This window comes from Cuculus canorus, chromosome 5 (assembly GCF_017976375.1).
Source record: "Cuculus canorus isolate bCucCan1 chromosome 5, bCucCan1.pri, whole genome shotgun sequence".
NCBI lineage: Eukaryota > Metazoa > Chordata > Aves > Cuculiformes > Cuculidae > Cuculus > Cuculus canorus.
Window position 1 is genome coordinate 9,912,160 of NC_071405.1, and position 128,031 is coordinate 10,040,190.

Genomic DNA, 128,031 nt, shown 5'->3' on the forward strand with positions numbered 1-128,031 from the left:
TAGTACAGGCTGTCAGCCTGCCGTGGTTAACCTACCAGTTGTTGGAAAGACAATCATGAGCAATTAAGAATCACATTTCGCAGTTTCAAATGCATCCATATTGCCACTTTATTCAAAATCCTTTTTTTTTTTTCATGTTGGAAAGTACATTGGTGAGAGAGAAGGAGTTTTCTTTTTTCCTCCTGCCAACCATATTTTCATTGCTGGCCAAATTAAGAGAGATATATATTGCTCATAAACTTGCTGTAGTTTCTTGATTAAAATCTTACATGCAGCACTCCTTTCGACATCAATCTATAATAATAAGGAGGGAGCACATTGCGTTGCATGTCTTTATGTAGCGCCTTATATGCAAAGCATCACAGAAGCATCAGGGAAAGATTCAGCTACAGAACAAGCAGTAGCGCAATAAAAAAGGATCGTTCTTCACGAGGATGGACCTTTGTGATTTGAAATGGGGAGACAAATAGGAAGATTAAAGCCAGGAAGAGCTGAAGGATCAATGTGGAGAACAGGAGGCTGAGCAGAGACCTGAAGAGAAGTTGTAGCGAGGTGGGTGTTGGTCTCTTCTCCCAAGTAATAATGATAAGACAGGAGCAAATGGCCTCAACTTCTGCCAGGGGAGGTTTAGACTGGATGTTAAGAAAAATTTCTTTACGGTGAGAGTGATGAAGCATTGGAACAGGCTGCCCAAGGAAGTGGTAGAGTCACCATCCCTGGAGGCGTTCAAAAAACACGTAGGTGTGCCACTTCAGGGCACAGTTTAGTAAGCACGGTAGTGTTGGGTTGGTGATCTAAGAGGTCTCTTCCAACCTGAATGATTCTGTGATTCCATTCTATGATTAACAGTTGCAGTTACAAGGGTGCTGTCTATGCAACGATTATGGGAACAGCTGATAGAAGCAAGGTAGCAAAGTGCTGAAGTCAACCTGTTACGCCAAGAAAAATAGTCCACGTGAGAGGAAACACGGAGCACTATGCAACCCCAAAAGCAGCAGTGCCTGGAAACTTGTCACCTCTTTGCCAAGCACTTTTCAAGGCTTTGGTAGATGGTGGCCTTTTAGAGGTAAATATCAGAAACTCTGGGTCTGGGCACTCTGTCAGTATAAATCAATGTGTTACAGCCTCTGTGCCAGGCACTATGCTCGTGATGCTGTCACAAACTGCAAGGATGGCTGGTGATTTTGGTCCAAACACCTGGGAGCCTTCTCAGAATCATGACCAACATGACTTAGAAGGACTTTAGGCAGCGAAAAATACTGCCTCCTTTTCCAGAACTTTTCAAAATCAAATGATTTCCTAAAAACCACAAAAATAGAACAGTTGTCCCAAGACAGCACACCACTCGTGGCCTCAAAAGGGATTTCTGACTAGCGGATGACTCCCTCCATGGGATTTCTCAGCACTCTGAATCTCAGAAGACCTTTCCATGCCTCTGCCACCCATCTCTCGTGAAACTCACACACAGTTTTGGTCCATAATGCTTAGGGAATGGGATTTGGAAGCAGCACCGTCAGGTTTTGCCAGTGAGAACATGCCCTTTTCAGAACACATGAGATTCTGCCTTATACGCAGGGCAGGCGAGTAAATGTCAATTCCTAGGGAAAACCATATACATCACTCAGAGATTGTCAAGAGCAACTGGTAGGAAATATCAGCGCTCACTTCACAGGTAAGAATTTCTGAAAAACAAGTTGTCTATAAACCTGTTCATGGAAAGGATTTCCTTACCACCATGCATTCTCCTCCACACCAGCTTCATTACAAAAAACCCTTAAACCCTGAGCAAAGTCAACATGGACCAAACCAGCGCTGGAGCTGAGCTGATTACCACAGTGCTGCCTTGGCATTGTAGCACTGATAGAGTGATTATGTGAGATCTTCACGATTTAGGATCTTGGAATTTCAGAAACGATCAACAATTTGGGGCAACAGTACCAACAAATGAAAGGTGCTGAAAACGGGGAATCACAAAAAAAAAGGGAAATTATGTAGCTGAATAATATTGAGAAATCGTCTCCCACACACAAACATACACAGATTCTCATACCAAGGCTGGTATGAATACAGAAGTGAAGAGTTTCATCTTTAGTAAGACTTTGTCAATTCAGAACTTAGATTAAAGGGATTTCTATGCAGTATCTCTCTCTGACCATCTTCACCTCTCCTCTGTACAAAACACAAGTTTATGGTTTCACAATCACATTTTCCTATTTTTAAAACATGTTTTCCCTGCTGTCTTGCTTTGTGAGAAAGACACTGAAACTGCAAGAGAAACTGTCTCAGTGGAGGAAGCTGAAATGGCTCGGTGTATGACATGTGAACAACAGAACAAAGTAAACACTGACGAAAATAGAAAGGAGTGCTTTATTTTCTCTCTGAGCTTTCATTTTTAGGGGATATTTGTGATTACAGAGAGCTTCCAACATTTTAGGCAAATGGGAGATATTTAAACAACTGATATAGTAGTTTAGGCGTTAGCATGCAAGGAAACAGTATCATATTCTTAGTGACAGGAGGATACATGGATTTCTTGCACTCAGGACTCTTCTTGAAACTAGCTCAGACCTTTCCATCACATTCAGAAACTAAGTGCTCTGTCTGTTTGCTTCTTCTAGGGTTAAACATTCAAGAAAACCAAACATGCTTTTCCCTCCTCTCCTATGTTTGCCTTTGACTTGAGGAAAAGTTTTCTCTCTAGTGATTTAAGCTGTGGAAAATGTCAGATACCCTGAACACTGTGATTTCTGATCCCCAAAATCTTGATGGTGATACCACAGATGAGCAACTTGGATCTGTATTGAGAAAATTACTTGGTCTTATGCTAATCTCGATCAAACTGTTGACATTGATATTAAGCAAACACACGAGGGTGTAATTACATTTTACACTGATCTATGAAATATTCATGTAATAATAACGAATACATACATGCAATCATACAATATCATCATCATCAGCTGTGGTCAAATACATATGATATTTGCAATGCTTATACCTTGTTCATATAAATAAATATTCATTAGAACAGAATCTAATTATTGCACAGTCGATGACAGCTGAGAATATTAAGCAAGACTATTGAATTATTCCTTCAAAGGCAATTTTGAAATGACATTCATTTTCAAGTTGTGGGTCAGTTTGTTTGTCCAGCTACGATAATATCTTTTTTTTTTCCAATAGAAAGAATAATGTTTATACTAATTGTCATGAGGATATCTAAGCACTTTCTGTGACTAATAATCAAATTAGGGAGCTGCGAGTGTCTCTAACTACACCGATGTTAGTCTATTTTCATATTTAAAATTGGCCTTTCCCACAGCTCATTCGAGTTTATGTTCTAGCCACATGTCCCACAGATAAACAAACAGATGCTCTATATAAAGAGTTAGATCATATTCTGAATGAGTGAGGAACATATGTCATCATTAAGGGAAGCTTTGGTGCCAATGCTGGCATTAAGGTAGAGGAAAGAAAACAAGGAAGAACTTGAAACAGAGCAGCGTAATCCCAAGGAAGTTGTCAAAACCAGAAGAGAGTTTATTTGCACTAGAGTTGGCAAGAAAATGTTGTTCGGCAGTTTTTGCTGAAAAACAAAAGAGTAGCGAGAGGAATTTTTTATTTTTAATTAAAAAATATCCTTTGTTGTTGGCAGCTTTGGGCTGAAACAAAAAATTGTAGTTTTTTTACCTCAACGTGCCAAACTTCTAAGTTTTGTTTGAACAGAACTTTTTGCAAAGGATTTGAGGTTCCCAGTTTTCTAATGAAAACAACAGCAATATGAGTAAAGCTGAATTTTCCCAAGGATATTTCTCTTTGGTGAAGATCTAATTTTATTTTTCCAGTAAGAAATTTTCACGGCAGATTTTTTCACACGCTACCGATGAAAGGAGGATATCCTGATATAGCTTTACTGTCTGAATGCAACTAGATGACATTGTTTTTATTGTTGCTATTGTGTTGTGCACTTCATAAATAGAGGCTGGAAAGAGTTCATACCCAAGATATCATTGTAAACTATATGTAATTCTAGAGGCTTGATTTATAAAATATATAGAATCAGGAGTTTTTTAATTGTATGCAGAAATTATGTTCAGAGAGAAATACTGTGCACACATAAAAAGAATTTCAGCTCCCAGGATTTGGGAAAATCATGAATGGAAAATCATGCTATGAGGAAAAAAAAAAGAGTTATTAGCAAATGCTTTCACCAATTTATGTGAAATTTGATTGCAGCAGATGAGCAAAGGACTAACACAGAAAACCTAGAGAAGACAAAAGAGCCCTTGAAGTACCAGAAGATGGAGAGAAGTCTGTGATGGGCAGAGGAGAGATCACAGATGTAATTAGAGGGTTTATGCAGTATGTTGTTTCAGGTGACAGTTGATTTCCTAAATCACAAACTTTCTAAGATACGTCTGAACGTGCAATGAGTAGTAAAGTGCAAAGCACTGGGACAGAACTGCTCTTACACCAGTTTTTATCTCTGAATTCCCTAACAAAGGGGTTTATTTCTTGGATGAAATCCACAAGAACTGGGGGATCCGAGGGTGAGAAGGAAGAGAGTGTCTTGAGGAAAGGAAAAGAACTATTTCCCTGCTGCCGGTGTAGCGTGGTGTGATCAGGAAATGGTGGGCCAGGCTGGAGAGCCTCTGGCTGATGGTATGCAGGGGAGGTGGGGCATTCTGCATTGGCACATTGTGCACCAGCTCCAGAGAATGCTGCTGGATTTAGAGAGCTGCTTTTGGCTGCTTTTGGCTGCCGGTTGCATCGGTCAGTGTCAATGGGTAAAGATTTGGCAGAATGCAGCCGGATCTCTGTGAGACTTGGCTGCCTGCACCATCTTTTTATGCACTTAATTTGAGAAATGAGTACATGACAGAAATTTGTGATGGTCTGATGCGACAGAAAACAGCCACTGCTCTGCAAGAAAACCTCCTATAAAGCCCCAGATCCAGGTGTAGTCCCTTCTAAAGGAAACACCAGCCTGGAACTCTGGATTTGGAAAATAATCTTTTCGGGGGGTGTCAGGAGCTGTTTTGGAACAGGATCATTCACACCAACAAGCTTTGGGATATTTCACGTCCACGGTTGTGCAACCATCCTCTGCCTAGATCTTCATCACTGCCTTTAAAAGAGCCCCACGTTGACCAGCCCTTGCCAAAGAGTCCCAGATGTTTGTGAGTGAGAAAAAGGGGGAGCCTGGTCCAGAGAGTCCAGTTTAGTTGTCTTCTTCTAGTTGTTGTGGCCATCACCAGCTCTGTGTCTCTTGGATAGGCAGTTCTTCTGAGGTCGAGGAGGGCAGAGCCATGTTTTGCCAAATGTGTTTATCAGGCGCAGGCAGCCAGTTGTCAATTGGGTACGTTCCTACCTCGCTCCAGCTATTCCATTTTTGTGACAGTTTGTGGGAAACATCTGGCACAGCATCTTTCTGACGCGTCTCCAACTACAGAAAGCTGAGAAAAATCAAAGCGGCCACCAGGGATAACAAAATGTGGTTTTATGAATCTTAAGCCTCATTCTCTTCTCTCAGCCACCAGACCTGAGCCAGGACAAATTCGGCTAGAGTCAGTGAAGGACAGGCTGAAGATAGCATGAACTTTGGTTAAAACATTCCTGCCTGATGAGGTCCCTGAGCCAGGCCATCCAGGTTCCATGACTTGTAGCATCACTGATTTTGTGTGTAACCCTGGGCAAAGAAATTTTCTTTCTCTCTTTCTCTGTTTCTCTCTCTAAATGAGGGAAATGAGAGAGTGCTCTGGTCATGCATGTTGATATCTGCTGAGTTTCAAATGTAATTACAGCCATTCCAGCTCCATCAATGACTGCGTGCAACTTTTAGCGATCATCCTACAGCCACAGGTAAAACAGGACCAGGAGCTGGAAGATGAAACCTTTTCAGTTCAGCTTGAATGTATAGAGCAGATGATGAACCACCACAACAGCCTACCAGTGACCATGGTGGATTCTCAATGCAGAATAGCTGTAGGTGGTAATAGGTGTTTTTCTCACATTAAAAATAGAGGTTATAGAGGATTAGAAATGTGTTTTAACATTCATTTTTTCTTCATCCAACATCTGATGTCCTTGCTACTGGATCTAAATTAAAGATGACACTATAATTTGAGGGGAAAGCCGGGTCTCTGCAGGGCTCAGGCACATGATCCAGTCACTGCACGTGAACAAGCTACCTCATGTCAGCTGAGATGTGGTAACTCTGCGGGTACTTGCCCCTACAAGTAATAACAATAGCTCCCTACAGCAACTGTGCGCTGTTTCAGTGTTGCTTTCCCCACCACAAGAAGTGCCCTTCCACAGCCTTTACAAGAGATGAAGTGTGCACGTGGTTACAGCAGTTGCCCAGCTCAGTTGGGCTGACGAGCGCTAGCTTGTCAAATGGCAGTAACTCCATCGAATGTCTGAATACTAATATTGAAACTGCACTGAAAATGAGAAGACCTTTTCGGTGATGCATTCATTCTTAAGACGTGGTAAAAGTGGTTGCGGCTGTACTGTGGCTAAGTTCAAACAGGTAGCCCAAAATCTTCTCCCTGGGTCTACATGATGTTCTGTAGCTTCATAGCCAGTCAGTGCGGCCATGATCCAAAGTCACTGCTTAAAATACTCTCTACTGTTGGAATACACGAGAACAGCTCTCCTCAGACATCCAGCGCCCATATGGAATGATCTAAGTACAAAAGAAATTACAAAAAAAAAAGGTGGTTTTGGAAATAATTAAGTCAATTAGAATGTAACAAGAAGAGTGGTCTAGACATAGACGGCATTTAAATTAGCAACAAACTGCTCCATTTGGGTTCTTCACCTATTTAATCATCAATTCATCTATGTGAATTCCTAGGAAATTAGAGAATTTGCTAATTTAACGTACCCTGAAGGTGGTAACTAAATTATGTATCAATGTCACTGATGGCTGCTCTGTCTAAAGCGTAAGAGAAATCCAGCTGGGCTCTCCAGAGAAGGGCTTTGGTGTCACGCACTCTCCAAGGATCACACAAAATGCTGCATTTTAGGAAGGTCTGTAATGTTAAAACTGTCGCTTTGGTTCTGCATTAGCCAATCTGAATTTCAGTTAAACTTTCCTTGCCTCAACCTGAAGCTCACGGACAGAGCAGACAATAAAAGACAGGAAACTGAAACAAATATCATTCTCAACATATCCTGTTCTTTGAAGTCACAGGTGGCCATTTTTGAACCCAAGGGTAATGAACAATAATCACTTTTATTAGCAACACAGTATAAGCAGATCTATAAGTGGGAGATAATATGGGAAACCATAGTGTTCTCTTACATGACATGCTAAGAAACAAATCCTGTGGCTGATATAGCACTTCTCCCAGGCCATGCGAGATGCCTGGTGAGTCTAACCCCTACCAGAGTGAAACTGGCCCCTATGGAAAGCCTGCACAGGAGTTATCCATCACTCAGGTTGCTCCTCTAATTGCAAGTGGCACATAAAAATAATCTGTTCTGGCTTCATAATTGATGCCCTGCCAGAAGCCAAAGTATCCTTCCTCCAGGGCTCAGATATGATCCTTTCATGTCCTTCTTCAGGACTGACATGGACTTCAGTGAGATTGAAATCCACATCTGAAGAAAACAAGTGTATGGTGCATCCCTGAAAGGGATCTTTGCAGAAAACATGAGTGGGGAGGGAGTGAAAGATGAGGAAGTTGGGCAGGGAACAAATCTCAGAGGAAAACAAGACTGGAATTTTTGAAGTGTCTATTTTTATACTGCACAACCTGCTTCTTTTATCCTATTTCCTCTTCACTTTCATTTCAGACTCGGCAATTTGAGGAAGCCCCTACTGTGTAGTCAGTAACAGATTGGAGATTCAATCTTGGGCCCTGCCTAGAGAAAAAAAGATGGTATTATTTGTCAAACACAGTAGCTCTGCTTAACTATCCCCTAGAAACAGGCGTGCTCCTGTTTGGTGAGACCAGGCTGACAGTCCTAGAGATCCTTTCAGGTATGGTGGATGGAGTGGTACCTCTACAGGTAAGAAGCAGCATCGTTCCAAGGTGAAGTGCGCTTTGTCAGCACACCATCATCTGCAGGGGTTTCTGAGAGGTTACGTGGTGACTTCAAAACAGGCCTAGCTCAAAGGGTTCAGATGCTTCTTGAGTGGTATTCAAATGCCTAGAGATAGAGAGATGGGTGCAGCCTTGGCAAGATTTTAAAAGAAAGATAAGGAGAAATGAATAACTAGGCATCTGACTGGAGCGGAAAAGTCACATCTCTCCTCAGGATTGGTGAACTGCTTTGGCTAAAATAAGATACAATTTGAATCTTTGCCAATTGCCTGTATTAAAACCAAACTAATTTTTTTTTTCCTCTTAAGATCAGAGATTGCTTTGTTCAATGTTGGAGCATGTCAGAAATTCTTCTGGGAGCCTTTGAAAGTCTAAGGGGAGAGAGGGAATATGGATTAGAAGGAGTTACCATATTGCTGCATTTGGCACCATGTGCAACCAAGTGGATGCCGCCTCCAGGTCTGGGTTATGATTCCACAAGGATTTTGATAAATTAAAGAGGATCCGTGGCTGATTTAGGACATTTGTCTTGCTTAAATTTAAACTCAAAAGAGAGGATCCCTGTGCTCACCTTGGGGCTGGCTGTTTTCAGAGAGATTTGCCCTTCAGTCCAAGACCATGCATAGAGACCAGCTTTCTTCTGTAGGCACTTGCTGGCTTTAAAATGACTTATTCCCTTCCCAGATAGGTCAGATCATGGCAGGGAGCTGGCTGACCCCAGGCCCTTGGGATAGTAAAAGCTTGCAAGCACCACCGCTGCACCCCAGAGCAGAGCCAGGACAGGGGTTACAAGAAAAACTCCATTTGTCTTCAGCAGAAAGTGAGATTGTCTGGGCAATAAATGAATACAGCAAGTATATGCTAACATGGCCAGATCTGAAATGAAAATAAAGACAATTTTAGCATTCCTTTACAGTGCCTGATTGAAGAATTTGGTCACATGGCAGGAAAGAAGGTCACTGAAGAGAGCTCTTTTAACAGAAGCTCATTCGTATTTTAAACTGGTTACATGTCTTTTCATTTGTGTCTTCTCTGATGTGAGTCTCCTATTCCTTCATCTTTATTTGCATTGATCGGTTCTTACATTTTGCTTTGAATTGCAAGTAGACTTCTCTCTATTAGTCAGTTTGAAGGAGTGGTGAAGGCATCTCCATTCAACTCCTGCTTGCCCTGTGTCCAAAAGGAATAATTTTTCCTAATGAAAAAGCATTACAACAATCATATCGACACAATGCATTTTATGCTGACTGGTCAAGAGTAATTCTAGAAACAAACTGTAGCGCACGGGTGTTTCTACTCTTCCATTTGTCTCTGCAGTCAGGCACATGTCAAATATGTTCCACATCACATCACAGACCAGAACAAAAGGTTTACATCTAAAAGAGTGGAACTCATAGCAAACATTATCAGAAGTGTTGCATAGTGATGCCACTGTAGGGAAACACAGATTTCTGTTGGAGAAATATGTATCATGCTCAGAAAGACAGCGGCATTTGTAAAAGCAGGCAGTACACAACAAGGAGGATTTCATCACGCCGAGCAAGAAGTGTCAGTGGCTACAAAGCAGTAGATTTAATCCATACCTGAGAACAATTTGCTCTTCAGTTTTCCTCCACAATACTTACTATGCCCAAGCAGCTTGTATGAGCTATTGACGGGCAGAAATTGTCAGGGAGTTATGGCTTTTAAGATCTGACTTTCTCAGCAGTTGCACATGCAAGAGCGGAATGCTGATTAGCTCTAAGATGACATATGCATAAAAAAAGGACCCCAGGAATATAATAATTCAATGCTACTTAAAATGAAATATGGTTTTGTAAACATTACGCAAATCGTAGTTTGGGGAATCTGAGCCCCAAGCTGAAAGCCAGGCTGAATAAATTTCCAGGGAATGTGCAATTAGTACCTTGACTGTGATAAGATTACAGTGAACATTTTTGACTATCACAAACTATAAACAGAAATTGAAAGTGTGTGGGTCAACATGGTGACTCAGCAATCGAAGTTACTTCATCCTGCTGCAGTCAGAGGACTGCAGTTGGGTTTCCAGCACGTTTAGGATTTCCAGGGGGAACAGGAGATGAGTCAGGGAATTAGAACAACCTTGCATTACTTAACTAGTGCTTGTAGCTTGATCAATGGCACTGGGAAGGCTCTGCTGTAGGGAACCCCTGCAACAGTGTCGCAGTGTGCTTGCTGTTACAGAGCGCCGTGGAGGCTGCCAATGCTGTCAGATGGGGAGGGGGGATAGAGGAAAGAAGGAAAAAAATATGTGGTCAGCAAATAATATGAGAATTTACTGTAGCATCATACGGCAGATAATGTTTACTCTATTGTGCATAAATTGATGCATACCGTATCCCAGGTGTGATGCAGGTAGGGACAAAATTTTATATCCCATGGTTCAAAAATACTGTCATTTTCAGAGTACAGCCTATCACCGGTGAAAGGTAATGCACATAAAAGCCACAGCATTCCTAGAACAAAAGTGCATCCTCGCTGGTCAGCTGCAACGACAGGCAGGTAATTAACAAATGCCTTGATAAAAAGAGCGAGGTCTTGTTTATCAATCAACATACTATTAATTAGCTCACTTGTCAATTTTAATTGAAGTGATTTGTATTAATAATGGTCATCTGTGCAAATCGCATGGCATACCTGCAGGGATATGTGCTTTCTCCTGGGCTTAACTTTTGGCAAATATTCAAACCTAGGAAATACCTTCATGATTTCAAAATGCTATTTTTTTTTTAGGAGATTATTAGCTATGCAACTGATGGCTGTTTATTAATAAAACCCTTACTTGGAAAACCATCACCTAACTACATCTGAAATAATAGCAGAATAACAGTGTTATGTAAGAAACTCTCTAGCTGAAGCCTTGTCATTAAAAAGCTCCAATGACACACATAAAGGGGGTAACATTATTTGCGAATTATAATAATAGCTTTCCACATCTGTTCTCATGAAGAGAGAAAGCTGTGTGGCTGCCGGTATTTTATTTAAGGTTTGAATCCATACATCTTGCTTTATATTTTGCAAAAAAAAAAACAAAAAACCCAAACCTGTGGCACTTAATCTTACCTTTTCTTACTGTGCAAAAGGCAATGCTGTAGCTCAAGTTACGCTGGGGTTGTCATCATCCCAGGATAAGGTTGAGCCTCTTCTGGAACTGAATTGTCCCAGGTGTGCTTTCAATTTAAAAATGACTCTGTGAGGACAAATATTAGGGAAATCACAGCTGCTTCTGTGCTATTGAACATGATTGTTATTTTATCATTTACAGGATTGCCAGAGCTCCCTGGTGCTGTGCAGTGTCATGGCACTTTGCAAGAGGCAACGTCTGCCCCAAAGAACCTATAATCACAAGCCAGAGAAGGGACTGGGGGAAGGGAATTAATCAATGATTTACTTTCTCTGCATTAAATACAGGAGTGTCTGAGGTGTGGAGATTAAATTACTTGGCTAGGTTGTGCAGAGAGTCTATAAAAGAATTGGGAATTGAAAGTAGCCCTCTTCCATCTAAATTCAGACATGTTGAGTCATCAGTCAATAACAAGACTGATTTCCACGGCAGTAGTGTTTGGAGGCTTTAATCGGGTTTCATGTCCTAATGTGCTGGGTACTGTGTAAATATAGAATAACAGATACTCTCTGCAGGCATGTCCTTAAACAGGTCCCTGCTGATTTCAGTGGAACTCCACACGTCCAGAAGGGTACCCTGGGGTAGATCCGATTTTCTAAATAGGGATGAGATGCAGTAGGTGGGAGTAAAACCTTCAGGATTTATGGGGAACAGATTATAGGTAAGGGGATCACAGGGATGCCTGCACAAGGTATTGCAGTGTAGCAACTTTGTTTTATTTTGGAAGAGGGTTAATGAACAAGGGGAGATCATAACATTTTCAGTGGGACTCTGGTACCTATATGCTTTGAAGTATCCGAGTACTGGTGTTTCACTGAATTGCAAAATTTCCCTGCCCAGGAATAAATCAAAAACATGTAGAACAACTGCAGCAAAGCTCTTTTCCATTTTTTTCACATGAATAGTCTGTAGGAGAGAGCAACCTCTCAGCTACCTTAAAAGGTGAGATAGTGAAAGATAAATGGAAAATAAAGATGCTATAATGGGAAGAACTGTGGATATGTTTGGAGGACATCTGCTGAGATGTTATCAGTGGTGAAGAAGCCCTGCCCATTTGCTGACATCATTTTCTACAACTTGCAGCCTGTCCTGGCAGGCTCAGGGGCTGCAGCAGGAACACTTACAAGAGCCAGGCTGGATGTGGCAGAGAAATATGCTGGGCCTGATTCAGTCGGGGTTGGCAACAAGCATCTGGCTGAGGAGCAGCCACTTCTCCAGCCAAATGCCGATGATGAGGCTGAGGGCAGTGAAGACCGCAAGGCAGGTCAACAGGTTGATTTCTTTCACAGTTGCCTTCATTATTTTAATATTTAGTGTGTATGTTAGACAAGCACTAAGAAGCTCTTGCACAGGTGGTGCTTGGCACTGCACACAGACATGCCAAGAGGTAGGTCCTGTCTCACACAGCCCTGAGGAGATGGCCCCGGTATGCACAGGCTCTTAGTGGCAAGAACCGTTCTGTTCGAGGCTGGGAAGGGAAGTTCAGCAGTCAGGCAGGGTTTGACAACTTGAGTTCCAAGAAAACTGATGTTATGTGCTAAATATGGTGAGGGTGACCAAATAGGAACTTATTCTATCAGCACACAAGGGATTTTTAGCCTGGATTTTGCAGTGTTTGCGCACGTGTCTGATTTTTATTCCAAGTATCTTCTTAAACTTCATCTTCTTCCTAACATCATCTTAAATTCTGGATACCATCAGTTCAAGTGACAGCAGTGTTCTCCATGCCCGCACCTACATTAGGATGTCTGGAACAGAAGTCTGCTTTTGAAGCAAAACTCCTGTTCATACCATTTTATTGTGCTTCGGTTTGTATCATGGACCAGTCTGTGAGTGCATGAGACGGGCGCCTTTCCAATGAACCTAGAGTAGTGAGAGCCTCCAGACAAGCCCACGTGAACTCTGGCCACCAACAGGCATGCAGTCCAAGGAACCCGGTTACAGCTAGCCCAAAGCACTCCCACTTCACTTAAACACTTTCGTGGTGGAAACAGGGTCCTCAACACCAATTGAATCCCTCCAGAAAACCACCTCACTAGGGCCACTATTGCTCATGTCAACCAACTGCATCTTGGCTTATTGCCCACTGGAAACTTCAGGCAGGTGGGAAAGAAAAAGTGTTCGGACTTGGAGAGGAGACCTGCCCGTCAAAGCACGATGGACATAACTCACTCCGGCCACAGGGTGCAACAGCCACAACCTATCTGTAGACACAACTCACAAAACCAGCATAGATATAGCCAAAGGCTAGTAAAAGCGCTCAAAACTTTTCTGACAATAAGAAGTTAGGCATAAAAGGCGACCTCTGTGATTTCACTGAGGGCAAGAGGAAGTATGAGCACAAACCTGACCAGACATCAAAGAACCACAGGACAGAGATGCTCTAACAGAGAAAAAAAAAAAGTATATTTTAAAAATTACCTTTATACATATAAATATTTATATAATATATAAATTATTAGTTGGGCTCTCCTTTCATAGGACTGCTTCTTGTATTATACATACAGCAGAAACTCTCTCTTGCTGCTCCGTAAGCCATTGCTTTTTTGGTAGGTGTCTGATCAGCATGGCTGCAGAAACAAGGACACAGCAGAGCTCTGAGGTAAAGAAAGCACCAAGGATACAAATTTATCCTTCCCCTTTCTTTCCTGTTTTTATTCATGTTAGTGCCATCACTTTTACCTATGAGGTGTGAATACAGACGAAGACATCAATAAGTGCAATTTTTTATGGCTGCTGTAGCCATAGTGTCAGACCAGAATGATGCTGAAATAGTCACTTCTCCCCTTAAAAGTTTCCAAACGATACAATTTTGAGGAAGTAATTCAAAAGGCAGCAGATTTTCATGTGCATGCAGAAGCCATTAAAAACACATTGAAGAAATTGGAAGCGATCCCTTCTCTTTTAGCATTAATATACAAACACTAAGACCTCCAAGAACCCACTGCTATGCCCACTGTCATGTGCCCATGACCAGCAGTGCAGGTGCTTGTTCCTTCCACGTTTCTATGTGGGGATCTGCAGAGGTAATCAACCAGTGATATTGCACCCAAGTTAATATGACCATGTTGTGCTTAAGTCTGTAATTTTAAGTGGAGAGCGCAGTCAGTGTTGGATGTGCGAGATCTGGGAAAGCAACAGGAGCCTGAAAGTTCCTCTTCTAATATGTGTCTATAACTTCAGTATTTCAGTCTCAGAGGATTTGCCTTTCTCACTGTAGTTTAGACTGTGATGTTTCCTCACACACATCATTTGAACTGCAGCATTTTCAGGTATCTTCCCAGAACTAAGAACTCATAACTTGTTACTTCATGAGCAAGGGAGAAAAGCAGTGGTTTGAAGCAGACTTCAGTCCCTTCAGATCAAAGCCCATGACTTGAAGTGTGTCTCTAAAGCACCTAATGGTGCCTGGTCCAGACTCAGACTTGTGGTTATTACTGTAACAACAAAAGCAACCGCAGTGGTGTGTGGGACAGAACTGATACATTTGCTATTTTTTGTATGTTCTCCATCTACCTAGCACGTTTTCTATGCAAACCAATTTGGCTCCTGTTTACATACCAAATTCCCCATAGTGTTTTTTCTGCCCCGTGTCGCAGCTATCATTATTCCTGGTGAGGAGGACTGTAGAGCTCTCACTGCTGGGATTGTCAACAACATTCATGACTCAGACAGAATAGCTCCTTGCTTTGACTATGAAGCGTTCCTGGAGAAAGCACACTGCTGCCCCAGGGCTGTCCAGCTTCAGCAACCTGGTGACCAGGAACAGAAGCTGGAAATCCAGCCTAGGTCTCCTGTTTGACCTCTCCCAGGGCTTTTAGTGAGCCATTTGGAAGAAGTCCCAAAAATGCTCCAGCAAACAGGCATCAGTCCACTGCCCTTCATGTTACCAGTTTAGCTGACACTTAGTCACGTAGGAAATTCATCAGAGAGATACAAATGAAATCAGATATTTATTTATTCACAAGAAGAATTTCTAAAAAGTAAAACTACAATCCTGCTATTGCTTTGTTATTGAGAAATGTACCTTCAAACATCAGATTCCTTCAATTTTAGAAGCACAGCCATGTTTATTATATTTGGCACCAAGAAATGCACTTTTAATTCATATCTTTATTGAACGAGATATTTGTCTGAGACCAAACTTGAGTTGTTTGTTTAAAAGATGAGACTGAGGTACTGGCTCTGTAATTCTAAGAGGATGTCCTATAGTATCTGCCTTTTGGTACAGCTCATCTTTTAAAGGGGAGGAACAAGTTCACTGTTGGCCCATAAAGGTGTTATTGTTACTCTCAGTCATGGAACAGAACTTGGTCTGCTGAGGATTAACTTAATAATTCATCTTCATCTTACTATGCTAGCCTTTCTTATGCCTGACTAGATAAAAACCATTTTTATCCAGAACTGCATAATTTCAATATTTAAAATAACTTTTTAAAGTTACATCGAATGATATGTTACCTATATATGTGTGAGAAACACATGAGAACAGGACTGCCTGCTCTTCTGGTCTGGTATTGATAACACTGTCTACCAATCGACCATTCTTTGCCACTGGCATTCAGTATTTTCGGGTAATTTAATACCAAGGAACAGTTGATGCACCTTATCCTTAAGCACTTAATAAACTAGAGTCAACAGATGTGAAATTTGAGGAAGCGCTGAGGGAAATCTAGGGACTTCCCTGAAAATTAGGGTTTAGAGACTATAATCCCATTGATGATAACTGACTGATAAAACCCACACTGTTTTCATTTACAACAATTCTTGAGTGATTTCATTGTTTTCAAAGAAAAAAAAAAGCTGCTTTTGTTCATTGTTGATACAAAGTCACTCTTGTTTCTGTGGACAAGGCACTTCCTACTTTACCTGGGTATTTTTATCCACAGTACTTCGCTGTGTTTGAGAGATAAGCCCTTACTCCAGACTCTGAATCACACTTCCCCCTTAAATTTGAGGAATGTCAGATACAGATCGGGATGCAAACTTTCTAGTTTGGCCCTGTCTTTCATCATGGTAGATCAACGGTCAACAAATCTAAACAATCTATTTGTGTTGAAATTTTGGGTTTTTTTAATTGTACTTCCTTTCTAGCAAACAACAGAGGTTTATTTTCTTCTCTTCAGGACAGAAAACTGTTTACTGTGTGACTTTATTTTTTAAACTGCTGCTTCATTTGCGGGGGAAAGTCCTAATGACCTTGCTCACCATGCAGCCTGGGAGCTTACCAATCAGGACAGGGTTTGGCAAGAAGGTGAGAAAACTCTTCTGCAATCAGATCTGTTACCACACATCCCCCTGCCTGGACCCAAATGTCCTACAGTCACTGAACTCCTGGACTTGCACATGTTCTTTATCGCTAGCCGTAACTGCAGGCTGTAGACTCAAAATTAGTTCGTAAATTAATTTTCTACTCTTTTTTGTTAAGTTTGATACAAGTCCACTGAGCTACCTGCAAGCTTTGCACACTGATGATTAATTTAACATATCTGTAATGCTTGCCTACATTTTAATCTACATTAAACATTCTGTACATAATGCACAGCAGGTCGAAACGTGACCACAAACCCAGATTTTCCTTTCCATCACCTCTGTATCTTAGAGAGTTCTTACAGCCATTTCATTCTGCCCTGATATCAACAGAAATCTTTCCACTGACTGCAGCAGATGAGGATCTGACCCTAAAGCAGGTAACTGGGCCTGGACTATGGGGTCTGCAAAGCTGCCCAGATGGTACACTTTTAAAACTGTGCTGAAATATGCCCTAGTATACCTAAAGGAGAGCCACAGAAAATACTGCACTGGTGTAGCAGCTCTGCCAGGAGGAACTGGTCTGTTCCTTGCCGGGAAAGGAAGCCTTGTTCTTTCTTTCTCCACCATAAAGAAGAGTGAAGCCTTTCCTCCTCTGTCTCATCGTTGGCTCCTATAGCACATGGGTGTACTCAAAATCCAGCGATCCATTAGATACTCTGGAACTCTTGTGACAGACACTATTAGACAGACCTAGTTGATCAAAACGGTAGAAAAGAGTGAATTTCACTAAATGTGTACAGTCATTGAAAGGATGTGGTAGAAAAGCCACTTCTTGTATCAAATACGTTTGCTACCACTGTAAATGCAGAGTAATACTCCATGGCTTTACTACTGTAAATACATTTTATCCACCTTTATGTTGCTAACAGGGCAAAGCTGCTGGAAGATGTGCTGGTTTTGAGATTCCAGCTAGCTTCTGGTTGCAGGAATGCAAGTGGTCAAGCATTGGAACAGGCTGCCCAGGGAAGTGGTGGAGTCTCCTTCCCTGGAGGTGTTCAGAAAATGTGTAGATGTGGCACTTCAGGACATGGTTTAGTAGGCACAGTGGTGCTGGGCTGACTTGGACTTGATGATCTTAGAGGTCTTTTCCAACTTTAATGATTGTATGATTCTATGATCATCAGTGATCACAAATTTCTGAAGAAATCAAATTAATTCTTACAGCCCAGTTAGTGTTTATGGCACTGCCAATTAGAAAATCAGCAACAACCCTTAATGACCAAAGAGGACAAATTTTGATACTGGAAGAATGAAGAAATAACAGATCTGTCAAAAACATTTCCACAACATCATTTTTCAGAGCAGAACAGCTCTTAAAAAGTCTTACAAAATATTTCCATGCCGTAAACAATAGTTATAGTAATTTGTGATGCTTTGAGCCATTCCTGATGCCAGAGCAGAACAGCCTAGAGTGTCAAGGTGAAGGGAAGAGCAGCATCCAGACTCCCCAGTTCCGGGGGAATGGCTTAACCTTTCCAGGCCTCACAGCCTACCTGCTATGGAAAGAAATCATAGAATCATAGAATGGTTTGGCTTGGAAGGGATCTTAAAGCTGATCCAGTTCCATATCCTTATGTTGGGGATTCCGGAACAGGACACAGTACTCTAGGTGAGGTCTCACCAGAGCAGAGTAGAGAGGCAGAATCACTTTCTTCAACCTGCTGGTCGCACTTCTTTTGGTGCAGCCCAAGACACGGTTGGCTTCTGGGCTGTGGGCACACATTGCTGGTTCATATTGAGCTTCTCACCTACCAGCACCCCCAGGTCCTTCTCTGTAGGGCTGCTCTCAATACTGAGATATCCCCCATGATGCCAAATTATTGAATCAATCGGTATTTCACAAGGGAAAATACAGGGTAAGCAGACAGGTACTCCATGCTTTTGGGAAAGCTGGCGGCACTCCAAGGGATTTTGAGGGGCCTGGAGCTCCCAGAAGCTGAAATGCTGAGGGCTGTCTGGGTCCCTCCACTACAGCAGGGTCTGGCCCATGTTTTTTGAGGTAGATTGTACCTGAAAGGGACAAACGACAAAGCTGGCAAGGGACTTTTTACAAAGGCATGTAGTGATAGGACAAGGGGGAATGGCTTTAAGTTGGAGGGGGGAAGATTTAGATTAGACATCAGGAAGAAATTCTTCATTATGAGAGTGGTGAGACACTGGAACAGGTTGCTCAGGGAAGTTGTGGAGGATATGGATCCGTTAGAGTGAGTTCAGAGGATGGCCACGAAGATGATCAGAGGGCTGGAGCACCTCCCATACGAGGACAGGCTGCAAGAACTGGGTTTTTTTCAGCCTGAAGAAGAGAAGGCTCTGAGGGGACCTTAGAGCAGCTTCCAGCACTTAAAGGGGGGCTACAGGAAAGCTGGGGAGGGACTCTTTATCAGATAGTGTAATCACAGAATCATAGAATAGTTTGGGTGGGAAGGGACCTTAACGATCATCCAGTTCCAACCCCCCTGCCGTGGGCAGGGACACCTCCCACTGGCTCAGGCTGCCCAAGGCCCCATCCAACCTGGCCTTGAACACCTCCAGGGATGGAGCAGCCACAACCTTCCTGGGCAACCTGTGCCAGTGTCTCACCACTCTCATAGTGAAGAAATTTTACTGTGAAGCTGGTGAGGCACTGGCACAGGTTGCCCAGAGAAGCTGTGGATGCCCCATCCCTGGAGGTGGTCAAGACTAGGTTGGATAAGGCTTCGAGCAACCTAGTGGGAGGTGTCCCTGCCCATGGCAGGGCGTCGGAACTGGACAGGCTTTCAGGTCCCTTCCAACCCAAACCATTCTATGATTCTGTGATTCTATGACTCTATGAGAAGCTCATGAGAAGCTCAACATGAGCCGGCAATGTGCGCTTACAGCCCAGAAGGCCAACTGTGTCCTGGGCTGCATCTAAACAAGCGTGGCCAGCAGGGAGAGGGAGGGGATTCTGCCCGTCTATTCCTCTCTAGTGAGACCTTATCTGGAATACTGTGTCCAGTTCTGGAATCCTCAATGAAAGAAGGATATGGAGCTGTTGGGATGGGTCCAGAGGAGGCTACAAAGATGATAGGAGGGCTGGAGCACCTTTCCTATGAGGACAGGCTGAGAGAGTTGGGGTTGTTCAGCCTGGAGAAGAGACGGCTCTGAGGAGACCTTCCAGTACCTGAAGGGGCTACAGGAAAGCTGGGGAGGGGCTATTCGTAAAGGGGGATAGGACCAGGGGGAACGGGTATAAACTGGAGAGGGGCAGATTTAGAATTTCTTCACCATGAGGGTGGTGAGACACTGGCACAGGTTGCCGGGAGAAGCTGTGGCTGCCCCATCCCTGGAGGTGCTCAAGGCCGGGTTGGATGGGGCTTTGAGCAGCCTGGTGGGAGGTGGAACAGGGTGGAACTGGATAGGCTTTAAGGTCCCTTTCAACCCAAACCATCCTATGACTCTATATGATTCCACGATTCCATGGCTCCATGACTCCCCTGGCAGGATCCCGGGGGGGAGGGGGTGGGCTGCGGGGCGGCTGTGCCGCTCGGAGGGCGGCGCTGGGTTTCGAACCCCCCGGGGGGGACAGGAAGCGGTGTCTGAAGAGGGGGAGGAAGGACCCATCGGGCGCTGCGAGCGGCGACACGCGTGGGACCGCGGGGCGAGGCGCGACCTCCTCCTCCTCCTCCCTCCTCTTCCTCCTCGCGGCCGGAGGCGGCAGAGCGGGGGCGAGAGGGGCGACATCCCTCCTCCTCCTCCTCCTCCTCCTCCCATCCGGAGCGGGCGGGCGTGTGTGTGTGTGTGTTTGAGCCCCATGGGCCGATCGCGAGGGGGAGGAGGAGCCGCCCCGCCGCCCGCCGCCCGGGGACGGTGAGGAGGAGGAGGAGGAGGTTGCCGGGAGCGCAGCGAGGCCTTCGCTCCGCGCCTCGTCCCCCCGCCCGTCACCGCCGCCTCGGACCGCGTAAGTGACCCCGCGGGGCCGGGGCCTGCCGGGCCGTGTCCGCCGCCCGCCGGGAGGGGGGGAGGAACCGGGGGGGGGGACCCGGGGCCGGCACCGCCCGGACCCGGCCGAGCATCCCGCGGGGAAACGGGGGGCGAGGGGGGTTCTGGGACTGTGGCAAATAAAGTAGATAAGTGCCTTCTTCCCCACCCCACGTCTCCCCCTTTTGCCCCTCATTCTTTCCCCTTTTGCCCCTCATTCTTTCCCCTTTTGCCCCTTCCTCTCCCCCTCTTACCCTCCCTTCTTTCCACTCTTCCCCCCCTTACCTTCTTCCCCCCTTACTCCTCCTTCTCCCCGCTTACCTCCCTACTCCTCCCTCTTACCCCCTTCTTCCCCCTTTCACCCCCCTTCTCCCCCCTTTGCCTCTTTTCTTCCCCCCTTTGCCTCTTTTCTTCCCCCCTTGCCACCCTTTCTTTCCCCCTTCTCCCCCTTCTTTCCCTCTTCTCCCCTTCTTTCCCCCTTCTTTTCCCCCTTCGTCCCCCATCTCCCCCCTTCGTCCTTCCTTCTCCCCCCCTTTCTCTCCCCTTTGCCCCCCTTCTCCTCCGCTTTTCCCCCCTTTCCCCTCCTTTGCCCCCCTTTCCCCTCCTTTGCCCCCCTTTCCCCTCCTTTGCCCCCCCTTTCCCCTTTGCCCCCCTTTCTCCCCCGTTTGCCCCCCCTTCTTCCACCTTTAGCCCCCGGTTCCCCGATCACCCTCTCGCCACCCCCCCGCCTCCCCCTTTCTCCCCCTCTGCCTCCCCCCTTCTCCATCTGCCCCTTTACCACCCTCCCCCCTTGTCCCCCATAGCCGCTCAGCCCCAGCTCGGCGTTGCTGGTCCCTTCTGTGTTTCCCGGCGGGTCGTGGTGATCTCCGTGGGCGCTCGGCGTACGGAGGTGGCTGTGCAGCGTTGGTGGACCTGCTACTTGTATTTTTTTTTTTTTTTTCTGTTGTTGTTGCAGTGGTGTTTTGCAGAGCTGTAGGGAGCTGTCTGCAGATCCCCCCTGCCCCCCCATCCTCCCCTGCAGTTGCCGAAATGTTCTGGGAGACTTCTAGGACTTTTGCTTCTGTTTCTTTGTCAAATACATAATTATATTCAGATACACGAACATGCTGAGACTTTATTTATTTTACTGACAGTGTGTTACTGATGCTAACGCAGCTTGCACTTTATGGGTATTCCCTCTGTCCTCCCACCCCCCTGGGGAAAGCATTTAACTGTTTTTCTTTTTGCTTTGTTTTCCTGCTACCTCTAACATATGAGAAGCAAATATCTGATTTGCTCTTGTTTGTTTTATTTGTACCACAGGAGGGATGTGCATTTAAAAATACAGTTATAAAGGGGAGTTGCTAACAATTAATTCAGAAGAATATTTGTTTACAGGTAAATAAATGTGACATGCTGCATGACTAGTAATTACTTTTATGTAGTAGTTAATTTCCTGATGACAGCCACAACATTTGTCTGAGTTAATAGATTTAAAGACACTGTGGAACTACTTTTGGATTTTTTTAAATATAGAACATAGTAGTAAATCAAATTTTAGAATCGATCCAATATCTGCAAGTGACTTGTACCTCCAGCATTCACTTGCTGGCTTATAAAAATGTCCTGTAAGTGATTACATTAAGAATTAAATAGGTTCACAAATGGCTTGGTTTGTTGGGGGATGAAACAAAACTTCTGTTATAAATACTTTAAGATGGGATTTGATTAAACACATTTAAAGTTGCTACAGAAGTTGTGAGCAGCACAGTTCTTAAATTATGTGAGCATAAACTTGTTCTTGTTAGGGAACATAAAGAGGATTTTGTCTGGCCTGTGTTTTTGACGGAGAGGGTATGAAGAAGTCTCTTTGCTGCCATCGCTGTTTTGAAATACTCAGCTTAGTTTGTCCTATCGAACTGTAGTTGTGCTTGCAGCATGGACAGCTGGGTGTTGTAACTCTGGCCCTTCACCTGAGCAATACTAACCTCCTGTGTATTGATCAGCAAAGACAGGAGAGCACAAGCATTCCAAATTACAGTTTTGTAAACCTAGATTAGGCTAACAGATTGAAATAAAAGTGGATGCGGCTTTAGAGATTTCTGTTCTCCGCTTACCATTTTTCCTGTAGGTCTTAGAGAAGCCTTTTTGAAACTTGTGATGAGCTGCACGTGCTGCCATGAAATATCAGTTCAGTGGTGGTGACATTCTACAGGGAGCGTATAGTACTAAATACTAACTGGTGGCCCACAATACGTTTTTGTAAAGTAAGTGAAGAGGCTGGAACAAGCTGGTCCTTCTAAGCTTTCTTGAAAGCTGTCTGCCCAGATTTGGTAACTGGGTCACGGTGCGAAGCTACTGCTGTGTGCTTAGAGGGCCTTGAGCGCATTGGAGCTGCTGCTGCTCCCGCAAAACACCCAAGGCAGGCTTGCATAATGCAGGAGACATAACTTCCCTGGTCGAAGCCTGGTAGGGACACCTATCTGTACGCTCCAGTTGAAACACTGGCTGGAGCCCAGCTTAGTTGTGTCTGTGCTGTTCAGGTGCAGTTAACTGTCAACTGTGACCTTATGCTGGGATCTAGGATCTGCTGTGGGAAGAGAGTTTAGGTTGCTCATGATATCGTACGTAATGGGCCCAAAAATGCACCCCTCTGCTCTCTTCCAGTTCTCATGTCTCCTCTGCTCTGGTGATGGTGTTGTGTGGGCAGACAGGGGTGGCAGGATCTTTTTTTGCCTGTTCTTGCTGTTGTGCCTTATAAGAACATGTAAGGATATGTGCCACGTTAGGGTTTAGGGTGTCCTGGGAACATCAGAACTGTGCTGTGCTAGGTTAGAAGGCAGTAGCAGGCGACGTGATAGGCAAAGTGATAGTCCAGGAGCATGTTTTGCTGTAGCCTGCTTTCTGATCTGGGCCAACTTGTACAGCCTGGACACAGTGTAACATGCCAGGTGAGGCAGTGGCAGGACCCAGGTTGATGGGTCTGATCATCTTTCAGTCTCTTGCTTACTTTCCCACATAGATGAGGAAATTACCAGAGATGCTCATGCATCCTGTAAGCTTAGGTTTCAGCCTCAGCGTTACAGGAGAATTCCTTTTCATCCTGCTTTGCTTTAGGGTGTGAATAGGAATGAATATAAAATTTCGTCTTGGAAAGAGAGCTAGGAGGGCAGATTCGCCTCTTGATCTTGTAGTGACAAAAGAAGGTGAACATAATTAGCGGAAGACAATGAGAGAAGGAGCTCTGACATGACTCTCCCAAATACGGAAAGGTTGGTTCTGCTCCACCTTCTGTTGGATGGTTGGTTTGACTGACTCCTTAAAGCAGGTTTTGCTGCAGTGCCTAGGGAAGCGAGTTATCTAATTATTTATGAAGAAGTTAATAACCTTTACGGAATTAATATATGCGTAAAACCAGCGTCACTATGATATGATGCTGATGTCATGCCATTCATTATTTACCGCACTTCAGCCACGTGAGGAATACTTTGGTTTCGTAAAAAGTATTACAGAAATGCATGTTGAAAACCAAGCAAACAGAAGGCTAAGAGAAAGAGTTGTTTAGCTTTTGACAGTATTCAGTCATGTGCAGACACAGGCTGGAGCAGCCAGGTCATACTTACCTCAGATGCCCTCTGTTCACTGGGAACCATTCCTAGATGGTCATAAATAAAGACTGTAATCATTCCTTTTTTTTTTTTTTCTGTTCCCCCCTCTAAGGATTTTATGGAAAAGGAACTTTCTCTGATTTACACATCTTCAGTAGTACATTGACCTGTAGTTAACTGTCTGTTCTATTCCAAGAAATTACTCTTACTTGCTGCCACTGTCTTCAATAGTGTCTTTTACTAAAATAGATATATTGGGCACAGCTTGAATGGGTGTTTTAAAATATACCAGATAGAACGGGTTTGCTTCTGTTGGACTTATGTCTTTGGGCATCTTGTTGGACAGTGAAAAGGGATTCCCAGCTCTTAGAATCATAGATTCTCTTCACGCTGTTTAGAAAAATTAAGTCTCCCCTTGTTTTATAAACGAGCTGGCATAGTTGGCTGAGGGACCAAGGTGGAGCCCACACTGCAGGCTGATGTCAGGGAATGCTTAGTGTTTTTCCCTCTTCCTGGTGCTGCGCTACTCAATCTTCTCCACTATAATACTCCCTTCACCACCCCTCTCCACTTGGACGAGACGGGCAGGTAAAGACACGTCCTTGATAGCAGGGCTGCAGTAGCAGGTGGGGAATGTTTCTTGCATAGAAATTATAGAGAAAAAGCAGTACAAACATCCTGGGCACTGCAGAGACTAAGAAAAATAGTTCCTCTAAACTTTGGATTTCTTTTTTTGATTTGCCTTCTTGGGCTGTATTGTCTCAGATCCAGATAATGCAATGACAGTTCGGCTGATGACAAGCAGGAGGTTGCCAAGTGGTAATCTTGGTAAGCATTAACCTACAAAAACCTGGAGTAAGTTAGTTGCAAGTTGCAGAATTTTGGGCCTTCACGCTTTTTGCTGTCTTTAGTAATAGGATTGTCCTTTCTGCAGTGTAGTTTGCCTTGTAGCTTCTTTTTTTTACATACGGTTATTGAAAAGGATGTGGATTGTTCAATGCAGCTAAATTGTTGAATTCAAGACACAGAGGTAGGTTACACAGTCTCCGTGTTCTGTTATGGCACAACGTCAGAAGGTCAGGAGCATTAACTTTCACACCTGGGTGTTGCATTTCCACACTGTAAGCTGTGATAATCTTAGAGGTTTCGTTCAACACTTTTTGCAGATTGCTAGGTGCTTAAACGAAGCCCCTAAACCAGGTCTAGTCTCCTCTTAACATCAACAAGTCAGTCTAGCTTGCATGGCTGTTGTGCCTGCAGGTGTGAAAGGGGCCACTGCTGTCAGGTTCTGTCCTAATTGCTCTGGAGCTCAAGGAGTTTGTTCCGAGATAACTTGGGTAGCTCTGTGTTTCTTGTCTCTATTCTGCAGCATATGATGTTCTCGTATTTATTGATGAAATTAAGGAATTCTTACATCTCTCTTGTTCAAATGTCATTTTTTGTGTGTTTTCCCTCCTTCAGGCAAACGTCTTATCTCTTTCTTAGAGTTGATAGTTATAAGGAGTAAGATACAGCAGATTTGTGACTTGTTAAAAAAACCCACCTTGTTTCTGGGGAAAAGACTAGAAAATGCAGTGTTACTGGAAGAGCTGGGACGTGGTGGTAAACAGAGAAAGTTCATAGGCAAAGTATTAGGGGAGTGGCCTTTCTCTCAGTCCATTTCTGCTTGCAGTGATGGAGCTTCTTCAAATGTGACCTCCTTGTTTTGGAGGCTGTGCGTTTCAGAGCACTGGTGATGTCCAGCACAGAGTCCTCTATTCCCACTGGGGTTTCTCCTGTAGGATGGATGAATTTTGATCACCTGTTCTTCTATTCAGGGTTGTGTCTTAGTGAGTTATGGGCAATTAGTTGCTTTTTAATCTAGTTTCTGATGGATGGCTATCACCTGCATGTGCAGAGATAACTGATGCATGTATGCCAAGTGCATGTAGAGACTGTGTGTATTTGTTAGGTGGGAATGTGATGTCCCTGTAGTTAGAGAGAGACTCCAGTAAAAGCCAGGACTTTGGCAGGGATTTACAAATGCTGCTGAGTTCTGTTTTATTAAACTTCTTGGTTATTGCTGGGAATTTGTCACCAATTACGTTTTTTTGATCACAGAAGTAATGGCAAATTGAATTGCGGTATGGACACTTTGGAGAGCACCGAAGTCATTAAAGAAAAACAAACAGAAAACATTTATGCCACAAGCAGAAAAATAATCAGATTCAATTTAGAAAAATAATAAAAGCTAATGCATTTGGGAAGAGATTACTTTCACTGAGGGAGAGAAATGCACAGAACACTTCTGTGGTACTCAGCCATGAGCTAGACACATCTTCAATAAGAAATGACAATTTTGAGCTATACAGATAGGGACTTGATCTCGTAAAGCAGAGGGGTAAAAATCCTAAGTTGTACTTATGTGTAATCCATTGCAAGAAAGACAACCACAAGCTGCAGTGTGTTCAGAGAAGAGCAATAAAATTGATCAGGGTGCTAAAAGGACTGATTTAAGATAATGGAAATGTACGTGAGCTTATCTGAGATTCTTTGTATGCCTCTAGGAGAGGTAGGAGTTATAAATATCAGAGGTAGAGAAATCACTTTTTGGGGGCGTCAAGGAGATCTGAGTGGGATTAACAGGCTGATGCTATGAAAATTTGCAGGGGAATATTAGGAATTTTTACTTTTAGAGGTATGTCTCTAAGATACACTGTGTGTTAGTTTATAGACTGCTATACAACAGGCTATAAAGAAACCTTCCAGAAGATGTTCTGGAAGTCTTGTTACTAGGAAATATTTAAAGCTAGACTTCCTGAAATCCTAGGATTTTTATTATTGTGAAGAGCAAGGTGTTGTTGGAGAGATGGAGGTCTACTGGGCAAGATCTTGCATTCACTTCTAATTCAGACAGTGTCTGGTGATGATGTGGGTCTGCCCATGATAAATCTGCTTGGTGAAGAAGCAGGACTTCAGCAAAGTGTGTATTTTAGCACCTCCACTAGCTAAGATATAAAAATCTTTGTGAAGAGCAAAGCCTTCATTTAGGGTTTGTAATAATAATTAAAAAACCCCTCAAACCAACAACCCAGCAATTAAAGCTACTCCCTGTTGTATCCCCTGCTGTACATATGTGATATGCTTCAAAATGATATGCTTCTTTTGATCCTTTTAGAAATAGCTGAGAAGGCGAAAAACGGAAAAAAAACCCCATCCCTTTTGTGGAGCCTTCTGCGGGAGTTCAGGAATTTCAACAGAGTGATCTTTTGGCATAAACTGGTTTTTCAAGAAACATTCCTGCAATTATGAATGAAGTAGCAATAGTGAAGGAAGGGTGGCTTCACAAACGAGGTAAGTGTCTTTTCCCTCCAGGACAGTACATTGGCTTTCTCACTTGGAGTGACCTGTCCTTTAATAACCTATTTTCAAATAGTCCATTATTTTCCCGTTCACCCTAACGGGAAACAGCATATAAGGAGTGTGCATGACTTTCAAGTTTGAGAAAATACACATGTAAAGGGATTTGTTTGGGGATGTATGTGTGTTTTCACCGCAGACTGTGTCAACTGCTTTGAAAATAATGATAGCGACTGAAGGAGATGCTACTTAGCTTGTTAAAGGTTAAAATTATTTTTTTTAATCTGTAGGTCTGTAGCTTTTCTTTTTGTGTTAGAAAGTGAGATTGTCTCGAGGTGAATCTTCATTAGAATGGTGGAAAAGGTGCCTGTATTTTGCAAGCAGTGCTGTACTTTTGTGAAGGCTTACTAGAGAATGTGCTGTTTTGTTTGTGTCTGAACCACTCTTCATACCTGTGTCCTAGACGGGAAGAGTAGCCTTGAACCTTATGCACTCTGTACGTTTCTCTTGTGCCACTACGGCATTTGATTTTTATAAAAAGTCTTTATTCTTAACTGGGTGGCAAAACTAGAATAACGTAGTCACATGTACTGTTATACTTTTTGCATTCTTGAAAGTTTTAATTTCCAAAACAGTGGGTTTATTCTTTTGGGGGGAGGGATAGGGGAGGTTTATTTGAAGTACAACAGCACTGTTCCTATAGGGTGTTTGACTTACCAGTTTCTTTGTATTCTACTATCATTTCTTGGAAAGGAGAGAGCAGTGTTAGGTACTTTCCATAATATTGTCATTTTTTTGGACCAAAAATGGAAACTGTGTGCGCCAGCAGCAGGGAAGCTCGCATGATTCTGCAGACTCAGGAGTTTTCTAGAGAGTTTGCAACAACTTGCCTGAAGGTGCAAAGGTGTAGCATAATTATTTCTGGAAGAAAATGGAAATACATTATGATAACCTTGATAAAGGCTGACGGTTCTTCTGCAATGCTAATGTTGATAACCTGTGTTATAAGAGGGTGGAAACATACATTACTAACAGCTGGATATATAGCTTAGTTTAGCAAATTGTCTGATGCTTGATGTAAAAGTGTTTTGATAAAGTTTTTTCTGATTTTTTTGTTGTGTGTCATGGTTTAGCCTCGACATAGCTGATTTCAGCAGCTAAAACTGTGCAGTTGGACTCTGAATTCCCTCCCTTCTACCCCCATGGAAAGGGGAAAGGAAAATGAGAGAAAAAACCTTGCGGATTAGAAACTAAACTTACAGTTTAATGAAATGATAATAATAATGAAAATAATTGGAAAGTAGTGTGTACAAACACATGAGATTGTGCCCCACACTACCCTTTGGTGACTATATGTCACTACAAATACTGTAGAGCAGAATGGGTCTGCGACTAGGAGGGAGCTGATCTCAGGAACGCACGAATCCTGGAACAGGAGCAATTAGACAGACGAGGTCCCCGCTAGATTTTGGCCATCATGGAAAAGGGATGAGACCCTTGTGATCTCTCATTTTGTAGTAAGTATGACGTGTATGGGATGGAATACTCTGCTGGTCAGTTTAGGGTCATCTGTCCTGTGTGCCCCTCATTGCAGGTGTAGCCCGTTTTTTTACCAGCTCGAAGATGGCCTTGGTTACTATAGGAATAAGTACAAAGCATTGGCCTTTCTGCATATCAGTGCCCTGTGTTATCACTTCTAGAGAGCAACTGTCTGAGAAACATGCAATTTGCTTTCAGAAAATGAAATTATTTAGATGAGACTATGTTAAAGTCACAAAACTGACTCTAATTAAGCTCAAACCACAACAGTTGTGGTTTATTTCAGTTAAAAACACCTTTTTCACTCGTTATCTTAAATAACTCATTTGATAATTCTGGTATACCCCTTCAACCTTGTTCTGATAAGGTATTTGAGAATTATGCCGTGTTTAGATAAAACACAAAAATGAAATGCAAACTTATGCTTCCTATTCCTGTTTATAAATATAGAAACTCTTCAAATCAGAGAGATATGTTTTTAGTTTTCAGTGATGTTTTTAGGCTGAGTTTTTGTTAACCGTCTATTGTTAACAGTTCTCTCTGCATTTACCTGCAACTTTAAAAGAAATGATTTTGTTATTTTGGGGAGCACTGCACAAAAATTGGAGGGAGAAACATTTATTTCAAAAAGTATGAAAATGGAATTGTATTGTCGGGGTAATTCATAGTATCATTTAAGTTGGGAAAGACCTTTAAGCTAATTGACTCCAACTGTAAACCAAATGCTGCCAAGTCCACCACCAAACCACGTCTATAAGTGCCACATTTACACATTTTAAATACCTCCAGGGATGGTGACTTCCCTGGGCAGCCTGGTTCAATTCTTGACAACCATTTCGGTGAAGAAATTTTTCCTAGAACAACTTGAGAACTTGTTACTTAAGAGAAGGAACTAATGCCTGCCGTGCTATATCCTCCTTTCAGGTAGTTGTAGAGAGCAATAATGTCTCCCCTCAGCCTTCTTCAGACTAAACTCCGACAGATTCAGAGGCAGATGTCTCTGAAACTTTAAAAGAGTTATGTTGCATTTCAAGCTTGTCTTGAGAATTGTATTTTCATTGTTTCTAGGATTATGATAAAGCTGATTTCAAGTAAGGAGACCTCTGGAGGAAGTTGTAGTAAAAGATGCCCTGATGTCCTGATCTGTTTTTTTTATTTCTGAATTACCTTAAAGAAACAGATTATTATCTCTGATGGTTTGCTGATAATATTGTGATGAAATTATCTGCTTAATACATTTCCATTTCCAAAATGTTACTCTCTGCAAGTTCTTTTCTTTTGAGACTGAAAATTTGTGCCCAAACTGTTAAATATGTCTTGACAGTTTTTGGATGCCAGGTTTCATAATCTTTTTAACCTGTTCGCCAATGCCTTTTTGCTTTCTCAGTATGTGTGGTGACACCTATTTCATTCCACTTCATTGACTTTGCAACTGTTAATTTGGTGTTGTCCATGCGAGGAGAGATTTAGAAGGCAATCCTGTCTCGTCTCTCCTCCTCAGGTTGTCAGTGTGTCAGCTCCTTTACTCCCTTGCTTTTCCTAGCTGTTTCAGGATCAGTTGAGCAATTCAGTTCTTTTGGCTGGGGGGGGTGTGTGTGTGAACTGATCCACTCGTGTACACATGTGTTTGGTAAAGGAAATTTTTTTTATGATCGTCTACATTTATTGCCATACCTTATTAGTTTGCTGTGTCTGCTAGATCAAGAGCTTCAACCACAGGATGTTTCCAAAACTGCTGTCTGATACTGTGAGCTTCTGAACTTAAGGCATAAACAGTAATTACTGCAGGGAGGGCCTGCTGAAGGAGGATTTTAGATATAGACAGTGTATATTGACTTCTGGATCATTTGTGAAACCGAAGGTTGCACTGCATGTGTTTTATAAAGATCCTAGGGCTTTCCACATGCAAATATTTGAAGAAGCGACTGGCCAAAATCCAGATTGGGTTATGAATTTCTCTTTACCTAACGTTCCCCTGTAGCTTTGGTTGGATGTGGTAGCATCTCTTAGTTCATGTCCTGAGCCGTTGCATGGCTGTGTGCAGTTAAACAGTTGGCTACGTCTCACCCCAGCAGTGGCTTGGTTTTGGTGGTTTTAATGATTTGTGTACGTATAAATCAGGCTGCAAAGTGCTCTGGAGCCCTTCTAGATGGCAGGTGTATATAAGCATAAAGCCGTCGTTAGCAGGAGCAGGTGTTTTGGCCTGGCAGGGAAATAGCAGGGCTTTCTAGAATTGTGGGGTTGTTTCCTTCTGTCAGCATGCTTTACATTTCTGTTTTTGTTTCCTAGATCAAAAATACAAATGGAGAAATGAAATTAAGCCTCACTGCCTGGCCGAGAGCTCTTGCCACTTCTGTAAATCAGTTGTTAAAGGAAGCTCTACTTCCAGTAGTGCAGATGTTTGTGCAGAGACGAGAGTCATCTCCACGACATGTCTGACCTCAACCAGGCAGAACTAGATGAATTCATGAATGAACTTTTTTCTTTCCACTGTTCCCACTGGCAGTGCTTGGTGCTGTTACTCTAATCAGAGATGCAATAGGCTCTTGGGTGAAGGCAGAAACAGTTAAAACACTGACTAGTCTTTACATAGCTGAGTGACTGAAACATTTCAGCGCTCACATAGAAAACATGAAGAAACTCAGATGAGGGGTTAGTGTATCCTGTGTATGTACAGAATATATAGTCCCTGGTGGAAGGTTTGTTTCGTTGGAAAGAATGGGGGAAATGGGCTGATGCAGAGGGGCTATAATTGTGATTGAATGAGTGGGAGAAGGAGAAAATTATCTGCCCAAATTGCTGCTTGTTGAGTTCTGAGATGACTGGTTTTCTGCATGTATGTCATGAGTATCCTTAATTTTGGCTGTGTGTTGTGGAACTTTATGGATAAAAGAAATATGCCCAAGTGTATTTTATTTACTCTGCTGATCCATCTTAAAGATTTCATTAGATTTCTTACATCTTTCTGCTCTGGTCCCTGTTTATAAAGGTCCTTCTATTGTCTTCAATCTTCATCCTGTTTCTTTTTTTTTTTTCTGAAGTCTTTCTGCAAGGCTAACAAAGAAGGGGATTGTGCGTTTTGATACTCTGTCATCTCTGTCTTCCCTAGTATGTCCGGTTTTCTTATTAGGGCATAAACTTGTATGGAAAAAGGAGTCTTTTGGAGGCAGGGAAAGAGGGGGAGGGAGAAATGTACACTGACATTTAAAAAGAGTGAAAAATCGAGATTTCTATTTCCTTGAGAAGTCTTAAGCAATTATGAGCATCAGGAGTGACCTGTGTGTTCATCCATTAATATTTTGCAGCAAATGTGGAGCTACTTTTTGCTTTTGTTTTTAAATAGTCTATAAATGCCACACAGTAATTTTATCCATGAAAACCAGGAAACGTCCTCCAAATGTCAATTTGTGTGGGCTTTAGGAAGATAAAACCATTTAACTGGTTGAGAGACTGGCTGCCAAACTGATTAAAATCACTAGAGGTCCTAAATGAGAAATTATACAAAGGATGCTTCTTCCACTTCTGGAAATACTACTAAATTTTTGTTAAAGAATTATTTCTGCAATGAAGTGGTGTGATGCAGATGTCCTAATAAATAACCAGGAGTCCTTGGTGATTTGTTTTCCTATAGCTTCATTGCATAAAATGAATGCAGGACCCATACGTCAAATACAAGCCAAGAAGTAGGTGCTGATTGTTGGTCTTTTAACTTTCTCTAGCAGAGTAGCACAGATGGTGAACTTTAGCTTTGTTATTTTAAGCACAGTTTCATGCTTTCAGTATTCTGTTAGTATGAATCGAAACAGGATCTTACGAGTATGACCAGAAGTTAACTGTTTTCTTTTTTTAAAGCCAATGAATCTCTTGTGTTGCTGTTTTTCTTCATCTCTTATTTCTTCTCTCTTTTCTGACAACGTTCCCTACCTCTTGTGTGTGTGTGTGTTTTATTTTGGGGTTTTTTTTTATTTTTTACTTTGGCTTCTGACTGTCCCTGGGATGTAGCAGTATGCTTTCCTCATGACCTGTGTCAGCAACACCTTTGAGGTTCAGATTAGTTGAAGGATCATCTGGGCTTTTTCAAGGGAGTGGCTGTGGCACTTCACTGAAAGGATCCTAAGACATCTGAACTCTGAAGATGCCAGCTATAGACGGCACAGAGGAAAAACTGGGGGAAGAGGAAAGGTAAGATACAAGATAGGGGCTGAACAAAGGAACAGAAGGGAGAAGTTTGTACCAGAGGGAAAGAAGCTGTTGCCACTTCCAGAGCTGAAGGGTTGGGCTTATAGGGAAATCTGTTGCTCTTCTTTTTTGAAACAAAAGATAAGCTGTGTCAGTTTGTGGTTTCTCTTGTGTATCTTTTTCAACACAAGGGGCAATAGTTTTGCAATGCTAGCTCTTGGTTGCTTTCATTTTGCCTGTGCTGTTCTGGGAAAAGGGGATTGGAGAGGAACCAGGAAATTGTCCACCAATAAATCTGACCTTGGTGGTAGGCAAGATGCTAGAGACATTAAGAAAGGATGAGATCAGAAAACATCTGGAGAAATATGAGCTGATAATGGCTAGTCAGCTAGACTTTTGGAGGCTAAATCTCATCTGATGGAATTATTTGTGGAGAGATCATAGGAAACAGGCTGGATCCAGTGTGCTGTAAAAAGCCAGTTTTGGTTGACAGGGATGTCAGATGCTGAGAATTACTTAGTACAGTGTAACTATACTGTATATCTTTGAAACAGCTAGCATAGGCTAGAGATGGCTCATCTTCCTTCCACTGAGCAGACTACTTAAGTCTTTGACAATTTTTGTTACTTTCCAGTGTCCCTTCAGAGAAGTCTTCCTTCCAGAACATTGATCTGTGTAGAAAAACTAATTTCTTAAGCTACAGCTTCACATTTTTGAAGGGTGAAGTCCATATGTTTCTTTTTTCAGTAAAAATAACTCCTCAGAAATCTTTATTTCAACATTTTCGCCTATCTTTTTTTCGCAAAATACTTTCAGTCTTTAAAAAAGTCATGCTAGGCATCATGGTTTAACCACAGCTGGCAACCAAGCACCATCCAGCCACTCGCTCATTCCTGCTATGGGGTGGGTAAAAAATCAGAAAACTCATGGGTTTAGATGAAGACAGTTTGATAGGTAAATGAAAAGCCATGCAAAGCAAAACAAGGAATTAATTCACTACTTCCTATTGGCAGTCAGGTCTTCAGCCATCTCCAGGAAAGCAGGGTTCCATCATGCGTAATGGTTACCTGGGATCACAAATGGCATCATTCCAAACGTCTCCCTGCCCCCTCCTCTTCCCCGAACTTTACATGCTGAGCACAATGTCATACAGTGTGGAATGTCCCTTTGGTCAGTTGGGTTCAGCTGTCCCAGCTGTGTCCTCTCCTAACTTCTTTTGCACATCCAACCCACTCGCTGGTGGGGCAGCATGAAAAGCAGAAGAGGCATTGACTCCGCGTAAGCCCTGCTGGGCAGTAACTAAAACATCTCGGTGTTATCAACACTGTTTCCAGCACAAATCCAAAACACAGCCCCATACCAGCTACTGTGAAGAAAATTAACTCTATCCCAGCTAAAACAAGCACACTAGGTTAGGTGATTTTCTTACATGTTAGTAAACTGACTGGTATTTTGAACTTACACGGCAGTGACACCAAGAACACTCTTGCTTTGAATGGCAAAGAGGAATGTCTCAGAAGTTGATGTCTGCATTATTTATGTGACTCCTGGAAGTTTACTTTCAAGTTCTGTTTCTTTGTATATCAGAATTGAAACAAACTAGGTTCCAATTTTATCTCTAAAAGTAGGTAGCATCATAAATTACTGTTACTTGTCATTAAAAGAGATTTGAGGATGAGGAATCTATGGTGTTGCAAACATGGAAGTGCTTGATACAATGGATCATGCAGAAGCTGCGTGTGTTGGCTTTGATCCTTTCTTTCATGGTTCCTTCATTTTCAAGAATGTAAAGGTGGGCTAGTGCAAAAAAAAAAAAAAAAATTAAAAAGTTGTCCACGTGTGGTTTTGTTTTCTTATTTTCTCTCAGTAGGCGTATTGAGAAGTAGTCTTGTTTGGATTTAGGAAGAAAGAAGTGCCAAGTATCCTGTTTTGAGGTAAAGACAGATCAAGGGAGGAAAGCTCACTGGTTGTTCTTGCAGGAGTGGTTTTAGGCAAGGTGCTGTGGCATGCACTTTAAATTTGGCGCCTTGTCCTCGCTTGAAAATGTCTTTTCCTGCAGCCCCTGTGTGGATGCCAGAAGGTTACTTCCCTTCTACCATTCCCTGCTGGCATTCCCTGTTTGTGAGCGCTATCAGTTGCAGTCCATGCCTGTGCCCGCAGCTTTCCCTGCCTAAACTTGCTCTGTGTTAGCGCTCTAAGCTGGTGAGGAGTTTGATGCTCATAGAGCCGTGACGTGTAGTCTATCTCTTTATCCACAGTTTATGTTACTAACAACTCTCTTAAAAATTAGAGTGGTAGTTGGTCTCAGACTTGTTGAGGAAATAGGCCTTAATATGTGTGGAAAGAAGGCTTTGCTTAACTTTTGAACATTTAGTTTTGAGTGCATTTTGGAAGACAGACCATTGTGAAGAACAAACAACTATCAGCCTTGTGGTTTTTTGTTTTTTTTTTTTTTTTTAATTTTACATATTAAAGTAACTGATGTACTAAATAAAAGGAGTTATATCTTACTTTAAAAGTTGCCTCTCATGGGGGGAAGACAAAGGCAGGATTGTTATTATTTTCAGATGCATTATGTTGCAGGTACAATGTGCCTCTTTAAAGGGGGAACAAAAACCAGGAAACTACATGAGGGAAGAGGAAGAAAAAGAATGGAGAAAGAATAGCACCATATTAGGTGTGAAGTAGTATGCCTGTGAGAAATGTTTACTGTAACTGAAAGGGGGAAATAATAAAGACTGATTTTGAGTGTAGTTGGAAACCATGTTACAGAACTCTAGAATTATTCTCCAACCTCTTCAAGTTGAGCCAAAAATGTGAAAAAGATAGCTGGTCAAACAACATTGTGAAATTTGTCAATTTATTCAAATGTACATGGTAGTATTTGAGGACGGCTGAGGTAAACAGTCATCACAGACTGTGGGCAAGTCTGTTACTGTTTTCCTGAGTCTCTTGGGTAAGTCCAGAGAGCATGTTTTGAAGTGCTGTCCAAAGATCAGGCCTTTGGTGAACAGCACGTAGAAATAGGCTTTGGAGTCAGTGCTTCTCTGCGTGACTACAGGGGTATTTTGTGCTAATGTTGAGTCTGGATCATTTACAGGGCTGTCAAATCGGTCTCCTCTGCTTCTGTTTTACTGTGGTACTGTTAATGAGGACCATAGAACACGCGTGCCAGAGAAGGGGGTTTGTGTTGGTTGTGAGCTATGGCCTTCATAGGAGGTACCTGTTTCGGGAGGAAGGTCCAGACTTAGAGTGGTCTGAGTTGGAAGGAACTTTTAAAGATCATCTAGTCCCAACCGTGCCCTGCCCTGGGCAAGGATGTCTTTCACTAGATTGGATTGCTCAAAGCCTCATCCAACCTGACCTTTCACATTTTCAATGATGAGGCATACACAACTTCTCTAGACAATCTCTTCCAGTGTTCAATCACTCTTATATTAAAGAATTTAAAAGAATCTGAGAACCTCATGAGGTTCAACAAGGCCAAGGGTAAGGTCCTGCACCTGGTTTGGGACAATCCGCATTTTCAGTACACGTTGGGGGATGATGTGATTAAGAGCTGCTCTGCAGAGAAGGACTTGGGAGTGCTGGTTGATGAGAAGCTTGACATGAGCCGGCAATGTGCGCTCGCAGCCCAGAAGGCCAACCGTGTCCTGGGCTGCATCAAAAGCAGCGTGGCCAGCAGGGCGAGGGAAGTGATTCTGCCTGTCTATTCCTCTCTTGAGACCTCATCTGGAATAGTGTGTCCAGTTCTGCAATCCTCAATGTAAGAAGGATATGGAGCTGTTGGAACAGGTCCAGAGGAGGCTACAAAGATGATCGGAGGGCTGGAGTACCTTCCATACAAGGACAGGCTGAGAGAGTTGGGCTTGTTCAGCCTGGGGAAGAGAAGGCTCAGAGGAGATCTTATAGTGATCTTCCACTACCTGAAAGGGCTACAGGAAAGCTGGAGAGGGGCTATTCGTAAAAGGGGATAGGACCAGGGGGAATGGATATAAACTGGAGAGGGGCAGATTTAGACTGGACATTAGGAAGAATTTCTTCACGATGAGAGTGGTGAGACACTGGCACAGGTTGCCCAAGGAGGTTGTGCCTGCCCCATCCCTGGAGGTGTTCAGGGCCAGGTTGGATGGGGTCTTGGGCAGCCTGAGCTAGTGGGATGTCCCTGCCCATAGCAGGGGCGTTAGAACTAGATGATCTTTAAGGTCCCTTCCAACCCTTACCATACTATGATAATATGATACTATGAATTTCTTCCTTATGTGTATGTCCCCTAATTCTATTCTGTAGCTTAAAACTGTTACCTCTTGTCCTGTCACTGTAGGCCCTGGTAAAAAGCCTCTCTCAGTCTTTCTTACAAGCCAGTGTTACATATTGAAAGGCTGCAAGAAGGTCTCCCTGAACCATTCTCTTCACCAGGCTGAACAGACCCACCTCTCTCAGCCTGTCTTCATAGGGGCGGTCTTCAAGACAAGCATTTACGCTGTTACGCTGTTTAATAGCCTTTAATGAAAAATCTAAAAAAAAATATAATGTATGCTTGTATTTTTCTGAACTTTAGCAGAATACTCTGTTATATCTGCAATCATATCAAAGAATCAGGAGATCAAGAAATGTCAAAGAATCAGGAGATCAAGAAATGCATCTTGATTACACTTCAGAAGCAAGTGATATGAAATAATAACTTTTCCTGCAAGAGACTTAACAGGTCTAGTGGCAAATGGAAACAGGCAAATGAAACTACATTTGAACTGGGGTTTTTTTTATCCATCCAACTGCAGTTAAGCTGAATCTCAAGATTTAGGAGAAAAAAATACTTACTTAAGCTTTTGCCATGTGTTCCCGTAGGAACCTTTGCATGTGCCTTATTACAGCTGCCAGCATGCCACCTTGTTCCAAATGATGCAGTTACACTGGGATGGATTATATTTGCACTAGGTAGGGTCTGTGCCCTGAAATACACTTGGAACACACTATTTTGTATGTTCGTGCCATTGTGCCCAAGCTGGAGCCTCACAGTTGGAGTGTCAGTAAAAAGTTACACTCTTCAACAAACTGGTTAAGTAGTTCAAAACCCATTGTCAGGCCTCTTCATAGCTGCAAAGTAGGAATACTTTTATTTGCTGGTTGTTTTTCAGGGGCTTCCAGGTGTGGATTGTCTGCACTGGTGTTTTTCTATGTGTCATACGTATCCCTGCGGCTCTCCATGGTCTGTAAACCTTCTATAAATAGTGGTCAGTTAACAAAGTGAAAGTGTTTTCTCTGTAATGCAGGTTTTTGGGGGCTTTATTTATTTCAATTTTTAACTTTCCATCGTGCAATCTCCTTCCTTCATTAAGTAGAAATGAAATTTTGAGAACACCGAGGGAAGAAAAGTCAATTGTTTTCTTAATTCAAGGCTTCACTTAAATGTGTAGTTGCATAGGTTTAACTGCAGTATATGTTTATTGTTTCACTGAAGTTTATACCTGGAGCAGACCAGAATCCAATTGTGACAAGAGTGCTGAAACATCTTAGCAGGCTGCCAAGGGAAGTGGTGGAGTCTCTTTCCCTAGAGGTGTTCAAAACGCGTGTAGACATGGCACTTCTTAGCAGGCATGGTCGTGTTGGGCTGATGGTTAGACTTGGTGATCTTAGAGTTTTTTCCCAACCGTTATGATTGTGTAATTCATGGTGACAGTGCTGATTGTGGGGCTTGGAAGTAGTTTTATAGGTGGAAATTTATTTCTGGACGTAGGATATACATCCTTTGCCACTATAAATTCGGTAATCAAGTTATTCTGTGATAAGTGTTCTTTGTCTTGTAGCAGTGTCTTGAGAAGACCACGCTTCAGCTTGGGAGGTTGAATATCACTGAGCGTCTTGGCTTTTTCTTCAATATTTTTTTAAAAAGAAATATTGCCTTTTTACTGGCTGTTAATAGAAAAATGGCTTTAATATCGTCTTTGATGACATGTTTCAGATCGTGAAGGAGCAGGATAGTAGCTGACTTGTTCAACTCAGAATTTGCTTTGCATCAGAGGTCATTGTAGTTCTGGCTCTTATTTTCTGATACAGGTGCGTTTTTACTACAGCACAAATACTCCAAGGTTTGTAACTGATGTATCTCCTACTGTGGAAGTTAAAGTTGGTTTGTTACTTGCATAATAGGAAAAGTATTTCTTCTAAATAAAAATCAGGGAATAAGTATTTTTTCATACATGGGAAAACACTGCAAACTTCCCTGCAACAGCCTTCAGCTGACTTGCACAGATATTGCCTATTGAACACTATTGTGACAGCTTTTATCTGTTGTTTTCACTGAAGTTTAGCCCTTAAAGTCAAGATATCTTGATCTGAGAGACGGGGAGATAGTTAAATTACATCATCACAGAAGAATACCAACGTACTTAGCTTTAAAGCCATTGAAGACTACATTGGCACCCCTTTGTTATACAGTGTAGCTGAAAATGAACTGCAGCAATAATGAACCAATCCATCTAAATCACAGCAGCTGAACAACTGACTGTTCTATCTCAAAATGCAAATGCCTTGTGCAGAATGGATTTAATTGTAAATGTTTGCTTAGTAGGGAATATGAGCCTTTTCGTTTGTGACAATAATCGTGAATACAAAGACCAACAGAATTTTAGGGTTTACATAGCTTGTCCCTGTTCTCATAACAATATTTCAAAGTCAGTTTTTTAAAATGTACCATTTGGCTTTTTTCTAGCCAGTGAATAGAACTCTAAATGCTCAATCTCTAAGCGGTGTTTTGAAAACTGAAAGATAAATTTAGCTCTATGTATTTAGATCAGGCAGGATTTTCTGTTGTATTCCTTTCAAATCAATGTTAAGGCTTTTATATGGCTTCAGATAATAAGAGAAGAAAATGCTGACTTTCAGAGCTTGGATTTGTTTTTGCAGTGCAGAAGCGCCAAGTGTAACTTAGAGTATTAGCATTTTCTTTGAGGTTCTAGTAAGGTGCCTCTCAAATAATTAATCAAATAACTGTTAGGAATTCCTTTTCTAGTAAAACAACCGTGACCCACTCCTCTGTATTAAAATCTTCATTCTTTCTTAAGTTCTTGTAACCTGGCTGCTGAATGCAGCTTATGAGGATGAATCTCTTGTCACCAATTTGTATGAGTTAAGATAAAATAACATTACTATTTTTTGAGCAAAGGAGAAAGCTCATCAAGCTTCACTAGTATTATAAAAAGAGAGACAGTAGAAATACCTGCCTCCAGGCTGTTCCTGGGTATCTCTCTGTGTGAGGAAAGACAGATATAACTTTGAAAACACACACTCAATGTGTGCACGTTTGTGCTTCTGTTGGCATTTTGTGTGTGTGTACTTTAATAGCCTTCACATGTGGATTAGTCTTTCTGGAAAAAAAGGCACCCAAGTCTCCTGAAGAATAGGCCTTTGTGACACTGGAGGGGTTTACAGCGCTGAAGTTATGGTAAGAATTTGTAAATTTTGGCTGCTGGAGTACTTCCTTCCCCTGCTATGCTGGAAACATGTCAGTGTGGAAAAGAGGGTGTTTTTTGTTTGGTGTGTTGGTTGTTTTTTTAAATGACAATGCAAACATTCATTTCACAAATGCAGCCGCTCGTTCACATGACGCTGCTGGCTGTATATAAACGCCCTGTTGATCTTGTTCTGCAGAAGTCTTCGTTGGGCTTCCTGAGAAATGCTCTGCTGCTCTTTCAGGGGTGTGCTGTGGACTTGGGCTGTATCTGCTCAGATTGTGTTTGCCAAATTAATGTCCCTGAAAGACATGTTTTTGCTTGGAACAGGGCCCTCAAAGCTGTGATGGTTTTCTATGTCTCTTTCTCTTGTGTGTGCTTCATATATTTTATTCTGCGGCCTTGGGAATGGTTTTTGTTTTGCCTATATTCCTTGGATAAAGCTGAACCTGTTGGGGAGATATTTAGTGTTTCTTAGTTGCAAAACTGTCTTCCTCTTACATACAATGCGGCCTCTTCATGCGAATCTTATGTTGACTGTTTTAGTTTGTGGGTAGGTGAAATAGCTTGGGATGAGAGTGCGCTGCAGAGCAGAGAGGGCCAAGGGAATGCCGGGAGCTGTGCTGCCAGGTGAGCCTTCCCGATGGCCTGGAACATGGCTATGGGCTGCTCAACGCAGTTGACTTCACAGGGGTTTTCTGGAGTAACCAAGGGCAGAATTTGAGTCCAAGGCTAGACTGTCATGGTGACAAAATATTTAGAAAACATTTTCTTGCTTGAAACAAAAGCTTGGATTGTGCAAGACAAGTACCGTCCCAGTGTAATAAACGGCGCTGTGTATTTTTAAAAGGTTCTGTGTGTTCCCTGACTATCGGCTCTTGCCAGATTCAGCATGTTCAGGTAACATGAGGCATTTTTCCTCTGAGTTGTTGGCTTTACAAGCTAAGTTAATTCTCCTTCTTTACTCATTGGAGTTGCAAAAATGCAGCAGCCAAATCTGGACTCAAATTTTGAATGTAGTGGACAGCCCTGTTAAAAGCAGATGCAATGGAGCAGCAGCTCGTTTACAGGCGTGGTGGCTCAGCTGCATTAAGAGCAGTTGCTTAAAGCTTACACCTTTTTGTTGGCATAGACTGATCCGATCCTGAGTAAGCTCTATGAGTAGACTTGGTGATTGCTTTTATTGGTTAGAACGTGCTGTTCTTGCTGCAGTAGGAACCTTTTGTACTGTAGGTGTTTCATCCTTGTATAATAACTGCTATAACTTTTTTTTTTTCAGTGCCTGACAATATTTACCCTCTGACTTGAAAGGAAGCCAGAGATCTAAAGTGGCTGTAGTAGATTTTTCATCTGGAATAATAATAAAATTATTTTAAGATGAGCAAACCTGTGACAACTGCGTGAAGACTGCTAGCTAGCCGTGTACGATTCAGTTCAGCTTAACTGCACGATTTACTGACAATGCTCTTTCTTCCCAGTCTAGTCTGTTTTCCTGGGTAATATAAGTTAAGATTTCAGAGAAGAGTATGATTTTACATGTATACCGCTTTCTCTGCTTAAAGCAGTGGGTGGCCAATTTTCTTTCTGAAATAGCGACTTCTGAGCTCTATGGCAACTGTAACCAGATCGTCTGCAGAGGCTGTATTTTCTTGACCTTCAAAGAAGTTTGTATTTTGAAAGTTGCTGGAGTATACTGTTATTGGTGAAAGTGGAAAACAAAAGCAAAGCAAGGAGGGAGGGGAATACACTTTTCTAAGGTTTACATCATCTTGCATCTTTGTATGCTCGACATGTATCCTTCTCCCATTCACTACTGCTCTGAACAGGACAGAGCTTGTTCTTTACGCTGCTGCTTTGTTGCTGTCTACTAGTTCCTCTGTTGCATTGAGCTGCAAAACCAGCTGCTTTTGCTTTTCATACCTATTTTTACCATCTCTAATTTGCTATTAAGATGTTAACTTCTGCTGCCAGTTAGCCTAGCATGTCTCTGTAGTGAGACTGCAATGTGGGGGCAAACAACCACTTCTGTGCTTTCTCTTGTGTTACCCTTTCACACTTGGGAAGCAGTCCCTGTAAACAGCTGCAGTACAGATTTATTATCCTCTTTAGAAGCTCTTGCTCCTTGTGTTGGTTATAAAAGGCCTTGACAAACTTGCAGGGCATGTGTACTCAGACTGCTGTTCACTGCAATGCCCAGTATTGGTGCCTTTTTTTTTTTTTGTGTATGTATGTGTCTGTCTGGCCACCCATTGTCCTTGTTCTGTGACAGTAAACTCTGCAGAGCAGGGATGGTCTCATTGTTTTATTTGTACAGCAGGTGGCTCAGCTCCAGATGTGTGCCTGAAGTTGTGTTGTACTGCAGTAATACAAATCATGATGGTATAGGAAGCTTTGTCTAAAATAGGAAAGAAAAATGAGATTTGCTGTCATTAGTTTTGTATGTTTTTAAGGGACGTCTTTTTGGTGGGGTTTTGTGCTTGGTTTGGGGTTTTGTGTGTGGGTTTTTTGTTTTGTTCTGTTTTTTTTTTAATTAATCCTTCTGACAGGTTACTGGCAGGAATGTGCAAAAATCAGTATATATGAAGTTTCCTTCCCCCTTGAGGGAATCCTCCTCCCTGCGGCCAGAGGAGAGCTTTCTTCTCAGCAGCAGTTCCAGTCTGCCAGGAACAGGCTCCTTCACAACAGTTCTTGTTGGTGTCTTGGAGAGGTTTGTGTACTCCCGCGACTAGACTGGGCGTGCTTATGGCAAAACCTCATGTTTCTGGAGACTTTGCTCTTTTCAGGCACCATTTTAGAAGTGGAATGACACACAGCACGATGTGTGGTTACAGAAACAAGTTCACGCTTCAGAGGCCGTGCATACCTTTTTGACCATGTACAATCCTGTGCTATGTCTCTCATGATTCATGTGGTGAAATAAAACACGGAGGAACACAGAATTCATTTCTTCTTTTTATGCCCAGTTTACACAAAGAATATTTATTGATATTCATCTTTCTGCTGACTCTTAGAATCCTCAAACCAGTTACTGGAGGCAAGGAGATAAAAATGAAGGCACGTGGCCAAGCAGACTTGAGATTTTGTTCCCAAAATTTGATTTAAAAATTACAGCTTGATAAAGTTGCATTCATTCTATTTTTTGCCTTCGCATTTTTATGTTTTTTTCTCAATTCCCTCCATGTATTATTAATGTTAGGATTTCTTTTGTAGGGTGTTGAATGGCCCTGCTTTGAGTGGATAATTAGACCAGATCGCCTCTAATGGCTCCTTTCAACAAGAAATATTCTGTCATTCTTGACCAGTTTGTTTTTGGGAATCTGATGCAAAGCCCAGCTTGATTTCGAAGGAGAAGAACAGCCCCATTTGTAGAGGTTTTTGGTTTTGGTTTTGATATTCCTTGTGATGGCCATCAAACAGAAAATAAATAACAGTTCCCGTGTTGTCAACAGGCTTTTCTATTTTTCAGTGTTGATTGATCTATTCAAATACAGAAGTTGGGATTTTTTCAAGAAAAAGGTTTAAAACATGGAATAATAACTAAACCTTGCTAATTTACCACTTGTTAATGTTCTGAATCTGTGCTTCAGTTGTTTTTTGTTTATTTACTAGAACGCCTGGTTTCCTGAGATTGTGAAGCTGCTGAGAGTTTTGCTTTCGTTTGTTTGGTTGTTGTTGCTGTGAGGCTCCCTGTCAGAATACAGAAATGTTTCTAACCTCATTGCAGCCTTTCTCTTTCACCCCTTTGTGTTCTTAGTGTAAAAGAAGGGTGAGAGGCTTGTTTCCAGGGTGAAGGAGGGGTAGCAGGATGTGTGGTGAGAGTAGCTCTGTTTTTTGGTCCTCTGCAGGCAAGGCTTCAGTTATTTTATGTCACTGGGTGGAAGTTAAGTTAGGTGTCTTTGATGATTGCCTTCAGCTATAGCTGGTTGGCTGCAGCTCCTTGAGAACTCTGACCGTGGCAGAAGTGCTGTGCTCTAGATTAACGTCGTGCTGCTGGTTGTTGAAGTTTACAGCAAGAGGCCGTTACACAAGTAGAGACCTGGGCCATAAGGTCCAGTTTATCAGCAGTGATGGATAAGATAGTCTGCTGATAGCAGAGGCAACCTGGAAGCTCAGCATGATCTGGTGCCCTCAGCTAGCATCAGCCCACAAATTTCTGCCTTTGTCCCTATCAGAATAGTGACTGTGCCCTTCATCGAGGCTGGTTTGTGCTGGTGTAGCAGCATTCTATAATCTTTGGCTGTTATGATGAATCAGGCTTAAAAAAAAACAAAACAGGTGATCCATAGGGTGATGGATCTCTGCTGCTTATTCCAGGGTAGCAGTCACTTCAAACCGTTGACATTAAATGCCATTTTATTAATGCTCTTAAGTTGTAGAAGCATGTTTCACAACTGGTGATCTGGATGGCTGCAACTCGAGTCCCAAAGGACAGAGTAAATTTTGGACATGAGATGCCATTTCACTCAGAAAAGAGAGCCTTAGAGGGCAGGGTTGAAGTCTGGTTTGGCCAGAAATGGGAAACCATGAGCAGTCTCCAGTCTCTGGAATTTGTTTTATCTGAGACAAGATTGTTGTGTGAAGTCTGGAGTCAGGCTCTCCATATAAAACTGCATCACCTCTGTGTTTAGATCTCTGTCTGAAATGAGATAGCTGTAGCCCCAAAGGGATTTCTTTTGTTTCTTGTTGGTTTATAATGTGACATCTCCAGAACATCCAGCTTCTTGAAGGATAGGTGTCTAATACCAGCTTCCTATTAAAACTTTCACTAATTTTTTTAAAAATCATACTTATGACCTGCCGGGAATTTGTTGTTCACTTTTCTACTTTGAAAACTTGATGCATCTTCCTTCCTTTTCTCACAATACCAGGATAGTGCTGACTATTTTGGAAATCGCTTTCTTTGTTCAGATTTGGACTTCTGAATGCAAACAATACCTGCATCTGATACCCGCTTCCATTTTTGCTGGGCTGGACAAAATGTATAGGCATTCTCCATTCCTTGTTGTCTGGGGAAGATAAGCAGGTCGAACTGAAGACAGAGCATCTAGAAGCTGAAGACATGGCTGGTGTATTAGAGTACCGTCCTGGAACTGAGAATCGAAGCCAGTCCTCCCCTGCTCTGCCACAAACTTCCTCCTATACGATCGTCTCGGATAAGGTTATTTTTATCTCTCTGTGCCCCAGTTCCCTATCTGTAAAATGGTGATAACAGCACTTCCCTACTTCACAGGGATGTTGTGAGGACAAATGCAGCTCAGACTGTGGGACTCTTGGATATTGTGGTAACTGGAGGAACAGATGGGAAAAGGGAAATGTTCCACATAAAAGCTTTCTGTTCTTCAAGTGCATTGGTGAGTTACAGCACTGATGTGAGTGTAGTTTTCACTGAAGTCATGGCTTGACTGATGCCATGTCTTTTTCCCTTGCTCACCACTGAATGCGTACTAGCTTAAGGTCCTTGCTAAATGCTGTTGTTTGCATCCTTGGCTGAAGGCTCTGAGAGCTCGGGAACCTGTACGAGACTTGCTACTCTTTGTGTTTGCCAGTGTGGGCTGCTCACAGGCACTGAATGGAGTACGTGCTTCTGGCAGCAGCCACCCAGTGCGTTTCATAGAGTCACTTGGACCATGGAAGGAGTTAAAGATGTGTATGACTGGATTCTCACTTGTGAAATTCAAAGAACTGTAGCAGTTACTCTGAGCAAGCTATGGACTGCAGTCTGTCCAGAAGAAAACAATTGTCCTTGACATAACTGGTTAAATTTCAGAGAAACCACATCCTTTGTGTTGCCACTGACAACATAACATTCCTTAACGTTTGATTTCAAGTAGTGCTTTATTACCCAGCTGTACATGCAAACATACTTTCTTCGGAAGAATTTCTGTCCAAAGACACCACAAGAAGAGTGGTGTCTCTTTCTGTTTTAATGTGGACTTTGTAGTACTTTTTATATATAGTACAAGGTAAGAGACAGGAAACCTGTCTGCTTGACACTTACATTGTCACATGTCCAAAGGGAAGGCTGTGGTGAGTTGAGTATTTGTTCAGTCAAATCTTGCTCATGCAAATTTCAAGTTTATTTTTGGGGAGCTTTTTGGGCCAAGAGGTAGGAGTGTACTTCATTTATCGCTTGCTCCTTGAAACATGCGGCTCATGTCATCTTCCTTGTTCACCTGCTTTGATAAATTCTATATTTAGTTGTCTCTGCCCATCTACTTGAACAGGACAAAAATAACTTCAGTGTAATCCATCCTTTCTGGCCTTTCCTCTCCACCCCTTCCCTCCCCTTTCCTGCTGCTGGGTTTAGGGCATTCAGTTGTTTGGGAAGTGGTGGATTTTTTTGTTTGTTTTGCTTTGTTTCCTTACAATTAGGGCTGGGGGGCAGGAGAAAACATTTATACCCTGCAATAAAATTGTTGTGAAGAGTATGTAAACTGTCAGGAACACTTCCTCCTCTCTTATAGCATTTGCCAAGAGGTCAGAGTATGTGCAGAGTGCGTGGAGGGAGGTGGAGCAGGGAGGTTGGGAAATGGCTTGCATGTGGCATACATCTGTCTGACAAAGAGCCAACCGTGCCAGGGGATAAATGGACAAACAAATAGTGTTTCAGTTCTGAACTCAGAGGTTGGACCTAAAGTTTGCGCAGGAGCAACTTTTCAGATAAGTTTCTGATGGACCTTGACTCCTGTTGTGCAAGTGTAGTGTAGTAGCTAGCACTGAGGAGACTAAACCCCTGCTGAGGAGAGGATATACGCATAGGTGGTGCTTTGCATGGCCTCTCCTGTGTCCCACGATGGACATACAATCAACATCCACGGCCAGCTATGATGATATATGTTTTTATCTGCAAATTGAATAAAGAATGTTCACTGAACATACAGAAGTGCTTTCTGCCCAAGTTATGAGAAGTATTGTCTTCCATTATAAAGCTGATAGGGATTTGAGGGAAACTGTATTGCTTTGGTGAAACTGCTCTCAGATACAGCCTGCAGAGTTTTTGTACCTTGAGCCGGGTGTTGGATATGTTGTTGTTCCTGACAGACTCATTGTCTGGAGGTGCAGGGTGAGTGTGTTTTCCCATCAAAAAAAATTCACGTTTTATAACCTCACTGATTTTTAGGTTGTGTTAAAAATGGTGATGAAGCACAGAAAGGTTGAGGGGGAAAAAAGCCCTTAGTTAGCGTGTAACAGGATTCAAGTTATTTCTTGTTGAAATTTTTCATTTGGTTATCAGCTTTTCGAAAGGAAGTGAGAATTTTTTCTTTTTTTACTTCTTTTTGCAATTCATAGAATTACTGCAGAGCAGGAGGAAGAAAGAATTGGCTTTGAAAACTGGTCACCGTTTTAAAGATTAAATTTTCTTTTCTTCCTCCTCTTTTGCTTGTGTGCCAACAAGGGCCACAGCCCTGTGACAGTGTCAGGGCAGCCGTGCTGCTGTGTGTGGAGGACAACTTGCTGGAGAACACCCAATCGTGTAGGGACTTCATAGAATCATAGAGCGGTTTGTGTTGGAAGGGACCTTAAGTATCATCCAGTTCCAACCCCCCTGCCATGGGCAGGGACTCCTCCCACTAGGCTGCTCAAAGCCTCATCCAGCCTGGCTTGGAATACCTCCAGGGATGGGGCAGACACTACTTCTCTGGGCAATCTGTGCCAGTTCCTCACCACCCTCACAGTAAAAAATTACTTCCTAATATCTAATCTAAATCTCCCCATTCTCCCTTGCCCTGTCCCTGCACTCTCTGATAAAAAGCCCCTCTCCAGCTTTCCTGTAGACTCCTTTAAGTACTGAAAGCTACTATAATGTCTCCCTGAAGCTTTCTCTTGTTTGGGCTGAACTCTTTCAGCCTGTCCTCCTATGAGAGGTGCTTCAGCCCTGTGTTCACTTTTGTGGCCTCCTTTGGATCTGCTCTAGCAGATCCATATCCTTCCTGTGCTGAGGACTCCAGAACTGAATGCATTACTCGGATGAAGTCTCATGAGTGTGGAGTACTGGGGCAGAATCTTCTACCTCGACTTCTGAGAGGTGAGATGTGTTGGGCAGTACAGTGGAGCTGCTAACCAAACCTGGCTTTCACTTAGGAGCCTGATTCCCAGTTTGCGCCCCCAGGCTATGGATTTGTACCAGGGCTCCCTACCCGAGCCTGTCTTGCCACCTCACCTCTGTGGGGTGGCATCCGCTGCCTTGGCCCTCGGGCTCTGTCCTGCTTTCACAAACACAAATAAGCACTCTGGGTGTTTAAAGAGGAGCGGGTCCCAAATTGAGAGTGTGCTTATGGTTCCAGGTGTGGTGTAATCCTGTTAGTAGCCTGGGTTGTTGTGATTGTACCAGGCAGGCCAGGCTGCCTCACAGGCATCTGCTTCTCTGCTTATTGAGTCAAGTCAATATCTTCAAAACTGTTATTTTCACTGTAATGATGGATTAGGCTTGTCACACTTTACAGAATTTTGTCTGGTGTGTTTAATAAAAGAAAATAGATTCTAATGCTTATTATTTCTGAAGTCCAATACATCTGAACTAAAGCTCAGTGTATGCAAGACAAACTACGCTTTAATTTTACAATTGTCTGATGGGACTTTGCGATTTATTTGTTGTTACTTCCTTAATGATGCTGCAGTCAGAGGCACTGTTTTGCTAAATGTTGTGTAAAAAGTAAATTGTAGCACAGCAGATGTTGGTATTTGGATGGATGTCGGTGCAATGGGGGGACAGCAACAGTCATCTCTGTCAGCTGTCTTCAGGCTCGGCAGGCCTGCTGCGTGGTTACTTTGGTGTGTAAAAACAGCTCGTTTTGCAACTGGGAAGTTTGGCATTACATTTGGCACAGAGCCATGTAACTGGGTTAACACAAGTGTTTATCCAGCGATTTTCTCAAAATTGTTAACTTGGAGAAAATGTTTATTAAATTTCAGTACAAAGCAAGCGGGAAATATGGCTTTTTTAGAAGGCATCACCATTCGTAATGCTAAAACCCTTTTTTATTCTTATTTCCTCCACCCCAAATGTCTTTACTATTTTATCATCAACCTTTTTGTAGCTTATTGTTTATCATTTCCTTTTTAAAGATTAAAACGCAAGCATACCTGATGAAATAGAAGGTATATAGAGTGTAACCACCTCTCTCTCCATCCTGTGTGCTCTTATGAATTAGGTGCAAAGAACTGAAGACTGCAAATGAAGCGATTTAATTACCAACACCCCCGTTTGGTAGAAATTCCAACTGCAGTGTGGAATGGGAGCCCTCATCTGCAGAACAGTTGATTTTTGCATGATAAATTACTGTAGATTTTACCTTTGGGTTAAGTACAAGAATCCCTGCAGACTATCAAGATTTTTTTTGCAGAATTCCTGTCAATATTGGACATATTTCTTTATGGAAGGTAGGAGTTTGGACTGCATTTTTAGTAAGGAGGGTCAGGAGAAAGCAGTTGTTTTGCAAAGATGAAGCAGTTTCGATCACATTTTATGCCTGAAATTGGGAACCTGTTGAATTACGGTTCAGGAGACTTTGTCGTAATGAAGGAATTTAGTTTGGATTAATTTTTGTAATCCATTTTAATCTTGTACTGCCTGTGTGATTAAATAACTGAATCTCTTCATTGCTTAGAAAGCCTCCCATTTCTTTTGGAAAGGGAAAATGATTAAACTAGGAAATTCAGATTCTCTGGTGAGAGGAAGGAAAGTGTAAAGAGAAACATGTTATCAAACCAGTGATGGTGACCCAGCAGTGGACTTGTGCGTAGTTAATTTTGTAGCTGAACTGCAATTTTATCACTAAAGATAATATCAAGACCGTAATTTCCATGTGGGTCCTTTATCTTCTTTTCTCTTTTAAAGGAGACGCGTTACCCATACCTTCCTATATCTGTACCCAACCATGGCTTCAATTAGTGGCAGATCAGCCACTAAAAATGTGCAGTGGCTGCTTTTTGGAAACTCTTTTTGTCTCTTAGATTGAATCCTGATGTTAAAATGGCTTTCTCACATTATGGAGAGGGAGGGAGAAATAAATGCAAGAAACGATTAATTTGGGAATATTCTAAAATGTATAACTTCCTCAGACCAGAGAGTGGGCTGAGCCTTCATGGCCAACCTGGCTTTAGGAAGAGCTCACTGTGAGCATTTGCTCTGCCTGTGTTTGCCTGTGAAAGAGCAGGATCAGTGTGGTGATGTTCTGCACTCGACACCACACTCTGCATTAGTTCTGTTTAACGTATGTACATGTGCATTTAAAGGATGTAGCTTTGCTATTTTAAATTATCTTGGTTGGATCTGGCTGTGTTTCAAGAATGAAGTCCTGAATGGGGAGAAATATTCTCTTCCCTCGAGCTGGGCATGACCTGCTGTTCCAGCATCCCCCACTGCACCTGAGGCAGGACCAGGACTAGGACCAGTGATGGCCATGGGGCGAGGGTCAACCTGCCACCTCTCTGCTTGTGCTCTCAGCAGCCCGGAGTCATCCTCTCTGCCCAGCAAAGACCCAGTGCCAGGGAAACCGGGCATGTCCCTTTGTCAGCATCCTTCTCTCTGATGCAGCAGACTCTAGCCAGAATTGTGGCAGCCACATTTTGGCTCTTCTCTGCCACACTCTTCCCCCTCCACAACGTGCCTCTATCCTCCCCCTTTCTCCTGCTCCCCTCTCATCTGATTGGCAGCAACGGCAGAGGTTTCAGGGTGGCCTTGCTTGGCTTGACCCTGAGATGGCAGAGGAGCCCCTAGCAGCTGCCACTGGAGCTGATGGCATCAAATCAGGGACCGGTGGAAGAAAATCCTGTAACCAGAGCGTGTGCTGAGCATCAAATGACAAAGCGGAGTTTGCATGCAGGGTTTTCTGTATGTGTGCATGTACTGTCTGTCCTTTGCAGAAGTCCCTGAGGCACGAACGCGGCCCCTGATGACCTTCTTCAGGAATGTTACCCCAGGTGACCTGTAGGGTTTCTCTCTCTCAATCTCTCTCTCTTTTTTTAATATTTTATAAACGAAACAAAACAAAGCAAAGAATCCCCAACCCTCATATGACTTTGAAGCTTTTTTTTTTTCTGGCTTTCTGGTGTTCTTACACTTGGAAGTATGGGAATCTCACTGTTATGGGTGGTTGCTGTAGTTATCGCAAGTTCTCCTACAAACTCAAAAGGACAGCTGTAACCTGGCTATGCAAGGGATGTGTCCTGGTGTTTGTTTTGCTTCTGTTCTTTGGGACATAGTGGTAAGAGTGGGAAGATGAACTACAGAGAGTGGGATATGCTCAGTTTTGAGATGGGGGCTTTTAGGGTTCAGGTGATAGAGGGGATGATCATGGTGAAGAGCAGTTATATGGTGCATTTCACTTGGAAAATCAGGTGTGGAGGAAAGGTGGCTCTGATGCAGCCGTCCCTGCCCTCCCTCCCAGTGGGGCAAGTGCCAGGTTTGATACCACAGAAATTGGTGCGAGTTTAGGGTTGGCTGGGGGTAAGGAATGCTGTTTATTTCTCCTCTGGGAACAGAATCGGGTTTAAAAGAGAGGATTGGAATTTTTGCTCTGTCTTCCCAAAACAACCGTATAGGGCACTGCAAGCTGGAAAGCGCAATTCAACCTCCCATATTCCTGTGCTGATCCATCTGCTTTTTGCTTCTGTGTGGTGAATCCCTTTCATTTTTTGTGCTTTTCTAACAACAAAAAGTGTCTTTGAAGTACCAAAATGCTGTTGCAACATGAAAATTCATAGTAACAGTGTCAAGGTAGATGAGGTTTTATTCAGTCTCTATTCAGGTAGGTCTTTATTCCATTCGTCCTTGTCTAAAAAACTTATTTTTTCAGTGACTGACTGGAATAACATCTGTCCTGGAGCTCAGAGCTGTTAGGGAGAGGTATGATGAGTTTGCTATAATAGATGACTTTGGGGTTCAAAAACAATTAGTCATTGATCGTATATAAGTGTTTATAGTAGTACATATGTGTATTTCAGTGTTATGAGACTAAATTGTGGCACTACTGGAATCCGGCAGGAATTTTGCTGTTTGATTATATTGTGACTCAATGTAATTACTGTTTACTGTAAAAATAAATCAATTCTAATGGTGTTTAAGGTGGCACAAGTGTGTCTTGCTTAGCCTGTGACCTGTGGCGGCAGCAACATGGGTTGTGCTCTGCTTTATGGTAACAACACGCCTCGGTCCAAGGCACAAAAATCCTTGGCAAAGTTTCTTACGTCTGTGTCACTTGGCTAAGCTTAGCACCAGAGCGACGGTGGCTGTTTGCTCTCATGTTACCCAGTGGTGAAGTTGCTTTAATAAATTCTCAGTATGCAGTTAAGTTACTTAGCAAAATTCCTCTGAACTAAGGAAGGAACTCCTGTTATCTGGAGGAGACTTCTATTGCTGAGTTTGGGGTAGTGACTCAGTAAAAGTTATCTGTGGAATACTAAATTTGGAGGCGTAACCAGGAGGTTGCCATGATAACAAATATTAGAACTTGCTTTCTGGGAAGTGCTTGTAATTTTTCCATTGATGGCCATTAAATGGCTCAAGATAAATGAAACATTTTATTAGAACTAACATGGTCTCCCTGTGCACCTCCAGGGTTTTGCAGGCTTGCCAGTGATGAAATGAAAAGGGAAATGCAGATCAGTCCCAGCCCTATGAACAGAACACCCCGTTTTTTATGTTGCTTCTATTTTTTTGCCATTGAAATATTTGCTTAACTTGGCTTTTCTGCATCTTTCTATGAAATATTTACCCAGTAACTGTTTATATAAACATGTTTAAAATACTGCATTGATGTTTTTTCTTGGTACTTTTAAGCAATTTCCCGATGCACAGCATGGTCACACAATTACTGGTAATGCTTTTATTGTAAGTGGCCTAAAACAACTCTGTGTATTTATGTTCAGAATTAGGACTCAAACCCAGAAGCTAAAGGATAACAATACGATGTGTTAATTTCTTACCCTCCATAAATTGCTTATTTATAAAAGTCCATGTTCTGCAGCTTAATTTTGACAAATAGAGCTTTTTTGGCCATTTCAAACCGCCTCTGAAGCTGGTCTATATAATCTGTTTTAGAAAAGCTGCCGTTTCCATAAATCTCCCCTAATGTCCCTTAGCCTTTTTTTCACCATTTCTTTGCAATTCCCTGAGGTTTTGATTCGCATTGTGAATGACACAATGATCCAGTAACAGGAGCCTGGAAGAGTGAGCCAGGGACCCAAGTCCTCGCTGCTAATGTTTTGTGCACGGCTGTGTCCTGCTTTTTCCTTCCCCTGCTCTTGCTTTCCCGTGGGCATGCACGCCCCACACTCCCCTTTCCAAGTTACCAGCTCACCTCTCAGCTTCACCAACTTTAGGATTTTAAATGGGAGCCTCTGCTGAGTACTTTCTAGGTTTAACGTTCACAAAGCAAACAAATGCATCATAAAATCACTCTCTTAATCTGCTTTTTTTTTTTTTTTTTTTAATGGGACAGAGTGGAGGGAGGGACCTAGAATCAATTTTTACTCAATTAGTGATGCTTTTCGTGCACATCCTCTGTGTGTAGTCAGCCCTAGGAGTAGGAGGTAAAACTTCGGACTTTATTTTCTTTAATCTCGGGAGAAGCATTGGTTTGTGTGCGTTTCTTTGCTTTGTCCCCTATTACACTGTCAGTCTCTAGACAGGATTTACTGAATGGAAAAAAAACCTGAGTACGTCACTTTCAAATAAGGCGTGTGTTCAGATAAGCGCAAAAGGCATGGCTAAGGGTGCTTGAGCTAAGAGGTGAAATAACTAAACCAGCTTTTAGATGAAGACCAGAAAAGCCCTTCCTTGTTCAAATACACTAGGGTGTGGCCTGTTTGGTGTTTTTGGTTTCGTTGTTCGTTTTTTTTTTTTTTTTTCTTTTTAGTAGAGTTCATAAAATCTTCAGAGGATTAAGTCACACCCTTTATATAAATACACGCGGTGTATTTAAGAGCCTGATTTGCAGAAATACTGATTGTATTAACTTCGGATTGAGCTCGAGGAATAGCTCTAGGTACCTCCCACCCTCCTCTAAGGGAAGATATTTAAAAAGTTGTGAAGGCTTATTAGCTTATTAGCCTTGTTAGCTGCTTGTGCTGTTTTCTATTATAGTGTCAAGGTAGAAATTACTTGGGGAGAAATAATTGTTCCATGCAATTGTTCCACTCAGTTCAGTGAATCTGACACCTCCTCTGTCATGTTTATTTATTTATAAAAATGAGAGAGAGTTGGGCATCTGTCAAAAGCAGAGGAATGCGTAGCGGCACTTTCTGTTATGGGAACATTTTATTTTCTTAAACTGTTCTACCTGCTTGCAAGCATGTTACAAATCAGATTTTTGTTGTGTTGGAATTGTGTTGGACACCTCATGGTAGTCTTAAGTCCTTTTGCTCCCACCATGAGGTAGTAGAGATGCAATTCACTCTGAGGTTGTTTTCAGTGTAGCTTAGAAAAATCACTTTATAGTTTCCTGTAATTTATGTAGCTATCCTTAAAACTGCTGTTTTTAATGAAAGTTCATTTACATCTTCTCCCACTGGAGACAGCTGTAGGTTAGGACTAGCCTGACTAAGCTGTGCCAAAGGTAGGAGTAAGGAGTTTTTTACATGCTGATTAATTCTCTTTTGCTCCTTTGGGAATATCTGGTATTGCTTAAATTGATTGCTGTAAGCAATATGGCAACATTTTTGACCTTCTAAACTGAAACTCAGCAAAAAACACCAAACAAACAAAAAAAAGATAAACCTTTTCAGTGTCAGTTTTACATAACCATACAGTTGAAACGCAGTGATAAAAACAATATACAGCAGTGTCATCCCCTGTAGTGGTGGTGTTGACTGGTGATCTCAAACACTTTAACAGAGGTGGAATTGGACAGTGTGGTAGTTGTCCATCTCCTGCATGGAGAACGTTTTAGGTGAGAATTCGTTCTACTTTCTCCCTAATCTGGCTTCTCATCTCTCCCATAGCCTAGCTTTGTGAATCGGAGCACCCATTCCTTGCCTTCCTTAGGTGTTTCCCATCTGCGTTGTTGTGTAACTGAAGACAGAGGTAGCTTCCAACATGCTTATTTTCCTTCACCCATAGAGCTTTGTGGGGAGCATTAATCCAGGGCTGTTTGTTGCTCTCTGAAGTGGATGTACAGCTGTGGGGTGCCAGATGACCAGGAGCGAGGCTCCCTTTGCTGCCCCAAGGCCGAACTGTGCTGCTGTTCCCCAGCTCCCCTCTTCCTTGCCCCCCTCCCCAAATTCCCCCAAGATATGATAATGAAGCAGGTGCCCTGTATTGCAGCTTTGTGTGAGCGTGAGAAACGCCAGTAGGTTTAGAATAGCGAGAGCCAAGCTGGAGGAGGAGGAGGAGGAGGCATTTCTTCTTAACCTGTTGGCAGTCCCATCAGTCATGGCCATGCGGGCTGCCGGTGCACCGCACGACCGACCAGCTGCCCAAGGGAGAATAAAGCGGGGAGTGGATTTGCTGTGCCCCAAATCAGCCCATTGCGACTGTGGGACTCCACGTCAGGATGGCGACAGGCACAGAGGAGCAGGACAGCGGGCAAGCTCCCTGTCGGGAACAGCTCCAGCAGGAGTAGCCCCGGACGCCTCATTGAGATTCAGGGCACAGGCAGTGCCTCCGCAGCTGTACGCGGCTGAGGGGGCATCCAGAGAGGGGCCAACACAAAATCATCAAAGAACCGGCCCCTTCGCTGCGCCTCTGAATGGCCAGACAAACCAGAGGTCCTGCTCGCTCCGCCAGCGTGTTGGGAAAGACATTAGCATAACCTCTTTTTCCTTTCTTTCTTTCTTTCTTGCTTTCTTTCTTTCTCTTTTTCGCTTTCCTCAAGCTACTGAAAACCTGGCACTGTGTTTCAGTATCTTGCTCTGACCATTTGTTGAGGGAAGGGAAGTGCTGCACCAGCCTGGTGGGTGTCTGTGCGGCTATTAAAAAAAAAAAAAATATTTGAACTGGGAGTTTTCATTCAGGTCACCCTGGACTTAATTGTTTGGTGTCAGGTCGTTAAGATCCAGAATTAGCTCCCTGCCTTTGGAAAGAGCTTGCTTCCGAGTGCTTTAGAAATGCAAAGGCAAGTTTTCAAGCCCTGCTTTCTTTTTCCAAATCTGTTTTGATTTTTGGTTTTGAAGGGAGCGAGCACTTACCCTGTTTACCCAAGCAGCAGAAACTAACTATAAATCCTGGTCCCGCTCTTCAGCACACAGGAGATGGCAGCTCCTGAAAGCTTCACATCTTTAAGGAAGCTGGCATCTGTTTCGTGAAACCTTATTAGGCCAACAGGATGCAGACCACTTCTTGGCCATTGAAGTCTCAGAAATGAGTCATTCCCCCTTTGACCGGTGGCACATTAGTGCTGGGATTGGCATCACTTTTGTGTTTCACTCCGACAACTCAGGGCTGTACAATCAAGGAATGTCATACATCTTTTGGAGCGTGTGGGAACATAGAGAAGGCTTGCATAACTCAAAAGCACTAATATTGGAGTGTTAACCTTAATTGTAATTAATGGTGCTGCTTCTGATGCTCAGAGCATAAAGTTTAATGCATTATTTATCCACAGATTTGTGTTAGCCACTTGAGTGCATTTAATATAACTGAGATTTTGTTTTCAGTCAGTGCTCCTGGGCTCCTTCTGGTTACTTTGGGGCATAAGAAAGTTAATTGTTGGCCCAGTGCTTTTGTAAATATCAAGGCTATCATTGGATGCTGACTTGGTTAACCTAATAATTTTTTTTTTCAAACCATTGGTATGTATGAGTTGATTTTTTTTTTTTAAAAAAAAGCAGAGGCTTCTTAAATATAGTCTGTTCTGAATTAAGGGGTGTGGTGTTGGCTTTGAATGAGCTTGATGCAGCAACAAGCATGCAGCAGTTGGTAAATAAAGATGGATTTTCTTTTGTTCTGCTGGTGCTTGCTGCTCATTATTCTCCACTTACCCCGTGAGCTTCCCAGGGAGTGGCAGCTGTTTCTGATGTTAGACACTCTATCAGTGGTAGACAGCTCCAGATTCAGTGAGAAACTGTTGTGGGGAGGAGAGGAAAATAACCTAACCCTGCATTATTGTAAATCCTCAGTAGAATTAACTTTTCATGAACCAAAAGAGTTTTGTGTTTAACTTTTTCGGAAATATTCAGGCATAAGCATGCTTTGCAGTACGTGTTACTGTGAAAAAGCTTCTCTGGCATGAGGTGGATTTACAATCTAAGTGTGCATTAAGTATTTTAATGTGCTGTGTGCGGGGGCAGATACAAGGCAATAAAGGGAAATCGGTCTATAACAGTATTTCCACATATATACAGTTTGGGAATCTTTGCAATTTGGAAATTGCTTGGACTGACGAGAATGGTACATAAAGATTTTAAATAACAAATCTAGCAAGCTACAGAGGAGTCTGTTTGGTTCCAGGATTTTATATGTAGGATTTATAACCCATGCTTTTGCTTTCCTGTCTCTGCAATGTTAGCATTCTGTTACTGAAAACAAAGAAGGCTCTGCCAGGGCATTACACAAGCAATGAATCACAGGGGAAAAAATGTTTTGCTTTGTAAATTGTTCACTTTTCCATGGTGGATGATTATTAATTATTTTTTTTTAGCGTTGTCTGATAGAATTTGCCACACATGCTTGCATTTACTGTACTCGGTACAATTCTTCTGGTGTGACTACATAACTACTAATATTAGTGACTTCAAGTAACTTCTTGCTTGTGATTCTTAAAAACAAAACCACAACAGGAACAAAAAACCCAGGCCAAAAATTGAAACAACTCAGTTCACTCTTAAGGCATGACAGCTTACTGAGTAGTGTATCAGAGGAAGGAAAAGGTGTTAATGTTTTTCAGTCAGCTTTGTCCTAGTGGTTCCACATAATTATTTTTTCTCTGTATTGACAAACTCCTTTTCTGCTAAAAATGCTCGAGTTTGCTGTCAGAATCGATGTGGTCCTCCTCACAGGTTGTAAGAAGTCTATAGTTTTTAGCTAATCATAAAAATAGAAACTAATTTCCAAATGTTATGTGCTTTGTATGTTTTCTCGATGGCTGCATTGGTGAATCTGTGTTTCAGAACTTCTGTAGAGGAATGATAGTTTGCTCAGACTTGAATGTAAAATTATACTTGCAGATTATCTGATTGGGAAGTTACCCACCAGGCAATGTGTTGGCACTTTGCTGCAGGACGCAGAAGTATAAGCTCAGTGTGTTAAGATAATAGCAGTTATACCACAGATGCTGCCGTGTGCCTCATAGTTGCCTTGGCAAGAGCAATAATCAATAACTTGTATGATTGCCATATTGCAGTATTCATTATGCTCCAGATATGGGGAAAAAGAAGTTTAAAATCATGCTACTTATTTGCAGGGTAAAAAGGTGGATCAGGAGCCAGAACCAGCTAAAGCAATGGATAAGGGAAGGTCGAAGTATAACGGTGCATGCAAAATGCCTGGCAGTAATGAAGTCTTTAATTTTTCACACAGAAAGAGTGAAGGAAGAGTGAGTGTGGAGGAGGATGCTGTATATGTATGGGGTATACCATTTTAAAGCCTATGTGATTAATCCTGTTAGATGATGTGTTTCTAACAGAGAAACAGATCGGTGAAATAAAGCTGTAAGAAGGTACAAGAGCCAAACATAAGCAACTAACCTAGAAGGAAGAGTCTCTTGCGGTGGTACAGTGTAATTTTGTGTAAAATTATGCATACCTCACTGAAAATAACCAGGTAATAATTTCTGAATTTGCAAAAAATGAATACCTACTCTATAAAAACCAGTGGGGAAGACGTGTAGCGTATATTAGGGAGTAAGGAAATGGAAACTCGCTGTCCTGCCCTTTTTCAGATATTTTTCATCCCATCCAATCTGGATTTAGCCCGAGTGCAGGTATGATTAGGAGTTTGTGATGGTTCCTAGGTCTCCTGGATCTTCTCTGTGCAAGAGAAGAAAATACCAATGATTCAAGTATGTACCAGTTTGTTCTGAAATTATGATAGTCCAGGCAGCCACCTTTCTGTCCTGCTTACTTGGGAAACTTCTTGGCAAGAGCTAGGTTGAGTGCACCATGTATCTTCTTGTCCCTGTAGTCACATCTGTGGTGTAATAGTAATGAGATTGCAGTAATCTCACTGATCTGGACTGAGTTGGACTGATAATTTAGATGTGAAAGGCTTCATAATCTCTTACTGATCCCAGAAAGTTTGTAGGTTTTAATTAAGGTCAGAATTAAAAAGATGACAACAAAACCTTCTACGCTTTCTGCCTTGCTTATAAATGTTAAGCCGTGCCAGCTCTAGGTGAGTTCTTCTGAAACTGCTAAAGCATTACATTTTTTTAAACCCCTTATATGTTAGTGTAGTACTTGCAGAAAGAGAGGAGGTCTGTGGGGAAAGGAAGGAAGCAAAACAGTTGCAGGGCAGTTCCTGCAGTAGGGTGCATATCACCAGAGGAGAGCCAAGCAGCAGGCAAAGAGACTGTGAGCGGGACGTGGGAAAACGGGGGAGCAGCAGAAAGTTGCCAGAGCCAGTAAATCCATGGAGCCTTTTCTTCTCACTGCTTTTGGTGGTTGGTTGAAGAGCTCACCAGCAGATGAAACCGTGGATTCTGGGTACCAGCTGCTGCAGGGACAGTCTTGTGGGGTGCATGGGTGTGCTCCTGCTTTAACAGACCACAAAGTAGCTTGGGTCCTGGTCTGCTCCCTCATCCTCTCCCTGATGTTGAACAAGCAAGTGGCAGGAGGAGAGTATAGCTGCTGCCCAGCTGTAGGTGCTTTGTAGTGACCATTTCTCTTTAAAATTTGAAAGAAAAGAAAAATCTAGTTGTTTTGGGGAGCAGAGTTGGAGAAGTGTAGCTGGTACCCTGGTTTGAATGGCACCTCAAGTGAGGCTTTTATGATTCAGCTGGGTAGAAACATTACTGCAGGACCCTGTAGGAACTAAAGGCCCAGCTTGACACCAAATATGAGGTTTTGGAGAGACTACCTGAGAAGGACAATGGAGAAGAACATGGACAGTGATGGACGGGGAAGCTGAGGCACATTGACAAAGCCACCCAGGAGAGCCACAGGTGTAACCCGTCTTCCTTCTCTGAAGCCCAGCTTAGTAAATCCAGTGAATAACTGAGGTTTTAATCAACTCTGTTCTACTGCTGGACGTCCTCAGTGTGGTTGTAACACCGTCATGTGACTGTGACCTGGGCATGTTACTCAGATGAGCAGTAGCATGGGGTGAGCAAGGGATGTTTTCCGTGACAAAGGTGGAATATCTTTCAGGATATATGTTTGTTTTCTTCTGTGTGATGACAATACATCATCCAGTGTTTTCCCCTTCATATTGTGATATATCATCTCGTGTTTCACACTTGAGATGTTGTGAGAGGAGTGAATGATGTTATGTAACTTAAGCAGAGAATTATCTTCTGATGTTCTAAAAGTGACTGTTAGTTTGATAAAGCAGTTGACTAATTAGTAAATTACCCATTGTTGTTTAAAATACTTGCGCTGCAAAATGTAAATGAAAAAAATTTCTCCACTTGTCAGTATGAAAAATGACAATAGCAAAAATAATACATAGGACATCTGCTCTGATTTTTTTTAAAATTTAAAATGCATTTAAGGCAGATGTTTGCAGAATTTGAATGGAAATCGGAGTAGATGGAAGAACAAAACATAGCTGTTTACCTTTTATGAAGTCCCATTTTTATGGTTAACATCGCTAGCGATATCTGACTTGATGCCTGTATTTTTCCACTGTTTGTATGAGAATGAACTGAATGTTCTGAAAACTGCTATTATGGCAGGATGACATATAGTTTCAATATTTAAAAAAAAGATTGTTAGTGAGTCAGTATTTCAGGGTGTTTTCTGATGATCTCTCCCTTTGCCCATCCTTTCTTTCCAGGAGAATACATAAAAACATGGAGGCCTCGCTATTTTCTTTTAAAGAACGATGGCACGTTCATTGGCTACAAGGAACGACCACAGGATGTCGACCAACGGGAATCACCTTTAAATAACTTCTCAGTAGCTCGTAAGTGTTTTTACATGCTCCTTAATCCACTTTGGGGGTTCATGTCTTCTTAGAGTCGTAGCACTGGAAAGCTACATCAGTGCCATTCAAATCTGCCCAGAGTGATTTATCTAAACACTAAATGTTTTTATTTGAGATGATAAAACTCCCTGTCTTCTCAGGAATAACTGTGATGTAGAGGCTTGATGTTTTCTGCAGTTTTCTACTAATTTACCACTTCTGGTTATAGAATAAAATGGGTTTATTTGTTAATCTTTTGTATGTCTGTTATTCAGCAAGTTGTTTTAAAGTGAAAATTAACTGAGGCACGTGTTGCCGTACTTGGCAGGTAGGCACAGCCGAAGCATTCCAGCCTCTGTTCTGACACCAGATCTTAATTCAAGTATCGTTGACGTAGGTCAAAGTTACTTGACTGTTAGTGTAAGAGAATGCAGAGTGAGCACTGGTTTTAATGAAACAGTTTTTCTCTTTTTTGAACACAAAACCATACTACTTCTGTTAGAGCCAACAAAATATTTGGAAATTAATAACATCTCTGAACCTCTGCACCATGTCCTATGCAAACATTTCCAACTTTGCTCAGGTGTTGCAGCACAGGATGTGATAGAAGAATCTGAAGATAATTTCCTTTTCTTGATGATGTTTTTAACCTCTTGCTGTATACTTCCAGCTTTTATGTTGTCTTGTTCTTAATCTCTCTTGTCTCATAATCTGCCTGTGTCTTGTTCCACCACTTAAAAATAGATCCCTGTGGCACCTGTTATTAACAACGATCTGTTCCGTGTACCTGGTGACTAGTGGAAGTTCTGCAGAGAGAAGGCGGTTTCCCTCTTTGTTACAGGGTAGCTTGAAATACAAGGGGTTCATCTTTGTAGTTGTCCTTTAAACGGACAGATTTATTTTGGAACACACTGGGCCCAGAAGAGAGCTGGGTAGCATTTGGAATTAATGTAAATGTTCATTTTTTTCCGTTTGTAGGAACATAAAGTCACTAGATTGGAAAAGACCTCTTAGATCATCAAGTCCAACCGTTCCTATCTGCCACTAAACCATGTCCCTGAGCACATCATATGCCTGTTCTGACTGATGATGGGAATAATACTGGACGTACTGTTGCATTGTGCAGGAGAAAGCCATTAGTCTATAAATTAACCCAGGACTTGTTTTGTAGCCAGAGCCTTTTAACAAATGCAGGTTTTGCAGGATGCTTTCATCCTGTTCCTTACGATAATTATTTACTGCAGCTCAGTGGTAAGGAGTGAAAAAGATGTGTCCGTTGCCATCTCATTGTCCAAGTTGCGTTCAAAAAGGGTTAACTTAAATCAGTTTTCACAACAGGAATATGGTGCTTTTTTGGCAGATTGAGCCCATCCGTCTTGGCATTCCTAAACAAGTTTGTTACCATGGTATTGGAGCATTGTCAAAAAAGATGCAACACATGGCTGTGGAGTAAGGTGTAGCCCCTGTAACAGGGATTGCAGGGAGAGCGTTGAGTGAAAGGATGTTCCTAGTACTGGCTCTTGTCTGGTAGACCAGACAAGGTTGGAAAGGCCTCAATGATTAGGGGGAGGGCTCCTTGCTAGAAGTCATTATTGCAGTTTTGGGCTCACTGGAGCAGCTGTTGCCCCACCAGGATTTAATTTCTCTTGTAGGCACTGGCATGTAGTTCTGCCAGCACCCGATGTGTGGTTCCCTTCTGGGTATCCTCCACACTTGTATCGTTTGGATGTGTTTTGCACCACAAGTTTTCCCTTTGAACCTGCTTGTCTGGTCCTTTCATATGGGTTAATTTGTTGAGTTCGCGTGGCTGAACTCCAGCTGCCTCCAGAGGAAAGCTCAGGCCAGAATGCAGCCTTGTGCTGCAGAGGCAGCGTGCAGAACCCTCCTGCCAGTGAAGGGTGGGGGGAATTTAGCTTAAATGTTTTATAAAAACTCATCCTTTTTTTTTTTTTTTTTTCCCAGAAGACTGTGCTAGCCCTGACTTATTTGTTAATTAGTGAACTAGATTTTTTTTAATGAGATGGCAGGCTGTCTCTGTCAGTCTGTTCTTTGGAAGTGGTCCCATGTTTCTGATTAAATCTTTACAATCTTCTGCTGTAAAATAATGTAGGCTTTTTTATCTTTGCAAGTAAAAAGATTTTTTTCATGACTAGGGGACTCTTCTTATTTGTAGTGTAAAATTAATATTAAGTGATTTTTGTCAACCCATGAGAGACAGGAAATACGCAGTTTGGGAGAAAACAGCAAGAGGAGATAACATCTAATGATGATCTGTCTTTTCCCTTAACAGATATGAAGAAATTATTAGTAGTAGAGTTTGCTTTTCTTGTGCTTGACAGTCTCCTCTTTCTGCTACACTAGCCTTTTCCTTTCAGTCTGTGATGGTTTTGATCATATGTCTTTGAAAACTTGTTTCTAGGCCCCCCATGGGTAAAGAGAGGCTCACTTTTCTTTTTTTAAGTGCCCTTCTCCACTTTCAGTTAAAATAGCCATATATCTGTCTGTAATTTCATGTTTTAAGTAGTTTATTTCCCTGTAAATTATCTGTTGCTGATTTATTAAAAAAAAAGGCAAGCAAAAAACCAAAGCAAACTTCTGAAAGTTTATGCCTGAGCATAAAACCGTGATTTTTGAGTCGCACTTGTGTTCACGTTCTGTACTTCACCACTAGTAAGACAGAAGGAATAAAAAAGCCTGTACTGAAATAGTTTTGCTCCAGAGACTCTGCAGACGAATAACCAATGGAGCCTGTGTTGTAAATCTGCAAGATAAGTAGCCTTCATACTGATTGTAATCTCGGATTATCATGTATGTCTGCCTATTAGGTTATAAGCCTTTAAAACCATATAGCTGAGAAGAGCAGTATATTGTGAAAAACCACATGGAGAGAGAGGTTATTCCTGTTAGAAAGAAGGGATTATTTCTCTGACTGTCAAAAAGGGAGTGGACTGTAGTGGTTTTGTTGTACAGCTGAAAACATAATTGTTCAACAATATGAGTGCTCCTTTTGGGACAGGACTGCATGTCTGCAGTCCAGCATTTACCAGAGGGCACAGGATGGCCAGATTAGTGGAGATATTTTTTTTGTCTGGTGTTACTGGGGGCTGCCTTAGTCCAGGTCTGTAACTCTGAGCTCCCAGCTCCTCACTTTCCCCATGCTGAGCTGTTTGGGGTGAATCTGTCTGGTGGTGCTAGCAGAAAAGGAGCACTTAATGTAGTATTCCTGTTTGCATTTCCAAAGTTTTAATTGTATGTCAGCATTCTTGTCTGGTTTACTTTTTTCTTTCTTCCCCCCCATCTCCTTCCTTAAATAAACCAAAGCAGGAATGGGAAGTGTTCTTCCTTGTCATTATTATTTTAAAGTGTGATGTCATTCTATAGGGAGCAGAGTTTGACGCTTTCATCACAAGTACTGCCTTTTAGCTTAAGTGCTGGGGAAGCAAATATTGTGACATTTTAGAAAGTCACTGGGATAATACTAAGTGTCTTTCAAATACAAAATGGCAATTTACATTTGAATGCCTTGGTGTCTGTTCCTGTTAGGAACAATTTCTGTGTCCTACTTACTTTAAAAGACCAAAGGCCAGGCAAGAATCAAGAGGTTCTTCAGAGCAATTTAAATAATTTTTAACAGGAGGCTGTTTATAGTACTTACTGTGTTGTACATGAGGAATATTTATGTTGGCCTGTTTGACATGAAGAACTGTCTTCCTGTTTGACATGAAAAACTGTCTTAGAAGTGACCCTCAGCCTGTATTTGAAATGTGAATGTTTTTATAGCAGAACCACCCAACATGCCGTGAATCAGACTTACTGTTACACAGCATCTGTAATTGCACTCTGCTGGTGGTGTGTTGTGGTACATGGTTATAGAAGGCAAACCTGGTGCTTCTCTAGCTTGCCAGACACAGTAATGAGCCTGGAGTTGGTTTTGAAAGTAAGAAAAAAACCTACTGCTTCATGATTTCATTGATAAAATCCATGTCATTGTCATATACGGGGAGAACTAAGTGGTACCTTCAAACTTCCGGTAACCTATGTGGTATGGCACTTTGGTAAGGCAATTTAAAAATAAAGCCTTCTGTATTTCTTGATATATGCTGTTATGATTGAGCAGGGTAATTAGACAGCATATTGTTCACTAAACAAACCAGTGCTATGTGACATAGTTGAATTATAGTGGTTATTAACTGACAAATCTCTATTATTCATCTTGCTGTATGCCTTAAAGATTGCTGGATCGGCAAGCTTAACAAATATCAATGGACAGTGCTGATTTAGGGGAAAAATGGTGATGTTTAATTGGTCCCCTTCTGTGACAGAAAATGCCTTGTGTGGTTTATTATGCTGAAATTAAATGGTTAAAGTTTAGGGTTCATGGCTAGTTTAAATACCTGTACTGCTACTTCAGAATACTTGGTCTGAGACGCTAAATGTGAATCTAAAGTCTGTTTTTTAAAAGTGAGCAAAAGCTCTCTGTTTATTTCTTCATGACGTTGCATTTTTGGATAAAAGTGGGAAACAGCTCTGAGTTAGCATAAGGATGGAAATAGCCTGATTTTCTTCTTTGAGTCTTCAGCCAAATTAAGTATCTATTAGGGCTGCACTGTATGGGTTCATAGAGGACAACCCCAGCCTGTATCTGATGATCACACTAATCAGGCAAAAATGAGAGACAGAACAAACAAACAAACAACTACAAAAAATGAAGAGCAGCTATGCTAAGGTGAGTGATCTGGGAGCAGGAATGAGATCTCTTGAGTTGAATTTAGTAGAACCTGGCTTCCTGGGCTGTGCCAGCTTGTGCAGTTGTGTTCGGCTTTCATTGCCATTCTGAGGAAAAGGATGGAGGTAGCTGGAAGACGAAAGACAGCACTCTGCTAGCATGGCTGTGTCGCTGTGTGGAAGTTCTTTAATCTTGGTGAATGAAGGAGTGCTGTTTATCACACTAAAACCTTTTCATGACTCATTAATAAACTTTCTTTTATCTAATTGCAGTGCTTTAGTAGGATGCAGTATAACCTCTGTGCTATTAAAGAAAAATTAGATTTTCTTGTCATGAAAAATGCAAAGTTACTCATTGAAAAGCTTATCAGTAGCAAATGAGGCATGAAATATATTGCCAAAAATACAGCGCCTAAAAACACTAGCAGTAAATATTTTATCTTGGTGCTAATTAAGAGCTTGAATTTAAAACTGAGTGTTCTAAATTTTCACAATAATAAAATTAACCTAACAATACCAGTGTAGCCTTAGTAATGTGCACTGTTATTCTGGCCAGATTCTGTCATTGACTTGCATGTTGCTGGTGGTGGGGGTTGTTCATAGCTCTAGCAGTAGGCAGAAATATCTTCTTGCTTTCATAGTGCCTTTTTGTTTACTTGGAAGCTGATTTAGAATCACAGAATCATAGAATGGTTTGAGTTGGAAGGAACATTAAAGATCATCTAATTCCAACCCCCCCTGCCCAGAGCTTGAAGACCAAATAATAGCAAGCTTGTGGTTTCATTAACTGCAAGGAAAAGTGTTTAATGTAAGAAGAAAACTCCCAATTATCTCTCTTCCTCTGTCCGCCTGGTTACTTGGTTTCTTAATTTGAATATCCTTTAACAGGAGCTGTTTGAATTAGCATTAGATTTTCTATTAATACAAATCCGAAAAATGTGTTGTTTGGGCTTCTGTTGTTATTTCATTGATTTTCTGTTCATTTTCAGATTCTCTCTTAGCATAGCTAGCGTACCCTTAATCGAGTGCAATTTCAGGCCCAAATTTGAAGGATAAATCACAACATCGTATAAAGCTTAAGATAGTAGATGTGATTCTGGAAAAAAACAAAGGTAGAAGTTAACACAGCTCGAGGGAGAGCACTTTTATGAAGAAAGCAGTGGTTTTGCTTGTAGCTGTGCTTCTGTAGCCTTTTTAGGTTGTGCTTAAATGCTGGCAGTGATGGAAGCTGTTTGCTGAGTCTCTGTACAGCTTCCGACTCCGCAGCAGCTGTCCCGGAGGCATTTCGAACGGGGTCTTCTCTGGGGGTGCCTCTGCAGTTTGATGTTCCCTCTAGTGTTTGAGCACTGGAAATGCTGAGTTGAATCTTTGTCAGGTCGCTGCAAAAAATGACCAAACATGCTCCAGCAACTCCTTGAAAGCCAAGGACAGGGGTTTATGTTGGGGAAAGACAAAGTGAGGGAATGTGGGGGCTTGGCTTTAGTTTTAGTGGATGTAATTGCTGCATTATCAGCTGACTTTGTGCATTTGCTCTGTTCTGGATGACCTTTGGAATGCAGGACCTGAGTCTGAATGGCTTCTGTGTCATCACATCACATTTCCCCTTACCTCTATGGGCAGACCAAAGGTGGAGCCTTTCTAAGCAGAATTTGATTTTGGTGCTTCTTAGATGATATCTCCCAAGCTATTTATTGGTTTCATCAACACAGTAAATTTTTCTCAAGTCTCCTAAAGAAGTACTTACAGAGATTTCTGTGCCTGATTAATCGAAACAGTTTGCTAGATAAGAATAAAGACAAATGATTATTTAAACCTGCTTATGTACCATGACTCTTTCTTCCTTGATTGTGGTAGAGTGCCAGCTGATGAAGACAGAGCGACCTAAACCAAACACATTTATCATTAGATGCCTCCAGTGGACCACAGTAATTGAAAGAACATTTCATGTGGAGACTCCAGAGGAGCGGTATGTTTCATTCATATTTAATACATAAACTACTCACAAAAGCAGATGCAAGCGTTCAGCATTAATAGCAACTCCTTTGCTGAAGCTCTTATTTATCAGATGATGTACGTCTAGACTGAACAAACAATTTTTGAGCGCGTCAGTGTTTTATTGTGTGTTTCAGTATAAAAGGTACCTTAATGAGTGTTTCAGAGAGTGGATTTTGAGTAGTATTTGTAAATGAACTGTTGCTACGTTGGGTATCCAGAACAGACAGGTGCAGGTGTGTCCCAGCACACAGGTTGTTATTTCTGGAAACTCAGGATTCATTTCTCACTGGAAATGTTGTGGTATGTGAAGTGAAGGGTTTCTGACCTGGGAGTTTCTGGAAGGGCAAGCACAAGTGGTACAGAGATTCAGGCAAAGCTGAGTTGTATCAACACACTGACCTTTCAGTCTTTTTAGACACCTTGTTTTTAAAGGAAAAATGTTAGTTGTGTCATTGCTGATTGCTAATGTTTCATGCAAATTAGATAATGAAGGTGATAGTTATCTGCTGCAGGTGCAGATTTCTGTTTCAACTGATAGGAAACAAAGCTAAGAGCGTGCATCCTGTGCTCTCATCATTGGAGAATTGATCTCATACCTCCTGAGAGAACAGTTTTCCAGCACAGCTATTCTACAACTATAGAGTATTTAAATATTTACTTGCTCTTCAGGAACTGAACTCCATTTTTTCTGGTACCTTTGCCCTAGGGAAGGGGTCTTGTAAAAGCCTTGTCCTTCCTAATATGATACTGCTGTGTGCTTCTTTTTAAGATCAGCAAATTCTACCTAATATTCTTTGCTTTTTTCTTTTCCAGCCTTTGCATATACTGTTTGAAAGAAGGTTCCTATTTATTGCTTTTGATTCTGTTACACTAATGAGAAGAAGGTGAAATCAAATTAAAAACAAAGAAAAATAAACTACTCCTTGTTTCTTTTAGTTGCTTTGTTGTCAGTGACCCTAAAGGGAGTGAATAACCGTTTCCACTTGGGGGAAGATTGTGTTTCAATCTTGTGTTCCCCCCTAGCCAATTAAGTCAGCTTTGTGACACTTCAGGGCTTGGCGTGTTAGTCACCTCTGTTGTGTATGCTTGAGACATAAAGGCTGAGGGTGTAATTCTGGTCTCCCAGAAATCAAAGGTACTCTCTTCAGGAGAGTCGAGATCTCAACCAAGTCAGTAACAAATCTTAAATGAGATGTGAAGGTAGGTATGCCTGTAGCTTTCTGTTGTGCCTTTAAAACACTTTTTGAGAGATAAAAACAGAGAAGGAAAAGTTCTTTTTGTAGTAGTTCTGAATGTGAAAAATGACTGGTAAATAAAGCAGTGTGTTTGTGGTGATGAGAGAGGAAGTGTCTACTGGGAGCGTAGGGAGGATGTTCAGGATGTTAGCATTACCTTGCTGCCCTGGATAGTGCACGTTCAGATGAAATCCAAAATAAAAATGCACGGGGCGGGAAAAACCTTGTGTGTAGTTCATGTGGTTTTTATTAGAATCTTACGCTGGATTCTTCCCCATGAACTTCGCTGCCTCTGTGGAATGATTTGCCTCTTTCACTCATCACAAAATGAAATTCACGTGTTCAGTTAGGATTTTTTATTTTTGTATCAACCAATTATTTCACTGTGTAGTTTCATAGAACCAGTGAAATATGTGACGCTGATTAGGATGGCGTGGCTTCACCACAGATCATGCATGGAGTTGTTCAGCATTGGCTTCTGTTCCTGCTGTAGTAGCGAAATATTTTACCTGAGAAGTCCTTGGGAGAGGAGTTTAGCCAGTGCCTATGAAATATCTACTAAACCACTACTACGTCCCGTTCCCTGCAGATAGAAAAGAGAGTAAAACATGGTAAATTCATCTAGTCCACTGAATGTGCCTTCAGCCCCTGTATGCCTTAAAGCCCATGCCAGAAAACCTGTAAGCCCTCATGAGTTGCATGCTTTACGTTCAGTAAATTTGTAGTGAAATGAAGTGAAGGCCAAGAACTTTCACTTCAGTAGTTTCCAAAGGTGTGAAATTTCCCAAAGGACACTGGAGTGGAAGTGGTCTCTGTAAGAACCAAAGGGGTCAGTGTTAGAGCACCCATTGTTGAAGCAGCTGTGGAAACTTATGGTAACCAAGACCTGTGCCTAAGATAATATGTCGCTCCTTTTGCTGACATTGTGCTAAACTTTATGCAGGAATTGCTGCTCTTCTGTCATCATCTTTGCAACAGAGGAAAAACCTAAGTATCTTGCGCTTTACTACCTTCTCCTACAACACCGCTTGCCATTAAAATTTGGGATATGTGTGCAAAGGGGTGGCATAGTGCCCCCAGCAGTTGGATGTATGTGTTTCAGCACACCATAGGAATGGAGACGCAGTGTTTAATTGCTTTGTGCTGCGTGGGAGCCTTTTGCTTTTTTGGTTTTGGCAAGTCTGGTTTTGTTATGTAAATCCCTATATCACCAGGTCAAATCTTGAGCTGCTGACTGAATGCCTATTAGAAATTCTGTTGTCTGAAAAGGCTTATGTTGTATCCAGACTGGGAGGACTTTTGTTGTCTCTTGTTTCTGGTACGATTAATAAAAGATATATTTTTAAAGTACTTCTAAAACGCATTTTTACGGGGCTTGAAAAGCACGTAATTAATTGTATGTTGTATTGATTCATAAGAGAGCTTTAGGTGCTCTGTATACCTTGGTGACTTTTGCCATGGCAGATGGTAATCTAAAGTCACAAATAACAAATGTCTTTGCTTATATTTTGCCAGGGAAGAATGGACAAAAGCCATCCAAACAGTAGCAGACAGCCTCAAGAAACAAGAGGAAGAGATGATGGATTTTAGATCGGGCTCTCCCAGTGATAATTCAGGTGCTGAAGAAATGGAAGTTTCTATGACAAAGCCAAAACACAAAGTGGTAAGCGTGCACTTTTTACGTTCTCTCAAATGTTGGCAAGAAATAGCCATCAGGACTCATCTGTTCCAATAACAACTACACGGCTGTTTGTAGCTGCAGCTTCTGGGGTAAACATTTGTGTGAGCTGAGCAGCTACCAGGCAAAGCGTGTCTGGGTCCACCAGTGTTCTGAGTTCAGATGTTCTTACTGGATGGCTTTCAGGGTCAACTCAGGTCTGGATTTGGTTTGTCTATTTTTCTGTGGTACAGAGTCTGAAATGATAGCTCCTGCTGGACTGTGTGATTGTGTAAACTCTTTGCAGGCTGATGCAAAGATATTCCAGTGAATTTGCGAGACTTGGGGTTAGTCTAGTGGATTTAGTTGCTCCAGATTAGGGGTTTAGGCTTGCTCCCAGACAACCGTTGCGGTGTCTGTCCGTAGTGTTTCTAGAGCTTGAGGTTTTTCATCAGGCACAGCATAGTCTGAATTCACAGGGCCGGCTCAGCAGTGGCCTTCCACGAAATGAGTATGTGCCAGAGGAGCCCTTGTATCTTTGCCCTGTGGAGCCCTTTCAGGTATCTGTCTTCAACCTCCCTTCACTTCTTTCTACTGCTTTGTAGTCTCCTGTTTGCATTTCTATTTTCCAAAGCATTCCCATCTGCTCTTGTAAGAAAGAATTGACGGAATCGTGTCCCATGCAAATACTATGTCTGTGGATCATACCAAGGCTCTTCTTTGTGTCCTTATCTCGCCATTGTCATCCTCATGTGCTTTTATAAGTTTGTTTCAGTTTTGGCAAAACCAGTGATGTTTTTTAAGAAAAGAGACAGTCATAATTTGCAGTCACGAAGTGTATGTGCTGGCATTGTGTTGGTGATTTTAGACGGATGTGGGTGGCTGCGTCCATGTCGCTCTGAATTGCAGCTGCCACTGGCCTTTTGTGTCCTTGACTGGATGGATACCACTCTTGCTGAGTGGCTCTTCACAGAACTGCAAGAACCGCCTCGTTGGTCAAATGCGCAAGTTATTCTGAGACTGTCTTTCTTTGGGCATGTTAGTAAGGATAACAAAAATGATTATTGGGCTCCTGGCAACTGTATTGAACAGGGATCAGGAAATCACTTCAGCCAGCTCTGGGAAAGGTTATGAAGAAAGTTTGCTATTGTAAGCATCTTGAATTTTTCCCCAACCAAGGCTGCAGTAACCTTCAGCTGTAAAATTCTCACTGTTGCTGCGCTGGCAGTGGCCATTGATATGACCACTGATAGACAGAGACTATCCTCAGCCTTCAACAGGTTCAGCATTTTTCCTGTTGGTGAAACAAATAAGAGTGAATGGCTCATCTGTGAGACAGTCTTCTTGTCTGGGGGTTTTGATGCTGTTCGGTTCAACACAAGAAAGCTGGTCCCCTACAGAAGTGGGGAACATCAGAAGAAAGGTATGGGCTTAATCCCTGGAACCAGAGCAACATGTGCCTTTTAGTGAACATCTGCTTTGACAAAGTGGTCAAAATGTCTATGGCGTAATAATAATAATAATAATAATAATAATAACAACAATAATATGTTGAGTGGTATTGGCACAGTTTAGTGTGTAGTCATGTGAAAAAGAGTTCTGTTAATGGAAAGCTTATGTTTTTCCCTAAATAGTTTGATTGATTATCTGTGGGAGTGCACTGATATTTGTTTTTATAGAAGACTCATGTCTGCCCCTGCTTTCTACTAAGCTTAAGAATTAAAAAAAAATCACATCTGCAATGCATGCAATCTATTCTCACATGAATGAAAAATTCTAGTCTGAGAATGATATACTTGTTGTTAGTCCGTGTAATTCAGTTATTGTTTATCTTGTATCCTTAACAGACCATGAATGAGTTTGAATACCTTAAACTACTGGGAAAAGGCACTTTTGGAAAGGTCATTTTAGTTAAAGAAAAAGCAACTGGACGGTATTATGCTATGAAAATTCTGAAGAAGGAAGTTATTGTAGCAAAGGTGGGTAAATGGGGAGCGTGGGAATGTGGTTCACCCTTGATACAGCCTTCAGGAAAGTCTAGAAAGGATTCTCTGACCACGTGTAAAAACGTGCTCCATTAATGTTTGAAATTGACTCTTGATCTGGGGAATCACTTGCGGATTTCCTTCTGCTTTTGTTTCAGGATGAAGTAGCACACACGCTGACAGAAAACCGTGTTTTACAGAACTCGCGGCATCCGTTCTTAACAGTAAGGATTTCTCCCTCTGCTGATTGTAGCTTGACATTGTGACAATCAAGACTTTCCTATTTTTTTGTTGTTTATATAATACATCTGAGATCTGTGTTTTGAGAGTGGCTGTGTATTTTTGTACCCTTCCAGTTTTGGGAAGTGCAAATTAAAATGCTTTTTTAAGTCTTCTGATTCTTGCAGAGCAGGTCCTTGGTATCTCTTGAAGGTAGTGTTTCAGGGTGTGGTTTGGCTTTATGGCTCACCCGATTAATGGCTTGGTGTCTCTGAGAGAAGCATCTGCTTTTCCAGTCGTTTTGGTGTCCTCTTTGCAGCAGAGATCAGGGTCACCCTGACTTTGTGACAAACAAGTTCAGGAATATATAATGGGCAAAAAACTTGGGGTTTTTTTTTGCCCTTCTTTTTTATTTTTTTTTTAAGCTCCTAGAAGCAGCTTACTGTGAAATTGGAGCACTGGTAATGCCAGCCAAAGGGTAGTGGTGGGAGCATGTGGGATGGGACAGGGAAGAGTAGGACTGTGCTTTGTCTGCTGCTTTCCTTTTCAGTTGGGTTAGCTGTAAAATCAAACCATACTCACTTTAGACCTCCAGTGCTAGCAATCTCTCTGAGTTGAGTTCAGGTACCTAAGTTCCGCTTTAGTATTTTGTTTCTAGTACTTGTAACCAGTTCGATCTAAACCTTTTCCAACAGCTTAAGCCCTCTGTGAGGCCCCTGTAGGATCCTGCTTGTTTCTTTTGTCCTGGTACACAAGATAGACTTTTGAGCGTTGCCTCTGGAAGTAAATATTGGCTGCATTGGGTATAATCAGAGAATGTTTGTTGACATGTCTAAAACCTCATCCTCCCTTTCTCTGCAAAAGTATGTCTAGTTTAAAAATGCCACCCCTAGTAATGAAGATGATGATATCATATGCAGTATTTCCTTTTTAAACCCAAAGTATCCAAAAGAAGGGCTGTTTTGAGAAATCAGCTTTGAGCCTGGGTGATGACCAAGAAATTCAAGACTGTGGCAAACAAGTTGATGTTACTCTTGCCACAGGAATACACATGACTGGAGTGTACAAAGGCACCTTGTGACGCTCTATCACACCCTCCATCCGGTCTGTTTTAGTGAATTGCTCACAAAATATTGACAGCATTTCTCAATCCTCTGGCAGGCTGTCAGCGGGAAGCATTTGCAGGTAGCAGGGCAGAGACCAGGGGACTGGTGTAAATATGTGTCTCATATAAGAGGGCTTCTAGCGGTGCTCTAGGGTTTTGTTGTGGCCTCTTGTCTGTGACATGAAACTGAGAGCTTGTGCCCCGAGGGGGAAACTTCAGAGCCGCTCTTGGTACATTTTGTATCACTATTAATGGAACAGGACTTTGTTTCACAGCATTATAGACATTACCGATAGCTTCTGCAAGGGATTGTTTTGTTGTTTTATTAAATGTATTTAATTCAATAAGTTGATGGTAGATCAGTCCTCAGCTGCAACAGGAAAGTGCAAGTGTTACATAAGATACAAGGACAAAAAGTCTGCTCAAAGAGAACGAAGTCATATCTGTGTTTCTGGTTTTCTATTAAAATGTTTTTATAACAGTCACTGTGATTTGTCTTCTAAGTTTTGATTTAAATCTGTTTCAGGCTTTAAAGTATTCCTTCCAGACACATGACCGCTTGTGTTTCGTTATGGAGTATGCTAATGGAGGGGAGGTAAGGGAAATATAATAAGGTTTAATGCTTTAGGATTTTTCTGTGCTACTCCTAATTCTACTTGACATTATTTAGCTAAGGTCCATGTGTACAGTTCTAATTAATGCAAGTTGACCCAATTAAACAGAGAGGTTTGCAGGTTTAACTAATATTAAGAATTAAGGCTCGTTTAATTTTTTTTAACTCCGTTTTTAGAGAATAGAGGGTTTGGGTGTAGGTTGATATTTTACGTAACAGCATCATATTGTGATCTGACATTTAGTAATCCAAGAAGGCAAAGTTACTTCTGTTTGCTCTTCAGACAGCTTCTAATGCTTTTTAGTGAATATTGTGAGCACATGTTACTTTGGAGGCAAAACTAGAAACGGCAAACTACTGCTAGTCAAGAAGGAAAGATTGGAATATTAACATATCTCTGAATCGTGTGTTAAGCTGTAGTTTTAATATGTAATTGCGGTTCAATCAGGATGGGGTTTTAACTGTTTTGTGTGCATACAAGAATATGCAGCACACAAACTGATTATCAGTGGTCCTATGTGAATATGAGATATAATTGTCTAGTCATTTAATTTATGATGCTTTTTAATACATTTGGGAATACAGCTGGGTGAGGGTGGAGAGGGATTTTCTCTTAGGTAATACCACATTCTAAGCAGGGTGGCCTGTGGAGTGCGAGATGCAATACAGAAACATGCAATCTAAAGGTGACAAATTATTGTTCTTGCAGTTGTTTTTCCATCTGTCAAGAGAGCGTGTCTTTTCTGAAGACCGGGCTCGGTTTTATGGAGCTGAGATTGTTTCAGCACTGGATTACCTGCATTCAGAGAAGAATGTGGTTTATAGAGATTTGAAGGTACGTAGAAAAATAATTTTGTAGGCTTTTAGTGCTTGGGTATTTTATTTGTTAGTCACAAGAGGAAATGAGCCTGAACTATAAGAAAGCTTTTTTTCACTGAACTTTAACATACCAGTTGTTGCAGCTGTTTTACTTGACTTTACAGGATGTCTAAACACTTTTATAGTCTGTGAGGTTGTATAATGCATTTATGAGGACCCTGGCAGCATTTCAGAGAATCTAAAGGGGCACTGAGCTGCTTGGATCGCACTTTCACTTGACTGCTTGTGTTGTAAGAGAAACCTTACAGGCTTTTCTGTGGTGGAACACAATCCCGGGCTCTTCATCTCAGGTTTTATCAGATAGATGCAAATTCATACTGTATGGACATTGTGCTTCCTTGCAACGTGCTGCACAGCACTGTCTTCATAGTACCTACTTGCAGTCAGAAAATTGGATAAGTTTCAGGTTGCTTATTTGTTTGGTGAGCAGAGAAGGGGTAAAAAACCAGCCAAGCATAAAATCTCAGGTCAAACAAACTTGGAAAATTCTGGAGGAAAATGCAACAATAGTATTTTTTTTTTCCCTACAAGTGTTTTCAGGAGAGGATGAGGGAATACCGGTAGTTCATTTAGGAGCAATCAAAAATGAAACATGCTATGTAATGTTTTCGGGCTGCATCAAAGTCATTTCAGGATTCCTCTTGGGATTTCATACACAGTGGAAACTGTCCTGAAATCTGGATAGCTTTCTCAAAAATCAGTGGCATGGGCTAGGATGAATACCGTGTGCTGAGTAAATGTATAAAGTGATTCACCTGAAAAGGGTCTTTTTGGAAGTGGTTTCTTTGCCTTGCGTTTGATTTTTGCTTCATTTGCTATCCCTTACTGATACAGAATCTTTCATAAACACAATGTCTACATTCTGTGTTCTTTCTGTATATGTGATTGGTTACTCAAAGATTGCAAATTAGTTATCTCACGTTCCCTAAAGAAAGAATAAAAGCGATAGAAATGTATGTTTATATCATGTGCTTCGGCAGTTACCAAAGCTGGTGGTTCTGATCCCAGTGACAAGGCTCAAAACTGATCTGCAGAAATTCATGTATTTTGTTGACTTGCTCAGGAGCAGTTTACCTTATATGTACTAATGTCTTTGATTTGGATTGTCTTCTTAGTTGGAGAATCTTATGCTGGATAAAGATGGACACATAAAAATAACAGACTTTGGACTATGTAAAGAAGGCATCAAGGATGGAGCAACAATGAAGACTTTCTGTGGCACTCCAGAGTACCTTGCACCAGAGGTATGTTTATATTGGCCATTGCACTAAATTATATTCTTAAATGCCGTCCATGATAGAAGTAGTGATACTGAACAGTTCCTTTGCCATAATGTGTCTACGTGTTTTTTGAAATGCCTCCAAGGATGGAGACTCCACTTCCCTGGGCAGCCTGTTCCAATGCTTCACTGCTCTTTCATGTAAAGAAATTTTTCCTGATATCCAATCTAAACCTCCCCTGAAGCAACTTGAGGCCGTTTCCTCTCATCCTATCCCTTGTTACGTAGGAGAAGAGACCAACATCCACTTTGCTGTGGCCTTTTTTCAGTTAGTTATATATGGTGATAAGTCTCCTATCAGCTTCTTTTTCTTCAAACTGAACAGCCCCGGCTCCCTCAGCTGCTTCTCATAAGACTTGTGTTCCAGACCCGTCACCACTTCTGCTGCCTGTCTTTGCACACGCTCCAACAGCTCAATATCTTTCTTGTTCTGAGGGGCCCAAAACTGAACACAATACTCGAGGTGCAGCCTCACCAGTGCTGATTACAGAGGGATAACCAATTTAGCATGGTATGTGTTAATAAATAAAATAAATAAATTCAACCAGGGGATCTCGAACCCCAAACTGTATGTTTGGGGGATTTTTTTTTTTTTTTTTTTGCCCTTTTGGGGTTTTATAAGTGTAAAATGCAAATGTGCACTTGCACCTTTAGTCCTGGAAGTATTCCTTCTGAGAGGTGTCCAACACAGGTGGTGTTATAGCTGTTAGTTACAGGCAGATCAAAAGTGAAATTATGCGATGGAGGGTATATGTATACATGGAATTTTGCAGGCAGATGCTCGTTTTGTCTGCCCGTGCTCTGAGCCGTCTGGAAGCAGACTCACTGTATTAGTAGGGCACCGAGCCTGAGCTGATGCCGTGTGCGTCGCAGAAGGGCTGGTTGGCCTTGCAGTGGGTGCTTTGCTACCCATGGCCTGAAGACTTCCATCCAGCTTAGAGCAAAGGCAGAAGCGTCTTGAGGTGCTGCCTAATTTATTGGTACAGCCAAGATGCAGCCTTTCTGTGGGGTGAAAAGACTTGGACATTGAAAACCTTTCTTCACTTAAGTAAGCAGAAATACAAAGTATGGAAAACCAAAGTGGAGGGGGAATATTTCTACTGGGAACTGATGTCTTTTGCACTCTCCACTTGCAGAGCCATGGCAGTGTGCTCTTGTTTGTTTTCTTTTCTAACTCCCAGCTACTTTCAAGAGCCTTCAGTGTCTTCGTGATAATGAAGAACATGGGCACCTGTCAGAGTAGCTTGCGGCAAGGAGGTAGAGCCAGTCTCATGATAGCTGCCAGCTCTCCATGGATCACCAGAAGTCTTCAGTGAATCTAAATTGGGGTCCATGGACCACAAATTGAGATTTACTGATGCAGGAAGTAATTAGCAGCATGACGACGTGTTTATTATTCATAAACAGGGCTTTTATTTTAGCTTCCCTCTTAAAATTAATTGCTGAACTTCAGTTTCTCATCAAGGATTCTGTGAGGAGACTGAAAATATTTATTGTTTTGGTTCTGTATTTTCCTAACTGGGAATGTGGGGATTCCCTGTGCAGATGTTATGTTGTTCTTTTGGTTATATTATTTGCTGCTATATTTCTTTTTAATATTTATGGTGAGCTGGATCATCCAAAAGCCTGAAGGACAGATCCTTCTGATTAACCCTCCTCTCTCCCTTGCTTGCAAATCCCATCTGTGAGTTGGAGTGTTAAATTCTGGAGGCTTTTGTCATCTGGTCAGTAGCATGCAAAAAATCTGGAAATCGTGTGCAAGTGATATTCTGTGCATTTAAGGTCATACGTCCTTAAAAGCAGGGGTCTCGGTCTTCTTGTCTGCATTCGTAACTTGAATCCAGCATAGCGGTGTGTTTGTACAGTTGGTGCATCGTTGTTTTTAGGTTCGTACTGGAATCTCGTGCATGGATGACAGTGACTGAACCATGTCAGCTTTGATATGTCAGATGCATCGGTGGCTGTGATGTTTACAGCTGTTGTGCCTTCTCTTTCAGATTCCACCTCACAGCAGTCTAGAGCTGCTTGTTAGGAAATGATGATCCTTTAATTTAAGTGAAATGACCTTGTTACTTTACTGCTCCCAGCTATTCTGTGTGTTGCAATAAATCATGGACGAGTGCGATACCTTTTTTGTTATGGTGTATTTTTGATACAAACAACATTGCACTGTTTTGTGCAATCACAGATAGGAGTATATGCTCATTGTGATAAAGCCCTCTGAAGAAATAAGCATTTTATATTCTGTTTAGAAATAATGGAGTTGTAGGAAAGTTGTAGTTAGTAATCTAGATTATAATGCAGAGTATTAACACACTTTGCTAAAGCAGCATTTGAAGTATTTACTGCATTTTGAAAGCACCTGTAGCATTTATTACATACACAACAAAGTTCTCTGTGGTTTTGTTTTTCTTTCAGTTCTCTCCTGTTGAATCTCTTGTAGCAGTTCAAAAAAAAAAAAAAATAAAAAAGCAGAGGCCCTGTGACCGTTTTATTTTAGGTAACCCAAGTGTAGAGGAGTGTGAACAGGAAGCGCGTAATGAACGGGGTGACTCAGAGAGCGGTAACTGCATTGTCACACAATATCTCCTGAGCGCTGAAGGGCTGTGATGCCTCGGGAAGGACGAGGCCGGCTCCTGGAATCTTGACTGGCCGGCAGCTGTGTCGGCCATATACATATACGGGGCAGCTGCAGAGCCAGCTGTCTTTGGTGTGAATCATATGGCAGGGGATGCTGTAAATAGACCAAGATGGGGTAATCCAATACCTGGCAGCCTTTTGATTTGTACTGCAGGCTCTTTCCTTCGTTCAGATAATTAAGGGCAATAATTAATGAATACAGAGAGGCAGAGTGGAAACAGTTGCTACAGGGAGGGTTTCAATGCTTCTTTTTTGTGTGCAAAACCTTCATCAGTGTCTGTAATCCTACTTTTGTTCGAAAACTTGCATCAACTTCATTTCGCTCTTTCCACCTTTTAATTTTGAGTGTAAAATATTTTGAATTGTAGCAATGTAAAGCTCACAGAGACACCATGGCATTAGAAAACACTCTGATGGTGCAGTAGTGGTTTGTGCTCTTAGCAAGAGCAAGCATTTAGTGGAGACCTGTGAAAAGTGTAAAGATGACAACTAAAACCTGAGGACAGGCTCTGGAACATGAGACTGTTGGTGTCAGCTACAAACAACTGTGTAGGAGACACAAAGTCTAGAGAAGCTCTTATAACATCCACTCCACAAGCCACAAAACAGTCCCCACTCCCTTCAACAATCTTCAGTGGCGAAGATGAGAAACGCACTGTGACAGGGCTTCTCCGGAGCAAGCAGGAGAGATGGAAGGCACTGCTGGGGTCCTGCATCCATGCACCAGCCAGGACTTTGTTAGGTAGAAGCACCCAGTGGAAGGGGAAAAATGAACTGTGCTGGACTTGTTCTGCTGTGAGACCTGCAGAAGTCCCCCCTCACGGAGAATTCCTGGGTTTGCAGCCCTCTGAGCAGAGGCAGGAGTGCTAGAGCTAAGGAGCCAGTGCTTTTGGAGAGGACAAGGAGAGGAGAAGAAACATTTCCAGACAATTTGGCTGCCATTTCACGGCCTTATGGCCAGTCAAATGTTAGGAGTGGTGTTCTGGCTTTGGTGTTTAATGTAGATTAGTCATTTAGTATTTGCAGGTGGTCTTTCAGGATGAGCAGGGCCATCCTTTGGGAGTGCAGGTTGATATGAAATGATAGGAATGTTTGACTTGTTGCTTGTAAGGTAACAGGCTGATGTTTTTTTCTCTTCCCCCTGTGTGGCTCCTTGATGGTTTGGGATTTTTTTTGTTTGTTTTTTTTCTTTTTTAAAAGGGATCCCATCTGGAACACTTTGTGACAAATAAGTGAGAATTTAACAGCTGGCTCTGTAATGTGAGAACAGTTCTCAGCCTTTGGGCTTTCAAAAGTTGTGCTTATCGTGGTTGTAATGTGAGGAAGGGTGGGAGGAAGAAGGGGAGGAAGCTGCCATACTGCACCCACTGCCGCATTTTCCCCCTCCCGCTCACCTAGAGTGGTGAGCATGGGTGCCACTTGTTTTCAAATGGAAGTACTCTGCTGGTGGATTTGGCTGTGACATGATAAGATGATCTTGCTAGGGGAAATTTTGCTTCTTGAGTTCTGTGTTCATGCCTGTTTTGGAATGTCCTCTAAAGCCTTTTCGTTACATTTCTGCAGGTGCTGGAAGATAATGACTATGGTCGTGCAGTGGACTGGTGGGGTTTAGGAGTTGTGATGTATGAAATGATGTGTGGCCGGCTTCCTTTCTACAATCAGGACCACGAAAAGCTCTTTGAACTCATCCTTATGGAGGAGATTAGATTTCCACGCACTTTGTCACCTGAAGCAAAATCTCTCTTGTCAGGTTTGCTGAAGAAAGATCCTAAGCAAAGGTGAGACTGTTGTTTAATGGTTGTGTTTGTAAGCACTCATCCCCTCAGAAATGCTAAAATAAAAACAAATCACAAAAAATATGCTCTGCCTAAGGCCTTTGCAAAGAAATTAGTAATTGTGCTATACAGAGGTGTGTCCATGAAAGGGAACTGTCTTCAGGACAAGTAGCTTAAAAGTGACTTTCTGTGCTGCAGTACAAAAGGCCCCTTTTGCAGTCACTGAAAAACAGTTGAAAACGATGCTGCATAAGGGGCTATTGAATGCACATGTGCCAAATACGCTTCTTTATTTTAAAGTTGAGGAAGGCATTTCAGAGAAAGTCATAGTTTTGTTTCTAATCCATTCAAAATGATCATCCACCAAGATGTGGCAAGTGGGCCTGCTCATTTTTGATTAACTGTTGACATCAGCCGACACTGCAAATAGCGACATGAGGCAGCCAAACCTCAGGGCATGATGGCTGCCATTAATTAATTACTTTTTACAAGGGCCTGTAGTGACAGGATGAGGGGGAATGGCTTGAAATTGGAAGTGGAACATTTAGAATAGAGATTAGGAAGAAATTCTTCATGATGAGGGTGATGAGAAGCTGGCACAGGTTACGCAGGGAAGTTGTGGATGTCTTCTCTCAGGAAGTGTTCAAGACCAAGCTGCCCAGTCTGGTGAGGGGTGTCCCAGCAGGGGGTTGAAACTGGGTGATCTTTAAGTTCCTTTCCAACACAAAGCATTCTATTATTCTATAATTAATGCCTAGAGCCTCAGACATAGGAGGTTAACTGTGCCTTTGGTTGTAATGAATGCAATGGCTGCCATGGGTTATAAAGTGCTCTACACAGAATGTTTATACCTTCAGGCTGCTGTAGGTTTTCTGAATTTTTGCTTAAATCTGTGCTAGTGATTTAGCATCCTGCTTTGGACAGTAGGTGGTGGTGTTTGTACCATGTTTGTGATGGCGTTTATACCATGCTTAATCTACTTTTCCTATTTAGTTAGTTTGTTTTTGTGCTGTATTATTTAAAATGTAACCCTTGATTTAAAAACACAAAACAAAGCAACAAACTCGAGCCCTTAATGGCTAACAAACAGAAAATAGAACAAAATCCAAAAAGGATGTTGTCTTCTCACAAAGATAAACATCAGTTTGAAAACCTGCCATCTTGTCAGCCCAGACGTTTTTAAAGCAAATAATATTGTGACTCTTCCTCTGATCTCCTGTCCTGAGCATTCCACCGTAAATGGGTCTCGGACAGGAAATCTTTCATGTGAGGTGCAAGCAGAGCATTCTGTTTTGCTTTCTGATGTTTGTGTAGTCTGTGTGTGCATGCACACAGCAGGAAAATGGGCTTTTTGTCAGTACATGGATACTTGTAGTAAGGATTTTTGTCATCACTCTAGGCTATTTCCATCACTATTTTTGATGGGAATTCCTGTTGAGGGCTCTTGTAATGCAAGCCCACAGTTTGTACTACTGGAGGATTTAGCTTAGTGGTGACGTAAGGAACCAGAAAGAGTTTGGTCAGGAACGTGGCCAGCCTTGTACTGGATGGCTGCAACTGCATTCACCTCCTGAACCTGGTGACTGCAAGGGGACCTCCAGGAGAAGGTTCTGTCATTGATTAGCAGCCTCCTGAGCACTGCGCTCTTTGAGCATGATTGCAGCCCCTGCCAACAGGATTCCTGTCCAGGAAAGCACTGGGTTAAATACAGTTGTGAACCTTTTTGTAGCTTATTCAGGTGGGGCCTTTCAATCACTAGGAACACAAGCAGCATCTGCTGTAATTTGTTCTTAAAGGAGCATCTCTGATGAACCAAAATGCAATTTGTTTACAAACAAAGAACGCCCACATGTTTCTAATTACAAGGTTTTCCCAATGCCAATAATTACTTCACAATATGCTCGTTTTATACAAATAGCCACATGTATCTTCACATGTATCTTCTCCAAGCTTGGAACCAACCATGCTCTGATCTGTTGGACAGATGATTTTCATGCTGCTGATAGAAGTAACTATAGATTAGACAAGCCTACACGCATCCCCGCAGCTTGCTAATTATACTCCCAAGCGTTTTGGATCATGTTCTTAAACACTGGTTTCTCACCAGTCACTGTTCACCCAACTTTTTAACTAAAGTTGGGATTCAGCACATCCCCCACACTTTGTGGCATTTCAGGCAGTATGAGAACTGAGCTGGAAGCACTCAGAGTAGAAGTCCCGAGTCCTGGCTTTGTAGTTCTATTTTCTTTTTTACTCTGGTCTGCATGCTGGGGTGGGCGCCTGGGATGCTTGGGAGTTGACTCATAGTGAGTTCATGGATCCTTATTGAAGAAAAACAGCCAGTTAGCTGCGAAAATTCATTCCGTGAAAAGATAAATAATGAGTGATTAGTCTGGTTGACATTTAGCCCGTTGATGATGCTTTGGGGAACCCCTGTGTAACTTAGCAGAAATCCCCTCTTCCACAAAACCCAATGGTGGACAGAAGTTGGTATCATCGTAATGTTGGCTGTGGCAGAAAACATCACAATTGGCAGCGTTTAATAACTGCTGATGAACTTCAGAGTGGGATGGAGGAGAGAGCCAAAACCACGAGGAAAATTAAACTGGGAGATGCTGTGCCTTCCCATAGAATCCTCAAAAAAACCTAACAACAACAGAAGTTTATATAACAAGGCTCAGTGATGAAGATATTATAAGTATCAAGGAGATAGCGAATTGTGACCTCCATCAGTGAATTAAATGTTAATTACCTGTTGTATCTGAGCTGCATATAGTAGCAGTCTCAGCATTCTGCATTCAGTAACACCAATTCAGTCTCCAACTCACAGGCATATGGGGAAAATGTGAAGAACAATAAATTGCATTCTGCTTTCAATCAGACTGTTTTCTAAATTTGGTCATATAAAAGCCATTTTGTAAGAGAAAAGGAATTTTGACGTTTATTTTGGGATTGATATAAGTTTATGAATCGTGCAACGTGAGCCCTGATTTTCCTAAGGAAAGAAATCTATTCTGTAAATATTTTCTTTTCGTGTGACCTGAAATTCTCCTTCACTACTTTGTGTTACATATAGAGTGGAAGGAGGTAATCAGAGCATCTTTTCACACATAAACTAGCGTGGTTTTTAACATTTATTACCCTATTTCTGTCTGTGGAGACTGCAACCTATAAAAGTGGGCATGGATCAGAGTGCTGTGTGTAAATGAGCTGAGTTTAGATGGGTCGGTGGGTTTGTAATCAGCAGAGCATGAAGTCTTTACTTGACTTCACAGAGTTGTTGTTGTGCTGTGGAGCGCTGAAGGTGGTCACTGGGAGCTGGTGATCAGTCCTTGCAGCTGCACAGAAATCTGCACATCATTCTTTTTATTGATGGTGGTTCTTCCCACATCCAGATGCTCAGGAAGATCAGGGTGAATCAAGCCTTTATCTGCATGAAAACCAAACTCCTTATTGTTTCCCCTTGTGAGTGAGGGTCACTTGTAGTTAAGGTGTATGCATGTGTCCTGTCTTTGTGGTGCTCTGTTATGGAAAGGGGAGATGGCTTGAGCAAACTTGCTGTCGGACACCACTAAGTCTGCAGCCCGCACAGCTGCTGCTGGAGTTGGAAGAGGTAGAGGTGACAGTCGTGGGGACTGCAGGCACCTGGAGGTGGTCCTGGCTAGCTGGTGGCAGGCAGGAGGAGGTAACCTCTAATAGCTGATACTCTCAGGTAGCAGAGTTCATACCTTGTGGGCATCCAGAGTTTTGAAAGCACCCAGGGCAAGCGTCTTGTGTGTGTGTCAAGCACAAAAGCATTTCTGTCTCCAGACAAATCCAGTAGCCTGGCTGTCACTTGAAATTCAGGGTGCTTATCAAGTCTTCATACGTGTTTCACCAGGTGCTTTGAGGCAGACTGAGATTTAGTTGTTGTGTATGATAATTTCAGTCTAAATCAGTTCAGTCCAAAGCCAGTTTGGGCGAAGTCAAACAGTTCACCCATAGGAAATCTAAATTGAAGCTGAGGAAAACAGAGAAGGCAAATTTAAAGAGGGTTTTTCCCCCCCCCCCCCCCAGCTTTCTAGAAGTTGGTAGTGTAGAGACTTCCCAAGCCTCAGCATTGTCAAACATGACTCCTTTGTGGTTACTAATGTTGAGGAGTGGGAGCTTTTCCAGTGTTACTGGATCCACTACATTTGTGTCGCATGCATGTGGTTAATGAAGAACTGGGGAAGTAAAGTTCAGCACAGAGCTGGGAGTATCATTAGGCTTTCCAAAAGTCTCCATCTCTGAGCAGGAAAGTCCCCAAAGACTGTGTGCACAGTGCTTTGGGAAGAATACGGCCTTTTCCTTCCAAATCTGGAGTCATTGAATCATGCTGTTCCTAAAGCCAGCCAGAGCTTCTCCTGCCACTACTGCCAGCCACAGGAAAGCCGTGCAGGTGCAGTTCCTAAATCCTTTCCTGTGGCTATTGGAGAAGTAGTAAAAGAAGTTACTAATCTCCATCCTGACTGTATCAGAGAGGGAGAAAGGCACATCTGTGTGCTCTGAGCTGATGAACACTCATCACCTTTGCTGAGCTGATTTTCTTGAGCCCAGTGGGTCTTTTTGCACTGTTGTAAAACCAGGTTTGGGGCAGGGGTGAGTCAGAAAAATCATGTGAGGACAGAAAGGCACCATTTCTGTTGCCAAAAACTGTGGCTGTCTTCTTGGATGAGAATCGTGCCCTTGTGAATCTGTAAACAACAGAAATCCAGCACCTAAAAGTATGACAGTCTCTTTAGATGAATATTCACCCACAGTCAAAATCAATATTATGATTCCTGATACGGTGAAGCACGGATTTATGAATGGGATTTTTTGGCAGGACAGAGCGAAGGCGCTTGCTGCATTGGAGCCTGGCGGTCCTTACTGTCGAAACTTTTTAACTATAAAACTAGAAGTTTGTGAGTTCCTTAAAGAGCTAGAATGGACTTGGATGCTAAGCCTGGTTTACTTTTCTGTAGACAAATAGAGAAACAATATTTTTCATGTGATCCATTAATTGTAGTCTCCCAGTCTGATAACAACGCTGTCAGTGTTGACTTTGTGTTTCTACACTATGATTTTATTAAAACGTATATATAAAAAATTAGAATGCATACGTTTTTATAAGTCTTTGTAGTGATTTTTCTGTGGAATGGTAGCTGTTGGTCCTTGACTTGTAGAGCACAGTCATCATGAAATTATTAAAGGAACTTGGAAGCAATACACAGTTTTATGAAAATTAAAAACATGCAAATGGTTTAGTATTGATGTTGCACTTTAATAATAATTTTCTTGCTGGGATTTAACTGAGACATAGAAACAAAGGCTTTCAAATGTAGGTGGAAGTTAAATGAATAACCAGAATTGTTTGGCAGATATTTTTAAAGGAGACGAATGTAGAGAGAAGCTTGGGGGTTGGGATTTTTGTTTGGTTGGGTTTTTTTTGTTTTGGGGTTGTATTTGTTTTGGGTTTTAATTGCTTTTTGACCTCTACTCATTGCTTTATATTTCCTTGTATACTGTAAGTCTTTTTAAGGTCTATTTATATTATTTTTGGTTGTGTCTGAAGACTTAAATGCAAGAAATTTAGCTTTATTGTACAAGAATCTTTTCTAGACTTTTATTCTTGCTATATTTTTCCTGCTGCTGCTTCAGTTCTCAGTGGGGTTTAACCATGTTTTTTACATTAGGTGCTGATTTGATTTTTTTCTCCTTGAGTCAGTCCTTTCATAATAATTCTGGAAAACAAGAATGTATTTTGGAGTAAGTCTATATCCAAAATACGAGGTTTGTATCATTTCAAATGGATTTGTTTAATAGTGTAGGTTTTGAAAAGGTGAGTAAAACATCTGGGGTTTTGTTGGCATTGCCCCCAGTGTGTTTTTGCCCTTCATGGAACAGGGGATCATATTAAATAATGTGTTTTCCAAAGAACTCATGCGTGGCTGCAGCCTTCCTGCATTCATCTGCAAAACACGAGTCGAGTTCTTCTTAGCCCATAGTCACTCCTGAATTTCTGTGCTGAAGAGCAATCTGTTGACATTTGTGGATAAAGAGGTTTGTCTCCACCATCTCCTTCAGTGGCCATTGTCATCTGCACTGGGAGAGCAACGAAGAGCCTGGTGGAGACTTGGCAAAGCCTCTAGGCCAGTTTCGAACCAGCTGAGAGATGATCACTCACAGAGTTTGTTTCTGTTCCCAGGCTGCCCTGGAGTCTGTCTCTTTTCCAGGCTTCTCTGCAGCTCAGTAACGTTCTGCCAGGCAGAGAGGAGATCAGTCATCTGTCTTGTTTTGGCCTGTGGGACTCTAGGGTGAACTTAGGTATGGTGTTGGAGCTTACCTGGGGAAGGGGAGCATCACCTAGTGCTTTGAGACTTGAAGCCTGAGGACCCATTCCTTGTTCCACTGCACATTTCCTGAAGGAACGTGAAGGAGCAAACCCCTTTGGTTATTCTGACACTAAGTGGAACAGGATCAGGAAGCAGACATGAACTCTGGACTGCCAGTCACCTCTGCTGCTCGATCTCTCTGCTGCAGCTCTGTCCTCTGCTTGTGTTCTCTGAAGGCAGTGCTCGGACATAACTTAAGAGGGCTGCATACACCAGGGTCCATTCCAAGTCAGCATGACGTGTCACTGTATTTGACTCTTCCATGCTAAATGTTTTTTCAGCACTGTCTCAATAGCATTGTGCCTTTAAGCTACATCCCACAACACGCAGTGCAGTCTCAAGCTGAAAAAAATACCACTTCAATGGCCTGTAGCATAACCTTCATGTTGTCTGTGATATTTTGAACCAGAACCTTCCCATCTATCCCCAAATAATGGTTTATTGGGATGGAGGGTTACCACATGTGGCCTGGAGGAGATTCAGGGCCAAGTGCTATGCAGCGTAGATGAGGCCTGGCAGGGCAGCTTGGCTTCAGGTTCAAAGGGCGGTCCTTGGCCCCTTTTTCTGTACTAGTGTAGCTCTTGCCTTGGTCACATAGAGCCATTGTTCCAAGCTTTTATAACAGGAATAATATCTCTGTTTACCAGTGACACCAACAGTCAGAGAATAGGCAGATACTAGAGGCTAACCTGGATGAACATGGTGGCACCTTTTGTAGTTGAAACACTTAGCATCGTCTTGACCTTTTACCTGAAAGTAGGTCTCCTGCTGGTTATTTGTTTGTGTTTTATCCATGCATAGTTTTGCTTGCAGATGTGGTTCAGTCTTCTAGAGAACCTTTTAACCTCTGCAGAAAAATTTAAGCATCTGTTAGCTCAAGACAGCAACTAAACTGATTGCATCTATAAGCTATGTGGACAGTTTTATTTTGGAATAGAAGTGCTTTATCTTGATATACTTTAAGTCAATAAAACACCCTTTTGTGCTTTCGTGAACCAAGGAGAGGAAAAGATTTGCATACAACATGAGACTGTCGCTGCAGTTGTCAACTGTTTTCTTTAATGGAAATAAATCAGGTTGCATAAATCAGTTTGTCTTAAAAATCCTTGCCTTTTCAACAGTTTTATTGTTGGCATCACTCTCCTCTAGGAAACTGTAAGGGTGGTCACTTGTTAATTTAGAAAAAGAGAGGGGTGTGTGTCTCAGATCTTTTACTGGGTCTGTTCTATGGAACAGACCTAGTAGACAGCAGAACAGCATCTTTCCTGAAGTGCAGGGCTTTTGAATCATCATTATTAATTTTTTTTTCTTGTTTGTTTGTTAAAGACAGACCTTTGTTCTTATTCTGTTTGTTAGCCTGTTTTCAAATCTTTCAGTGGAACTGTGCTGAAACCTAAAATAGACTATCCCACAGCCCTTGCACAAAAACAAATATGAAGCAAATGCTAGAACTGCTCCCAGATGGGTTATATAAACACAGAATTTCTTCACTACCATTTAATAAAAATTGTATGAGAAAAATAACTGTACTCAAACATTTAATTACTTACTTTGCCCAAACAGGTTAGGTGGCGGTCCTGATGATGCCAAGGAGATTATGCAGCACAAATTCTTTGCTGGCATTGTTTGGCAAGATGTATACGAGAAAAAGGTACTTGTACAACTGTTCTCCCAAGGTGAATTGTTGCTGTGGATGTACTGAATGTTTCAAATTGCGTTGCCCTCGGTAAGGTACACAGAAGCCCTCCATGGAAGAGGTTTGCAATTGTTTTTAACAAGGCTAAACTGCTTCATGTTTCTTAAAATACTGTAAGTGGATTACTTCTGAACCAAAGCTGCTTTTCACAGTGAGAGGAGCATCTCTCAATGAATGTTCTTGAATAAATAGGATGCCACCAAAATTGCTTCCAAATTTAGACGGTATATAAGCTTTTAAAATGGCTTTTCTTATGAATTCTTGTTGCCATTTCTTGCTGTTGACTGACGTATCCAGGAGTTACTGTTGATTCCTGAGCATGTGGAAGCAAATCTTCCTAGAAGCAGTAGTACTGTTTGTTCCCTTGGCATTTTTCCTGCTTTGAATGATGAAATTAGACTGAATAGGCAGGTGCAGAGAAGTGTAGGCTTTTACATCAATCCAAGCCTCATTTTTTTGCTTTGGTGGCACAGGGTTGATGTGGTGTCTGCACTTCATAGTGTTTCTCATAGGTTTTCCTTGCGACCCACTGAGTTTGTAGGCTATCCAGTGGGGAGCCACTGAAGTCAGAGAGCCCAGCCATTTCTATATGAGTGTGTTTCATCAGCTGTCTGTGCCTCAATGTCCCTTCATTCCCAAGTAACATATTCCATTCCTTCAAGATGTCGTACTTCGTGCATTTAGGGTGATCTGCTGTTATCCTCTTACATTTGATTCTCACCAGTCACATTTTCTGTAACACTTGTGTAAAACGTGTCTGGTGATTCACGGCTCTCGTCTACTGGTGCCACATGATCTCACTCAATCCCAGCCTTTCCCAAGTTCCCTCCTTCCACCTGCAGCCCCACGTAATATCAGATCTTGTTTCATCTCTAAATATGGTTCAGCTCTCCCTGCAGTTGGTGGGAGCAGGTAAGAAGCTTAGCAGTAACTGAGTTTTAATTCTTTGGATTCTTTCAGTAAAACTAATACAGGGATTTATTATCAACATTCGTATTCTTAGAAAAAAAATACAGAATAACATGGTTGGTTTCCATACTGTAGTGAGAGAGTTGTGCTTGTATACAATCACAGAGAGTGCTCGGTTTCCTTCTCTTCTTTCACTTCCTCATAGATTGGTGTGGCTAAAAGGAACTGAAAAATGATAAAATAAGTTTTTGTGCCTTGAAAGTGTAGATAAGAGTTTAGACCTCTGTCCTTTCGAAGCATCCCTAGAGAGAGAGCTGCCTGTGGTCATGAGGGCAGGAGGGCATTGCATGGAGTTTGTTCCATATAATATACAAAGCATATCTGAATTACTGGTCTAAACCAGGAGATTATCCCCATTTCTACACAGCTGACAAGCTGAATACTTGGAGGTTTGCTATTTTTTTTGTATTTTAAGGTAAAAAGTTCATCATGGGGCTGAAATGTCTTCACTGAAGTTATTTGTTATTTGATGGTGGTCCTGCTTCCCTGAATGGGGGAGAAATCACACAAGCTGGAAGCAGTTTGTTCCTCCATAAGGACTGAGAAAACCTTCATAAATCATCTCATAGTAATACTGACTCAAGATTGTTGTGGAAACTATAAGGAAATTCCAAATGTTACACATTTTGGAGAAAACTGTGCTAATTGAGACTATTTCTGACCTTGGCATATCCAGGGAGGCTAGATTCTGGTTTTGCTCGCGTCTCGTTAACACGGGCATATGAAATTGGATGTAAACCATTACCTGCTGTAGAAACAGCCGTACTGTGCAAATGGGGAGATTTCCAAAAGCCTGAGTAACTGCTGCCTACATTCTGGGTGGTCTAAAGAGAATCTTGCAGCATTTACCTGAAATGCAGTTTCATGGATAAAAGCTGAATTCTGTCAGCTGCCTAGAGGTGTTTATGTGCTAAGCTTGGTTACCTGCTCTCTCTGGATAATGGTGAATACGTTTATGGATATAGGCTTGGGGTAATCGAGAACACTTACTTTGTAATTAAGCTTTTTGGAAACACAGCTTTGCTTTGAATTATAAGCAGTTTTGAATAACTGGAGTTGTCCCAAGAATTTAAAATATTCATTAGACTCTCCTGGAAAGGTGCTGTTATTTGTCTCCAGTGCAAAGAAAGGTGTGATTTAGGTTGCAGTATTTTGCCCACCCACAAGTGAAACATACGCAGTGGGATTTTAATCACTTTTTTTCTGGTCTTTTTTGTTTCTTAAACCAACATAAGCCTGTAGGGATCATGATGGTCTGCAGCAGTGGGAGGCTACAGGTGGCACCTCTCTGCCAGTTGAACTGCAGAGCTATTGCTCTCAGCTTCTCAGTTAAGCAGCATATTTGCTTGGTAAAGCCAACGTTAGAGCTTTCTGTGGCTCCCCCTCTGTTTCCAGCTTAATGTTCTGAATTCAGCACCTATGGGGCAAAAAAAAATTGTCTTGTGAGTGCATCATAATCTGTCTGTTTTTAACAGGTATTAAATAAAAGGGGAAATGACACTGGCAGCACTAGTGCGTTACATGTGTGTTCTGACTTAGGATTTCTGCTCCGAGTTGTTCTGCTGTGCTGAGTTCAGGTGGCTGCTGGGGGTGCCCAAGCCTTAGATCACCCTGTGCTGCACACAGCAAGCTAGAGAAACTGGGAACATCGCAAGTGCCAAACCCACCGTTAGCTTAAAAGGACAGGCAGAACTTCACACACGCGTGCACGCACAGCTTGCCAAAATCAAGCCAAAGTTTGCTTTACGAAGCAGGCAGAAAACTGCTAAGAGGAGAAGGTGAATAGATTTAAAATGTGAAAGAAAGAATGTTCGTCCTCAACAGGAGTTTTTCATGTAATAGGTTGCTGTGACTTGATTGAGAATAGTGTTATTAACATTATAACATTATAACATGGAGCTTTCCCTCTTCAATAGCTTCAGGAGGACTGTAAGGCTCAGAGCCACTGGTGACTTTAAGATATGCTATTTCCTTCTCTTTTTTAAATTCAAGACATAAAGACCACTTCTAAAGACCTGATTTTTTTTTTACATTTGCCAGGCTCCTTTAAGCCATTGTTAGGCACAGAGAAACATTAGTAATTAAAAGAAAATATTTTTAATGCATGCTATATTTGTGCTCTCATATAATAAACAGAATTTTTATGTCTCTTAATTTTTCCAGATTGATTTTAAAAGTTAATGTTCCTTTGTGTTTGGCAATACTGCCATATGCATAGATTACAAAAGTCTTAACATTGAAAATGAAGAAGCTTCATTGGGTTGTTGTTTCTAAAACATGACAACCCTCTGTTGCTCTTAAAACAGATCGGAAAGATGATCCTAGTGATAGGGAGCTTGATGCTGGTGCTCTTCTTATTTACCAGCTCACACTTGATTCTTCAGATCTAAGCTGGGGGGGATGATATGGGTGAGGAAGAGGTGTTTTATACCATCAAGATTTGCTGATGTTTTCCAGGTAGAGATTTCTGTCCGTGTGGTTCTTATTTCTGTAAGAGCAGGAGTGCAAGTCTCGGGGTCACAGCTCAATTACAGTTGGAGCAATTTACCATTTGCCTTAGTAAACCTTTCCCTGCAGTTTCAGATTGGAAGCCATACACTTCCTCAATCACGCTCTGAAATTGTTGCCTGGTGCGGCTCTGTGCTATTAAAAGACAGCCATGCTTAACCTCAGTGGTGGGCGAGCTGAAGGCCAGCTCGGGGAGCTATTGCATGTCCTCTGTGGGAGGGCTGAGAACAGTGTTTGCATTCTGTTTCTGCCTCATAGTGCAGCGCGGAGGTGAGCAAGGTCTGAATCCCAGCTTCGTTGCCCTCCAAAACTGTACATGTTCCAACTCTGGGCATCTGTATGCAACCAGCTCCGCCACCTCGATTCCCAGGCGCGCTCCTCCCCCAGTCCCAGTCGAGCAGCTCCACTCCATCTGGAGTTCCTCTTGCCAGAGCTTGCCTAGGTACACATGGGTGATTTCTAGCCTGTCTGCCCAAGCGAGTGACAAGAATAAAGCCCAAAGAGCGTGACTCATGGTGTAACAAGAGGAGAATGTTCACTGCAAAGCATGCTTGATTTTTTGTACGCGCTCCAGATTTTCCAAGTTCAGGGTTGAGATCAAACTGCTTTGGGGGACCGAGAGTGTAAGCGCTTAATGCTGCTGCTGCCTCGTCCTAAACTCTCCCAGGCTGGCCCGACCCACAGCCCAGTTGCAGAGAGCACTGCATGGGCACAGCAGCTCTGTAGTTGAGATTTTTTTTGTGAACATCACAACCCTTGTGGTGATACGTCAGTCAAGTTGATCAGTTTGGTATCACTGAGCATCTTTCTTACTCACTTTTATCCTCCTTGAGCATCAGTCTGAGTAGATATAATTAACAATTTCCATATGATTGGTTGGGGAACCAGTATATACTAGTATTGTTAAAATTCACAAGCATGTTATTTATTACTTGAAGAAATGCTAGGATTCTAGGTTTTTCTTTGTGCAATTAAATCCTAGAGACATGTCTTAAATGCCCCTTCAGTAGGAACTGCACACCTAAATATATACTTTTTACTGTAAATGGTTCCTTCTTTATGAACAGGCATTTTTTAAACTTGTTTTAGGATGGTAGGAAAAGGCAGTGCAGCTTCTATCTTGTTTACAAATTCCACCTGCTCTAAGCGGTACTGCAAGAATCTGTAAATGAACAGTATTTTCTTTTTCCTTTTCATAGCTCGTACCTCCATTTAAGCCACAAGTTACATCTGAAACAGATACAAGATACTTTGATGAAGAATTCACAGCACAGATGATAACAATCACTCCTCCTGACCAAGGTAAAGTTTTCCCAAGTGTTGCCCACTGTGCTTTCCAGGCCACCAGAATCATTTGCTAGGATGTTCCCTGGTCTCTTTGGACCCTGTGAAAATGCATCAGTTTGAACTGATGACCTCAAGCTGTGCCAAGGGAGGTTCAGATTAGACAGCAGGAAAAATTTCTTCACCACAAGGGTTACCAGGCCCTGGAAAAGGCTGCCCAGGGAACTGGTTGATTCACCATCTGTGGAGGTATTTAAAGCGTAGGTAGGTAAGACGTTCAGCAGTATGGTTTAGTAGTGGACAGATGTGGTTGGACTCATAATCTCAAAGGTCTCCAATCTAGCGATTCTGTGATTCTGTGAACTTGCTGGGTTTCCATAGATGTATTTGACCAAGAAGTCAGTAAACTGATGTGAAAATTTCTGTATCTTTCCACTTTGGAAAATGAAATGTTCTAGAAGGTAGTGAGATTATTTGTACCATTGTCTTTTCCAAATCTGTACATTCCCACTGGAAAATAATTCTATCTACCTGTGTACATCTGCACACACACTGTATATATGAAGGCACTCAACTGAGTGAGGACCAACATCTCTATTCAAGCAAACTATATTTTATTTTCATGGTAATTGAGCATATTTGATCTTCTGAAATAGCAATTGCCAGAAATTCAGAACACTGAATATGGATTTAAGCAGCGCAGTTCCTAGCAATTTTACATAGCCATCTGAAAAAAATGCTTACATAAAACACTCAGGACCTTCTGTGATGCCCATTTAATGGGGTGAGGTTTTAGAATTCCTGTTTCTTTGTTTTTTCAAGTTGTGGAAGGAAGAAGCTACAGTGACATTTTCAGAAACAACTTTGCCATATGTATAGTAGTGCTTGTTTACTTAAAAAGGTAGCGAATAGTGTCTACTTTTTTTTTTAATTTGTTTTTTATTTTTCAGATGACAGCATGGATTGTGTAGATAATGAGAGAAGACCTCATTTTCCTCAGTTCTCCTATTCAGCCAGTGGAACCGCTTAATGTTTTGCCATGTTTTCCCATTCAGAAATAAAACAGACTGCATTTTGGGGACCTTACTTCAATGGACACTAGAGAACTTTCTATATTATCTGAATTACAAACTGTGTTTGTATTACAACTTAGGTGAATTTGTAGGAAGCCTCACAGATTCTGTATTTAAAACAATTCTTTGATGCATTTTTGAGAAGGAAAACAAATCCATTCTTAAAGTATTACGTCAAGGCTTTTATGCTGAATGACCATAGGTTTTTAAGAATATACACCAAAACTGTTTACTTTAGAAATAATTAAGGTATTCAACATATCAGCAACTCTGACCAGAAAATCCCCTTATTTTATTTATTTCATACAGTTCGTTATCTAAATATAGAATCTGCACTCTGAACAATTAGATTTATATAGGAAAAGATAAGACTTTAGTAGCTAGTGCAATAATATACGCAACAAAGTGAACAAACTCTGGAGGGTTAAGGTTCATACTCATTTTGGACAGCAGCGAAGTGTCATCCAACTCCAGAAAACCGCCTCTAGGAACAGCATTAATGGCCTCAGTGAGGTAAATCAAAAAGCAAAAGTTATTTTTGTTATAACATCTGCTACAAGACATTACATATCAAACTGAATCCGGTGGAGTTGCCACGTCGTACAGATGAGTATTCCATTCCAGGCAGCACATTTAATTCTCCCATTTGTGTAGAGTTTAGGAATACTTCATAGGATTGGCTTCTCAGAACCTAGAAAACGCTTGATTTACCAATCTAATACAAATTGCAACAATGCAGAATCACCCACTTTCACCACTGTATAAAAATACCATACAGGTCTCAGTGAGAAATCATCCTAATGAGCAAGTCAACCAAACAAAAGTACATTTTGGCACTGAAGTAATGACTTGTTGCCGCTTTTTTTTTTTTATGAAAAGATATATGAATATATATAAACACTTACTGATTTTTTTTGCATCAATGCCAGATCATTTCTTCTTTCTTGAGTGTGCATTAAAGGTATCAGCCAACAGTTCATGGTGCCTTCTCACTCTTGAAGATTCCCTCTAACAGTGTTTCCCACATATAAGAAAAAAACTAGGTTGAAACTTCATACATGTTTGAATAATAATTGTGTTCAAAAAGTGATTTTTCTGTTGTTGTTTTTCATTTTTAATCTTAGTGGAAAATTCCCCACCCCCTATTTTTGTTGTATCATGTTTCTTTGTAATTTTCATAAAAGCAGACTTATTCTGTCTCTGCTGCAGTGAATTTATTCCGTTGTAGGTTGCGTTCTCTTAAATTGCTTTTTTTTGTTTTTCATTCTCTTCGCTGTATAAAAAATGATGATGTGTACTGCAGTTAACTAGCATTTATTTTTTTTATTTGAAAGGGAGTATGTTATGAACCCCTTTGCTTCCCCTTTTGATCAGAAACTGCTGTGTTTGCACAGAGCCCATCATCTTGACTTTTTTTTTTTTTTTAAAACAACATTCAACTCTAGTATTTTTACTCATGATATGAAAGTTTCCCTCCAAGTACTTAAATAAAATTGCTTTAACAAGTTAGGTTCTTATTTCTTGTGGTAGGAGCCTTCTGAATTTGCAGAGATGTAACAGCTGCTCCAGTCTCTATAGTCTGATGTGTCCGTCGCTGAGGGATTCAGGCTTTTCTACCCATCTTCGGCCATTTCATCTCTGTGCTGATCATTATGCAAAGATAATTTTGGCAAATGTTCGTTAAAAGAAATATACTCTGTGCCAGAAATAGTTTGTCTTGAGGTCAATGAGAATAGGCCTCATTTTGCTGTCCTCCTGATGCCAGTAAGACTGTGTTACTGTGGCCTTAAATCTTCAAAGGTATTTCTGTTCCAGTCACTTGGGCCAGTGTACAGTATATAATACTGCCTTTCCTTTCTAGGGACTAATGACTAATACTAATTGCTTCTAGTAGGTTGTTAGACAAGATTGAATGTACTTTTTCAGACAAGAATACAGAGAAAAATACAGGAACATCCAAGAACAACAGTGTTATGCTTCATATTAAGCACAGAAGTTGCAGCTGTAGTAAGCCATTAAACATCCAAAACAGTTTTTTTGGTTCTAGGCTTTAATTCCCGGTAGAATTTACTGCGTATTCTGTGCAGGGGGAAGGTGAAAGGAGGGATCTCTGTCTGTAGAGGAGAGCACCGGCGCTGGACAGCCTATCCCATTCTGCAAGTCTGATCTCCTAACTGCTCTCCTTTCTCGGCTCCCAAGCCTTCATCTGAGTTGCCAGCCAGCCCAGGACAAAGTCCAAAGGACTCTTCTGCAAGTCTACAAACTGAACTAACACACTTTGTGCGCCCAAATATAGGTAATGTGACTGAGCAAAGGTTACTGCAATCTGCCCCAAGAAAAGCTGGGCTTCCAAGTGCAGGAGCAGACGTGGATCGTGTTGTTCTGTGGAAGTTGATTATGTCTCAGAACAATATTGTTTTGCCAGTTGTTGCTAATGGCAAAATTGCTAATGTATTCTTATATGTAAAATGGAACTTAAAAAGCTGCTAAAAAAGTTGGTGAATCTCGGTATCGTTAGCGACAGCGAGCTGTGGGGTCACACCTGAATGCAGGGTCTCTGGGTATTTTCCGTCATTTTGCCTGTGGTTGTTCAAAGCACCTTCCGTCGTCTATAACGGAATGATTTACCAGCATTACAGCTGCTTATCACAACAAGGTGTTCTTTTCATTTTGATTTAGCATAGAAAATCCTATCTCCAAAGTCCCTGGCCTCATTGTCATTCACCTCAGATTGCTTTTGTACCATATAGACAGAGACTGCTTAAATCTTCCACGTTCCTTTAGCTCTTTTACTTGAAAACACAAAACTTTTCTAGCTATCTGTACAGGCACAACCTCATTTTTCCTTCTGGCATTGACAAATGTCGTCTTGCTGTGGTGTTGTACTTGACAGCACATGCGGTGCATCCCAAGCGCAGGACAGTGGTAGTGTACGTGTTACAGCCCAGGAACTTGGTTGTAAACTCAGGTTGGGAGGGAAATAGAAAGTAAAAAAACCTCTGGAAGAGCAAGTTAACACCATTCTCTGTGCTTCTGACTGCAGTCGGAAGGCAAGGTCAGCCAAGCAGTGGCCAAACCAGCGGAGCAGTGCTGCAGCTGCTGCTGCTTCTTTGGGGTTGAGAGATGTGGGCAGAAGACAGGTAATTAATTCTGCAAACTCTATTTCATATTCTCTCATGTAACTAAAACATCTATTGCAATCCCATTAGGATATGACAGGCTGTTCCCCCTTCGAACCAGGTGAAGATCGCCGTGGTTCATAGTATTCCCAACTCTGCCCAAGCTACGATCTGTCAGCCCCACAATAAAATAAACTGCTTGGGCACTTCTCTTTGCATACCATTGTGCCTCCGGTAGGAATCTCCACGTGCTGTCCAGCTGCTGCATTGTCCGTGTGCAGGCCTCGAGTCGCTTTGCTGCTATTTGAATTGGTTCCCGGTTTTCCACCTCAGAAACAAGTTATGGTAGTTTTGGAGGCTTGAGGGTAAAAGCTTCCAAGGAAAGTTTTAATTTGGTGATCTTTGCTTCAACTGGGAGTGAATTATCTTGCCTGCTGCTTTGGATTGCTTGTGTGCAATCCTACTCGGTACAAGAGTGCTGTACTCTTCATACTCTTACGTGTTGTGGTTTCTTTAACATCTTTGAGAAAAATACTCTGCTTTTTTAGAGAGGAGATGCTAAGCCACATTTGATTTCCAGTGTCAGGCTTTAGGATGTTTCAAATTAGAGGTTACACCCTATAGTGGGCGTACGAACTCCAAGGAGATAGAGATTCAGAAGGGAAGCCCACACACGTAAAGTGCCTGTGTGAGTTGCATGGATTTTGTGGGCGAGAAGTCTGGGAGGAAGGTTTGATTTGTTTTGCTGGATCTCAAAGAGCTTCAGAGGTAAAAACCAATTTAAAGAAATCAGCGTGTGTAAAAGGATCTTGTTTCTTCAGTGTTGCAAATGAGTGTGTTTATCTTCCACTTTTAGCTCAATTTTCTTAATAACAGGGAGGTTAATTGCCACTAGAAGTAAAGCAAAAAGAACACACAGTGCCTATAGCAAATGGGAGCTTATTATCCCTAATGTCGCTGAGTGTACAGACGTTTAGTAGCTCTGTCTAATGGAACATACGCTGCATTCTAATCAGGTGATGACTGGTTTGCTCTGTGTCTGAAATAATGTTAAACAAAACCACTTTGTTACAGTAGTCCCTGCACATCACATTTTTGTCTTAAATTGTAATTTTTGGAACTGCTGGTTGCCGTTCTGGGTTTGTGAGCATGGTGGGTTCTTTCTCAAGGACCAGATCAAGGACTTTGTACGTGAAAACACCACTTCTCTCTCAGGTTTTTCAGCCTGCTTATAGATTAGTTCTCAGTTTCTCTGTTGCTGAAGCACTGCTTTGTGTGGTTGTCTGCCTGTCACAACTCACCACCTTTCTTTAGAGTTGTCTTTATGAACTTCTTTGTTAAATGTAACTCTGGTCTATGCTAGGATTCCATTGTTATGGATTTTTCGGTGCTGTTTCTTCATGTCTTCTCTCATGTTACTGTAACTGCCTGGATTTTGCATCTTCATGAGGTCTTTGAGTTTGTTTCAAGAAGATAATGACACCGCAGGCGGCGGTTGCTGTATTTCTGAATTCTAAGGGCCTCTCAAGTTCTGCACATTTTAACAATACATGCCTTTCACCCCCGTAGAAGATACTGTAATTATTTTGAGTACAAGAGTGAAAAATATTCACAGAAACAGAGGAAACACAATCCCCATCCCAAATGTCGTCTTTAGTTATTTGTAAACTCTTACCGTGTTTATTTCTTTGCACTGTCGGGTTGTTGCAGTACTGATGCTGTTTGTTAGCCAGAAAACTGTTGGGGAGTGCTGTGAAAACCCGTATCGGAACAAAGAATAGTGACTGTGATCTTCAGCAGAGTGCCTGGGAATTCATAAAATCATAGAATAATTTGGGTTGGAAGAGACCTTAAAGATCATCCAGTTCCAACCCCCCTACCATGAGCAGGGACGCATACCCCTAGTTTGGGCTGCCCAAGGCCCCATCCAACCTGACCTTGAACATCTCCAGGGATGGGGCAGCCACAACTTCCCTTGGCAACCTGTGCCAGTGCCTCACCACTCTTATCGTGAAGAAATTCCTCCTAATGTCCAGTCTAAATCTGCCCCTCCCCAGTTTATACCCATTGCTCCTCGTCCTGTCACCACCAGCCTTTATGAATAGTCCCTCTTCAACTTTCTTGTAGGCAATTCATCAAAATTGGATTAAAAAGATCATAAAATACATGCTTAAACATTACATTTGGGGAAAAAAAGCAAACCCAGCAATACTGGTCTTCCTTCATCTCACTGAAGGACGGTGGATGGAGCAAATCGGATTCCTTTGCCGACTGCGCTTGGAGCACTCTCCAGAAATCCCTGCAAACCTCAACTAGTCTGTGAGTCGATTTAGGTCTGGATTTGACAGCTCGTACCTTAGTGAAGGAGGTTCTTCATGGGTTGTTTTGTTTGGTTTTTTTTCCTCTATTGTTTCTGGTATGTGTCCACATTCCCAGACTGACGCAAGCCCTCTCCTGTGTCCATGCGCTCTGTGTGACTCAGCACCACTTGCTTTGAGATGCTTCCAGTAGTACAAATCCTGCATTTTTCTCATTTTCTTTTATGTCATTGGCCCTGGTCGTCACTGCACTTAACATACGTCGCTTAAAACAGTGTCTTTGTTGAGTTTGTACATGTTTTATTGCATTATAGTTTTGTCGGTAATATTCTCAGGTTCATATATATAACTATGTATATATAACGAGTTCATTGCATTCTGGGGCTGCCACTGGACTGCAAGGTTGTCAGCACCTTCCTAAAGCAGGAACACCAACACTTGCCCTCCCGTTGCTCCATAGGGGTGCAGGCAGGCAGGATATTAAAAAGTTTCCTCCTGGCATGACTAGGAGAGAAAATCCTGAGTGATATTTACTCTTTGCGGTGGCGGATGATGTCCACTTTGCGTTAGGATTTGCACTCTTAACAGGATGCTTTGGCTGTTCCTGGAAGGCTGCATTAACAGCATCGCCACCAGGCGCTTCCATCTCTGCTTGGGTTTGGTGGTTGCAGTTTTTCCTTCCCACAGCTTCATGCACAAAATAGATTCCTTTAATGTTCTTTTCACGCGTCTGACACAGGTCACTCGGCGACTGTCCCTAGCGCCGGCTGGAGCCGCCAACTCCCTGAAGGTGGCTGGAACCTGGAGCTTCCCGGCTTTACCCTGTGGGTTTGCATATGCTTCCAGTTTGCCGACAGCTGTTGAAAATGCCAATTTGTCTTCGGTCTCCTGCCAGAACTGAATCCAGCAGCTCAGCACGTGTCAGCAGCGCCTCAGTCAGGAGCCCCTGAGTGGCTGAGCGCAAGGTCTGCGCTGCAGAGCCTCCTTAGCCTCTCCTCTTTATTGTAGTTCAGTGAAGTACAGATCTGACTATGAAGAATTGCAACACCTTTTCCACGCACAGCCCTGGCCTGTGGGGATGAAACAGCATCCGAGCGGTTTGAGTTGGTTTTTAGTAGCTAATAGATTTCTCTGATGTATTTGATAACTTACTGCAATGATTTTAAAGACTTTACGGATGTGCAGAAGGATCAAAACATTAGCCCTTTAAGGAACTTTAATAATGAAAACGGAGTGATGCTATTCTTAAGATGGTTGCAGCATATAGTGAGCTTTCCATATGATATATTCTGCTACCGCAATTGTTCCTTATTCTGATTTTATTGGGGGAAATGAAACTAAACAGGAAGGCAGGAATACCTGCTGACAGTCCAGTAAGGAGTATAAAATGAAACTGAATAAAACAAAGCAGAAAGAGCAAGGTCACTTGGAGTAACTTCATGCAGGCAGGTGGGTTGCAGAGGAAGGGAGGTGTAAGAAAGCAGAACGATATGTAGTTATTTACACAGGTGAGCTTGTCATAAGTTTCATTTTAAGATAAAGGGATTAAGCTTAGTATCTCCCTTTACTCAATTATTAAGACTTGAAATCACATTCCCTTTCCAAAGTTTTACTTTCAGTGCTCATTTGAGCAGCTGTTAAGGAAGCAGAGATCAAAGGTAACCGCTTGTTATTTAAAAGGGATATTTGTTTAATTCTAGTAAGCAGCTCACCAAGTTGTGATGAGGGTGATACTTCCTGGGCTGCCCCGTAGCTTTCCAGGTACCTTTGAGAAACTCATCACTCAGTGCTTTCTTAGAGGCTGAGTTTGAGGGGTGAGGTCAGCGTGTGAGTGCGGCAGCGGTGCCCGGCGTTCCTCTGTGCAAAACAGTCCTGACAACTTCCTTTTCAAACTGGTGCCGATGGCCCGCTTTTAATTAGCAATTCTGGATAATGAGAAAACACAAGTAGATGTTGCAAGAAAGGAAAAATCCATAAGGATACCTTTCAGACATGGAGAAAACCCTAGCTCTAAATACACCTGTTTTTTCTAACAGGTTCAGCTGACGCTCCCACAGTACGAGCTATGCGTGTGCACACGTCCGAGCGGCACACGCTGCAGGTACGGAGGCTGCTGGAGGCCCCGAGCACCCGAGGGCTGCTGCAGAGGAAGGCTGTAGCAGCACAAAGCAGCTTCCAACTCCCCATCTGGAAAAAAATTCCCCACAGGAGCACAGGCAATGGCAATGCCATCTGTCTGTCTTCCGCAGAGCGAGTGTCCTCTCGTGGGAGCCGAGAAAGATCTGGCACATGGAGGTGGGCTTTCACTTCCCGCTGCACGGAGGTTGGATGCAGACTGCTGGGTGTTACCTGCAGAGACCAGGCTGCTCTATTCTGTCCCCCCTCGCTTTTCTTAGCCAGTTTTGTCTGTATTCCTGTTCTCTTTATTTTGCCTTTTTCCTTATGACACCTTCCTCCTTCCCAGCAGACCAGAACAAACGGTTATCTTCCTCCTCCCCTGCCTTCTCGTTCTTTTTTATGCTCCCTCAGCCTGTTTCTGATCTCCTGCAGACCCTTCTAGAGGGCAATTTATGAACTGATATATCATTTCTTACTTTAAATAATTATTTTTCCTTAGGCATTGTCCTGATGCTGGATGCTCCCTGGGTTGCTGTGAAGACTGCAGACACCCAGTTTTGGAGTTAAGATCCCATTTACATGGTAAAAGGAAGCTGAAAGACCCTCTGTCCTCAGTCTAAGTTTAGATTTAATGAGCAAAAGGAGGAATGGTAGTTAAAACCTACAGTGTAGTCCCTCTCTGGCATGGCACGTGGATGAGAAGAAGGTCCCAGCTGCAGCCTCCAGTGTGGGTCAGGACTGTGCCTGCTGCTGGACTTCCACAGAAGATACAAAATACCGAAGAAAACCAAGTATTTGTAGGGATGGTTGTATTAGCTGTACTCTCATCAGTGAAATCTTATTTTGTATACTACCGTTTCTTAACGTGAAGCTGGGCAAGTTGAATTTTGTCATCTCACCCAAACACTTTACATTGTCTATATAAACCTACATCCTCAAGTTTCTTGTAGAATCTTGACTGATGCATTTTGGCATGAAATACTGGCTTAACCGAAGAAAAGAACATGCCTTCCACTGAGTTTTGAAGTGATTTCCTTTGAATATTTCCAATTTCAGTTCCGCTGTGGAAGCACAACAAGACATCACTAGGGTGAAAGGAAGCGATAACTGCCCAGCACCCTTTGTCACATGTTCTGTTACTTTGGTAGAGTTAGAAGGGAGTCATTTGCTTTAAAAAAACCAATAATTATCATGCCTCACTGTCTGGCACTGTTCTGTTCCAGGGCATCCCTAAACTTGTGGGGTTTTCCAGCTGATAAATGTAAGAAACCCGGGGAAAGCAAAGCAGACCATTTATCTGCTGCTTATCTAGCTGATCTTTTCATTGTGTTATGAACAACTGTCAAGTTTGATCTATCCAGAGTTTTCTATAAAATAAAGTTAAATCCCTGATAAGCCATTAACCGACAACTGACAACATTAATTAATGACAACATTAATTAATGACAACATTAACCGATGGAAGACATTTACATATTTAACACTCTTATAAACTCTTAAGAACTCTTTTAAATGTGGGAGACTAACACCAACCTCCTTCAGCATCCTCAAGTTCTCTGCCTCACTGTACATCCCCAGACCCATTTAATCCACTTTTCTAGTGGTGTGAAAGCCTTGCAGTCAACAAAATCAGTTAAACTCTTGGAAGGCAAGATTTAATCGTGTCCTTTCCCATCCTTCTGCAGAATCACTGAGGCTTTCCCCTCTGGCACCCACTCCTCATTATCCCCTGGGAACCCACTGATCTAATTTCCTAAGAGGAACAGGGGATGGGGGTGTGGAGGGAAAGTCCTGCCAGGCAGCTCTGTGGAAGTTGCCCAAGAAGTTTCAACACCCCATTCCTGGATGATACTGTCCCATCCTATAGTTACCCTGCTTGGCTCCAGCTAGTCTGCAGATGCAGCTTCAAAATAAAATCAAGACAATATAACCTCCGTACTGCTCCCTCTCCCCCTCAGTCAGGCAGCTAAGCGGAATACAAACATATGGAGTCCATAAATTCTTTTCTGAATGGCTTTATGTTAAATACTCAGCCAAAGCAATGGTTATCATTAAACAAATAATGACAACGCCAGAGCGTAACACAAATTATATGCAGGATGAGATCCTCAGCTGTGTGGCTCAGTTTGCCCGGTGACACTAGAGTGATTTACACCAGTCCTTTGGGCTTGGTGCAATCAACTAACTGCTACGAAACCAACAAGGAATCCACGTTATCCACTTGCAAACCTTAAAGAAGTGCTCTTGTAGCTCGCTAAACTCTGAATGAAATGATGTTTTTTAGTGTTTGCGGTAGAACAGTACATGATAGCACAGCTTTCAACAAACACACAGCATAATCAAGAATGTATCCACAGCAAAGGAGACTAAAACATCTGAAATAAAATACTGCTGGAGACAGGTTTAAATATAGACTGACTCAAAAGCATGTGAAGAGAAGTTCTGCTGCTGGGTTGAACCGTCTCTCAGTAACATGCAATGCCATAGGGAATGTGTCAGAATAGTTTGCTATAACAAATACTCCCCCCCTCCCCTCGGAGCCTACTGAATCTTTTTGGTAATTAACGGTAAATTCTTATGTGCAATCTAATTATTCCCAAAGCTTTCTGAACAGTAATGAAACTTCAGAGCGCATTACATTAAAATAAGTATCAAAATAATGATTGTAAATGTATGTCACACCTTCCAAAGAGCTTAGTTCATCACACTTTTGCTTGTGTGGCACCTGACCAGATTGTCAAAACCCATTCTTACCGGGGGCTGCAGGGTACTATAACTCAAGTGATTCATGCATGCAGCTGTTGGAACTGCTTCTTGGGTTGTGAAAAAGTTCACAGTGCCAAGTGCTGATCTAAGAGAACTCAGATCTCCATCAGCCGCCTTGGCTCCGAGGAGTTACTGAACAGCAGATGGTAGCAGGAGTTAAGCAAACTAAGAAAATATTCTGAGTGGAGAAATAAAGTTAAAAAAGCCTGGCAAGAACTGAAATTCTTGAGAAAATACAGAAAACGAGCGTTGAGGTTCTAAGTAGTTTTCGTGTCCAAGTGATGTATGCTACTAAAGGGTAGTCTCATTTCTCACAGTGTTTCTGAAGCACTCATCGTTATAATAGTTTTTATTTACCATGGGCAGAAGAGACCACCTGTGAAATTAATCACAGAATCACAAGGTTGGAAAGGACCCATTGGATCATTGAGTCCAACCATTCCTAACACTCCCTAAACCATGTCCCTCAGCACTTCATCAACCCATTCCTTAAACACCTCCAGGGAAGGCGACTCGACCCCCTCCCTGGGCAGCCTCTGCCAGTGCCCGATGGCTCTTACTGTGAAGAATTTTTTTCTGATATCCAACCTGAACCTCCCCTGACGGAGCTTCAGGCCATTTAATCCTACAGACGTTTCAGGTACAGCTCAAAGCCACAACTCTTGCGTATTAATCTATCCTTGCACCATAAAACCCAGCCAAAGACAACACCTAGCACAGAGGCAAAGATGAAAGAACCCCAAATCACACCATTTTGCAGTAGCTGACAAGCACCAGCAGCAATGAAGGGGCAATATCGTGAGCTTCAGTAGGGGAGGAAGGACAGCAATTTGCTTTCCCAAATGGAAAACTTCATCATCAAGGTGGACAGAAGCGTGCAAGCTCTTGCTATATCAGTAGCATCAGTAAGATGCACAAGTCGTAAGAACAAAGGTTACAGCAATCCTAAACACAAATACATGAATCTATGAAAGCCCACGGAGTAACCAAAGACTGGAAGACTTGTACCAGTGAAGAGGGAAAGTCACTCGCTTGGTGTACAATAACTCCTAGTTCTTGGTCTTAACAGAACAGTGCACTCTGGTGTTGGATAGGTGTGGAACAAAAGGGATTTTTCAGCCCCTGCAGTGCTGATATGAACTCACGAGAATGAAGCTGTTTTTTACAGAATTTTACTCCACATGATGGCTGAGTAAGAAAGCTTTTGCATTCATGTGAAATTCTTTTCATTCACACATTTAAATACACGAGTATAGTAAACAACCTCCGTGAGTAGCAACACACGTGACTACACCCAACTGACAAGTCCTCCCATTTTCAGGGAAGTGAGGACTTCCAGGACAACGTGAAGTTAAGCCCCCAGCAGAATATGAAACATGGTATGAAGGAACTATTTGAGCTGGCTTATTTTTGTGAAAATCTGCACATTTAACTATGTATTTCCAGCCTTACATTTTGCTATACTTCAGGTCCTTGTTCATCTAAACTGATTGCAGTCCTGGGTTTCTAAGCTTGTTTACTCTGGGTTAAGAAATATTATAAAAATCTAGTTTGGGACAGTAAATAAATTTGCTATCATGGAAAGAGAAATCAGAACAATCAGATTACTCATTCAGCAACGAATTACTCAGTGCAAGAAAGCGTGGGAGAATCAAGCTCCTAAAATGAAACTTGCTGGGACCAAGAAACTAAAATTGATGCACTTTTATGTATCTAAGCTACTTCTTTGAGAATGTAATTATTTCTTTAGGCTCCGGAATCTATATTCCGCAGTCCTGCACTCCACAGCACAGCCCATCAAAACACTTAAGGATATGAGTAAGTTGCATCATATCAGTAGTTCTAGCCGAGTAAACAGGATGTAAGAGTGGATGTACTCAGACCACATATCCTTTTACCAGTTCCTCATTTCTGACAGCCAGCAGTGATCAATGCTTAGGAGAACAGAGGAAGAATAGCCGGTCTAAAAGCACTGAAGGGTTTCAATAGTACTATAAATTCTTAAGTGTATTCAAAAGCTCCATACACGAATACATGGCTTTGCAATTCCAAGAAAAATCATAGAACACTTGTACTTTTGAAATACTCTTGAAGACCACGGACATGTCACCAGGCTTTCTGCCTGTTGTCTGTCTGCACTGTATGTTTTTTTGGACATAGATGCCCAAAAAAAAGTTGCTTGGACCAAGAAACTAAAATTGATGCACTTCTATTTATGTAAGCTACTTTATTGGGAATGTAATTATTTCTTTAGGCTCTGGAATCTATATTCCGCAGTCCTGCACTCCACAGCACAGTACTTACTTACTCAAAGTAAGTCCAAAAGACTTCCTATGGCACAGTAACACCTCTCGTGCATAAGGGGAGCTGTGCTGCCTCTCTTGTTGCTAATGCAGCCCAGCACGGTTTGCCTTTGCCATGGCAAGGACACGGCGTGACTCGGGTGCAACGCACACCCCAGGACACCTGGGGCCTTTTCTAGTCAGTCCGCACCCAGTCTGGGCTGTGGCTGGAGAGACTCTGTGCCCAGGGTGGGACTTTGCACTACGCCCCAGAGTCCAGGAGGCCAACCCACCTCCACGGCTTGCTGAGGCTCCTGCGCTGCCACCCTTCAGGCACTGACTATTGCACACAATCCAGCGTCATCCAGGGACTGGCCAAGGGTTCCCTCCTTCCCACTGTCCAGGTCATTAGCAAAGCCATCCAATAGTATCAATTCCAGTAACAACCCACAAACAATGCCACTGGTAATCAACCTTTCGTGGTGTTTGCTCTGCCTTTATGTCTGACAGTCCAGTGAAGCTTCTACTCATGGTACAGCCCACCTGTCCAAACCATTCCTCTCCAGCATCGCTTCTACAGCGGCGCTTTGGAGACTGCGCTCAAAGCCAGGTTGAATTACATCGTTTCTCTCCTCTTACCTGGTGATGCTCATCTCATCAGAAAAAGCAGTTAGCTTGGTCAGACACGATTTGTCCTTGATAAACCCACGCTGACTGTTCCCAAATATGTTCTTGCCCTTCACGTGCCTGGACGTAGTGTTGAACACAGCCTTTGTGAGGATTCACACTATCATCTTCCTGCAGACTGAGGGCCGACTGACCAGCCCATAATCCCTCAAATTGTTCTCTTGGTATAACACTCACCTTTTCGCAGTCATCAGGATCGCCCCCAGTTGCCACTGCTTTTCAAAGACGATGGATATCAGCCTCCTACTGAGGTTAGGTCTCCCTTTCCAGAACCGTCTGGATATTGGCATAGCAACGTACTCTTTCACACCTGTATCAGAAGCCATTTGTATGTGATACATTATTTTAATACAACGAAACACAGAATGCGACATAAGGTGTCTGGGTTGCCTTTTTTTTTTTTTTTTAAGAAAAAAACACTATAACTTACATATTGTCTGGTATATAAACGCCCTTGTTTACGATACTGATACCTTCAAATTTAATGAAAAAAAAAAGATGTGATCAAATTGTGTTTATGCTCATAATTTACATTTTGCTTTTTTCTCTATAGGCAGAAAAAATGGTCCCTTTTGAATTTCAGGCTGTATTTCACGATCGGTACAAAGTAGTTTGGATTAAAAAAAAATAAATAAATCTGGTTTGGAAGCATTTGTTTTGGACCTACAGATTTATTGTGTATTTTAAAACAATCCCCCAAAACTAGCAGCTCAATTAGAACCGATCCAGTGAAGCTGTGAGCACTTGAGAGAAAACCAACTCCAGCAACAACCTGCACAAAACTAACAGAGTGATGCCACCCCGTGGCTATAGCATGAAGCTTCTACTGAAAAGGAAGGATGAATGGCAATCTTTTATCTTAAGTCTCTAACCAGATTAAAGAGGATTTCTGCACAAGGAGCTGCTGGCGCTTTTTGGGACTCCAGCAGAAGTTTAAGAGCATGTTTACGTAGAAGACCTCAAAATAGTACTTGGAGGAACTACGGTGATTTTGATAGTGCTGTGCAGGTTATCAGGTGGATATCTGGCCCCACGATCTACAACTGTATTGGTCACGGAAAGAAGAAACATGAAAACATCCATATCTTACAGAGTAAGTGACAACAGAACAAATGAGAAGGGGATGATGAATTCAACTATTACATTTGAGTAAAATGATGCAAGGCAATACAATTAAATAAATCCTAAATTTAAAGTAAATCCAACAACCATAAAATGTTTAAGCAATAACAACCTCTGCAAGAAATAAGTAATATAACATCTCTCACTAGGTTTTTATGGAAATCACAACCACAACGACTGAAAATTTTAATAACAGTGTAAACTAAAACAATTTGATTCCAGCTGAGGCTGAGGCTTTTCCCTAAGGAAAAAAATGAAATAACAAAAGCCCAGAATACACAACACTAGCAAATATCATTAGAACTTGTATTACAATGGTAGCAGTTCAAAACGCAATCAACTATAAAAAGAATATTTCAATGTCTTTAGAAATAAAGTATCTAAACAAAAGAAAAAGATAGACTTATATACATGACTGCAAGAGTCATTAAGGTATTATAAAATACACTGTCTGATCATTTTCACTCTTTCAGTTTTATTAACGCAAGACTGAAGAACATTTTCTTCCAATTTTCTATCCAGTCTTGGTCTTTGGATTACACAGCTCCTGTTTATTTTTTAAAGAAGAATTAACATTTTCTGAAGCCTCTTGGCTACTCTTAATAGCTTAACCCACTGGCTTCAACACAAAAAAACCCACAATGTTCAAAGCTTTGCTACCTTCCTTTGTAAGATTCAGTAACGAAAACCTGTAAAGAGCAGAAGAAACAGCACAAGGAAACTCAGCATCGGGGTAAACGTGGTCTTTCTTAGCCTTATCCGTCCTTATTCTGGAAGAAAGGTGCTCTCTTGGAAGAGCCTCCCACCAGCACCCCCCATGTCATTTTGCAAAGCCGTTAATACCCACCACTATGCAACAAAGTTTGGCCATACAACCTTCGCATTGCTGTGGCAGTTTTGTTGTGCCCACCGGTAGAGTGCTCCCGTTGGACGGTTTGAGGTTTCCCTCCCTCTGCTTGGGCAGCCCAACAGATCTCTACAATAGTGTGGAATCTAAGCTTAGTCTGACAATCGATGGTGAACCACTACATAGAACAGAGGACAAGCTTAACACAAGCAGAATGAACTGGGGAGATACACTGCCACGCTCCATACTATCTGGAATTCCCCCAAACACCGAGGGCTTCATGCCTAGATAGCCAGCACAACTGGTATCTAGATGGAAGGTAAAGGCAGCACAAACAGCTAACACTTGCACCATCTGCCGTGACTAAACCATATTATAACTAACCAAAAATTACAAGGGAGCAGTATATGTAAGTTTGTACACATACAACACAGGTGGGAGTTCAATATCATTTAAGTTTTGCTAGGAATCAATTTGTTAATCCAGTCTGATCTTGTCGAAACACAAAACTATCATGCAACTACTAGCCGGGTTCTGCCTGATGAAAGACAGAAGTATGTCGTATTTGCATAGTGCCAGCATTTGCTGTTGTAAAAACAATTTACCTAGAGGGTAGCGGTGTGCTTTCAAAAGAATCAGACCTAACAAACCTAGGGACAAAGACGCCATTCCCATTTCTACTTCTTGGCTGCACCTCTTCAGAAAAGACAGAGAAGATTTAAAACCATTTGTAGGTTGCTCCTGCCACTTCTTACTATGTCACAGCTAGGGTAGCAAATATAGCACAGAAGCAAAGCAAAAATGCCCTACCCGTGTTCAGGAAGAAAAAAAAGGACACAATTTTTCACTTACACCTAAATAACTAGGGAGTCGTGCCATGTCCCAAGATAAAACACAACGGCACCCAGTTACCACCTGCCCAGAAAGAAGGAGTAAAAAAAAAGTCTACAAATTGGCTATAAATCAGGATCCAGACAGGCAGGACACTAAAACAAAAAGGAGGAGAAGAGGGTTAGGTGCTGGCTGTATTAAACAAAAAGAGGTACCAACCACACAATAGCACCGGTTAGATTTGTGTCCTGAGCTAAAATTATATTTTATTTAGGGTGTCTGGATCATGTGTGGAATGGCTCACTTATCTTGGAAAGCAAACAGGATTCTGACCTGATCTGCAAAAGGTACAGGAATCACTCATTGCGTGCACAGGACTAAGGTTCTTTATGTAACCCCCAAACCTGATCTATCCACCAAGAACACAACCTGCTGTGAGTGATGCCCGTAATGGGCTCACGCTAGTCAAGGAGATAACCCAAGTGTATTTGATCTTTGTACTGAAGCTCTTCATAATACTGTGTGGTTTTGTTCTGATGCAGACTGTAGATATTGGAGACTACTGAAGTTGTTTGTGACCTTAAAAGATTGTCCTTAAAAGAACACATATTTCTAGAATTTACTCTCATATTAGGCTTAAAGGAAATTGGTTTATCCTGATCTAATCAGTTGACTTCCTTTTAGATATAAAACTGTGCTCTTTGAGACTTATTTCACCAGTAATGATGTTCAGGCCTCAGAAGAAGTTTCTCATCCATCTGTAAAATCATTACCATGCAATATTGTCGCCCAGCAATACGCCAGCTCCTCAGAGAATCTCCTTCCCTCTGAACTTCAGGCAAACTCTGATTTTTGACACTTTGCACTGAACAGGAGGAAAAGAATATATGATAATAACAACAAAACACAGTACAAAAACCAGTCTCCTGGTCAATTAATAAACCATACAGTCTCTCTGGCTCTCCTGCGCAGTCCAAGGAACACCCAATATACAGCTCTATGACCAGTGGCAACAGACGAGGCCTTATGAGAAGGAGTTAATCAAAGAGAAAAATCTTTGGACCTCACCCAAATGTTCTCCCGTTCTGTAGGCAATGTAAAGATTTTAAACCAGTCCGTAGTCCTACCTCCTATTGTTCATCTAAGAACTGCACGACTAGAGCAGGAACTTTCCTCAACATTTAGATTTGAGTCTTTTGGGAGATAAAAGCACATGAGAAAGAGTTTTTCACATCTTCTGAAGCCAATGAAGCAAATCGGCTGGTAACCACTAAAAACCACATTTCTCATGTGTATGATGCACCATCCAGAAGCAAAAGTTGACTACACTGTTCTGTGTTCCCCCTGCCCTGCTCCTCCCAGCCTCTAACCATTCTCTTTCAGCCCTCCTACTTTTTCCTTCTCCCAGCAATTTGTTCCACGTTGAGTATCTGTCCTAATGCACAACCACCTCTCAAGAGATGGGCTAGAGAATAACCAATAAGAACTTTAAGCCATGAAATCAATGTCATTAGTGCAGAGTATGGCTTTCTATGAAATACAGCAGAGACTAAATGAGCCAAAAAACATATCAAGTACTTTGAAACATAAATCACTAGTAAACAACATGTCTCATCTCCCCAAGAGCCTAGAAGCCAAACAGTATTTTCAGTCTCCCACCCTGAGGGGAGAGTGAGAAAAAGCAGATACATACATAAAGGTTTCAGTTTGAAAAATACGCTTCACCAAAAAACATCTTTTTTACTGCTTAGAGCTCCAAATGAAACAAAGTTAAGTTTTAAAATTCTTCCCCAAAACTAACATTTAAACGCAGTAACCCAGAGATTCTTCCCATTCCTAAAAGTCAGCTTTGTGTTTGAAGATGATTACCACAGGAACAACATTTTCATCCGCCCTACGATACCCAATAACTAGGAACTGCACCAGAAATCTGCCGTTGTCTTGACTTAGATAATGCTGCAGAGTTATATAGTATTAATTATTATTATTAATTATTATTATTTATTATATATAATATTATATATAATATTACATATAATATTAGGGCTGCAAGCCCTAATATTTCCACTACCAGCTCACTTGACTCAGACACTTGTTTTGTTTGGAGGTGGAGACAAAACACTTTTTACAGCTGCTCAAAAATCAAGACTGAAGTAGGAACTAGGACACTCTCCCATTTTAACTGACTACAAAGCATGGAGAACAGGGAACCAAACTGGATCCATCAGCCAGACTAGGCTAGCACACAAATGGCTGACGTAGCGGTAAAGTGATTCGCCTCCTTGGACATCCTAACAATGCCTTCAACAGCACAAGTGAAGATGTCCCCACAAGAGAGACACAAGTCTCTCAACTTGCATTGTAAGGGCCTTTCAATTTCTTCTTCTCCCTGCAAAGCATACTGATCACAGTTGAGAAGACTGGGTAGCACGAGACTTTCCTTCAGGAATTCAGGGCAAATAATTTGGCAAACAGAATTAGCTTTGAGTGCTATGACAGCTTCTTTTTTCTCTCAAATTTGTTCCTTTTTTCCCTACAGTCTGAAATCAGCGGCTTAAGTCATTTTTTTCCCCCCAAGGTAAAGACCACTGTAGTTTTGTCTCATGTATGACTGGTTTGCAATATTTATTTATTTTTAAAACAGGAAAGATAATAAAAGAAAGTTACTTTCCTTGGCTTTCAGTAGCACTTAATGATAGTCTCACTCTTTCAACACGGACAATACAAACCAAACTGGTCTCTGCAGTGACAGGAAAGGATAATAAGGAATGAGCCAGTTTATGGAGATGCACACTTGAGTGCTGACCATTTTTCAGACCATTTCATGAGCTATTTTTGAGTGGGTATTCAGAACAGAGTGAAGTTTAGAGTGTAGATGATAAACTTACGCAAACAAGCTGCTTTCCAAAAAGGACCTTGCAAAGGAAAATTAGTCTTTGACACTTCACTATTGAGAAAAGCATTTTTCCTCCAAGCCTGCTGTGCCGTCGTTCTTTCGATCAAAGTTGCCATGGGAAGAACAATTAAAACCATTCAAGCTGTCAGTATACCTGGGACATTTTTGACAGCTTAAAAAAAATTTAACCAAAAATCAGCACATTCTCTGTTTTGGAAAAGCCTTGAGGTCTGGCTGATTTTCTTAGTTAGCTCACAAAGAAGATGTTATGTCCAGAATAGATTTACACTCACCTGAAAGCACAAAAGGTGCAACTGATTTCTATTCCGATATCACAGAAGCACATCCTAACATAAGCAGTGGAGGGACACTGGATGAACATCCTAAGTTCTATATCACATAAGGAACACCAGGTAAAAGCATGAAGTTGCCCCTTCCAGACAGGCACATCACTACTAGAGGAAAGGAGAAAGTTGAATTGAAATAATTTAGAAAGCCTCAAAATATAAACGTTTATTTAGCTACAATATTAAAAGTACAATATAAAGATATAAAACATAGAAATTCCGTAATTAATTCACATGCTAAAAGGATTAATCGACCAGCTGTAAAGAGGAGACTTCATTAAATTTACAGACGTCTTAGTCATGAAGGCTGTTTCATCAAGTTTCAGACTTGAAATATTGAACAACCATTGCAGAGAACTTGCTCTCCCACATCTCCGTAACTAGGAAAAAAAGAAAACCAAAAGAAACAGTCAGTGTATCTACTGTCTCTGTAACACAACACAGCATGCCATCCTATTTCATTACCAACTGCACCCACGGGACTCCCACACAATATTGGGACTCCCCCAATATTTCGTTATATCACAGAACTGTTAACAACGATGGCAAATACCTCAAGATTACTCCTTGGGAGCACATTCATGAATCACTGGGCAGCATACAATATTGCTGGTGGGGAAGCAAGAGGAATTTTTGCCTCCTTGAACATTTAAATAAGAAGCTGAGCTAGACTTGCACCGATTCTGATTGGACTACTTCATACAGGCATTTTATTTTCCATGTTTCTGACAGTTTTATTGCTGATAAAGCAATAAGAGAAGAGTTCAAGACCTTTTCATGGATGAGCTAGGTATCTGTTGGGTCTTCATATGCTACAGCCAATCTTCAGTGCATAGATAATTAAAATAACCTTAAAAAGTCAAAAGGCACTTACTCAATGGTGGAGCACAAAGAGCAGGTAACTGCGTTACAGCAGCTGCAGAGCCTGCTGCAGTTCTGACAGATGAACTGGTCACACTGCGTACACGCTTCCTTGACATCAGCAGTTCTTACGCATGATGAACAGGCTTTGGAAACTCCCACAGGTGGAACTGCTTGGAAAACATATAGTTAAGAGATACGCACGATACAGCAAGACAGAGAAAGCAGCTGGAAGTTCTAGGAACTGCAGGGCTTGGCATCTCTGCTTTACAGCTACAGGTGGCAGAACTCGGCAGAGCAGGCTCACTTATAACTTTGTCAGTTCTTTTTCAAAATGGGGGGAGAGGGAAGGGAAGGGGGGAGAGGGAAGGGAAGGGGGGAGAGGGAGAAAGAGCAGCTAATCCCGTCAGGGAAGCTCAACTCTAACACCCTCTTTAGAAGAGGGCAATAAAGAACCCCGCAGTACTGGGCACACCCCAGGCCGTGCCAAGAAGCCCCCCCGGGGGCCACTCACCCTGCTCGGCGGCGGGCGGGCGCCGCTGTAGTTTCCCGTCGGGGCCGATGCGCAGCTGCCCGCTCCAGCGGCGCCCCCCGAGTGGCTCCGGGCAGCGGCTGCCGGCGGCGGGGCCGGAGCGCCAGGAGCCCTCCATGAACGCCTGGGCACCCTTGAAGAGCAGCCGCCGGGTCCGCTCTGCGGGGGAGAGGAGAGTCAGGGGAGGAGAGGACGGGGGGAACGGGGACAGGGGGGCAGGAAGGGAGAGGGAATGGGGGGGAAGGGGAGGAGAAGGGCTGGAGAAAACCGGGGGAGAGGGAAAGGGCGAAAAGGAGGAGAGTTAGGGGAGGGGGGAAAGGGGGGGGAGAGGGAAGGGGGGAAAGGGGGGGAGAGGGAAGGGGGGAAAGGGGGGGAGAGGGGGGAGAGGCAAGGGGCAAAAGGAAACGGGGGGAGAGGGAAGGGGGAAAAGGAAGAGAAAAAGGGGGGAAGAAGGAAGGGGGAAAAGAAAAAGGGGGGGAGAGGGAAGGGGGAAAAAGGAAACCGGGGGGAGAGGGAAGGGGGAAAAGGAAACGAGGGGGAGACGGAAGGGGGAAAAGGAAACCGGGGGGAGAGGGAAGGGGGACAAGGGGGGGAGAGGGAGACAGGGAAGGAGGAAAAGGGGTGAGAGGAGGGGAGAAGAGGGGGAGAGGGAGGAAGGGGGAAAGGGGAGGGGAGGAAGAGGGAGAGAGGGAAAGGGGAGGAGGGGAGGAAAGGGAAAGGGGAGAGTTAGGTAAGGGCAAGAGGGAAAAGGGAAAGTTGGCGGAGGGAGAGAAGGGGGTAGGGAAAGGGGGAGAGTTAGGGGAGGGGAGAGTTAGAGAAGGGGAGAACTGTGGGAAGTCCTCCGCCCCGGGGAAGCCTCCGGGCTCAGGCCGGCCCCGTCAGACGGCGGCCCCGGCGCTCCCCCGCGCCTCACCGAACACCTCCCTGCGGATCTCCTCGCCCCGCACGCCGCGGCTCAGCTCGCGCAGCCCCACGCGTGTTTTCAGCTGCAGCGGGGCCGCGTCCCCGAACGGGCAGGAGCGCTTCGGCATGGCGGCACCGGCCCAGCCGGCGGTGCTGCCCGCGGCCAATAGCGCAGCCAATGGCGGGGAGGGGATGGATGGCCACGCCCCCCGGTGCGCGCCGCCGCAGAGCCAATCGCTGGGCGGCAGGGGCGGGATGGCCACGCCCCCCAGGGCGAGCTGCCCACCGGACCAATGGAGGCGAGAGAGGAGTGACGATGCCGGTTTGGCCACGCCCCCTGGCCCTCCCCGCAGAGCCAATCGCTGGGCGGGAGGGGCGGGGCGATGTCGTGTTGGCCACGCCCCCAGGCGCTGGCTCCCCGCAGAACCAATTCTTGGGTGGCAGGGGCCGGGCGAGGGGCGTGACCTGTTCTATTGGCCACGCCCCATCCGGTGGGGTGCGCTCCCCGCAGAGCCAATCGCAGTGCGGGAGAGGCGGGGCGATGGCGGGCTGGCCACGCCCCCTGCGCGCTGTTTCTGGGGTGGTCAATGCGCCCCCCGTGCTCTGCCCGAGATGTTCGGTAGCCTTCAGTTCCTTAACACAGGGAAACGATCGCTCCTTCTGTAGGAAAGCCTCGCTTCCCGAGCGCCCGCTGCCGCTCCCGGGGCTGGAAATCACCGAGGTTGGAAAAGACCTCTAATCCCATCCAGTCCAGCTGTCAGCCCGGCCCCGCCTCATCACTGGTATTGGCAGTGAGATTGAGTGCAGCCTGAGCAGCTTTGCAGAGGACACCCAGATGAGTGGTGTAGTTGCCACACCGGAAGGATGGGATGTCATCCAGAGGGACCTGGACAGGCTGGAGAAGTAGGCCTGTGAGAACATCATGAGGTTCCACAAGGCCAAGGGTAAGGTCCTGCACCTGGGTCAGGGCAGTCCTCGTTTTCAGTACACGATGGGGGATGATGTGGTTGAGAGCAGCCCTGCGGAGAAGGACTTGGAGGGGCTGGTCAATGAGAAGCTCAACATGAGCCGACAGTGTGTGCTCGCAGCCCAGAATGGCAACCGTGTCCTGGGCTGCATCAAAAGCAGTGTGGCCAGCAGGGTGAGGGAGGGGATTCTGCCCCTCTGTTCCTCTCTTGTGAGACCTCACCTGGAATACTGTGTCCAGTTCTGGAATCCTCAACATAAGAAGGACATGGAGCTGTTGGAACAGGTCCAGAGGAGGGCTACAAAGATGATCGGAGGGCTGGAGCACCTTCCCTACAAGAACAGGCTGAGATAGTTGGGCTTGTTCAGCCTGGAGAAGAGAAGGCTCAGAGGAGATCTTATAGTGACCTTCCAGTACCTGAAAGGGCTACAGGAAAGCTGGAGAAGGGGTATTCGTAAAGGCTTGTGGGGATAAGACAAGGGGCAATGAGTACAAACTGAAGAGGGGCAGATTTAGACTGGACATAAGGAGGAATTTCTTCACGATGAGAGTGGTGAGACACTGGCACTCAGTTGCCAGTTGAGGTTGCTCAGGGAAGCTGTGGCTGCCCCATCCCTGGAGGTGTTCAAGGCCAGGTTGGGGGGCTTGGGCAGCCTGCGCTAGCAGGAGGTGGCCCTGCCCATGGCAGGGACGTTGGAACTGGATGATCTTTAAGGTCCCTTCCAACCCAAACTATTTTATGATTATATGATTCTGTCTCAGTGAAGAAGTTTTCCCTAATATCCAGTCTGAACCTCCCCTGGTGCAACTTGAAGTCATCCCCTCTCATCCTATCACTTGTTACATGGGAGAAGATACCAGCACCCTCCTCGCTACAACCTCCTTTCAGGCAGTTGTAGAGAGTGATAAAGTCTTGGTGTAGAGGACCTGGCTGAATGAAGCTTTGAAACCCAGGTTTGAGAATAAACCCTTGTTCTCCACTAGCTTTGACAGACCCATCTTCCTTTCAGTCCGCCCTATGGGTTACCTTCATGTTCAGGCTCAGAGAGTTCTTCCTGAACCTGTGACTGCCTCTCAAAGCTTTAGCAGTCTGCATGCTGTGGAACCCACAAAAATGTAGACAAGTGGAAGAATTCACTTTCTTGAAACCAACAGAGGAGCTGGAGAACCTGCAGCTGGCCACAGGTTCTCCTCGCTCAGCACCTGCTAACAACAGGAGGGGATTCACTGCTCAATTCACCATTCATGGTGCCCAGTGTGTTTTCAGGGGCTGATCCTCAGCTTTGGTTAAATCATGGAGCTACCTGAGACTTCCTGCTGTCGTTGTGTAGAGGGAATTACCACAATTAATTTCCTGTCTATGGACAAGCTGTGTAAAAGTCTGGGTATGGTTTTATAGACTGAAAGTGTCACGTTCAATCCCAAGCAGCAGTTAATCTGTTTACTACATGTATTTTGAAAATACTTTGTTCTCCTCAGGGCAAACAAGGAGTGTAAAACCCGTGTTGGCGTTGATGTTTCTGGCCCAATGTTTTGTGTCATTTGAAGAATGTAATCAGCCATCCCAGATGGATTTCTTAGAATCATAGAACCATTTAGGTCAAAAATGACATCATCAAGTCAAGCCAAGCCCACCACCAAGCCACGTCCCTAAGTGCCACATCTACACGTCTTTTAAAGACCTCCAGGGATGGTGATGCAACCACTTCTCTGGGCAGCGTGTTCCAATGCTTGACCAACCTTTTGGTGAAGAATTTTGTCCTTCTTACAGGGAGGTATCTGAGTTCAAACCTTCCCCTACATGTGTGCCAGGATTCTGGACAAAATCTCAACCAAGTACAGGAGTGATGTTTCCGTAACGAACACCAAAACCATGCTTTCCCTGACTGCTGAATTGCTATGGGTTTGCAGGTATAATCACATTGATTTCATACAGGTTAATGTGATTTTTTTACTGTAGAGCCGATCAGCCCAGTTTTGTGGTCTGTGGAGTGGAAGCTACAGTTATAATCCACAGTAATTCAGAGAAAAATCCCTTCTGAGCTGCAAAATCTGACGCCTGCCACACTTTGGCTGTGAAGATTTCTACTTTGGCTTTTTCTCCATGTACCTGGAAATGTGTGCTCAAAGATGTTCAGCAGACAAATTTCCACTGCACATTGAAAGCTCACGGTCTTTCCTATATCTCTACAGAAATTTGTTTGTAAGTATTCATTAGATAGGCACTCTGGTGTCACTGAAGCTCTTGGGGGAATACGGGTGAATCAGAATATAACCTTGGTCAGACAGAGCTCTGTCAGGATAGACAGTAGTAGATGACAAATATTTCATTAAAATGGCATAGGGTAAATGTGGATGGAAATCGACCATCAGAGAACTGGATGAAATACAAAACGGAAAAGTTACAAGCACTGAAGTATTTTTGAAGGTGAGCAGCATGTGCTGCAGCAGCGCTGCTTCTCCTGTCCCCAAAAGGTAAATTTATGGCACTTTCCCTGAAGGCTGGTGACATTTGACACACACCACCACCACCCCCCTATGCGGCAGATGCAAGAATCTTCAATTGCAGCTATATGAGAGCCTCAGGAGGTGACAGTTCTTAATTGCTTTGCAAGCCGCAACCTTAACAACATCTGTTACTGATCAGGTATTTCCTCTTTGTCAGCTATAAAAGTAAGATAATTCTCTTTGGTCTGTACCAATGCACCTGAGTATTCTGCAGGGAGGGAATTGGTTCATCTGCCACTCCGCTGACTTATTTCCCACTAGAACAATTCCAAGTGTTTTATTAGTTTCATACCAGTAAGTCTTGAGGAAGGTCCACTGGTGATTTGAAAGTAGAAGAAAGACTGAGATTTGGTCTGGCAAAGCTTGCTGGCATTGAACACTCATGAAAATTAAGGCTGATGATTTCCCAGGTTAGTTAATGAGATTGTGAGTTACGTTACACAGCTTCTGAATATTAAAAAAACCAGTCCAAATAGATCCCAAACCACTAAAAGTAATCATGAAATACAATGATTTTGCCTTATTTTTGAAAATACGTTTGTGAAAAAAAGCAGAGAAAAAAAAGATAGTGATTTCCTTGCCACTTTGCTTCTCCTGTCCCTGTGTGAATATTTCAGACAAATTGCCCAGTTGATAGCTTTGTCACTTACAGAACAAATCAAAATTGCATTTCATTTTTTTTCCAATACTTTCCATTTCCAGTGAGCAAATTTAAGAGCAAAACTGACTAGATTATGCTTGCTAAGTCTGTCTCTCCTAATATTCTGCTTCTACTGCTGCTTTGAGAAAGTCAGGGCAGACACAGAAGGGCTCTGGCCATAGCTCACCTTCATCGCCTCTAGCAGTTTAAGAGTTCAGAAATAATTTTCTGAGCTAAAATTTCCATCAGGATCTTTGAATATTTAATAGTTGTCAGTAGGCCCACTCTTTACAAATTTGTTCAGTCCCCTTCTCAAATCTTGTACTGTTTAAGGTTCTTATTTTGTCTAGCCAGGTCCATAACTAGCCTCAAACATGTGCTGCTGCTCTCCAGAGGGACTGGGGGGTGTGGGAAGGGAGAGAGCCCTGGATGCTCCAAAAGTACCTTTGCTCTGGGTAGCAGGAGGCTGTTATATGTGTCTCAGTGCACCCGGCACACCTAGGCTGCAGGCTACAGGCAGCATCAAATGTCCAGTGCTTCCAACTACTCCAAAATGCAATCGGAAATAAACAGTTAGACTGGAATAAAAATCACAGGCAGTGTAAGTCACAGACATTGCAAATCGAGACTGGATTCTTTCCTAAAAGGAAAAGAACATGTAAATTTGGAAAAGAGCCAATTGAGAACAAAATTTTGCCTTCTGCTTTAGACAGGGTCGGACAAAATGACCACAATGACTGATTTGGCCTTCTGAATCTAAATATTCATCAGTCTTATTTCTTCCTTCTGCCTATGTGGAGTTTTGCAAGCAACTTTTATCCATTTGCTGTAACAAGTTTTCCATTTTAGAAACAGGTGGCAGATAAATAGCGATCCAGTAGCTTGTACTAGCTTTTAAACTGTTCCAAATGCCCTGTAGTAGGTTTCCAGAAGGATTAGAGGGCCTCAAAAAATATTATATCCTTCTCTTTAAAATCAGGAGTTTACTTAATGATCCCTCTCAATTTGTACCGATACAAAAAGAATAGGTTTTGACCACCGTGATGGTTCTTTTCTAATGCCTTCATGAAAAAAAATGGTGAAAACAATATTCTCACAATTCTTTTAAGTGGAATATGTGTTATAATTGTTGCTGCAGCTGGCTGTGTACCCTAAATCAGCCAGAATATCAGAATGCGCACATTTACTATGACTTGTTAGCAACAGAGTTGAAGTCGTCATCTTGATGAGTTGGTGTGTGCATCAAGAAGCATTTGATAAGCCCGCGAGGAGCAGGATTAAGGGCTGGCTCTTGAAGCATGCGGCTGTTAAGCCAAGGTTCTGCTGTCTTGCTCGCTGTTAAATTAGCACGGCGTGGTTGAGTGTCACAGCATGTTACTGTTCTACCAGCGCTGCTCAGCGGATCAAACCCTTGAAGGTCCCACTTACACCAGAGGGCACTCTCAAGACTGGATTGTTAATGCTGTTGCAAAAATGTTATGGTTCTGCTGACAGCAATGTGCAGGGTTTACAAAGGGACTGTTTTCTCCAAGGTTTTTTGGTTTTTTTTGTAATGGTTTTTCCTGACCTTTCCAGTTGTGCACCTTCATTTCTGCAGCATACAGTTTCCTTTTATTTTGCCTTTCCAGATTATTTTAATCTATCATCAAGGAAAAAGAAAATTGAACTCTGACAGTGAAAATGCCATTCTTTGCCTAACATAATGCTACAGTTTTCTCATTTCTTCCTCTGCAGGAGACAGCATTTTTCCTTTAATACTAGGCAGTTGTCCTAATAAGTCTTTAAATCTGTGTTCAAATGGTGTGGTTCCATTATTCTATATGGATTAACCCGGGAGAGTCTACAGGTACCTCTGCCCTTTTGTTTGCCCCAAGCAGTACAAAATATCCTCTTCCACCCACAGTATGAGAAGGGCTAAGGAAAACCATCCTCCCTCCACTGCATCTAGCCCTGCTCTTTTTATTTTGTTATGGAAATGAATCCTTACTTTGACAGCTCTAATGCTGTGCCTTGCATGCTCACCTTTATCCAGTCTTTTTCTACTGGATGATACCTGTATTCAGCCCAAAGGGACTATATCAGCGAAAGCTGGTGAGGAACCTGTCTCGCTGCGCTCACCTTGTTCAACAGATGATTCCCCGGCAGCAGCCCACGGTGTGTGTATTTTAACGATGTGTGGCTGTATTGTCAGCCCTGGGTAGAAAGGATCTCTGTCCAGAAAACAGAAGCTGCACGGAGTCAGTGTGAATCCCTAAATATTGCCAGGATAACACACCACAGCGGTGGCTCCAGGAACCATCACTAGGGCTAATGTGGAAATCTCAGAAAACCCTTGTTGAAATCTGTTTACATTGGGGAGTTTCAAAGGCAGTCAGTCTCTCTCTTTGCTGAACAGTTCGCTTAAGTGGTGTGATATAAACTGGAAAAGTAATGTTCAGTCCCAGGCTGACCATCCAGGGTGACAATTGGTAGAATGAGAATTTTGTGCTGCTGGCATGTTTCCCTTAAATGGAAATCATCAATACATTTTGCATAGAGCTCAGACTTCCATCAGTATCAGCTTTAGTATTTTAATTATGTCTGGTACAAATCAATCTCTAATAGACAAAATGTCTTCGCCCATTTGTAATGCCTTAACTAGCTAACACCTATTATTTCTTCCACTTTTTCATGTATATTAAAATGCATTCTAACTCATTCTATATATTTATATACATTCCAGCCACGTACATGTATTAATATTTTCTTCTTTTTTATCTTTGTTTTCCCACCTGGGAATTTCAGAGATGATTCCAATGTGACACAATCACATCTTTTCTTCTGTTGTAACTTTCCTGTCTGGAAGATCTGGAAGCTCTCCAGATTGATGGTGGAGATGTTCAGTATTGCCTCCATTTCTAATACTGATTCTTTATCACTACCTAAACTCTAGAACTACCTATGCGTACAAATACATCACCACTGGAAGTGGTGCAAATACAAAACTCTATCATAGGCATTGGATAATTGAATAATGGAGGAGAGCAGCCTGACATTCTTCCAAGCTTTTCTAAATTCACAGCCTTCCAGTGTTTGTCCCAGGCATCAGTCGTTCTTTTGGCTGAGTTCTGCACCAGCTTGCTGTTGGCTTATTCCAACTTCAGTTCTTCTGGCAAAGCCGGAGATGATTCTTTGTCCAGCCTCCTATTTATCTCACTACCCAAAAAAAGATAAGTAGAGATCAATGATCATTCTTATTTTGTCTGCAGAATCTACTTAAAATCAGTGGACCAAATCCTCAGGAAATGGCTTTAATGTCTTAGTTAGTTTTTCCAGTAATATTCTTTAGAAGCTATAGATAGAAACTTAATGCTCTTTCCGAATGACAAGGCAAACCTTTTGTGAACTTCCTCAATAAGTGTCTTCAAACTATATTTTATCTCACATAGCTGTGATTACAGCCCTGTTAGTACAGATATAAAGTCCATTCTGAATTCTGCAAGAGTGGGTCTTTGCAATTGCAAGGAAGGAAGAATTGCTTTCATAATCTTTCAAATTTGAAGTGGTATTATGTTATTTGAGAACTGAAAATGTATTACTGATAAAGGAGGTGGTGAGAAAATCACGCTAACAAGCAGAGGGTTGATAGTCTAGACTCAGTATCTGCAAGACTTCAAAAATGTTTTCAAGGAAAAGCTCACTAAAAACTTGGAGGTAAATGCAAAATGGACTTAAAAATAGATGACCCCTAACTATCTTGGATAGTTGCTGATCTTAGGGAGAAAGGAAATGCAGTGGTTATAATCTGTTTAGACTTTATTAAGCATTTAATATAGAACCACACAGGGAATAATTAGTTATTAGTTAGGGGTTAGTATAATGTGAACAAAGAACTGAGTGAAGGGAGTTGGAGTGGCTAAAGTTAAAAAGCTGTGTTTATATTAGCAAGCAGTGCAGTCTGACAGGAAAAAATATGCAAAGTAGTAGGTGCTCAGGACCCCAAATCCACACTGCAGGTAGAAGGTTGCTTCTGACCGGCTCATGTCTGGCCTCTTGGACTGAACTCTGATTAGTGTTTAGGGCATGGGAGGGGCATGTCTTTTTGAGTTCCATCTGAAAGGCAACCAGTTTCCACACTGACACCAGTCCAGAGTGCAAACCAAAGCATGGAACAGTGATAACAGCCATCGCAGAGCAGGATGAATCCACCACAAAGGCAGAGCCTCAATAGCTGGAACAATTGAAAAAGCAAAAAGCTGGAGTACAAAATGCAAATTTCAGAATTTAAATGACATTGCGTGTAGGATGCTAACTATAATAAGCAGTGAATTTGTAAATGTAGTACTGACATAGATGTAATTACGCACTGGGACCGTAGCTAGTCTTACCTTTAGCAAGGCAGATTCCTGAAAGAAGAACATCCCATCACCTCCTTGATTTTCCTTTTCTCCTTCACCCATTAGGACACAAAACATAAGGACACAAAACACATTACACAGATACCAGTGGACATTTGGCATGAATTGGTGCTACAACTCACCAGCACGAGTAATGGGAAACATCTTTCCTCTGTCTCCTGGCCAGTGTCCTCCTGGTATAGCCCAGTGGGCCATCTGCTTTATTCAAGGTGCGAATGCATCATTGGCTCATATTCGCCCAGGCACCTGCAGTAAACCCCGAGTCCTTTTCAGCAGAGTTGCTACTGAGCCACATGCTTCTCAGTCTGTACTGAGACACGAGGAACCCTGCCCTTCTTCCTGAGCTCCATGAGCTTTCTGTTGCCCAGTCCTCAGGCTTAGCAAGGTCTTCACCATTTGTTGTCAGCCGCATCTGAATTCAGAACTCATCAAAGGACAGGGTTCCATTCACGGCAGAGTGCTGCGCTATTTTATGACTCTCAGTGGAAACCTCTAAATACAGTAGGTTTGTAACTGGGACTTTCCTGTTCAGAAGCTGAAAACACCACGAAACACCTTTTTATGATAGTGACTGGTAAACCACTGTGTTTATCAAGTTTGTCACTTTGTCAGACTCACCAAGGGTTGACTCCATCACCCCTTGCATGAGACCATCTCCATAACAGGCCAGCCGGGCTCCCACAAGCCTCGGCAGCAAACACTATTCCCACACATTTGAAGGATTAGGCTCAGTTAGCACTAAAAGTTTTGTCTGATGAAAGGGGAAGGTGAAAATGCGTGCTGCCATCACTGCCGTAAGGGCACCTATAACTGACTGTGCTCTGCAGTCCTTAAGAAACACATCTCCGGTGCTTCCGCCCAGAGTATTTTAAGGATTTCAGCAACAGCTCAGACTGTCTGGATGCTCTGCCACTTACCAAGCACTGTAAAGGTATCTCCTGAAACTCAACACTGTTGTCTGAGGCTCTGTTTACAGGCCTGTAATGTAAACTCTGGTGTAGGCACTCAACTTCTAAAAGGTAACGCTGGTCAAAGGAAGGGGACATTATCTCAAGAGGGTGAAAATATTCAATTATGAGTGTTATTTTTTTCCTGACAAAGACACTTCCTTGCCAAAGATATTTTTGTAAACAGTGTTAAAATTTGTACTGTTTCCAACCATTGAACCATGCAGCTGCCGGCCAAATTTTTCTGCATTAAAGGAAGCTATAATTTTATGTGCTTACAGAAAACTTTCTTTCCTCTTTTTTTTTTATTTTTTCTTATAGTATTATAGGGGTGGTGGGTACATACTTAATGCACCATCTCTACTCCAGAAATGAATAGATATTAATAATACATGACGTTATGTTAGAACAACTGATTTGCTATAGGTATGCAAGAGATTAAAAGACAAAATCTCGAAATTCTTATTTAGACCCGACATCTTTAATGCCTCCCTCTACGGCTGACATTCCACATGGATAATATTTTACTTTGAATTTGAGCAATATACGAGGGTTCAGCCAGACCCATTTGAAAGTATAAGTTATTCCTTACCAAAGCTCCTTTATGATGGACCTGATTGGGGAAGGAAAGAACCCGTTTTCTCACCGCCCTGAGCAGGCTGTACACCACCTATTTGCAGACACCACGAATCCCATGTGGTACTGTGACAGTGAAGCAGGCTTCGTGCCTCGGGCATCCTCTTTTTCATTGGCAGCATGGATCTAATAAAGGCATGAAACCAGCACTAACAAAGCCACGTAATTAGTAGCCAACAAATCCACAGGCTACTCCCTTGATACAGTGCCGATACCACAAACAGGGATGACATCTAAAGAGAAGGTGGTTGGACCTGGCTTTTCTTTCTTGCCTGACGCCTAGTGAAAAGGGTGATGTCAGCTCACGTTTGCAAAAGCAAACATCCAACACTTGAAACCATCTCTCCGATGAATATGGAACATTATGGTACGGGAAGCTGGGCTGCTTCCACGAGGAGCGAGTGGGCTAGAGCTTGACCCCATGTGAAGTGTTGCGGGAAGAGGGTAGGGGCAGGGAAATCATCTATGAATTGTAGCTCTCTAAAGGCAAAACAGTGATGTTCCCATTTTTACCAGGCTATCTTCTTTCCTCTCCCCCAAGCATAAGAGCGCTCCAGGTGATGGACAGCAGACGGACCAGTAACAAACCAGTGTTTTTCTGGTGGATGATTTCAGCAAAGAGAGGCTCTCTCAGTGTTGGTTTGGTTTGTTTTTTTAGTTGTCCTTAGGGAATGCCAGTGTCACTTGGAGTCAGATGAAACTGCTTCAGAGGCTTTGGCTACCAAAGA

The 128,031-nt window shown here is 42.3% G+C and overlaps 2 protein-coding genes across 5 annotated transcripts; one reads left to right on the forward strand and one right to left on the reverse strand.

The window, feature by feature from the left end:
* The first annotated feature begins 20,102 nt into the window (after positions 1–20,102).
* AKT1 (AKT serine/threonine kinase 1) lies at positions 20,103–97,002 on the forward strand. Of its 4 annotated transcripts, XM_054067647.1 has the most exons (15): positions 20,291–20,431; positions 21,754–21,828; positions 27,196–27,371; positions 61,419–61,547; positions 68,127–68,238; positions 71,018–71,165; positions 73,007–73,138; positions 73,303–73,368; positions 74,995–75,063; positions 75,791–75,916; positions 77,076–77,204; positions 81,443–81,657; positions 89,613–89,700; positions 94,422–94,524; positions 95,457–97,002. In XM_054067647.1, the coding sequence occupies exons 3-15, from the start codon at positions 27,326–27,328 to the stop codon at positions 95,534–95,536; spliced, it is 1,443 nt and encodes a 480-aa protein (XP_053923622.1). In that variant the 5' UTR covers positions 20,291–20,431; positions 21,754–21,828; positions 27,196–27,325; the 3' UTR covers positions 95,537–97,002. The 4 variants fall into 4 exon arrangements, with proteins under 4 accessions (XP_053923624.1, XP_053923622.1, XP_053923623.1 ...); XM_054067648.1 differs by lacking the exon at positions 21,754–21,828; XM_054067645.1 differs by lacking the exons at positions 20,291–20,431; positions 21,754–21,828; positions 27,196–27,371 and adding exons at positions 45,591–45,704; positions 45,777–45,897.
* Positions 97,003–113,885: 16,883 nt separating this feature from the next.
* SIVA1 (SIVA1 apoptosis inducing factor) lies at positions 113,886–117,403 on the reverse strand. The gene is made up of 4 exons (XM_054068148.1): positions 117,219–117,403; positions 116,288–116,464; positions 115,787–115,943; positions 113,886–115,292 (listed from the first exon to the last, which is right to left on the reverse strand). Exons 1-4 carry the CDS (start codon positions 117,334–117,336, stop codon positions 115,235–115,237), a joined length of 510 nt encoding a protein of 169 aa, XP_053924123.1. The 5' UTR covers positions 117,337–117,403; the 3' UTR covers positions 113,886–115,234.
* Between the last annotated feature and the right edge of the window lie 10,628 nt (positions 117,404–128,031).

Excerpts from the sequence above, each read along its gene's own strand:
- SIVA1 (XM_054068148.1), bottom strand. The coding sequence starts at position 117,336 with ATGCCGAAGCGCTCCTGCCCGTTCGGGGACGCGGCCCCGCTGCAGCTG. Across the intron at positions 116,465-117,218 it reads GATCCGCAGGGAGGTGTTCG|AGCGGACCCGGCGGCTGCTC; the intron begins GTGAGGCGCGGG and ends TCTCCCCCGCAG. Across the intron at positions 115,944-116,287 it reads CCCGCCCGCCGCCGAGCAGG|TTCCACCTGTGGGAGTTTCC; the intron begins GTGAGTGGCCCC and ends TTTTCCAAGCAG.
- AKT1 (XM_054067645.1), top strand. The coding sequence starts at position 45,606 with ATGGCTGGTGTATTAGAGTACCGTCCTGGAACTGAGAATCGAAGCCAG. Across the intron at positions 68,239-71,017 it reads GTGGAGACTCCAGAGGAGCG|GGAAGAATGGACAAAAGCCA; the intron begins GTATGTTTCATT and ends ATATTTTGCCAG. Across the intron at positions 73,139-73,302 it reads AGGAAGTTATTGTAGCAAAG|GATGAAGTAGCACACACGCT; the intron begins GTGGGTAAATGG and ends CTTTTGTTTCAG.